Source organism: Nerophis lumbriciformis, linkage group LG35, assembly GCF_033978685.3.
Source record: "Nerophis lumbriciformis linkage group LG35, RoL_Nlum_v2.1, whole genome shotgun sequence".
NCBI classification, from domain to species: Eukaryota; Metazoa; Chordata; class Actinopteri; order Syngnathiformes; family Syngnathidae; genus Nerophis; species Nerophis lumbriciformis.
Window position 1 is genome coordinate 11,153,676 of NC_084582.2, and position 113,518 is coordinate 11,267,193.

The 113,518-nt window shown below is 40.7% G+C and overlaps 3 protein-coding genes across 3 annotated transcripts; all 3 read left to right on the plus strand.

Moving 5' to 3' along the window:
* Positions 1 to 34,506: 34,506 nt before the first annotated feature.
* On the plus strand, positions 34,507 to 86,241 carry sncb (synuclein, beta). The gene is made up of 6 exons (XM_061927805.2): positions 34,507 to 34,675; positions 35,373 to 35,506; positions 48,597 to 48,626; positions 48,807 to 48,892; positions 66,508 to 66,594; positions 85,264 to 86,241. Exons 2-6 carry the CDS (start codon positions 35,386 to 35,388, stop codon positions 85,291 to 85,293), a joined length of 354 nt encoding a protein of 117 aa, XP_061783789.1. The 5' UTR covers positions 34,507 to 34,675; positions 35,373 to 35,385; the 3' UTR covers positions 85,294 to 86,241.
* Positions 86,242 to 87,599: 1,358 nt separating this feature from the next.
* On the plus strand, positions 87,600 to 97,196 carry adirf (adipogenesis regulatory factor). Its single transcript, XM_072912268.1, has 3 exons — positions 87,600 to 87,765; positions 87,830 to 87,892; positions 96,870 to 97,196. The coding sequence occupies exons 1-3, from the start codon at positions 87,687 to 87,689 to the stop codon at positions 96,971 to 96,973; spliced, it is 246 nt and encodes an 81-aa protein (XP_072768369.1). The 5' UTR covers positions 87,600 to 87,686; the 3' UTR covers positions 96,974 to 97,196.
* An 8,626-nt stretch (positions 97,197 to 105,822) lies between these two features.
* gprin1 (G protein regulated inducer of neurite outgrowth 1) lies at positions 105,823 to 112,470 on the plus strand. Its single transcript, XM_072912272.1, has 2 exons — positions 105,823 to 107,126; positions 111,602 to 112,470. The coding sequence occupies exons 1-2, from the start codon at positions 105,963 to 105,965 to the stop codon at positions 111,656 to 111,658; spliced, it is 1,221 nt and encodes a 406-aa protein (XP_072768373.1). The 5' UTR covers positions 105,823 to 105,962; the 3' UTR covers positions 111,659 to 112,470.
* The last annotated feature ends 1,048 nt before the right edge of the window (positions 112,471 to 113,518 follow it).

The following is a 113,518-nucleotide window of genomic DNA, read 5'->3' on the forward strand; positions in this document are numbered from 1 at the left end:
GTGTAGACAGAAAAGGGAGAACGGACGCATTTTGGCTTAAAAACTAACGATAAAGGTGAAGTTATAACACTGAAACGCCCTCAGGAAGAGCTGCTTTAAGACATGGCTAGCTAGCTAGCGGCTAACGACCATCCGACGTCGGCAGTGTTTTAGCTACTTCTAAATCACTAATCCTGGTCTCCATGGCGACAAATAAAGTAAGTTTCTTACAAGTATCATCCCTGCAGGACGAGGAATAGCTAAACATGCTTCACTACACACCGTAGCTCACCGGTATCAACATATAAACAAACGCCATTGGTGGATCTACATCTGACATCCACTGTAATGATATCAAGTACAGGCACGTATCTAGTCGATACTACTATGATTACGTCGATATTTTTTGGCATCACAACATCTTCTTTCGGTTTTTTTTTAAATGTATATTATGTTTATAACCTCAGGAAATATGTCCCTTGTAGAGATGCGCGGTTTGCGGACACAACCGCGGAGTCCGCGGATTATCCGCGGGTCGGGCGGTTGAAATAAAAAAAAATTAGATTTTATCCGCGGGTCGGGTCGGGCGGTTGAAATAAAAAAAAATTAGATTTTAAATAGATTCAGGCGGGTGGCAGTTAAACCAATTCGGAAATATATATACATAGTTAAATGTTGTTACCCACATACGAAAAACGAGCAGGCACCTGCAGCATATGCCACAACAGAAGAAGAAGAAAAAAAGAGATGGACACTTTAACGGAGCGGAGAAGGGACGCCTCGCCGGGGTCCGGGACCGAGGCCCCTTCCCCCGAGAGGGCCCCACCGGGAGCCGTAGCTGAGGTGATCCGCGAGAAGGGCCCGACGCACGTCCAGGGTCACCACCGCGCCCACCGCACCGACACCCCGCCTCGTCCGCCTTCGCCGCGGCCGGCGTCACGCGCAGCAGGTAAGCAGCTTACCTGCCCGCCACCCCCGTGGCCGGGGGCTCGTAACAGGGGTCACTCCGCGCGCTACGCCCGCGCAGCTTACCTGCCCGCCACCCCCGTTGCCGGGGGCGCGTAACAGGGGTCACTCCGCGCGCAGTGCGCTCACGAAAGGGGTGGGGCTCACCCTGGTGAGCCGAGTGGGCCACTTTTGGTAAGCAGAACTGCCGCTGCAGGATGAACCGAACGCCGGGTTAAGGCGCCCGATGCCGACGCTCATCAGACCCCAGAAAAGGTGTTGGTTGATATAGACAGCAGGACGGTGGCCATGGAAGTCGGAACCCGCTAAGGAGTGTGTAACAACCCACCTGCCGAATCAACTAGCCCTGAAAATGGATGGCGCTGGAGCGTCGGGCCCATACCCGGCCGTCGCCGGCAGCGAGAGCCGCGAGGGCTAGGCCGCGACGAGTAGGATGGCCGCCGCGGTGCGCACTGAAGCCTCGGGCGCTAGCCCGGGTGGAGCCGCCTCGGGTGCGAGGGACATCGCACCTCCACGCGCTTGGAGGTGCGCTCAGCGCGGCTCCCAGATGATTGCGCACTGGTGTGCGTCTGGGCCGTGACAGCGTGGCACGCATTGTCTCTGCTGCATTGGATCAGTCTCCTTTCTTTAACAGGCAAAAGCTTTATAACCTCACTAATGCCTTGCATCGTCTATATTAGATATATAACAACGGGCGGGCGCGGGCGGGTGCGGTCTTGATTAAATGTTAGTTCGGGTGGATGCGGATGGTTGACGACTTTTGTGATGCGGTTGCGGATGAAATAATTGCCTATCCGCGCATCTCTAGTCCCCGGACACATGAGGACTTTGAATATGACCATTGTATGATCCTGTAACTACTTGGTATCAGATTGATACCCAAATTTGTTGTATCATTCAAAACTAATGTAAAGTATCAAATAACAGAAGCATAAGTGATTATTACTAGGGATGTCCGATAATGGCTTTTTTGCCGATACCTGATATTCCGATATTGTCCAACTATCAATTACCGATACCGATATCAACCGATACAGCTATATACAGTCGTGGAATTAACACATTATTATGCCTAATTTGGACAACCAGGTATGTTGAAATGTAAAAAAATGTATTAAAAAAATGTATAAAAAATATAATAAAATAAAATAAATTTGAAAAAAAATCTTGAATAAAAAAAGAAAGTAAAACAATACAAAAACAGTTACATAGAAACTAGTAATATTAATGAAAATGAGTAAAATTAACTGTTAAATGTTAGTACTATTAGTGGACCAGCAGCACGCACAATCATGTGTGCTTACGGATTGTATCCCTTGCAGACTGTATTGATATATATTGATATATAATGTAGGAACCAGAATATTAATAACAGAAAGAAACAACCCTTTTGTGTGAATGAGTGTAAATGGGGGATGGAGGTTTTTTGGGTTGGTGCACTAATTGTAAGTGTATCTTGTGTTTTTTTATGTTGATTTAATAAAAAAAATAAAATAAAAAAAACATACCGATAATAAAAAAAAAACGATACAGATAATTTACGATATTACATTTTAAAGCATTTATCGGCCGATATTATCGGACATCTCTAATTATTACATTTTAATAGAAGTGTAGATAGAACATGTTAAAAGAGAAAGTAAGCAGATATTAACAGTAAATTAGATTAAAGTAGATTAATAATTCATTTTCTACCACTTGTCCTTAATAATGTTGACGAAATAATAGAATAATAAACAGTGTTGGGACTAACGCGTTACAAAGTGTCTGATCATGGCGGAGCCAGAAGTCGAGTTTGCTAACATGGAGATATTTTCACTACTTTTCTTTTGTCGAGCACAAAGCAAATAACATTTTAGTTAAATGTAAATTGTGCTTTGGATCAAAGATGCCATCTACTGCCCAAAACAGCAATTCAAATCTGCTGAAACAAGCTACATAGCAACATGCTTCGACGAAGCTAGTAAAGAGAGACAGAGACTCTGATGCCACTTCACCTCCACCACCACCACCATTCACCGCTGAAGGTACACACTCTGTCAATCAATGTTCCTTCTAATTGTTCATGTGTGAGCAAATGCAAAAAGTCCCTGAGCATTGAGTGGAGTCCATGTGAGCAACTTTAGACGTGCACACTGTGGCCACACCAGCAGCACACCTGTCCCAAACCTCACTAAATAACAACTTACATCTCCATCCATCCATCCATTTTCTACCGCTTGTCCCTTTCGGGGTCGCTGGAGCCTATCTCAGCTGCATTCGGGCGGAAGGCAGTGTACACCCTGGACAAGTCCCCCCCTCATCACAGGGCCAACACAGATAGACAGACAACATTCTCTTATTATTAGAATCAAATGACAGCAGTCATTTCCATTTCTAATATAAGTGTTTAGGCCCACTTATAATGACAATAACAAAAAATATGGTTTTTCATGAACTGTGTACTTGTATTGTTTGTCTGGGTGGAGATACTGCTTTGGAAATAATTTGTACCCCTTTCAGACATTGCATTTAGTTCCCATTAAAACATTCACATGTTGCACAATGAGATGTAAGCAGGGGATCATGTGTACATTCCTGCAACTTCCTGTTTGTAAAAAATATATTTTTATTAGTATTTATTTAATATACTAACAGCATTTAATGATTAATATTTATAAATTAAGATTCCTAATAAATGACACTAGAATAAGCACACATTTGATTGGTAAATCATAGTGTAACGACCTGGAATGACACTTTATGTGTGGTGTTGGAGTTGTCCGACTTTTTGTGTGGCTGTAAACGCATCACTGGCTAAGTGCCATATGTGCAAGTGTTGGCGCACGTGAGAGAGCGAGCGGCTGCTGTTGATATAACAAAGTTGCTTTTGGTCTGGTTTGTACTGCAGAAAGTGACCAGTTTTGCTAGATATCTTTTTTTTTACTAATGTTTTGGTGATGTGTTTATGGCCGACAGTAAAGAGTTTTGCTCAGTAAAGTGATGGATGGAATTCATGTCCTCAAAGCGTCTCGACAGACGTTACAATATTTGAACAATGATGACGAAAACGGTTTTCTCTGTCGTGTCGTGTCGAAAATTGTTATGCGCTTGTTTTTTATTTGATTTTGTGCATGGCATAGATTTGCCGTGCGCAGAGGACGCTTGAGCAGTGCGCAATTGCACATGCACGCTCCTGAGAGGGAATGTTGCTGTCAATTCTCTTATATACTCTTTCATTCTAGACTTCTAGAGTGTTTGATTATCACATCACTCTAAATGTATAGACTATAAAGTTCACAAACATAAAGAGGGATCCTAGTGGGCCAGGCCAATCTTTCCTTATCTCTAAACTAAAACTGGGGAAATGTGTAGTGTTCTGGGTTTCAGACATGATTTTGTATAAGAATTACTTGAGGAAGAAAATGCCTGGTTAGACTATGTGTATGTAGTGTGTGCCTTTCTTGGTTTACATCTATGCTGTTATTATGCTGTTTGTTACTTATGTATGTTATGTTGCAGCTATTTAAAATAGTTTTGTCAATTTGTTCTGGCCAGAAACAAATTGGTCTTTGTAACATATCTTTGTCTTTGTGTGTTGTATGTAGACCACATGGCTTAGCAGAGTTGAGTGATGCAAATGCATGTCAAGTTGATCAACAGATTGTATTATTCTCCAGTGCAATAGCAGTACTGAAATGAAGGCTAAAAGGGCATTAATTGGAGCTTTAAAAAAAAAAGAAAAAAGAAGTAACTAAATAGTTACTTTTCACAGTAACGCATTACTTTTTGGTGTAAGTAACTGAGTTAGTAACTGAGTTACTTTTGAAATGAAGTAACTAGTAACTGTAACTAGTTACTGCTTTTCAGTAACTAACCCAACACTGATAATAAATGACACAATGTGTTACTGCAGACTAAATTAGGAGCCTTTTTTTGTGTAATTACTACTAAAAGACAAGTTGTCTAGTATGTTCACTATTTTATTTAAGGACTAAATTGCAATAATAAACATATGTTTAATGTACCCTAAGATTTTTTTGTTAAAATAAAGCCAATAATGCAATTTTTTTGTGGTCCCATTTATTCACAAAAGTACCGGAAAGTACCGAAAAGTATCGAAATAATTTTAGTACCGGCACCGGTACCAAAATATTGGTATCGTTCCAACACTAATTAGATCACATTAAAATCTGCTGGTGAAAGCAGCAAAGAGGGTTAGATATGGAAGCAGTTCCCCAAGTTTCTAAAACAAGTGCAGCTTTAAATACTCTTAAACTATTTTTGTTTGTTGACTCCCACAAGAAATTCACAAGTTGCTGCTGATTGTGATGCAAATTAAACACCATTTTTAACTCCCCACATGCACATTTTCTCCTCGGCTTCTTGGCTTTCTGTGAAACCAATTATTCAAATCTTCTTCTGGCTTTATCCATTTTATTGAAACGTGCGGTTTTGACTATGATGATTTCTTGGATTGCCTGTCACGAGTGACCGGATGCAAAAAAAAAAAAAAAAGTGCATCCATATGCACATGCATGCCAGTCAGTGTGCCCCACATTGAATCATCCCCCTGGGTACACCATATGGGTGACGTTGAAAGATATATCGCCATCATTTGTGATTCTGTCTTCTGGAGAGGAAAGAAAAAGTGCTGCCTCCCGCAATAATGGAAGAGGGAAGATATGAGCCTATTATCCCATTAAGGATCAAGATGTGCAGCCTTCCTTTCCACACACCTCATTTTTCCTGCGCCATTTCCGACACTTTCCTGCGATGCTGCACTACCATCTGGTGGGGGAAGCCACAGGCAGACCGGCTCGTGGCAAACGTTCAATTTGCCTTCCTTCCTCTCCTTCTCTCTCCAGACTGATTTATCTGTCTGTCACTGATGACATTGTATAACTGCTGGGTTTAAATTAGCAGCAGTCTGATAAAACGCTACAAATGAATCAAATCTCCTTGGAGCTTAAAGTCTTTTAATTAGTTGACCAAATATATTGGAGTGCAGCAGCGGATACAAAGGCCCCATTAGTATGGCTCCAAGTTGACAGATACCTGAGACGGCGCCTATTTATGATGATTTTTAGGACTCTGCGGCAGCTGTTTGACGTCTCTGAAAGACAGCACAACTCATTACGTAACGCAATTAAGCATCGGCATTAATAGCAAGCAATTGTGCCGGCACGCAGCCAGATGGGATGGCTTTATGTAACTGACAAAAACTGACGAATCAAAGGAACATGCTCAACATTTCCATGCAGGGAGCAAACTCCCAGACTAGTGTTGTAATGATACCAATATTTTGGTACCGGTACTAAAATTATTTCGGTACTTTTCGGTACTTTTCTAAATAAAGGGGACCACAAAAAAATTGCCTTTTTGGCTTTACTTAAAATCTTAGTGTACATTAAAGGCCTACTGAAATGTGATTTTCTTATTTAAACGGGGATAGCAGGTCCATTCTATGTGTCATTCTTGATCATTTCGCGATATTGCCATATTTTTGCTGAGAGAACATTGACGATAAAGTTCGCAACTTTTGGTCGCTGATAAAAAAAGCCTTGCATGTACCGGAAGTAGCAGACGATATGCGCGTGACGTCACAGGTTGTGGAGCTCCTCACATCTGCACATTGTTTACAATCATGGCCACCAGCAGCGAGAGCGAATCGGACCGAGAAATCGACGATTTCCCCATTAATTTGAGCGAGGATGAAAGATTTGTGGATGAGGAAAGTGAGAGTGAAGGACTAGAGGGCAGTGGGAGCGATTCAGATAGGGAAGATGCTGTGAGAGGCGGGTGGGACCTGATATTCAGCTGGGAATGACTAAAACAGTAAATAAACACAAGACATATATATACTCTATTAGCCACAACACAACCAGGCTTATATTTAATATGCCACAAATTAATCCCGCATAACAAACACCTACCCCCTCCCGTCCATATAACCCGCCAATACAACTCAAACAAGTGCACAACACACTCAATCCCACAGCCCAAAGTACCGTTCACCTCCCCAAAGTTCATACAGCACATATATTTCCCCAAAGTCCCCAAAGTTACGTACGTGACATGCACATAGCGGCACGCACATACGGGCAAGCGATCAAATGTTTGGAAGCCGCAGCTGCATGCGTACTCACGGTACCGCGTCTGCGCATCCAACTCAAAGTCTTCCTGGTAAGAGTCTCTGTTGTCCCAGTTCTCCACAGGCCAATGGTAAAGCTTGACTGTCATCTTTCGGGAATGTAAACAATGAAACACCGGCTGTGTTATCCGGCACAACAGTCAGGAGGTGCATTCTACGGCGGGGGTGCGTTATCCGGCACAACACCTGCCGCAATACACCGCTTCCCACCTACAGCTTTCTTCTTTGCTGTCTCCATTGTTCATTGAACAAATTGCAAAAGATTCACCAACACAGATGTCCAGAATACTGTGGAATTCTGGGATGAAAACAGATGACTTAATAGCTGGCCACCATGCTGTCCCAAAATGTCCTCTACAATCCGTGACGTCACGCGCAGGCGTCATCATACCGAGACGTTTTCAGCAGGATATTTTGCGCGAAATTTAAAATTGCACTTTAGTAAGCTAACCCGGCCGTATTGGCATGTGTTGCAATGTTAAGATTTCATCATTGATATATAAACTATCAGACTGCGTGGTCGGTAGTAGTGAGTTTCAGTAGGCCTTTAAACATATGTTTCTTATTGCAGTTAAGTCCTTAAATAAAATAGTGAACATACTAGACAACTTGTCTTTTATTAGTAAGTAAACAAACAAAGGCTCCTAATTAGTCTGCTAACATATGTAGTGTCATGATCTGTGGTCTGGATCATGTTTTTTGTTATTTTCTGTTAGTTTAAGACTCCAAAAGTTCCTGTTTTTGTGCACCCTTGTTTGTTTTAGTTTCCATGACGACTTGTGATTTTCACCTGTCTCTTGCGTTCGGGTCACACCTGTCTCTAATCAAGAGACCAGTATTTAAGCCTGTCTTTGCCAGTTAGTCGTCCTGGCGTCATTGCTTGTTTTCTGCAGATACCATAGTTCATGCTGATTGTTTCATGCTTAGTTCATGCTGCTCGTTTCTTGCCACAGTAAGTTTTGTTTGTTGCTTGTCCATAGTTCAGGCTAAGTGTTAGCGTATGTTTTCTGTTTTAAGTTTTATGTCCCTTAGCCTCTGGTGCAATCGGCACGCTTTCCTTTTAATTTAGTTCCGGATTTTTGTCCTGTGTAGGATTTATTAATTAATAAATATGTTCATACCTGCTACCTTTGTTCGGAAAAGTCTGTTTGCTTCCTGGGATAACAATCCTCGCAATGAGATGCCAAAACCCCCTCGTTATGACATGTAGTAACATATTGTGTCATTTTACATTCTATTTTTTTGTCAACATTATTAAGGACAAGTGGTAGAAAATTAATTATTAATCTACTTTATATTTACATTAACTTTCTCTTGTAACATGTTCTGTCTGCACTTCTGTTAAAATGTAATAATCACTTATTATTCTGTTGTTTGATACTTTACATTAGTTTTGGATGATACCACAAATTTGGGTATCAGTCCGATACCAAGGATCATACATTGGTCATATTCAAAGTCCTCATGTGTCCAGGGACATATTTCCTGAGTTTCTAAACATAATGTACATTTTTAAAAAATGAAAGAAGATGTTGTGATGCCAAAAAATATCGACGTAATCATAGTAGATCGACTAGATACGTGCCTGTACTTGATATCATTACAGTAGATGTTAGGTGGGGATTCACCAATGGCGTTTGCTTACATTTTGATGCCGGTGAGCTACGGTGTGTAGTGAAGCATGTTTAGCTATTCCTCGTCCTGCAGGGATGATACTTGTGAGAAACATACTTTATTTGTCGCCATGGAGGCGAGGATTAGTGATTTAGAAGTAGCTAAAACACTGCCGACGGCGGATGGACATTAGCCGCTAGCTAGCACGTCATGTATTAAAGCACCTCCTCCTGAGGGCGTTTCAGTGTTATGACTTCACCTTTATCGTTAGTTTGTAAGCCAAAATGCGTCCGTTCTCCCTTTTCTGTCTACACACTGGGTCTGCTTGTAAGTACTCTGTGATTGTGCGCTGCCGAACATGCTCGTCTGCTCGTAAAACCAGCAATGTCACGACGTGACTTCGACGCGGGCGCAGGGGGGGTGCGGGACCGGTACGTTTCAGAGACGGTATAGTACTAAAAATGATTCATTAGTATCGCGGTACTATACTAACACCGGTGTACCGTACAAACCTAAAAAAACATGACTTAAGCTTGTGTTTGAGTGCGGCGGGGCCTTGAGACAGCTTAACAAATTGCTATGACATAATTGTAATATTGTATCCCGTCCGTCACATTGTTAATGTGTGTATTTTACATTGGACTGCCCCGCATGGAGGTCAATCATTGGGGAAAGTGCTCTCACACACACGTTCATTGAATTACGTGTGCACGCATAAAGAAGATGGAGAATCGCTTTAAGCCTGCGTGGGAATTATTTGCATAATTCCCTTCATCGGGGTTCATCCTTTATTATGCCCAAAGGACATTTTTGTCTGCACACTACAGACAAGCCCACGATAAGTATAATAGATACGGTGGCTTACTAAAACAAACACGCTGACATGTGTCGCATAAATTAACAACAATTATCAGAATAGTGCGGGTGTGTTGCTAATGCACAATGAAGAGCAATTGTTGATATGTTCTGTAAGGGCCTTGATTGTGTCGCATGTAAACATACACACATAACTTGGCTCCTCGGTGCGACGTCAGCAGCATCCTCTTAGCGTGTAATTACACCTCTTTTCTACGGCTGTGCAGGAGTGTCATATGCAAGTAAATAATTCACTCAGCGGCACAGTGAGCGTACTTTCAATGGATGTGTGTGTGTGGTGGGTCTGTGTACAGTATGTAGCATTGCTTAGCTGAATAGGAATGGCCTTCTCGATGGAAGATGCAGTCTCTGCTGCCACCTATCGGCAGTGAAAGATGCTCCTCATCTCTTTCTACACAAGAGACAAGCAACATGATGCTGTCAATTTAGTACATTTTTATTTTTTTTTAAAAGCAGTGGCGGGCTGTGCGTTTCCCACCTAGGCCTTCAGTGATGTCCGACTTCAATGATTACCTCTCAAAATACCATCATTTATATCCCCGCATGACCATTGCTGGAGAAATACTATACAGAAACACATTTACGCACTACTGGTTATTTTCTGCTGAGAACGTTCATGTTTTTAAGAGTTGGCTTAAAGGGGAACATGATCACAATTTCAGTTAAAACCATGAAAAATCAGTTCCCAGTGGCTTATTTTATTTTTCGAAGTTTTTTTCAAAATGTTACCCATCACGCAATATCCCTAAAAAAAGCTTCAAAGTGCCTGATTTTAACAATTGTTATGTACACCCGTCCATTTTCCTGTGACGTCACATAGTGATGCCAATACAAACAAACATGGCGCATAGAACAGCAAGCTATAGCGACATTAGCTCGGATTCAGACTCGGATTTCAGCGGCTTAAGCGATTCAACACATTACGCATGTATTGAAACGGATGGTTGTAGTGTGGAGGCAGGTAGCGAAAACGAAATTGAAGAAGAAACTGAAGCTATTGAGCCATATCGGTTTGAACCGTATGCAAGCGAAACCGACGAAAACGACACGACAGCCAGCGACACGGGAGAAAGCGAGGACGAATTTGGCGATCGCCTTCTAACCAACGATTGGTATGTGTTTGTTTGGCATTAAAGGAAACTAACAACTATGAACTAGGTTTACAGCATATGAAATACATTTGGCAACAACATGCACTTTGAGAGTGCAGACAGCCCAATTTTCATCAATTAATAAATTCTGTAGACATACCCTCATCCGCGCTCTTTTCCTGAAAGCTGATCTGTCCAGTTTTGGAGTTGATGTCAGCAGGCCAGGGAAGCTAGGGTCGATATTCTTCTCTTGATCATCTTCGGTGGCATAAGGGACGGTGTGAGCCAAGACATCCAGGGGGTTTAGCTCGCTCGTCTGCGGGAACAAACTGCCGCCATTTCTTGCCGTGCTACCGAGGTCCTTTGTCCCTGAATAGCTCACACACTCCGGCAGATTCATTTGGGGTCTGGCCGCAGATTTCTTTGACTTTATCGTTGGAAATGCATCTGCTTTGAGTGTCGCAGGATATCCACACATTCTTGCCATCTCTGTCGTAGCATAGCTTTCGTCGGTAAAGTGTGCGGAACAAACGTCCAATTTCTTGCCACTTTCGCATCTTTGGGCCACTGGTGCAACTTGAATCCGTCCCTGTTCGTGTTGTTACACCCTCCGACAACACACCGACGAGGCATGATGTCTCCAAGGTACGGAAAACAGTCGAAAAAACGGAAAATAACAGAGCTGATTGGACTCTGTGTTTGAGAAAATGGCGGATTGCTTCCCGATGTGACGTCACGTTGTGACGTCATCGCTCCGAGAGCGAATATTAGAAAGGCGTTTAATTCGCCAAAATTCACCCATTTAGAGTTCGGAAATCGGTTAAAAAAATATGTGGTCTTTTTTCTGCAACATCAAGGTATATATTGACGCTTACATAGGTCTGGTGATAATGTTCCCCTTTAAGACCCACCTTTATGATTTGGCTTTTACCTGATATTGATTATTTTATTGAAGTAATTTGTATTTTACTTTTTATCCTATTAGTTATGCAAGATGTTATTTAGTTATATTTATTTGTTTATTTACTGTATGTATATATATTTATTTATATTTATTTATTTCTATTAGTCTTGGGGGGGTATGGTATTTTTAATTTTTATTTATTTATTTATTTTATTTTTTTGTCATAAAAAAATACAATCATGCGTGCTTACGGACTGTATCCCTGCAGACTGTATTGATATATATTGATATATAATGTAGGAACCAGAAATATTAATAACAGAAAGAAACAACCCTTTTGTGCGAATGAGTGTAAATGGGGAAGGGAGGTTTTTTGGGTTGGTGCACTAATTGTAAGTGTATCTTGTATTTTTTATGTTGATTTAATAAAAAATAAATTAAAAAAATATATATCATTTTTATTTTATTTTTTTATTTCTTGTGCGGCCCGGTACCAATCGATCCACGGACCGGTAGTTGGGGACCACTGGCTTATATGGCTCCTGTGCCACTTCCTAGTATCGCAACTTGTGATTGGATACACATTTGGGACTCCCAAGTAAGAATCCAATCACAAGGTAAGGCCAGCTAGAAGGCCTTACTGACAACAACTCCTGATCTGATTGGCTATCGCAACTGTCTATAAACTGTATGTGTCCGTTCACTTACAGTGCACAGACGCCTGCATTGTTGATTCTGAAGGCCCCGGGCAGATTTCATACAGCATGGCAAAAATAAGCTAGCTGAATTTTGATTGGATGCAAAATGTAACCTAAAGACAACAGCACTGGAAAGAGCATAACATGACATGAAGAGAATATGAATACTTTTGGATATTTAGGGAAAGTAAATAAAAATATACTTTTATCTTTAATTATGATCATGATTTCTGGTTATGTTAGGCCAGCAGAGAAGGCCTTGCTGGCCTTGACGGCACACCACTGGGGAAAAAGGTACAAACCCCGTTTCCATATGAGTTGGGAAATTGTGTTAGATGTAAATATAAACGGAATACAATGATTTTCAAATCCTTTTCAACCCATATTCAACCATATTCATTCATATTCTACAAAGACAAGATATTTGATGTTCAAACTCATAAACATTTTTTTTTTTTTGCAAATAATAATTAACTTAGAATTTCATGGCTGCAACACGTGCCAAAGTAGTTGGGAAAGGGCATGTTCACCACTGTGTTACATGGCCTTTCCTTTTAACAACACTCAGTAAACGTTTGGGAACTGAGGAGACACATTTTTTAAGCTTCTCAATGGGAGAAAGGTTTGGACTACAGGCAGGCCAGTCTAGTACCCGCACTCTTTTACTTTGAAGCCACGTTGATGTAACACGTGGCTTGGCATTGTCTTGCTGAAATAAGCAGGGGCGTCCATGGTAACGTTGCTTGGATGGCAACATATGTTGCTCCAAAACCTGTATGTACCTTTCAGCATTAATGGCGCCTTCACAGATGTGTAAGTTACCCATGTCTTGGGCACTAATACACCCCCATACCATCACACATGCTGGCTTTTCAACTTTGGGCCTATAACAATCCGGATGGTTCTTTTCCTCTTTGGTCCGGAGGACACGACGTCCACAGTTTCCAAAAACAATTTGTAATGTGGACTCGTTAGACCACAGAACACTTTTCCACTTTGTATCAGTCCATCTTAGATGAGCTCAGGCCCAGCGAAGCCGACGGCGTTTCTGGGTGTTGTTGATAAACGGTTTTCGCCTTGCATAGGAGAGTTTTAACTTGCACTTACAGATGTAGCGACCAACTGTAGTTACTGACAGTGGGTTTCTGAAGTGTTCCTGAGCCCATGTGGTGATATCCTTTACACACTGATGTCGCTTGTTGATGCAATACAGCCTGAGGGATCGAAGGTCACGGGCTTAGCTGCTTACGTGCAGTGATTTCTCCAGATTCTCTGAACCCTTTGATGATATTACGGACCGTAGATGGTGAAATCCCTAAATTCCTTGCAATAGCTGGTTGAGAAAGGTTTTTCTTAAACTGTTCAACAATTTGCTCACACATTTGTTGACAAAGTGGTGACCCTCGTCCCATCTTTGTTTGTAAATGACTGAGCATTTCATGGAATCTACTTTTATACCCAATCATGGCACCCACCTGTTCCCAATTTGCCTGTTCACCTGTGGGATGTTCCAAATAAGTCTTTGATGAGTATTTCTCAACTTTATCAGTATTTATTGCCACCTTTCCCAACTTCTTTGTCACGTGTTGCTGGCATCAAATTCTAAAGTTAATGATTATTTAAAAAAAAAAATGTTTATCAGTTTGAACATCAAATATGTTGTCTTTGTAGCATATTCAACTGAATATGGGTTGGAAATTATTTGCAAATCATTGTATTCTGTTTATATTTACATCTAACACAATTTCACAACTCATATGGAAACGGGGTTTGTAGTTAGAGTTGAGCTCATCTGGGGCTCGGATGTAGACTCCACAGGCGGGGAAACGACTATCAACCCGGTCGGCTGTAAACCAAAGCGATGGTCCGGCCTGAGCACATGTCAAGGTTTTATGACTCAGATTGATCGGGATTATATAATAATGGCAGTGACTGGCTGACTCCACTCAATGAGTCCGTAAAAAGAGAAGCATCCCGCGGGAGCACGGGTCGTAAAAGCGCCGTGACGGATAAAGGACAATTCGTTGGAGGTGGAGAAAAAAAAAGGCCGCCTAGCGAGGCTGTGAAATCAGACTTCAGGCAAATTGAAATGCACTCAGGACATTTTATTTTACAATTCATGCCGCGGTCCCATTTACGCCCGAACTCTTATGGGCCTTCGGAAAACCAAGAAACTCCAGGAAAACATTTCTTGTGTTCCTGTCAAAACACAGATTTTGTAGGGAAAACTACCAAACATGTTTTTTCCAGATTGTTTCCATATCGCTACCTTTTTTTGTAGGATCACAATGCAGTCACAAAAAAGGTTCTCTATTTAGCGAGTTAACGACTGTGGCTGTGGGCAACCTCCTGATGGATCACAGTAGCTGCATTTGAAAGATGGGTTGGTTAGTGTCCATCAGCTTTACCTATACCGAGTCATACCAAATACTATAAAAATGGGACCCATTACCTCCCTGCTTGGCACTCAGCATCAAGGGTTGGAATTGGGGGTTAAATCACCAAAAATTATTCCATAGCACGGCCACCGCTGCTGCTCACTGCTCCCCTCACCTACCAGGGGGTGAGCAAGGGGATGGGTCAAATGCAGAGGACAAATTTCACCACTCCTAGTGTGTGCGACAATCATTGGTACTTTAACTTTAACTATACCTCTGTAAGCACTTGAAAATGTAGGTTACATTATCTCTGCAGCGTGAAGGTCACTTTATAAATACACTTATCCTGAGCATAAATGTTGTGATCCCTCACCAGTGTTAATTTTGACAGCTGTTTTAAATGTAGTTTTAGTTATAGTCTTTTGGCGAAAATGTATTTTAGTTTTGGTCATATTTTAGTCATCTAAATAAAATTTTAGTTTTAGTCCTCAACATTTTAGTCGACTAAAATTACAGTGAATTGTGTCGACTAAAATATAAAGTGAAGAGGACAACGCATTTTTGAAGTTGTCTTGATAGCACTTTTAGCATCTAAATTCACAACAACACCTGCACTCCATGAATATTTCAATAACACTAAACCTTATTGAGTTTTATTGCTTTAGCTGAAATTCAGCACTTGAAGAAACAAACTAGTTTTATTTTAGATTAGCGGGCAAGCTCACCTATGCGTACAACAAAAGAAGCGGTAGAGTAAGCAGTAGTGATGGGTCCGGCAACACCGATGCATCGGCGCATGCGTCGAGCTCATAGAGCAAAACCCTGTGTTGGTGCGCGTACCGCTTTTAGAAAGTCACGTGACCGATCATGAGCTGTTTTGGTCACGTGACCGATACGCGAACTGTGTCGCACTCCCGCCTCCTCTGTGCCCTGTGAGCGGGTCTTTTCTACAGCCGGAGAAATAATAACTAAGAGAAATCGTCTAAAATTTAATACGTTGGAAAAACTGTTTTTTTTAAATAAAAATGTGTAAAAAAAAATTAAAAATTCCCAGTCCACAAGCATCCGCAACACGTTCTCTTAGATTTCCATGTTATGATACATGTTCACATTATTTATTGACTGTATCTAAAAAGATAAAAATATATTTTTATTTATATGAAGATATGAAATAATCCTAAATGAAATACAATGACTTGGTTTATATTATTGTATATACTAGGTCATAAAATCAGTGTCAGTTGAGTCGGTCCATAGGTTGCCTGTAGGGATTTTTAATGTCCAGCAGATGTCAGTATTTAGTGACACAGTATCTACACAGTATCAATACCGTTTTGCTATGTGTCGAAACGCTTCATGACGCCTCATCAACCCATCACTAGTAAGCAGTCTTGCTCCTTCTCTACTGTCTTTAATTGTAACAGTCATTCAGTACAGTATTAGTCATTTGGAAATATTAATTAAGGACTACTTCCTGATGATGAGCCTGCAGAAGACGCTTCAAGTCAGGTTGTATTTTTACCAGAGAAAACAAAGCCACAGGGTTTACCGATCGGTGGGATATTAAAATCTAATACAATTTTGCTAAAAACTAATATAAATACTAAGAACCCAATGTAGTGAGAGCAACCGTCCCAAAATAAGGAAAGATAATTATGCTGATTTACAATTTATTACAATAAAAAAAAAAAAAAAACAGTCAAGTTAATAACACTAAAAATACCAATTGGTAAACAATAATATAGGTGAGGGTACAGCCACGACAGGCGGGGTCAGTGTCCTGGCTCCGCTCACTTCCACGGCGTCCTCCTGCACACAAATTAAGACGGAGGCAGGCCACGGGGATAAAATCATTTAAAAACACGGAGACGCTCTCAGGGCTGACGTCACACTTACACGCAAGGCCTCTGCTGTAGTTCCGCGTAGAAATATTGAGTACGCCCACTCTCCTCACCAGTCTCCGGTGGGACCTACGTGGCCGTACGCGTCCCGTCTCGCCCCGCAGGTCTCTGGGTCCCGAGTGCTCCTGCCCACAGGACCACACAGCCAGAGTACAACGCACGAACCCGCAAGCCCACAGCCAAAGGCAGTTAGATCACCCCCACATATCCACAATCCACGACACTTACTTCGGAGGCAGAGTTTCCTCTGCCCCTGCGTGTTGTGGGCTTCTTGGGGTTCACTCCGGTAGCTTGCGGGGTCTGCTGCGTAGTCCTGGATTCCTTCCCAGCCTGCGGGCGTCCACCCGGACGCTCTTGGCAAAGCCTGTCGATACTCTCCAGTCGCTCTTCCTTCCGTCGCTCTCTCCCTCCTCTGAAGCCTGTTGGATGCTTCCCTTTTTAATGTGTGCAGTCCTAATGCTCCACAGGTGCGTCTGATCTCAGGTGCTGTTTGATTGGGCACTTTGGTTGTCAGGGGCAACAAGCTAAAAGGGGCAACGTCTTAAAATGCCAGCAAAGTCCACAAGGAGTAAAAACATGCAATTAAAAAGACAATCAAATTCCAAAGTGTAAAAACATGCAATTAAAATCCACAGCAATAAAAACATGGCATGCATGGCAATGAAACATAAATTTAAAAAATCCCCTACTTGTGTCCCATCACACCTTGCAAAGGTAAAATGTGTCCATATGTCTTCTCTATCTTCCAGGGGTAGAAGACGTATTGTAGCGGTGTGTGTAAAAATACAGAATAGGGATGTAGCGATATGAGAATTACATATCACGGTTATTGTGACCACAATTATCACAGTAATTATTATTATTGTGGAATGTGCTCAAAAAGCTGTCATGATCCAAGGCCTGGATCATGTGTTGTTATATTCTGTTAGTTTTGGATTCCCTTAGTTCCTGTTTTTCTGCACCCTTGTTTGTTTTTAGTTACCATGGGTGCTTATTGTTTCCACCTGTCTCTGATTGGTGCTCGAGACGCTCACCTGTTTCCCGAGCCCTAATCAGAGGGACTATTTAATCCTTCCTTTGCCGGTCAGTCGGCCTGGCTTCATTGTTTGCTTCATGCCACAGTTACGTTATCTCTAGTCTATGCCAAGAGTTAGCTTTAGCGTCTGTTTTTGTACTTCTTTGATTTTTGAGGAACAAATCATGTTCCTACCTGCACGCCTTGTCCGGAGTTGTCCGTCTGCATCCCGGGGGAACGAACCCCGCAGTAAACATTTTCAAATAGACAGAAAAAAGTGCAAGTCGAAACAGTACAATTTTAAAGTCAGTAAATTATTCACACCCTTTCCCTTAAAACCCAAACCACCCACCCACCCTCCCACCCCACTCAGGTCACACAAACAAGGGGCATATGGCACAATCATATAACAAGTAAGATGACAAAGACAGACACATTCTCACACACACACACACATACATACACACACACACATATGAGGCCAGAGACAGACAAACAGGCTGAAAGGGGAGAGAGAGAAAAAAATAATAATAATAATTAAATAAAATAATAAAGATGGATGGATGGAATAATAATAATAATAAATATAAGGGAGATTATTCCTCATCTGTGTCTGGGCATAAGTCAAGAGAGTTGACATACAGCAAGAAAGGACTATGACAAAAGCTTTTTAAACATAACTAAAATAAATAGAAACACTATTAGAAAAAACACCATTTTGCATTTCTTGTGTTTCTGCATGTTTCGCTGAATTGTTTTAGTCTCTTTTGTTTTAATAACTAATCTTTCATTGTTGTACTGTAAATATTTTTTTGTACAGTAGCACTTTAAGATGTATTTAAATGAAAAGTGCATAACATATAAAATCTATTCTAATTATGTATCACTTCTGGCAGGCGTTGTCTGTCCTACTCTGTTTAGCGGTACTTGAACACACCATAAAAACACCTTGTCTCTTTTCCTCTGAGGAAAAATCGATCAATGTAATTCGGTGCTAAGAGAGCACAGCTTGTAGGTTCAATGTGCACAACTGAATAGCTTAGTTGCTCAGACATTAATGTGTTTATAAAAGTTTAGATTGGGGTATGCTGTTTTGAACGGGGAAAGAATTGTGTCCCTTGTTTTCATGTTAGCATTTAAGCTCGCCAGCTGGTACCAGTAGTCTGTTTCTGTTGAACTCCTTGGGCAGTAATGTCCTCATTAGCCCTTAAAACAACTCGGCACCTGTCTGCAGTGAACTGTGGCGCATCGTACCTGTCAAAGTTCCATTCTATAGAGCAAATACAATTTTCCTGCTTTTTGATTTCCCATGTAGCACATTTCCGGATGGGTGCCATTTTCATCAAAACTGTTGCGCAAGGGGTCTTTGTTAAATGGACCACAAAACCTGAAGATGGCCTCAAAGACTGGACCCTTATTAAGAGCAAATAGCAAGCGCTTCTGATTTGAAGGCTGAAAACATGCTGAGAAAAGCTCTGAGAAGGTCTGCTTCATGACTTTCAATGAGTAGGGACTATCAAGACCCACTGTGAGGTCATATAAAACTTCTCAAACTTGCAGAAACTTGCTAATAAACAAAAAGTTAGCCTTACGGACATTGTTGATTAAAAAAAGGGCCAATCCATCAGCATTAAATGTAAATATCTATTTACATCAAGTAACTCACCAAATGTAACCAATAAAATGTTTGACACTTACACTTTGTAATGTTCTTGTTTAGACAGAACCCCCTATTTATACTATTTATGTATATATATTTATATACACAGTATATTACTATTATTTTTACATATCTTGTATCCTAACACTGGGGCATGTCCGAATGGCAACAGAACCAAAGCTAGTTCAGTTTAGTTCAGTTTATTCTGTAAATACATACCAGGTTACATTGGGACAAACTCATGTTAAAGCGGAACTACACTTTGTTTGGAATTTTGCCTATCGTTCACAATCCTTATGAGGGACAAGACTAAATGTTTTAGGTTATTTTTTTCAATCTAATTTGTAATAATCGGCTCGTTCTAGGTGATCATCAATGCAGCTAATGGATCTATCTATTCTGCCTCCAAAGTACTTTGAAAATGCATCCAAAAACCACCAACAATAAACAACAATTTACGTTCTGTACCCTGTATAATAACCAAAATGTAGCAACATTTTTATTTTAAGAGCATTTCATGTTTTGCTTGTACCGAGCTAACTGGACAACGTATGTATTGTAGTTGTAATAACAACCATGACGTGCTGCAGGTATCATGATCAATATTATAGAAACTCACTGGATGGACAGTTGTCAGTTTGGTCCAGCTGGCTGGGGACATTTTCAGTTGGGTTTGAGTCAGCACTCCATTTATGTCGAAGAAGCTTGGCTCCAAGTTCTACATTTGCAGCGTCAAGTCATGCCGACCTCACTGTCTGGTCTTCCGTCTTCTCCCGCGTTTCACACTCTCTTCGTGCTCGCTTCTATGCCCAGCAGTTCATCCTCCGTATATCTAGGTTAAAAAAAAAAGGTTGTGAATCCTCATTTGTTCAAAAATAGGCATCTTTTGTTGTCTATTACCAAGTCGGTTATGATTAAAACTAGAGATGTCCGATAATATCGGCCTGCCGATATTATCGGACGATAAATGTGTTAAAATGTAATATCGGAAATTATCGGTATCGTTTTTTTAATTATCGGTATCGTTTTTTTTTTGTTTTTGTTTTTTTAATTAAATCAACATAAAAAACACAAGATACACTTACAATTAGTGCACCAACCCAAAAAACCTCCCTCCCCCATTTAGACTCATTCACACTCATTCACACAAAAGGGTTGTTTCTTTCTGTTTTTAATATTCTGATTCCTACATTATAAATCAATATAGATCAATACAGTCTGCAAGGGATACAGTCCGTAAGCACACATGATTGTGTGTGCTGCTGGTCCACTAATAGTACTAACCTTTAACAGTTAATTTTACTAATTTTCATTAATTACTAGTTTCTATGTAACTGTTTTTAATATTGTTTTACTTTCTTTTTTATTCAAGAAAATGTTTTAAATTTATTTATCTTATTTTATTTTATTAGTTTAAAAAAAAGTACCTTATCTTCACCATACCTGGTTGTCTAAATCAGGCATAATAATGTGTTAATTCCACGACTGTATATCGGTTAATATTGGTATCGGTTGATATCGGTATCGGTAATTAAAGAGTTGGACAATATCGGAATATCGGATATCGGCAAAAAGCCATTATCGGACATCCCTAAGTAAAACACACACACCTTTGTTTGTGGAAGTAGGAACACACATTTGTTGCGGAAGTGCGTTTCTATGGAAACTGAGGAAATAAGTTTCGGTATCGATAAAAATGAACAAAATACGGTAAATATTGAACATATTACATATTGTTATGAACGTATCTGTTACTACATTATATATAGACTTGCAGTGTGTATATAAAACGATGGAGGGTTTTGAAGTTGTTTTAGAGGGCGTTGAAGGCTACAACGCTGACTCCCATTAGCCTCATCAAGCAAGCGGTTTTTTTTTTTCATCTTTAGAGTCCTAAAAAAAGACATCTGTCTTCTTCTCGCTCATAATGATTGTGAACAGTAGGCACAATTTTTTTTAAAAAGAGTGCAGTTCCCCTTGAACACCTAAACATGTCTAAAAAGTGTCATGACTTGATCTTTGGAGTTTGCTTTTCCGGGATGCAACGGAAAGTTGGCACGGGCGAGACGGGAACCAAGGTACATGATTTATTTATTAAAAAAAGATCAAACAAAAAGCGCGCACAATGGCGGAGAATAAGCTATGAAACCAAAAGACTATAGTAAAAAAGTACAAATGAAAAGCACGCACAGTGGCGGAAACTATGAACAATTAAACAAAACATTAACTGTGGCTTGAGAAACAAAAACTTACTTGGCATGGAACCGGCATGAAAAAGGAGCAACAAGGATCATAAGGGTGTGCAGAAGCATATATGGGGTGCGAGGTCGTCAGAAAGACAAACTGAAAAACACTGAACTTAAATACTACAGACATGATTAACGAAACAGGTGCGTGACTCAAGACGTGAAACAGGTGCGTGACGTGACAGGTGAAAACTAATGGTTGCCATGGTGACCAGACAAGGGAGTGAAAAGACAGAAACTAAACAAAACATGACTTAAAACAAAACATGATAATACAGACATGACAGAGCCCCTCCCTTAAGGACAGACACCAGATGTCCAAAAAAAAACAAAGATCAATAGTCATGGGAGGGCGGGAGGGGGACATGGCGGTGGGTCGCCAGCCCAAGTGGCCCCGAATCCACCGAGGCAAAGTCAAGTGGCGGCGGCGAGTGGAACGCCGCTGCAGCAGGCGAGGCGGGCGCCCAGGGATTGGCCACATTCGTGGCCGACTGGGAGGTGGGCGCACTTGGCGTGGCGGACGACCAGGTAGCGGCCATATCCATGGCCGACGAGGAGACAGGCGCGTCGTCAACTTGGCAGGCGTGGCAGCTCGGCGTGGCAAGTCAGGCGGCGAAGCTCGGCGAAGCTCGGCGAAGCTCGGCGTGGCGCGTCCGGCGGCGAAGCTCGGCGTGGGTCTTGGTCTTGGTCTAGGCGTGGGTCTTGGTCTTGGTGTGGGTCTTGGCATGGCGGGTCTTGATCTTGGCATGGCGGGTCTTGGTCTTGGTCTTGGCATGGCGGGTCTTGGTCTTGGACTTGGCGTGGAGGGTCTTGGTCTTGGCGTGGAGGGTCTTGGTCTTGGACTTGGCGTGGAGGGTCTTGGTCTTGGACTTGGTGTGGAGGGTCTTGGTCTTGGACTTGGCGTGGAGGGTCTTGGTCTTGGACTTGGCGTGGAGGGTCTTGGTCTTGGCATGGCGGGTCTTGGTCTTGGCATGGCGGGTCTTGGTCTTGGCATCGCGGGTCTTGGTCTTGGCATCGCGGGTCTTGGTCTTGGCATGGCGGGTCTTGGCGTCGTTGAGCTGGTACCGGAGCTTGGCGTCGTGGAGCTGGTACCGGAGCTTGGCGTCGTGGAGCTGGTACCGGAGCTTGGCGTCGTGGAGCTGGTACCGGAGCTTGGCGTCGTTGAGCTGGTACCGGAGCTTGGCGTCGTGGAGCTGGTACCGGAGCTTGGCGTCGTGGAGCTGGTACCGGAGCTTGGCGTCGTGGAGCTGGTACCAGAGCTTGGCGTGATGCGGCTAGGCGTGGTACGGGTACTGGAGTCTGCCGTGGAACTTGGCGTGGTGGAGCTGGTGCTAGCCTTGGTGCGGCAACAGGTGCAGCGACTGGTGCTAGCTGAGGAGCTAGCCTTGGAGCAGGTGGAGGTGGCCTAGCTGGGGGTTGCGGCTTGGCAGGTCGGAAGACTGGTGAGGGCGGTCGTGCTGGAGGCTGTGGCTTGACGGGTCGGTAGACTGGTGGTGGCGGCCGTGAGGGAGGCTGTGGCTTGGCATGGTGATGCCGAGCCACCCCACCAACACAGCTCCCGACCCCAGCCCCCCCCCTCAAGGGGCGGGTACCAGACGCGCTCCCTGTGGTCTGGAACTCTCTGTAGGGGTGGGCGGAGGAGGGCAGAAACTTCCCCATTAAATTGTCCAAATTGTCTTTCTTGTATCTGGGATTGAGTGGGTGAAAAAAAATTGTTGTGTGTCTTGGGTGTGGCTTGAGTCCTGGGGAGCGGGGAATCAAAAGAAAAAGAATTCAGAAAAAAAAAATCCTGGTTTTTGACGTCATCAGGGCAGCTGGCTGCTGCTTGCTTCCGCCCGGAGGGGGAGGGGCATGTGGGAGCGGCGTGTCCTGCAGGCTCGCGGAAGTTCTTCCTGACGTCCTTCGTCTTTGGCGGCGCTTCCGTGGCTGAGGTGACGCTGTGTCGTCCTGGGACCAAATGAAGTCTCTATACTCCATGGAGGAGTAGCGCCGCGTTTCCTCCTCTATCGCGCACAGGACCGCCCAAGAAGCCTCGTCGAAAATGTCCAACTCAGGTGCGGAAAAGCGGGTCTGCTGACGACCTACTGTCATGACTTGATCTTTGGAGTTTGCTTTTCCGGGATGCAACGGAAAGTTGGCACGGGCGAGACGGGAACCAAGGTACATGATTTATTTATTAAAAAAAGATCAAACAAAAAGCGCGCACAATGGCGGAGAATAAGCTATGAAACCAAAAGACTATAGTAAAAAAGTACAAATGAAAAGCACGCACAGTGGCGGAAACTATGAACAATTAAACAAAACATTAACTGTGGCTTGAGAAACAAAAACTTACTTGGCATGGAACCGGCATGAAAAAGGAGCAACAAGGATCATAAGGGTGTGCAGAAGCATATATGGGGTGCGAGGTCGTCAGAAAGACAAACTGAAAAACACTGAACTTAAATACTACAGACATGATTAACGAAACAGGTGCGTGACTCAAGACGTGAAACAGGTGCGTGACGTGACAGGTGAAAACTAATGGTTGCCATGGTGACCAGACAAGGGAGTGAAAAGACAGAAACTAAACAAAACATGACTTAAAACAAAACATGATAATACAGACATGACAAAAAGGAGTAAGAAGAAGCAGAGTTAATTTAATCACACCCATTTTCCACATCACAACAATACCCAAAAAGTAAACAAATGTTTGTGTTTTTTACTGTACACCACTCGCAAATGTCCCCGTTGCAAACCCTCGCAACGGAACATGGACACACCCACACCTTCACAAGCAAATCAAAATAAATTGTGAATTTTGAAATACTTTTCCTGGTTATACTTGTATAGCGCTTTTCTACCTTCAAGGTACTCAAAGCGCTTTGACACTATTTCCACAATCACCCATTCACACACACATTCACACACTGATGGCGGGAGCTGCCATGCAAGGTCATAACCATGACCCATCAGGAGCAAGGGTGAAGTGTCTTGCTCAAGGACACAACGGACGTGACAAGGTTGGCAGAAGGTGGGGATCGAACCAGGAACCCTCAGTTTACTGGCACGGCCACTCTCCCAACCGTGCCATAGCGTCCCCTTTTCAGATCCTTTTCAGAATCTAAAGAACATGTAAATATTTATGTACATGTAGCTTGCAGCTTTGGACTCTTTTGTTAATGTTGTGCAATGGAATGGAACTTTACTGTCATTGTATTTAAAAAGTACAGCAAAACCCATTCAACAGAAGACATACATCATACAGGGTAAACAGAACAGGAACACAGATGGATGGCGCCCATAAAAAGGTGGGTAAAAGGAAAACATGTGGGGAGGAGGAGGTGGAGTAAAAAAAAAAAACAGATCCCGAAATAAGCTCTTAAGGGGGAGGCTCAGTTTGAGACCAGACCAACAGCTCAAGAAACAATATCCAAATACGAACACGTCACGGCACAAAATGCCTCAAGAGTATGAGTACTGTTTCAGTGCAGGGGACTCCTCAGGTGCTAACGTGGCTCAGAAAGCCCTGACGCTTTGAACCCTGCGGATTATTAGATTTAGACTTAGATTTCCTTTTTATTGTCATTCAAATTTGAACTTTACAGTACAGATAAGAAGGAAATTTCATTTCATTAGCTCATGTTAGTGCAGGAAATAAAGCAATTAGGTGCATATATAAATACAAACGTTTGTAAATAAAAAGGTTACTTTACAGATAAATATATTGCACTTTTTCACATGCATCCACGTTTATGGATGTATGTTATATTGTCTTTTTTTATTCCAGCGAGTTAATCCATTTTGGGGGGAGTTGAGGGGATTTTTATGATGCGTTCAAGAGTCTTACGGCCTGTGGGAAGAAGCTGTTACAGAACCTGGAGGTTCTGCTTCGGAGGCTGCGGAGCCTCTTTCTAGAGTCCAGCAGTGAAAACAGTCCTTGGTGGGGGTGGGAGGAGTCTTTGCAGATTTTCTGAGCCCTGGTCAGGCAGCGGCTTTTTGCGATCTCCTGGATAGGAGGAAGAGGAGTCTTGGTGATCTTTTCCGCCGTCCTCACCACTCTCTGGAGAGACTTCCAGTCTGAGGCACTGCAGGCTCCAGTCCAGACAGAGATGCTGTTGGTCAGCAGGCTCTCTATAGTGCCTCTGTAGAATGTGGTGAGAATGGGGGGAGGGAGCTGTGCTCTTTTCATCCGACGCAAAAAGTGCATGCGCTGCTGAGCTCTTTTTACAAGAGCTCCGGTGTGTAGGGACCAGGTTATATTGTCAGTTATCTGCACCCCCAGGAACTTGGTGCTGCTTACTTTCTCCACCGCTGTCCGTTGATGAAGAGTGGAGCGTGGCTGGACTGGTGCTTCCTGAAGTCAACGATGATCTCCTTGGTCTTGTCGACATTCAGGACCAGGTTGTTGGTTCTGCACCAGTCAACCAGATGTTTCACCTCTTCCCTGTAGTCCATGTCGTTGTTGTCACGGATGAGGCCCACTACTGTCGTGTCGTCTGCATACTTCACAATGTGGTTAGTAGTGGACCTGGCGCAGCAGTCATGGGTCATGAACGTGAACAGCAGCGGACTTGTGGTTCGGCTAAAATATGGATTTTCTTCAATAACGGCCATAATGTTTTGTATTCAACAAATAGTTTTTATAGAACACAAACTGAGACACTGAAATGGCGTGTGATTGTTTGTGCTGTGGCGCCATCTTTCGAACGTGTTCGCACTGCAGGTGCTGCGAGTTAAAAATGTACTTCAATCAATCAATCAATCAATGTTTATTTATATAGCCCTAAATCACAAGTGTCTCAAAGGGCTGCACAAGCCACAACGACGTCCTCGGTACAAAGCCCACATAAGGGCAAGGAAAAACTCACCCCAGTGGGACGTCGATGTGAATGACTATGAGAAACCTTGGAGAGGACCGCATATGTGGGTAATCCCCCCCCCCCCCCCCTCTAGGGGAGACCGAATGCAATGGATGTCGAGTGGGTCTGACATAATATTGTGAGAGTCCAGTCCATAGTGGATCCAACATAATAGTAAGAGTCCAGTCCATAGTGGGGCCAGCAGGACACCATCCCGAGCGGAGACGGGTCAGCAGCGCAGAGATGTTCCCAGCCGATGCACAGGCGAGCGGTCCACCCCGGGTCCCGACTCTGGACAGCCAGCACTTCATCCATGGCCACCGGACCTGTGCCCCCCCCTCTCTACAAGGAAGAGGGGAGCAGAGGAGAAAAGAAAAGAAACGGCAGATCAACTGGTCTAAAAGGGGGGTCTATTTAAAGGCTAGAGTATACAAATGAGTTTTAAGATGGGACTTAAATGCTTCTACTGAGGTAGCATCTCTAACTGTTACCGGGAGGGCATTCCATAGTACTGGGGCCCGAATAGAAAACGCTCTATAGCCCGCAGACTTTTTTTGGGCTCTGGGAATCACTAATAAGCCGGAGTTCTTTGAACGCAGATTTCTTGCCGGGACATATGGTACAATACAATCGACAAGATAGGACGGAGCTAGACCGTGTAGTATTTTATACGTAAGTAGTAAAACCTTAAAGTCACATCTTAAGTGCACAGGAAGCCAGTGCAGGTGAGCCAGTATCTGCGTAATATGATCAAACTTTCTTGTTCTTGTCAAAAGTCTAGCAGCCGCATGTTGTACCAATTGTAATCTTTTAATGCTAGACATAGGGAGACCCGAAAATAATACGTTACAGTAGTCGAGACGAGATGTAACGAACGCATGAATAATGATCTCAGCGTCGCTAGATCATTGGTTTTTAAATTCGGTTTCCTGTTTCGTGCCTTGAACCGGAAATATATCCCGTTTTGACTGCTATTCATCTATAGTGTTTCTGCTCGTATGGATTCTTCATTCATCACTCCAAGCAACGTTTGTAAGTTTTACAATACAACTAAAACAATTCATACTTACCAAACCGTCCCATGTGTGATGTCTGTAGAAGTGTTTTCATGCATATTTTGTATGTGCTTTCGTAATGTAACCAAGCTAGCGTCATTAGCATTAGCAAATATGCCAACAAATTTACTAGTGTCTGGGTTAGTATTATTAACTTACAATGGCATTATTTTTGTGTTGTTTCGGTTTTGTAAATTCACCAAAAATGTCACAGTGGAGTTATTGAGTCTGTCTTCTGCCCTAATGAAAATGACACCCGTACTTTACCAGTAATGTGGGAAAACCCACCATAATCCCAGTACCAAAGCCCCCAGTTGGACAATGATGATAGGTTTCTTTGACTTTGAATGTCTTTAAATGCTTTGAAAGGCTAGTGTTGGAAGACCTATGCACACAGGTGGAACCGTTGCTCGATAAATGCCAATTTTGCTCATTAAAAATCGCAGCACAAGTGATGCAAGGCCAGCAGGCACAAGACTTTGAAAACCTGTTGAATTAGGTCCTGATGTTGAGCAACTTAAACTTAACGTTGGAACAACATGCTTTTTCACTATGTTTGATTAATGTCGGGTTCTGACGTTGATTTGATTGATTGATTGAAACTTTTATTAGTAGACTGCACAGTGCAGTACATATTCCGTACAATTGACCACTAAATGGTAACACCCCAATACGTTTTTCATCTTGTTTAAGTCAGGGTCCACTTACGACTTGACCATTGAAATGTGGTCATTTCCCAACCAACAACATGGATCCAACATTAGACATCAAAGTTATCTCAACTTACATATACAACTATTTTTTTTATGTTTTTTCAAAGTCAGTTTTAAAGGACTTGTATTTATATCAATGTTGTTGCTTATGTACACTGATGCATCTCATATTAAAACATCTCGAACACTCCGCTGAATATGCCAGGTTATTATTTATCAATTTTTGGTCTGCGTTAAGGCAAACGTAAAGTCATTTCTTAACAAATGGTACCATTCCTTTCTGTCAGAGAGGCCACATGTGGTCTTCTTAGGTTCTTGTGTGTTTGTTGCTTGTCCCCACACCTGTTCTCACTCTCTCTCTCCCCCACGGTGTGGCTTGCAGCAGTCTCGAAACAGCAGGGCACACCTGAATCTAATTAAGGGTCACACTACTTAACCGCGTTGGTGCAGCATGTTGGCACCGGAGCATTGTGTACTCCATGTCGTTTCCACGCTCGCAGTTTTGTCTGTATTCCAGCTACTCTCCGGGGAATCCAGGTCTGTCCAGTTTTTTCCTAGCTTTGCCTAGCGCCCTTGTTAATGTTTTTTAGTTTGTTTTCTATGTTCATGGCTTGCTTGTTTTCGCCACCATCGCCTTTTGTTGTCTTATTTTGAGTGCCCTTGCAAATAAAGCGGAAGAGTTATTGCTTTTGGGATCCACAACACCCGCACGCGACACCACAACAAGTACAATTCAATTCCACCCTAACACTACAGTGTGTAGCACTGGGGTGCACCAAAGCTCAGTTAGTTTACCCTTGTTGTTTACTCTCTATAGCAGGCCTATTCAACTACATAATGAAGAGGGCCCAGGGGCCAGATACTGAAATGTGGATGTTTCATCAGAAAGTGCCTCTTCAGGTTATTTTGAGTTTACTTAATTACAAAGCAAACTCATTGGCTTTTATACTGCACTGTCAATTAATTCATTATTCTGCCCTCGCTACTTGTTTTCAGCGTGTGCAGCTAGACAGATAGTTAACAACACGAAGAGAAGCTCCAGACGTTTTGTTAGAATTGACGTTCCTTCTTTTGAAATCTTTCCTCCCTCAATTTTATTTCTTTACACTTCTTCCTTCATTTAGGTTTGTAAGACTGAAAATATACACCAAAAATTAACATGATACAAGTGTAACGTCCATTGTGTATCTTATAAGTAAACTTTGATTGATTGATTTCAACATTCTTCTATTTGTAGTTGAGTTGATTCAACATAATCGCTTTGTGAACTGGGAAATAGTCAGTAGATTCTACAGTAAAATACTAGCAGCTGAGTCACAAAAATGTCACTGTAACAATAACGGTGGTATTGTTTCGCATTTACAGTAATGCACTGTAAACACAGTGACCATAGGTTTTACAGTAACAAACTGGAACTGAAAAAAAAAGACTTTTGACAAGTTTGATCATATTACACCTATACTGGCTCACCTGCACTGGCTTCCTGTGCACTTAAGATGTGACTTTAAGGTTTTACTACTTACGTATAAAATACTACACGGTCTAGCTCCATCCTATCTTGCTGATTGTATTGTACCATATGTCCCGGCAAGAAATCTGCGTTCAAAGAACTCCGGCTTATTAGTGATTCCCAGAGCCCAAAAAAAAGTCTGCGGGCTATAGAACGTTTTCTATTCGGGCTCCAGTACTATGGAATGCCCTCCCGGTAACAGTTAGAGATGCTACCTCAGTAGAAGCATTTAAGTCCCATCTTAAAACTCATTTGTATACTCTAGCCTTTAAATAGACCCCCCTTTTTAGACCAGTTGATCTGCCGTTTCTTTTCTTTTCTCCTCTGCCCCCCTCTCCCTTGTGGAGGGGGAGTTACACAGGTCCGGTGGCCATGAATGAAGTGCTGGCTGTCCAGAGTCGGGACCCGGGGTGGACCGCTCGCCTGTTCATCGGTTGGGAACATCTCTGCGCTGCTGACCCGTCTCCGCTCGGGATGAATTCCTGCTGGCCACACTATGGACTGGACTCTCACTATTATGTTGGATCCACTATGGACTGGACTTTCGCTGATATGTTGGTTCCAAAATGGACTGGACTTTCACAATATTATGTCAGACACACTCGACATCCATTGCTTTTGGTCTCCCCGAGAGGGGGGGGGTTTACCCACATATGCGGTCCTCTCCAAGGTTTCTTATAGTCATTCATATCGACGTCCCACTGGGGTGAGTTTTTCCTTGCCCTCATGTGGGCTCTGTACCGAGGATGTCGTTGTGGCTTGTGCAGCCCTTTGAGACACTTGTGATTTATGTCAGGCTTGTCCCTGACAGTTTGACTGTGTTTTTGTTTTTCCTCTGCGTTTGTCTTAGTTTTCTGTCAGCGCTTTTATTTTGTCTTAATTTCCTGATTGTGTCCCTGAGTGCTGCTTCCCCTCAGCTGTGGCTGATTGGCACCTGGCCACACCTGGTGTCAATCAGCCAGCTGCTATTTAAACCTGCCTTCCCCTCCAGTCAGTGCTGGATTATTGTCATTGTCACTACTACCTGTCTTAATACTTGTCGTTGTAGCTCTGTCTACTTTTGTTTCACTCTGCTCATGTCCTAGTTCCTTCGTGTCACAGTAAGTGTTTTTGTTTCTTGTCCACAGTTAGCCTCTGTGCTATTTTAGTTGATAGCCAAGTTTGTTCTCCGCCTTGTGTGCGCCTTTTGTTGTTACCCTTTTGTTTGTTGTTTTGCCATAGTGTTTAATTAAATCATGTTTTCTCACTCAATGCCTGCCGTCATCTCTGCATCTTGGGGTTCGTCACCAACAAACTCTGACAATTTAGGGCTACATAAATAAACATTGATTGATTGATTGATTGAACCTCAAATTTACCCTAAAAATAATAGTCGTGCATTTTTTTAATTTACCTTCATTTAGTGTAAACTTCTGGCGACTAAGTTGCCAGGTTTTTTTCCTTAACTCATTATACAGAGTTAAAAAAAAGAAAAATCTTACAAACGGCAGAAAAGTTTCAAGTTAAAACAACTGTTATACAAATGTATATTGATTTAACTCGTCCTTTCAACTTGAAAAATGTTTAAATTCCATATTTATTTAAAGTTTTTTTTTTATCCACCCAGGAAAGTCTCTTTGGGATTAAGAATATTTTTGTTTTCTTCCACAAACATTCGTACATGAGTATGGGTGGCGCTGGTGGCTAAATAATAAAGTTAAAAACACATAAAAATAGTGCAATTAGATAAAGAAAGGGAATACGAGATAACAGGTGCATTTTTCTGAAGATATGCATGTGCTATAAAGCAAGTAAATGGCAGTGGATTTATTAGACACTAAGTAAGAAATATTAATATGCACAGATTAAATAGTTTTGCAATAATGATGAGTTATTAGACAATGAGCGTCATGATACACAGCACTATATACAAATATTGCACAGTAATTAAAAATTACAAATATTACGTGTGTATAAGGAAGTCTGGAGGAATAAATTCAGGGTGTTTTTTTTAATTGATATTTGAATCTATTAAAATCCACCTGGACATGCTGTATCCCAATTCATGGTCTGCATCCTCCAAAGGACCCAAAGGAGGTTGCAAAACGCAAATGTTCAACTGTGGTTGTTTTTAAAGGGATTTATAAATAAAGTTGGTAGGGTATGGTAATTAAAACACCGTTGTCGTGACAATTCAAATGCATTTTGAAAGGCTGCTAATGTTAAAAAAAAATGACCACAAGGTGGCAGGCTTGGCTCAAAGTTGTTGCAGACATAAATTCATTTGCGTTACATCCGTGATGAAAAAATAAAATAAAATAAATAAAAAATCATTGTAAATAATTCCTAAAACATGACACTGTCTGTGTAATTGGCCCTATATTGAAGAAATGCGCAGTATTGGCCTTCATGTATAGGGAGTGGGTTTCAGGACCAAGGACAGCGCCATGGAGCTGAGTCGTGAAATCTTTTGCATCAGAATGAACAAATTCAGGCTCAGACCCAATATATGTCATGATCATATGTCTTAACTTATATAGATGATGCATAACTATACGCACTATGGCGGTCCTTTCATATCCTGTTTGGAAAAGGGGTCACAGTTCAAGGAGAGCCAGCTTAGCTGGGATTTCCTACCAGTGGAGGGGGGATGTGTGCTTACTAGCACATGACGTCATTGAGGGATGTGCAACCAAGTATCAAGTTGACCACACAATCATACCCTTTCAGTCCTCAAGAGGCCCCCCTGGGATGTCTTATAGGTCACAACAACCTCTCATCATTGTTCACTTACACATATTTAATATTTTATATATAATACTCACTTGTGCCTTTATTTTGGATCACATGAGGGGAAATCAATATGCCATTGATACAAAGCAACCCCTCACTTAATATAAAAACATTCATTGGTTAATGCAAATGATGCAAGATTAAATTAAATCCTTAATTTGTGTTTTACAGTAATATGTTTGAACATAATAATACAAATAATATTCATACCAGGGTTAAAATGTGAGGCATTGCATTGAGGCACATGATTTGAAAAATAAATAAATAAATAAATAAATAAAATTAACGATACAGTGAAGGAAAATTGATTCAAACTTCACATAGTGAACCTTCCTTGCTTGGTGTTGATGAACATGAATAATAATGTGACTTATTAGCATATATGGTGATGCAGTTTGTGGGTTTGAAGGCATTCTGCTCGCCGTAGCAGCTGACATGTGCGGCGATCAGTTTCGTGGAGGAGGCTGGTGATGGAGGCGGGAGGCAGAGAGGAGGGAGGAGGTCTGAGTCCCACTGTGTGTGTGAAGGGAAGGGGTGGGCGATACGGCACATTTTAGGATCGAGACGATACCAAGTAAATGCAAGGACGGTACCGTCAATATCGACTTGTAGACCTGCTAGATTTTACTTAAAATTGTATGTGATCATAATTTTGATTTTACCCTCAATTTTTTGCTGAGTATAAGAATAAAAGCAGACAAACAAGCTATGTTATTTGTTTATCTTTAAAGTTGCACAAGCTACGGTGCGCCATAATTACGTTTCAGCACGTGAAACTGCTTGGCTTTTGTGTTTAATGGTTTTTAAAATGAAGCATCAGAAACCTGCAACCTTATGTAAGGTACATTTAAAATAAATATAAATACATCATAGAGAAAATTGAAGAGTGTGACCACGTTGACAACATTTCATGCACCACAGATCGTAAAACTAAAACAATATATATATATATATATATATATATATATATATATATATATATATATATATATATATATATTACGCCCGAATCATCTGAAATAGGCTCCAGCACCCCCCGTGACCTCTAGAGGGACAAGCGGTAGAAAATGGATCAATGCATGGATGGATATGTACATGTATGTAAGTATATATGTATGTATGTACATATATGTGTGTGTGTGTATATATATATATATATATATATATATATATATATATATATATATATGTATGTATATATATATGTATATATGTACATATATATATACAGTATATATATATATATATACATACGTATATATACACATATATACATACATACATATACGTGTATATATATATATATGTATGTATATATATATATATATATGTATGTATGTATGTATATGTGTGTATATACGTATGTATATATATATATATATATATATATATATATATGTATGTATGTATGTATATGTGTGTGTATATATATGTATGTATATATATACTATATATATATATACTATATATATATGTATGCATTTATACATACATACATACATACATGTAAATTTATACATATATACATACATACATACATACATATATACATACATATATGTATTTAAATATATGTATATATATATATATATATATATACATTTTCTACCGCTTGTCCCTTTCGGGGTTGCGGGGGGTGCTGGAGCCCATCTCAGCTGGTTGATTGACTAAGATTTTTATTTTCCTTTGGCTTACTCTGTTTGAATTTATTTGTATTTTATATAAAATAAATATTTGTATATAAAATACAAATAAATTCAACAGAGTAAGCCACAGGAAAATAAAAATCTTAGTCAATCAACCTTATTATTAAACTTTCACGACTGTATTTGTTCTACATTAACATCCGTGACTTCTTTTTATGACGTACATCTTTGGCAGAAAATATATAGTGTATTCAAACTTTACAGTCTCCCCAAACCCCACCCATTTCAAGGTCGACCCACTTGTACAGATTGGTCATTTTATCATTATACTGTATGTGCTTTTATGATGTTGATCACCTTTTCTTTTGATTACACGAAGTTTACCGGAGTACCTTTTTTTTTTAATGAATGCTATATAAATACAATGAATCATTAAAAATAGAATAAATTTAGTATCGACCCTTTTAACTGCCACTTCCCTCGGTATCGATCCAGTCGATGTTGGGATCCACCCACTCCTGGCGAAGGGGGCTGTCCGTGTTGGTGGGGATGATCGTGAGTAAGGCCCACTGTAGTGATCATTAGAGATATATCTCTGCCCTTAAAAGACGGCGGTTGGACTCCACGGTGCGACACAATCACGAAGGAGACAAGTCGAGGCTGTTTGTAGATAGGTAAGAACACTTTATTTTTTACATTTATCGACCGTTTAAAAAAAAAATATATATATATAAATCTCTCTAAGTCTGTTACCGCCATTTGAAGTTTCTTCGTAGGCGAGGTGAAATAAAAAAAATAAAAAAATCAATGTTTATTTTATTTTGAATGCTTTTCGGTACTAATTAAAACATGGTGAGAATCGGTCGACGGCGTGTTGTAATTAATCGTTTGTGGCATTCACCACAATTTGCCGACGCCATAGACCTCCATGTATGTTTTAACACCGCGATGCGTGCCGATACGACGGTCTTCCCATCCCCCAGCAATAAATGATGCCTCTATGAATATTCTGAGCAGCCCCCATTAAACAGGTCTGGCCTGCATGCATCCCTACTACTGAGAGTAGCATTACAAGGCAGCAATAATTAATGACCTGTTAACTATTTCATTGAATCTTTTGGCTTTTGCATATCTGATGTCAGTCTGATGCCAGGAGCGTTGGAACGCATGAGTGAACAGTGGCTTTATTCCCTCAGCCTCATGGCCGGATTGGAAGCTGGCAGGATCCTCCACACGGGGCGTCGCTGCTCCTTATGTGCATTTCATTAATGCCGTACAGTACACCTGAGAGCGATTTAATGGCTTCCTTATTGGTAGGAGCCATCGCTCCGTGGCGACAGTGTGTGACCGCACGTGTTCTCTCACCCACAGTTGCTTCGCCAAGATGGACGTGTTCATGAAGGGTTTGTCCAAAGCCAAGGAGGGCGTGGCTGTGGCCGCCGAGAAGACCAAGGAAGGAGTCGCGGTCGCCGCCGAGAAGACTAAAGAAGGCGTTATGTTCGTAGGTAAGAGGATCTCAAATCTCACAACAAAAATCATACAGTAGATCCATTTCTTGTAATGGACATTAGCTATAACCATGTGGCTCTAATACAGTCACAGTAACCTATTGTTACTATAACAATCTACAAGGTTAAAGTTAAAGTACCAATGATTGTCACACACACACTAGGTGTGGTGACGGCTCTGCATTTGACCCATCCCCTTGTTCACCCCCTGGGAGGTGAGGGGAGCAATGAGCAGCAGCGGTAGCCGCGCTCAGGAAAGGGATTTAACCCCCAAGTCCAACTCGTGATGCTGAGTGCCAAGCAGGGAGGTTGTAACAAACGCACCCAAGTTCTCCGGGTGTCTCTGCCACTACGCAAATTAAGGAGTCACGGGTGGGACCTGATATTCAGCTGGGAATGATTAATACAGTAAATAAACACAATACATGTATTACTATTAGCCACAACACAACCAGGCTTATATTTAATATGCCACAAAAGAATCCCGCATAACAAACACCTCCCCCCTCCCGTCCATATAACCCGCCAATATGAACCAAACACCTGCACAACACACTCAATCCCACAGCCCAAAGTACCGTTCACCTCCCCAAAGTACATATAACACGTATATTTCCCCAAAGTCCCCAAAGTTACGTACGTGACATACACATAGCGGCATGCGCGTACGGGCAAGCGATCAAATGTTTGGAAGCCGCAGCAGCGTACTCACGGTACCGCGTCTGCGCATCCAATTCAAAATCCTCCTGGAAAGTCCACAAAAAAAGGTCAAAAATGAGGATCCTTCCATGAAGTGGCTCCGTTGCAAAAAACGCCGGGTCTGACAGGTGCTCCTAGGTGGTTTGTGACGTCAATTTCCGCTTCCGCCTGGTCTGATATCACCGGATGCCTTTTATATCCCCACATTTTATTACGTTACATTTTTAATATTAGCAAGATTATTTAATATGCCCGTAACAGTTCATAATACGAGGTAAATGGATGACATAATAAGTATATATATATATATATATATTTATTTCCCCAGCTGAGCACAAGTTAATTGTGACTAGCAATTTATTATACATATACACATCGATGGACCCCTATGGCCATTACAAGGTAATGGGTCCCATTTTTATAGTCTTTGGTATGACTCGGCCTACCTATGAACTCACGACCTACCGATCTCAGGGCGGACACTAACCACAAGGCCACTGAGCAGGTTAATACAATTTCCTTCTCCTTCTTCCCCTCCATGTATCTGCTTTCTTTTGTATTTCAAGTTATCATTACATGCATGTATTGTTGCATTTGAAACAATTGTATTGTTGATAATAGAGGTAATTATTGTTATTATTCATTATCAATAGTGCTATTTCTATTGGTATTCGTATTGCTCCATTTGTAGTGTAATAATACTACCGTATTTTTCGGAGTATAAGTCGCTCCGGAGTATAAGTCGCACCGGCCGAAAATGCATAATAAAGAAGGAAAAAAACATATATAAGTCGCACTGGAGTATAAGTCGCATTTTTGGGGGAAATTTATTTGATTTAACCCAACACCAAGAATAGACATTTGAAAGGCAATTTAAAATAAATAAAGAATAGTGAACAACAGGCTGAATAAGTGTACGTTATATGACGCATAAATAACCAACTGAGAACGTGCCTGGTATGTTAACGTAACATATTATGGTAAGAGTCATTCAAATAACTATAACATATAGAACATGCTATTCGTTTACCAAACAATCTGTCACTCCTAATCGCTAAATCCCATGAAATCTTATACGTCTAGTCTCTTACGTGAATGAGCTAAATAATATTATTTGATATTTTACGGTAATGTGTTAATAATTTCACACATAAGTCGCTCCTGAGTATAAGTCGCACCCCCGGCCAAACTAGGAAAAAAACTGCGACTTATAGTCCGAAAAATACGGTACTTTCTTGTAATGGACATTAGCTTCCACAGCTATAACCATGTGGCTCTTATACAGTTACAGTAACCTATTGTTTCTATAACAATCTACAAGGTTAATACAGTTTGCTTCTCCTACTTCTCCTCCATTTATCTGCTTTCTTTTGTATTTCAAGTTATCATTACATATATGTATGCATTTGAAACACTTGTATTGTTGATATTAAAGGTAATTATTGCTATTATTCATTATCAATAGTGTTATTTCTATTGGTATTTGTATTGCTCCATTTTAGTGTAATAATGCTCATTATATTTCTGTATTATTAATATTTATTTCACTAACTGCTTCTTTGCTATCCCTTTTACCATCATATTTGTACGTACCCTATTCGCTGATGCTGTTCTGTTGGTGTTGTTGTTATTATTAGTGCTGTGTTTGTTGTTGTTGTTGTCTCTCTGTCTTATCCCCCTCTGTCTTCCTTTTTTTTCTCTTTCCATCCCCTCCTGCTCCGGCCCGGTTGCACCAAATAATAATATAAATCCATTTAATAAAGTCAAATACAAATAAGGCAACAAGAGAAGTATCCCACACTTCTCTTTTGTAAAGTAAATCTGTACAGTCGGTATCTAAATCAACAATGTGATTTTCCTGAGTAGCTGGACAGGAAAAAAATATATATATAAATAATAATGATAATACTGTACAGTCAATAGAAGCAACATTCGTATCAACTGGTCAAGTCTGTATTTTCCACAGCAGTCTTTCAATTATTCATTCATCCACGCAGTTAATCAATGGCTGTTTTTTACTTATGCAGCCCAGTGCACTATGTCATTAATTATTGAACAACCAGCTACTAAAATAGCATCAATATCAGTAGTTGTGAGATGTGGTGAGGAGTAATCATAGACGATGCGACTTTGAACCTCCTCATGGCCTCTGGCTTGACTTGACAGAGCTAGGAGATGGGATGTGGGGGTGGGGCAGCGTTTGCCACATGTCCGTGCACTGGATGGCAGGCAACCCAAGCGTGCGTGCAAAATGAATGTATAATGTCACGTTCCCCGCACGGGGCTACCATAGAGCGTTGTACGGGAGTGGAATAATCGCAAAATCTGTGGTTAGCATATTGGAAAAACAACCTCAGGCCACGGTGGAGCCACGCAGCTTCAGGAAATTGTCTTTGTCACATTCTTTCTGATACCACAGCAGATATCTTATGGTTTTTAGTGTTTGCTGTAACACTGACAAGCTTTTGAGAGGAAAGAGTACTCGCAAAGTATCTTATTTTTCGGACTATAAGTCGCAATTTTTTTCATAGTTTGGCCGGGGGTGCGACTTATACTCAGGAGCGACTTATGTGTGAAATTATTAACACATTACCGTAAAATATCAAATAATATTATTTAGCTCATTCACGTAAGAGACTAGACGTATAAGATTTCATGGGATTTAGCGATTAGGAGTGACAGATTGTTTGGTAAACGTATAGCATGTTCTATATGTTATAGTTATTTGAATGACTCCTACCATAATATGTTACGTTAACATACCAGGCACGTTCTCAGTTGGTTATTTATGCCTCATATAACGTACACTTATTCAGCCTGTTGTTCACTATTCTTTATTTATTTTAAATTGCCTTTCAAATGTCTATTCTTGGTGTTGGGTTTTATCAAATAAATGTCCCCCAAAAATGCGACATATACTCCAGTGCGACTTATATATGTTTTTTTCCTTCTTTATTATGCATTTTCGGCAGGTGCGACTTAAACTCCGGAGCGACTTATAGTCCGAAAAATACGGTACCCAGAAAGAAGCAAATTTTACGATACTAGTTTTAAAAGTTTGATTACAACTGCGCTATACATTCTGAGCTATGCCACTAAACCATTGGGACACATAGCAGGCAATTATCGGTTCAGTAATTTTATTGATATTTAAGTAGGCACACATACTAAACATGTACTGTACACCAGTGGTATCCAACCACCGGGCCGCGGCCTGGTACCGATCCGTGGCCGCACAAGAAATAAAAAAAAAAAATTTTTTTTTTTTTAATTAAATCAACATTAAAAACACAAGATACACTTACAATTAGTGCACCAACCCAAAAGACCTCTGCCCCATTTAGACTCATTCGCACAAAAGGGTTGTTTCTTTCTGTTATTAATATTTCTGGTTCCTACATTATATATCAATATATATCAATACAGTCTGCAGGGATACAGTCCGTAAGCACACATGATTGTATTTTTTTATGACAAAAAAAAAAAAAACATACCCCCGGCCCCCCAGTCCGTGGGACAAATTTTTAAGCGTTGACCGGTCCGCAGTTACAAAAAGGTTGGGGATCACTGCTGTACACTACATATATGCAATACATGTAGTGTATGTCAATATTATGTAGGGTTGAATACCAAATTCAGTACTTTCATAGGTGCCGATTGAAGTCTGTCGGTACTACTGGGTACGATTCACGTAAAATCAAATGGTGCCATATTTCGATACTTATGTTGCACGTGATGTCACTCAGCCAGCTCAAGCACTTGGCCGGGAAACAAGCAGTCAAGCACTCAGAGTGGACTGCATCTAGATAATGTTAGAATTTTCATGCCAACAAAGCAAGAAGAATGTGCTGTTTTTACTAGGGATGTCCGATAATGGCTTTTTGCCGATATCCGATATTATGATATTGTCCAACTCTTAATTACCGATACCGATATCAACCGATACCGATATATACAGTCGTGGAATTAACACATTATTATGCCTAATTTGGACAACCAGGTATGGTGAGGATAAGGTCCTTTTTAAAAAAATATATAAAATAAGATAAATAAATTAAAAACATTTTCTTGAATAAAAAATAAAGTAAAACAATATAAAAACAGTTACATAGAAAGTAGTAATTAATGAAAATTAGTCAAATTAACTGTTAAAGGTTAGTACTATTAGTGGACCAGCAGCACGCACAATCATGTGTGCTTACGGACTGTATCCCTTGCAGACTGTATTGATATATATTGATATATAATGTAGGAACCAGAATATTAATAACACAAAGAAACAACCCTTTTGTGTGAATGAGTGTTAATGGGGGAGGGAGGTTTTTTGGGTTGGTGTACTAATTGTAAGTGTATCTTGTGTTTTTTATGTTTTGATTTAATAAAAATTTTAAAAAACGATACCGATAATAAAAAAACCCGATACCGATAGTTTCCGATATTACATTTTAAAGCATTTATCGACTTGCTTGCATGTCAATAAAACACAACAGTTTGTAGCGGTCCCCACATTGTACTCATCAACCCGGACAAAAGTGTGTATCACACACGCATTGTAAGGCTTCCATTCATGGTTTTATGATTGTTGCTGTATTTGGACACTTCAACATAGGGCTGGGCGATATATTGATATACTCGATGTATCGCGGGTTTGTCTCTGTGCGATATAGAAAATGACTATATCGTGATATTCGAGTATACGTTCTCACGCAGTTGCTTTTAGCTGCGGGCAGTACACTGCATGCTTTTTTCACTCTTTCTTGTCTCTCCTTCTCACAGAGACATAAAACAAGCGCACCTTCTTACATACGTCACATACTGTCACATGAGCAACGTCACACGCTCCCGCGGAGCAGACAGGTATCGATATGGTAACATTAGCTGTGATGCTAACAGCTAACGGTGTGGTGCGAGTGGTAATACGAGAGAAAGAAGGTGCGAATCTGGTAACAAATGGAGGAAGAATTAATTCCCAAGAAAAACAGTACAGGGTCCATCGTCTGGCGGTGGTTTGGCTTCAAGCGGGAATATGTTGAACATTTATGCGGCAAAAGCGTACAAAAAGTAGCAGCACTGCTAATATGTAGCATCATTTGAAAAGTCACCTGCTCGAGAATGAAGAGTGCTTCAAACTCTGCATGTCAACATCTCCGTTCGGTGCCACACCAACAAAATGCCCAAGCAACTATTTTCACATCAACACCGTAGGACATATACTATTTGATATGCAGCTCATTTTTATGTGACATATCTTGTGTGGGGCAGCACGGTGACAGAGGGGTTAGTGCATCTGCCTCACAATACGAAGGTCATGAGTAGTCTGGGGTTCAATCCCGGGCTTGGGATCTTTCTGTGTGGAGTTTGCATGTTCTCCCCGTGACTGCGTGGGTTCCCTCTGGGTACTCCGGCTTCCTCCCACCTCCAAAGACATGCACCTGGGGATAGGTTGATTGGCAACACTAAATTGGCCCTAGTGTGTGAATGTGAGTGTGAATGTTGTCTGTCTATCTGTGTTGGCCCTGCGATGAGGTGGCGACTTGTCCAGGGTGTACCCCGCCTTCCGCCTGATTGTAGCTGAGATAGGCTCCGAAGAAAACAAGGGAATAAGCGGTAGAAAATGGATGGATGGATGGATGGATATCTTGTGTGACATCATGCACAAAAGTGCACTTCATTTGTTTTAAACTATTGTAGTGGCGTTCTGTACAAAAAGTGCACTTTAATTTAGTGTTGTTTTGAAATGTCATCTTAGTGACATCATGCACAAAAGTGCACTAATTGCTTGTTTTAAAATGTCTCTGACAATCTTGCACGTTCTGTTTTGAAATGACATGAATGTTTGTGCCACTGCTTAATAACTGTTTAATAAATACACTTTTGGTAAATTGACTTAGTTGTGATTTCCCTCTCTGCATGAAAGTTTAAAATGAGCATATATTAATGAAGTATGAGCAAGAATGTTTTTATGTAGACACATAGAATCATCATACTGCTGTGATTATATGCATCAAGTGTTCTTTCAAGGCTAAGGCAAAATATTGCGATATATATCGTGCATCGTGACATGGCCCAAAAATATCGAGATATTAATAAAAGGCCATATCGCCCAGCCCTACTTCAACATCCTTTCTTTGGTGACATCACTTATAAAACATAAAAAGTCAAAGAAAAAGCAGCAGGTGTTAAATGGCAAGTTTTTGTCTGACGCTCCCCAAATGTGTGGATTTTTTGCAAATTGTACACACTCAAGTTTTACTGTTTGTATAGTGTCGGTGTTTATTTTTACCGTCTTAAGGCCCAATACTAGACTGTGGTTGACAGGTGTTTCAGCTACATTGTCAGACGTATCTGCAGTCAGGTCTTAGCTGAAATCTAATTACCGTTTGCCTGTCACTCGCCATGAGCAGTAAACATATCAGGCTGCAGTCAAAATGCGTGCGCGCTCATTTTCACATCCGCCACACTCGTCTCTCTGCTTGTGTTTTGGCCACGGTGCACAAAATGGAACAGCGTGTCCGTGGCGCGTCTGTGCCTCTGCATCCTGCGCCGTGTTTGTGTCAGCCTAGAAAGTAACGTATGATTTGCTTGAAGGCTCCTTGGAGGAGAGGTTGCAGGTGAGCTGATAGGTCTGGTGCTTCTCTTATGACTGCAAGAGAGAGAACACATGTTTACTTCTTCAATATGGATATTTGTGACAGGATAAATAGTATGTTTATCTTTGTAAATATAATGATTATATTTAAGTTATACTGTCAGAAGTAATACTTCAGCGGGTTTAATGCTGGTTTTATAAAACCGCATTGGCTCATCACGAGAGCTTCATGCAAGCACAATAATTAGCGTGTTAGTGAGTGAAAGTCAAGGAAAACTGTCATTATGTTTGTAAAGGCTGCTGTATGCTCAACAGAGTCCAATGGATGCGGGTGCAGGAGAGTGGCGCCTTTTTTCCAATTTGCATTGTTGGCAGTAATGCATGTGTGCAACGTTCCCTCTAAGGTGCGCGCCTGTGCAATTGCGCACTGCTCAAGCGTCCTCTGCGCACGGCAAATCTATGCCACGCACAAAATCAAATAAAAAAATAAGCGCATAACAATTTTCGACACGCGGACACGACAGAGAAAACAGTTTTCGTCATCATTGTTCAAATATTGTAACGTCTGTCGAGACGCTTTGAGGACATGAATTCCATCGATCACTTTACTGAGCAAAACTCTTTATTGTCGGCCATAAACACATCACCAAAACATTAGTAAAAAAATGATATCTAGCAAAAGTGATCATTTTCTGCAGTACAAACCAGACCAAAAGCAACTTTGTTATATCAACAGCAGCCGCTTGCTCTTTCTCACTTGCGCCAACACATGCACACATGGCACTTAGCCAGTGATGCGTTTACAGCCACACAAAAAGTCGGACAACTCCAACACCACACATAAAGTGTAATACCAGGTCATTACACTATGATTTACCAATCAAATGTGTGCTTATTCTAGTGTCATTTATTAGGAATCTTAATTTATAAATATTAATCATGAAATGCTGTTAGTATATTAAATAAATACTATTAAAAATATATTTTTTACAAACAGGAAGTTGCAGGAATGTACACATGATCCCCTGCTTACATCTCATTGTGCAACATGTGAATGTTTTAATGGGAACTAAATGCAATGTCTGAAAGGGGTACAAATTATTTCCAAAGCAGGACCTCCACCCAGACAAACAATACAAGTACACAGTTCATGAAAAACAATATTTTGTGTTATTGTTATTGTAAGTGGGCCTAAACACTTATATTAGAAAATAATCTCATGGAAATAACTGCTGTCATTTGATTATAATAATAAGAGAATGTTGTCTGTCTATCTGTGTTGGCCCTGCGATGAGGTGGGGACTTGTCCAAGGTGTACCCCGCCTTCCGCCCAAATGCAGCTGAGATAGGCTCCAGCACCCCCGCGACCCCGAAAGGGACAAGCGGTAGAAAACGGATGGATGGATGGAGATTGAACTTGTTATTTAGTCAGGTTTGGGACAGGTGTGCTGCTGGTGTTCGCAGTGTGCACGTCTGATGTTGCTCACATGGGCTCCACTGAATGCTCAGGAAGTTTTTGCGTTTGCTCACACACATGAAAAATTAGAGGGAACATTGCATGTGTGTGTAATTTTCATGGAATAAGAAAAAAACGATGTGTTTAGAAATACAAAGCAACTTTCTTCTGTCACTTCTTTTTGTGTCACTGAATCTCGCTTAAAAATTAATATCCTTATATGTATACTTTCACCGGAAAATATATAGAGATATGTATCAAATATCGAGTTTAAATAGAAATATATCTAGATATACTTTTTTGTCCATATCGCCCAGCCCTAACTGAGAGTAGACAGGTTGAGCCAAATCAATTTGTGTTGCTCCAAATGTATCTGTGGCAGGCCGTCACATTTAAATTAACACATATCCTATAAATACACCAAGGCTTTACTGAGTCTGAGAGTTCTTGTGTTTTCTAGCAACTAGCAATCTATTGTGGTTCTTTCTGTGCACTTCACTATAGTGTGTTGTTTTTCACATGGATGCATTCACTGCAATGCTGCCTTTCTGTCAGAAAGCTTCATCATTTGGCCTCTACTCCTCTGGCTTTTAAAGTATCCTTGGGGGCCAATAATGCATGTGGATGCTACCCAGGCGAGAGGCCTGTGCGATCAGCACCAACAGGCACATAGTAGATTGGCCGGATAGCTCAATGAAGTAAAGTGCAGATGGATGAGAGCTGCTAAAAGGTCAGACCATTGAACAACGCTGAGGTTGGATTGTAAACCGGTTTAATAACTCTTCTAAATGAATTGCTTCCCTGGTGTCTCCCGGTCTGAGGCTTGTTCTTTGTAGACTTCTTCATGTAAGTATGGAGAACTCCCACATATAGCTTATTGCAATTACTTGAATTAAGTTCTGTGCAGCCTCAAGCTGCTGCCACTTGTAACAATGTTTTAAACTAAAGACTAATGGAATAAGTGACCACAATCAAATATAACTGATATAAATTTGGCCGACAATAGAGCTTTTCATACTATCGTTATATCGTGATGGTGCCTGTTGATGACACATTTTAGCTGTGTCCCACAAATTTGAAAGTTTTGATTGATTGAAACTTTTATTAGTAGATTGCACAGTACAGTACATATTCCGTACAATTGACCACTAAATGGTAACACCCGAATAAGTTTTTCAACTTGTTTAAGTCGGGGTCCACGTTAATCAATTCATGGTAGGCAAGGCAAGGCAAGGCAACTTTATTTGTATAGCGCTTTTCATACACAAGGCAGACTCAAAGTGCTTCACAGACAACAAAGTGAAATGAAATAAAATAAAATAAAAGCAAAATTAAAATGCAGACAATAAAAATAAAAACAGTGCAGACGTTAAAGGTTAAAAGATTAAAAGATTTAGCTGAAAGCTAAGGTGAACATAAAAGTTTTCAGTCTAGTTTTAAGAGTAGTCAGAGTTGGGGAAAGTCTGACATCTTCAGGAAGTTTATTCCAGCTATTTGTTGCATAGTGACTGAATGATGCTCTACCCTTGATTTGAGTTTACTCTGGGAACCGCTAACAGATTGGTCTCAGAAGATCTTAGTGATCTCGAGGGCTTATATAGTGGGAGCATATCAGTGATATACTTCGGCCCTAGACCATGTAGCGATTTATATGTGAGCAGGAGGATTTTGAAATCAATTCTCTGATGTACAGGGAGCCAATGTAAGGATTTAAGAATTGGTGTGATGTGCTCACATTTTTTGGTCTTTGTTAGAACTCTAGCAGCAGCGTTCTGAACAAGCTGCAGCTGCCTGACAGTTTTTTTGGGAAGACCTGCAAGGAGACCATTACAATAGTCTAGCCCGGTGTTTTTCAACCTTTTTTGAGTCAAGGCACATTTTTTGCGTTGAATAAATCCGAAGGCACACCACCAGCAGACGTCACTAAAAAAACGAAACTCAGTTGACAGTAAAAAGTAGTTGTCGCAATTGTTGGATATGACTTTAAACCATAACCAAGCATGCATCACTATAGCTCTTGTCTCAAAGTAGGTGTACTTTCACCACCTGTCACATCACGCCCTGACTTATTTGGAGTTTATTGCTGTTTTCCTGTGTGTATTGTTGTAGTTTTTGTCTTGCGCTCCTATTTTAATGGCTTTGTCTCTTTTTTTGGTATTTTCCTGTAGCAGTTTCATGTTTTACCTTTCAGCTATATTTACCGCATCTACTTTGTTTTAGCAATCAAGAAGATTTTGGTTGTTTTTATCCTTCATTTTGGGGACATTGTTGATTGTCATGTCATGTTCGGATGTACTTTGTGGACGCCGTCTTTGCGCCACAGTAAGTCTTTGCTGTCGTCCAGCATTCTGTTTTTGTTTACTTTGCAGCCAGTTCGGTTTTAGTTTTGTTCTGCATAGCCATCCCTAAGCTTCAATACCTTTTCTTAAGGGCACTAACCTTTTGTTTATTTTTGGTTTAAGCATTAGATACCTTTTTACCTGCACACTGCCTTCCGCTGTTCCCGACATCTACAAAGCAATTAGCTACCGGCTACCACCTACTGATATGGAAGAGTATTACACGGTTACTTTGCCGAGCTCTAGACAGCACCGACACTCAACAACAACACATCATTTGCAGACTATAATTACTGGTTTGCAAAAAATATTTTTAACCCAAATAAGTGAAATTAGATAATCTCCCACGGCACACCAGACTGTATCTCACGGCACGCTAGTGTGCCGCGGCACAGTGGTTGAAAAACACTGGTCTAGCCTACTGGTAATAAAGGCATGTACACGTTTTTCTACGTCTTGAGCTGACATGAGCCCTCTAAGTCTTGTTACATTTTTGAGGTGATAGTAGGCCGATTTTGTTACTGATTTGATGTGACTGTCGAAATGTAAATCAGAATCTAAAATAACCCCAAGATTTCTGGCTTTATTTGAGGTTTTCAGGGACAGTGATTGAAGGTGTTGGATGACTTTAAACCTTTCTTTTTTAGCACCAAAAACAATTATCTTAGTTTTATCTTCATTTAGTTGTAGGAAATGTTGGCACATCCAGTGTTTGACTTGCTCAATGCACTGGCACAGAAGATCTATGGGGCGATAGTCATTTGGTGATAGCGCTACATAGATTTGTGTGTCTTCGGCATAGCAATGATGGTCAATGTTATTATTTTGCGAGATTTGTCCTAGTGGGAGCATATAGATGTTAAATAAAGTCGGCCCCAAGATTGAACCTTGGGGGACTCCACACGTTACGTTGGTTGGTTCTGATACAAAGTCACCAATGGAAACAAAATAGTTCCTATCTTGTAGATATGACTTGAACCGGCTTAAAACAGCTTAAAAATGGTACAAATATTTACTATCAGCATAATACAGTCATCACACAAGTTAATCATCAGAGTATATACATTGACTTATTTACAATCCGGGGGGTGGGATGTGGAGGGGGTTGGGGCGGGGGGGTTAGGTTGGGTTGCTATCAGCATACTTCAGTCATCAACAATTATATCATCTGAGAAATGGACATTGTAACAGTGTAGGTCTCACTTCGTAGGATATGTACAGCGAGCGGTGAACATAGTGAGCTCAGAATGCATAAGAGCAAGTATATACATTTGATTATTTACAATCCGGGGAAGTGGGATGTGGTGGAGGAAGGGGGTTAGGCTAGGGTTGTAGTTGCCTGGAGGTGTTCTTTTAATGCGGTTTTGAAGGAGGATAGAGATGCACTTTCTTTTACACCTTTTGGGAGTGCATTCCATGTTGATGTGGCATAGAAGGAGAATGAGTTAAGACCTTTGTTAGATCGGAATCTGGGTTTGACGTGGTTTGTGGAGCTCCCCCTGGTGTTGTGGTTATGGCGGTCATTTACGTTCTGGAAGTAGTTTGACATGTACTTCGGTATCAGGGAGGTGTAGCGAATTTTATAGACAAGGCTCAGTGCAAGTTGTTTTACTCTGTCCTCCACCCTGAGCCAAAAGTGGTGTAAGTAACGCAGTGTAAGTAATCTAAATCAGTAATCCTCGCATCCACAGAAACAAATAAAGTATGTTTCTACAAGTATTATTATTACTGGAAGACGAGGAATAGCCTAACATGCTACACACCATCCATCCATTTTACTACCGCTTGTCCCTTTTGGGGTTGCGGCGGATGCTGGAGCCTATCTCAGCAGTCACAACCAATTAAAAAAAAAAAAACTGAGGTGTATTTCTACCGACAGTTTGTGCTTCTTCTAAATTAACTTCAAGAACAGGACTCTAACTCTCCTGTGTGGCGCTTTTCTTCTATAGGATGACTTCCAGTCTGCCTGTTTCCTAAAAATTTTTTTTTTTTTTGCCAACTCAGGTAACAAGGCCAAAGACAGTGTGGGCTCAGGTGAGATTCCCTCCTTTTTTATTTTGAAATGTTATTCCAGTAAGTAAGCCAACACTAAACATTGATTGCCCTGTTGTGAAGTATGCATGGTCATATCTGAAAGAAAGGAGTAAAACATTCTCTGCATTTAAATATATATGTATTAATCAATATGCTTTGACCACATGTTTTTGTATGTAGTGGCTGAGAAGACCACAGGAGCGATGGGAAACATTGCAGCTGCAACCGGCCTGATGAAGAAGGACGACTTCCCGTCCGACATGAACGTATGTCCTCTTATTGAACACACTGGCTCTGATGTTGTAGGCTCGTATTATGTCATGCAAATTATGTACACTTCAGACTCATTTTTAGCGCACTACTGAAACATTTTTTAAAGCATTTTGAAATCGTTGTTGAGATTGAACGAAATAGTTCACCTTTGCATTGCAGACCTCCCCTAACAAATCTAATTCACCTACCGTAGATGCAGTAATTATAGCTGGGGCGCTTGATTACCTAAACCACAAAGAGGTTATGGTATATTCCAGGGGTCGGCAACCCAAAATGTTGAAAGAGTCATATTGGACCAAAAATACAAAACACAAATTTGTCTGGAGTCGCAAAATATTAAAAGCCTTATATAAGTGTTATAATGAAGGCAACACATGATGTAAGTGTCTATATTAGCTGTATTAGCCTACTATCAAAGACTGACGCAAATTTTCCTTGACAGAAATGTTGTATTTTAGTTTTTATTCTACACATTTTTGCAACATTGGAAATCATTAATAAAATGGAGGCTTCTCACAGGATGAGATAATTTCTGGAAATTACTGGGCAAAGGTATAGACGTATGTGTCCCAAGTTTAAGGAAACGGCAGGCTGTCTTCTTGCTGTGGTCTGGAACAACATGGCACACAAACAACGATGAGAAATGCAACCAATATTACATACAGATAATGTGTCATGAGACACGCAAATAGAAGTTAAATACACAGAGGACATAAGTGAAGGAAATTAGGTTAGCTCAAATATACCTACAAATGAGGCATAGTGATGCAATATGTACATAGAGCTAGCCTAAATAGCATGTTAGCATCGATTAGCTTGCAGTCATGGATTGACCAAATATGCCTGATAAGCACTCTAGCAAATCAATAAAATCAACAAAGCTCACCTTTGTGCATTCACACACACAGCATAAAATGTTTGGTGGACAAAATGAGACAAAGAAGGAGTTTCATAAAACACGTCTTTCTGTGGCAGCATCGGAGAAATTTGTACATGAAAACCAACTACGATGAGTTCAAGGATCGCTGAAATTACTAGGACAAAACGGTGCTTGCAAAATACTCTCATCAGTGAAGCATATTAAATATAAACAGTGGGATTTCTAAGAATTAGGAAGGTTTGTGTCATGTTTGTTCTCCTAAAATATATTAAAACAAAAAATATATGTTTTTCTTCATCTTTTTCCATTTTCACACCTCTCTGAAAGAGGTCCAGGGAGCCACTAGGGCGGGTTGCTGACCCCTGGTATAATCAAAAAGAGGCTGTTATTGCTGAAAAATGGAATCTCGATTTTTGTAACAATTTCATGTTTTGAATTGACGATTTGGTGTGCATGAGAAAGTTTAAAAGAAAATATAGCTTGCTGACCCTATGACTATTTAAAGGGGAACATTATCACAATTTTAGAAGGGTTAAAACCATTAAAAATCAGTTCCCAGTGGCTTATTTTATTTTTCGAAGTTTTTTTCAAAATTTTACCCATCACGCAATATCCCTAAAAAAAGCTTTAAAGTGCCTGATTTTAACCATCGTTATATACACCCGTCCATTTTCCTGGGACGTCACACAGTGATGCCTATACAAACAAACATGGCGCATAGAACAGCAAGGTATAGCGACATTAGCTCGGATTCAGACTCGGATTTCAGCGGCTTAAGCGATTCAACAGATTACGCATGTATTGAAACGGATGGTTGTAGTGTGGAGGCAGGTAGCGAAAACGAAATTGAAGAAGAAACTGAAGCTTTTGAGCCATATCGGTTTGAACCGTATGCAAGCGAAACCGACGAAAACGACACGACAGCCAGCGACACGGGAGAAAGCAAGGACGAATTCGGCGATCGCCTTCTAACCAACAATTGGTATGTGTTTGTTTGGCATTAAAGGAAACTAACAACTATGAACTAGGTTTACAGCATATGAAATACATTTGGCAACAACATGCACTTTGAGAGTGCAGACAGCCCAGTTTTCATCAATTAATATATTCTGTAGACATACCCTCATCCGCTCTCTTTTCCTGAAAGCTGATCTGTCCAGTCCAGTTGGAAATGCATCTGCTTTGAGTGTCGCAGGATATCCACACATTCTTGCCATCTCTGTCGTAGCATAGCTTTCGTCGGTAAAGTGTGCGGAACAAACGTCCAATGTCTTGCCACTTTCGCATCTTTGGGCCACTGGTGCAACTTGAATCCGTCCCTGTTCGTGTTGTTACACCCTCCGACAACACACCGACGAGGCATGATGTCTCCAAGGTACGGAAAACAGTCCAAAAAACGGAAAATAACAGAGCTGATTTGACTCGGTGTTTGTAATGTGTTTGAGAAAATGGCGGATTGCTTCCCGATGTGACGTCACATTGTGACGTCATCGCTCCGAGAGCGAATAATAGAAAGGTGTTTAATTCGCCAAAATTCACCCATTTAGAGTTCGGAAATCGGTTAAAAAAATATAAGGTCTTTTTTCTGCAACATTAAGGTATATATTGACGCTTACATAGGTCTGGTGATAATGTTCCCCTTTAATACAATGTACAACACAGCTGTAACAGAACCAAGGTTGTAGTAACAGTAGGAGCAAACTGTTGCCCGAAGTGTTGTTGTTCAAGCAACAGTGGGGAAAATGTAACAGGTGGGTTTCACATTAACTGCATTAGTACAACAGAGCAGATTAATATAGAGCTGCTGTATGCTGACCTCTCATACTCCAAATGCAGCTACTGCAATCGTGTGAATTTGATTAAACAGTATTGTAGCGACCGCGGTTTTGCGGATTCATAATCCTCAAAATAATGCCGTGTCATGTGACGGTGTCAAACAAAAACTTGAGTGTAGTTTTTTTTCTGGCGCTTTTGCGGTGGCCGGGTTGAAAATAAACTGCAACACCGGCAAAGTGAGGTTGTGGAACACCATTAAGGGTAGAAAAGGAGGAAGCATGCGAAAGAAGGGTGTTCGTAGTAGATAGAAGGAATAGTTTTTTATGGACATTTCTTGAACGTTTTATCAAAGTCCATCCATAACACTCAAACAACAAACCCTGGCAAAAACATCAACCTCTTTGGCGTAGGTTATAAATTCTGGGTACTGCAAAGCAAAGGCCTACTTTCATCTCGAGCGTTTCCAAGCTGACACAGAGCGGGTCATGGCTCTTTTCTGTGGAGGGAAAGCGTCCGGTTAGAGCGCAGACTTTGCACACCACGGTTAATTTTTTTAAAGGGTTTTAATTATTTGCTTTTAATGTCTGACTCTGGCAGCTCTGCCATTTTAGTGCTTTTAGATCTTACAGCTGCCTTTGACACAGTCGACCACACAATTCTTTTAGACCGCCTGAGAGACTGTGTGGGTGTCAGGGGGACTGCTTTAGAGTGGTTCAGATCCTACCTGTCAGAGAGGTCCTTCTCCGTCAGGCTGGGGGACGCCACCTCTTCTTCTGCTCCGCTTTACTGTGGTGTCCCCCGGGGATCTATTCTAGGCCCCATCCTGTTCGCTCTATATCTCCTCCCGATTGGAGAGATTTTTAAGAGGCATGGAGTGTCTTATCACTTTTATGCAGACGACTGCCAAATCTATATGCCGATTTCAAAAGGCCACGGCCCCCTGACAACCCTTCTCAACTGTCTATGCGACGTCAAGGTTTGGTTAGCCCAGAATTTGTTTAATAATGAATGAGGGAAAAACGGAAATTTTAGTTTTTGGTCCGGCCCTCACTGACTTGGGACCATTGCAAAATGATGTGCGTCCCAAAGTCACCAGCCTTGGCGTCACTATAGACAGTGATTTTAAACTTGACAAACAAGTCAATGGCGTTTTAAAATCGTGTTTTTGTCATCTTCGTCTTTTAGCAAAGGTAAAACCGTTTTCATCTTTTAACCTTTTTGAACAAGTCGTGCATGCTTTTATTTCAAGTCGCCTGGACTACTGCAATGCACTTTATGCTGGCATTAGCCAAAAAGCTCTCTCCCGGTTGCAGTTAGTCCAGAACGCGGCAGCACGACTTTTAACAGGGGCCTGGAAACGCCAGCATATAACCCCAATTCTTCAGAGTTTGCACTGGCTCCCTGTTCATTTTAGAATTGATTTTAAAACCTTGCTGTTTGTTTTTAAAGCTTTACATGGACTGGCACCTCAGTATATCTCGGACCTCATCCAAATTTACAATCCTGCGCGCGCTCTGAGGTCCGAGAGCCAGCTCCAGCTCGTAGTGCCCAAGACCAGACTTATAACCAGGGGAGACAGGGCCTTCTCTGTGGTTGGCCCTAAGCCCTGGAACACTCTGCCCCTCCATGTTCAAACTGCTCCCACAGTGGAGTGTTTTAAGTCTCGTCTTAAGACCCACTTTTATTCTCTGGCTTTTAACACTACGTAAGTTGTGTGATCCTCTGTTGTCCTCTGTGTTTTTAAAATTTTGATTTCTATTTACTGTTTTAATTGGTTTTACCCTTTAAAATGGTTTTTAATCATAATTATTTTATATTGTTTTTGTATGTATTTATTTTTTGTTTTTATTCAGTCATTAGTGGAGCTAAGGATAATATTTGAATATTGTTTTTAATATTGTTGTGCAGCACTTTGGAAACATTTTGTTGTTTAAATGTGCTGTATAAATAAAATGGATTGGATTGGATTGAATATGAGAAGCTGCTTGATGAACCATCACCCGGAAGAGATATTAGAAGCCAGCGATGCTAAACATCAATTTTTGAGGTATTTACATTAAAAAGGTTAAATTGTTTGTTAACTTTTCAGAGAAACATAATTTTCCAATGTGATACAAAAGAATGTCCACTGTAGAGGACACTGCTTCTCAAAAGTAAAAGTTGAAAGACACTAAAGCAGGGCTGTTCAACTACATAATAAAGAGGGCCGCAATGTCAAGAGCCCAATTTGGAGGTTTCGTCCAAAAGTGCCTCTGCAGGTTATATTCTTTTGAGGCTGCATTAACTTAATTGCAATGTAAACACATCGGCTTTCACACTGCCCTGTCAACAAGCTTTCTGCCCGCGCTACTCGTTTCCAGCGTGTGCAGCAGGACAGATAGTTAACACCATGAAGAAACAGAAGCTCCAGTAGTTTTGTTGAGGATTGATGTTCAATTTTCGATTTGTTTTTCCTTCCTCATTTGTAATTCTTTACACTTCTTCCTTCATTAAAGTTTGTAATACTGAAAATATGAACATAGAATAAACATTAAAAAAGTATACATTGTGTATTTTACATAAATAATGTCCAGTGTGTATTTTACCTAAATCAAATGGTAGGTTTAGTGTTGATACGTTCACACAATAAACTACAGTTGTTTATACAGCAAACATGAATGTGGCTCAACACAATTAAACCTAAGGTGTAGCGTTATCGCACTCTCCTGGCAAAAATGTATCACTACATGTATTAAACAAGCTTTGATCACCAGACAATTACTCAGACAAATAACTACACGAACACGAATACTAAAGACATCACAAAGTCAGCAGTTTCAATACAAAACAAAATAAATATGTTGATGCACAATATCTACTTACAAAGATCTGACCAAGTGTCGTGATGAAACTTACACTTGTGGATTTCTACCGTTGCTGCTGCTTGTCTGGAACAGTGTGTCTGTCACTTAAAAGGTCCGACAGAAAAACAATGACTTGAGCAGTGGCTCGGAGGCAGAGCATTCAATCTTTGTTGTCCGTTCGCCGATTTTCGCAATTTATTTTGATTGTTTTCAGGGTCGATAATGCCATTTATTGAGTAGTCTTCTTCTACTCAGCCCAACTGCTGCTTCATTGTGAAAACAATGAATATGACTTACTGTTGCCCCCTCAATTCACTACTTTATATTCATTGTCTTTGCAAATAGCAACACAATGTTTATAGAGCATCATTGTAGTGATGTTACAAAGTGCATTATTTCAAATAAACCCTGTTAATATACATATTTCCTTAGACACAATACTTAGTTTTACCTCCATAAATTCATGTAGATATACCGTATTTTCCGGACTATAAGTCGCAGTTTTTTTCATAGTTTGGCCGGGCTCCAGTGCGACTTATATATGTTTTTTTCCTTCTTTATTATGCATTTTTTGCATGTGCGACTTATACTCCGAAAAATACGGTACCAAGTTTCCCCAAATACTCTCTGTCACTGATTGACAATCTGAGCACACCTGTTTAAGGTTGCCAATCAGACTTCTTTGTAAACCAACCTGCTCGATCATTGTTCCCTGCATGTGCACTTCCCAGTTGATCTTTTTCCTTTTGACATTGAAGTCATGTTTACCTGTCTCTGCATCGTGGGACCAACAGAACCTAACACTCTGCTCTAATAGATGCAAATACCCAATTAATTGTTGGGTATGTTCTCCATCCATCCATCCATCCACCTTCTTCCGCTTATCCGAGGTTGGGTCGCGGGGGCAGCAGCATAAGCAGGGAAGCCCAGACTTCCCTCTCCCCAGCCACTTCGTCCAGCTCCTCCCGGGGGATCCCGAGGCGTTCCCAGGCCAGCCGGGAGAGGTAGTCTTCCCAACGTGTCCTGGGTCTTCCCCGTGGCCTCCTACCGGTCGGACGTGCCCGAAACAACTCCCTAGGGAGGCGTTCGGGTGGCATCCTGACCAGATGCCCGAACCACCTCATCTGGCTCCTCTCGATGTGGAGGAGCAGCGGCTTTACTTTGAGCTCCCCCCGGATGGCAGAGCTTCTCACCCTATCTCTAAGGGAGAGCCCTGCCACCCGGCAGGGGAAGCTCATTTCGGCCGCTTGTACCCGTGATCTTGTCCTTTCGGTCATAACCCAAAGCTCATGACCATAGGTGAGGATGGGAACCTAGATCGACCGGTAAATTGAGAGCTTTGCCTTTCGGCTCAGCTCCTTCTTTACTACAATGGATGGATACAGCGTCCGCATTACTGAAGACGCCGCACCGATCCGCCTGTCGATCTCACGATCCACTCTTCCCTCACTCGTGAACAAGACTCCGAGGTACTTGAACTCATCCACTTGGGGCAAGATCTCCTCCCCAACCCGGAGATGGCACTCCACCCTTTTCCGGGCGAGAACCATGGACTCGGACTTGGAGGTGCTGATTCCCATCCCAGTCGCTTCACACTCGGCCGGGAACCGATCCAGTGAGAGCTGAAGATCTTTGCCAGATGAAGCCATCAGGACCACATACTCTGCAAAAACCAGAGCCCTAATCCTGCATCCACCAAACCGGATCCCCTCAGCGCCCTGACTGCGCCTTGAAATTCTGTCCATAAAAGTTATGAACAGAATCGGTGACAAAGGGCAGCCTTGGCGCAGTCCAATCCTCACTGGAAACTGGTCCGACTTACTGCCGGCAATTCAGACCAAGCTCTGACACTGATCATACAGGGAGCGGACAGCCACAATCAGACAGTCCGTTACCCCATACTCTCTGAGCACTCCACACAGGACTTCCCGAGGTTCACGGTCGGATGCCGTCTCCAAGTCCACAAAGCACATGTAGACTAGTTGGGCAAACTCCCATGCACTCTCAAGGACCCTGCCGAGAGTATAGAGCTGGTCCACAGTTCCACGACCAGGACGAAAACCACACTGTTCCTCCTGAATCCGAGTTTCGACTATCCAGTGATACCATCTGGGTATGTCCTCCATTTAAGTAAATAAAGACAGTCGAGTAAACGGCACACCACCAGTTGAGGCCTCATTTCCCTTAGTAGAAAAAAAAAGTACCTTTTCTCACCAGCATGTGTAATAGCTGCTAGTGATGTCATTGGTACCAATAAAGTAAGTAAACTAAAAATTGAGAAATTACAGTGACTTTTTTCGCTCCATTGAAAAATGTTGCATGTATTTTCTTAGTGACCATATTCCCACCAATGCTGGACAGGATTGTTGCTTGGAGTCTTGCTGTTCACCGTGAATGAACTCGCCATGCATGCGCTGTGGTCACATGTTGTTGTGTTGTCCGTCGTTGCTAGCAGGCAGTGTGTGAACCAGAAAGGTCGTCAACCTTTTTTAAGCTTTCATCCTCACAGTTGGACCCTCTCCACTGCTTCACTAAGCTCCGTTCTGATTGGCTTGTTCCAGGCTTTATGGGAGCAGTGCTGTGGCTGCTCATTTCACTCTCACAGACATACTGTACAGCTGTGCATGAGCTGACAACGTCTCGGATATCTTTACGGTTTGAACGCTGTTGTTTTCATGATGCAACTCTACACAACTGCAAACTACAACTTCACAACAGTTATTATTATTTAGGGCTGGGCGATATGGCTTAAAACTGTATTACGTTATAAGTTTTTTATATTGATCGATATCGATATGTTTTACTATTTCTTATGACTTATTTAAGCTGGCCAATTAATACAGTAATGGTATTTCCAACTTGCCAAGGGTGCTATTTATCAGTGGAGAATGTGGCCAGGTAGGATGAGTGCAGCTAAAGTGGTACAATAAATGCAGTCGATTTGAAGTTTCAGTTTTGAGCCACTAGATGGCAGCAGTTAGTGCTGGGCGATATGGCCTTTTTTTAATATCTCGATATTTTTAGGCTACAATCGGGAATAAGCGGTAGAAAATGGATGGATGGATATTTTTAGGCCATATCCCGATACACGATTTATATCTCGATATTTTGCCTTAGCCTTGAATGAACACTTGATACATATAATCACAGCAGTATGATGATTCTATGTGTCTACATTAAAACATTCTTGTTCATACTGTATTAATATATGCTCATTTTAAACTTTCATGCAGAGAGGGAAATCACAACTAAGTGAATTGACCAAAAGTGTATTTATTAAACAGTTATTAAGCAGTGGCACAAACATTCATGTCATTTCCAAAACAGAAAGTGCAAGATTATCAGAGACATTTTAAAACAAGCTTTTAGTGCACTTTTGTGTACTAAGATGACATATCAAAACAACACTAAATTAAAGTGCACTTTTTGTACAGAACGCCACTACAATAGTTTAAAACAAACATACGGTGTTGATCTGGAAATGTTTGCCTCAGCATTTTGATGGTGTGGGCGTGTGGCACCAAATGGAGATGTTGACATGCGGAGTAAGCACTCCTCATTCTCGAGCAGGTGACTTTTCAAATGATGCTACATATTAGCAGTAATGCTACTTTTTGTAGCAACACTTTTGCCCCACACTTGACAAATTACGGTTGTCTGTTCGACATATTCCCACTTGAAGCCAAACCACCGCCAGACGATGAACCCCCTGCTGTTTTTCTTGGGAATTATTTCTTCCTTCATTTGTTACCAGATTCGCACCTTCTTTCTCTTGTATTGCCACTCGCATCACAGCTAGCGTTACCCATGCTGCTACCTCTCTGCTGCGCGAGGGCGTATACGTATGTGATGTATGACGTGTGTAGAAGGTGCGCTTGTTGTCTGTGAGAAGGAGACACAAGAAGGAGTGGGAAGAGCCTAAAGTGTAATGTCAGCAGCTAAAACGTATACTCGAATATCACGATACAGTCATTTTCCATATCGCATAGAGACAAACCCGCGATATATCGAGTATATCGATATATCGCCCAGCCCAAGCAGCAGTGTATAAGCTATTGAACACTACAAAGAGTAGTTTGGGAAGCAACTAATTTAACCGACACTTTGGAAGTGTCAGGATGTTGCCGCACAATCTGCTTTAAAACCAATCAAACTAAAGACTAGTTTCTGTTATTAAATCGATTTATAAAGATATTATAGTTTATCTTCTCACTCCATGCAGAGAATCCACACTACAACAGCGAGACAGAAAGACGGCGCAACCAATCTTGGTCGTTGCTTCTGTTACGTGATTGGCTGTTAGCCTGTGCCTCGCATTGCTCAGTGACATTTCCTGTTTGCTGGGTTCGAGGAGCGCGAGAGACTTCATGCAACGAATCTTGCTTCATCATTTCTGTTTTCTTCCAACCAAAAATATAAATATGTATTGAATGTTTTATCGAACGCATTTTTTATTGTGTGTCTATGGAAATATATATTGATATCGCCCTATTATTCATACATACATACATATGTCAATCACATCAGAATGTGCAGGTGTACCTAAAGAACTAGCCTGTATTTATATATTTCCCGCATTAGGTTGTTGGCTATGTCAGTTTTCACTTCCTTTTGATGATGAGTCTTAACGGTGGTTTTCCTTGTCTTGCAGCAATAACGCCGCCTTGATTGTGCACATGGGATTATGGTCTGACCTAATTGACTTGATTAGTGGGAGGTTTAAAATAAGAGTGGTGACCCACTCAGCTTTGTATTCAGGTCTCATAGTTGCTCAGGCAGCGATGAGCAAACTGCTGAGAAAGGAAATCGTGGCTGCTGAGGTAACAACTCGGCGTGTCAGCATGAGGTTATTACTGTTTTCTTTAAAGACTAAACTACCAAACTGACAGAATGATGAATGCCCGAGATTATCAACTCAAAACTAAATTTTCAAATCTGCTTCCTAAGAATATGCAGTTTTAAAGGCCTACTAATCTTTCCTTCCCCCAGAACTATTCGGTACACAGCAGGGAGCCACCTTGTTAAGACAGTAGGCACTAAGCTGAAAGTGTTGCACCATTCTGGAAAAATTGTCAAAAAATTATTCCCGGCACCATTTTCTGGTCCTAGAAAACATCTGAACAATGAGCAAAAAGGTCAAATGTCCTGGAAATTATGAGGGAATGCAAAGGGGTTAAAAGTTATGCACTTGCATGCATGTTGTCACCTTATCTTCTGAGCAACATTAACCTCTTAAAGGTCTACTGAAATGCGATTTTCTTATTTAAACGGGGATAGCAGGTCCATTCTATGTGTCATACTTGATCATTTTGCGAAATTGCCATATTTTTGCTGAAAGGATTTAGTAGAGAACATCGACGATAAAGTTTGCAACTTTTGGTCGCTGATAAAAAAGCCTTGCCTGTACCGGAAGTAGCAGACGATATGCGCGTGACGTCACAGGCTGTGGAGCTCCTCACATCCGCACATTGTTTACAATCATGGCCACCAGCAGCGAGAGCGATTCGGACCGAGAAAGTGACGATTTCCCCATTAATTTGAGCGAGGATGAAAGATTCGTGGATGAGGAAAGTGAGAGTGAAGGACTCGAGGGCAGTGGGAGCGATTCAGATAGGGAAGATGCTGTGAGAGGCGGGTGAGACCTGATATTCAGCTGGGAATGACTAAAACAGTAAATAAACACAAGACATATATATACTCTATTAGCCACAACACAACCAGGCTTATATTTAATATGCCACATATTAATCCCGCATAACAAACACCTCCCCCCTCCCGTCCATATAACCCACCAATACAACTCAAACACCTGCACAACACACTCAATCCCACAGCCCAAAGTACCGTTCACCTCCACAAAGTTCATACAGCACATATATTTCCCCAAAGTCCCCAAAGTTACGTACGGGACATGCACATAGCGGCACGCACGTACGGGCAAGCGATCAAATGTTTGGAAGCCGCAGCTGCATGCCTACTCACGGTACCGCGTCTGCGTATCCAACTCAAAGTCCTCCTGGTAAGAGTCTCTGTTGTCCCAGTTCTCTACAGGCCAATGGTAAAGCTTGACTGTCATCTTCCGGGAATGTAAACAATGAAACACCGGCTGTGTTTGTGTTGCTGCAGCCGGCCGCAATACACCGCTTCCCACCTACAGCTTTCTTCTTTGCTGTCTCCATTGTTCATTGAACAAATTGCAAAAGATTCACCAACACAGATGTCCAGAATACTGTGGAATTTTGCGATGAAAACAGACGACTTAATAGCTGGCCACCATGCTGTCCCAAAATGTCCTCTACAATCCGTGACGTCATGTGCAGTCGTCATCATACCGAGACGTTTTCAGCAGGATATTTCGCGCAAAATTTTAAATTGCACTTTAGTAAGCTAACCCGGCCGTATTGGCATGTGTTGCAATGTTAAGATTTCATCATTGATATATAAACTATCAGACTGCGTGGTCGGTAGTAGAGGATTTCAGTAGGCCTTTAAGGCCCAAGCTGTTTGTTTACATTTTTTTTTTTTTTTTCTCTTTGCTATTTGGGCTTATTGGACCCTAATTAGAATAAAAACTAAAAATCATCTTTTGATATGATGTACTCAGTCCATAAGTACACAAATGTGTACTTCATGTGTAGTGACATGCTAATTTCTATTTTTACACTTTTTTTTCCAAATTCCATTGTATGTTATACTCTTCTGACACCACCAGATAGATTAGATTTAGATTTATTGGTCCCTGTTGGGGAAATTCATTTTCACTACCGTACATTTATACAATAGACATTACACATCACAAAACAAAAATAACAAAAATACATCATACATAACCAACACATTTACAGATAGCAGTATAAGTGTCCATATGTCAGCATAAGACCCCAATTCTGTAGTGTACACAATTTTGGAAATAAGAGCTAAAAGGTGCTGTCCACGCATGTGGCCACTAAGGCCTTTAGAGGTTTTTAAGGTACAGCATTTTTCCGCTTACGCAGGGCCCGACGCGAGGCAATCAGCCCATTAAATGTGCATTTCCGCTTACAGCAGTTCTGCCACCCAGCGCTTCCGATCGACTTCTTTTCGGACTTGGCGCCTAAAGACAAACTAAGCCTCTGTAAGTTAAAAAAGGACGCTTGTTGACGTTTTTCCTGTATGTCCTCTGTTTAGTAACTGTAGAGTTATAGTGGGCGTTTCGTTGTATCGGGTATGTATTAAAGGAGTCATGATTTTTTTTTTACACTTAAAACACTTCCTTGGGGTTTACATTAGGGCTGCAACTAATGACTATTTTGATAGTTGACTCGTCATCGACTATCTTAACACTGAGTCGACTATTTGTATCATAAAGCGTACGCATATTTAGTGGGTGTAATTTAGCTATCTTTTGAATTTAGCTTGAATAATTATTTTGGTATGTGCTTACTAACAACAACTAATTCATTGAGAAATATGTATTTATACTGTCACTTTGCTGTGTATTTGGCTGTTATAAAATCAAAAAAGCTATTAAAATTGTATTTATTCAAAAGCAAGGACGAGTAAAGTGATAAAAAACAATATAGAATTTTTTTCATGTTTGAAAAAAAAAAGGACAGTTAAAATAGTGCCGCTGACTTGCTACCCTTACGGGGGGAAAAAGTGATGACGTCATTGACTATTGTCGACAAATTGTAGTTTACATAACACGTAATGGTGGTTCTTTGGTCAAAAATGTTGGATTATGTTTAACAGACCATCTTCAAGGCGCTTTCTTTTTTACGTGCCTCCACTTCGATCCGGACAGACCTGGCAGGCCCAAACGCATTGTGAGGGTTTGCTGGGAACGCCTGGCAGAGTCTCCTGTCAGAGAGAGTTTCAATTCCCACCTCCGGAAGAACTTTGAACATGTCACGAGGGAGGTGCTGGACATTGAGTCCGAGTGGACGATGTTCCGTACCTCTGTTGTCGAGGCGGCCGATTGGAGATGTGGCCGCAAGGTAGTTGGTGCCTGTCGTGGCGATAATCCTAGAACCCGTTGGTGGACGCCGGCGGTGAGGGATGCCGTCAGGCTGAAGAAGGAGTCCTATCGGGTTCTTTTGGCTCATGGGACTCCTGAGGCAGCAGACAGGTACCGACAGGCCAAGCGGTGTGCGGCTTCAGCGGTCGCGGAGGCAAAAACTCGGACATGGGAGGAGTTCGGGGAGGCCATGGAAAAAGACTTCCGGGCGGCTTCGAAGCAATTCTGGACCACCATCCGCCGCCTCAGGAAGGGGAAGCAGTGCAGTGTCAACACCGTGTATGGTGGGGATGGTGCTCTGCTGACCTCGACTGCGGATGTTGTGGATCGGTGGAGGGAATACTTCGAAGACCTCCTCAATCCTATCAGCACGTCTTCCTATGAGGAAGCAGGGCCTGGGGAATCTGTGGTGGGCTCTCCTATTTCTGGGGCTGAGGTTGCCGAGGTAGTTAAAAAGCTCCTCGGTGGCAAGGCCCCGGGGGTGGATGAGATCCGCCCGGAGTTCCTTAAGGCTCTGGATGTTCTGGGGCTGTCTTGGTTGACAAGACTCTGCAACATCGCGTGGACATCGGGGGCGGTACCTCTGGATTGGCAGACCGGGGTGGTGGTTCCTCTCTTTAAGAAGGGGAACCGGAGGGTGTGTTCCAACTATCGTGGGATCGCACTCCTCAGCCTTCCCGGTAAGGTCTATTCAGGTGTACTGGAGAGGAGGCTACGCCGGATAGTCGAACCTCGGATTCAGGAGGAACAGTGTGGTTTTCGTCCTGGTCGTGGAACTGTGGACCAGCTCTATACTCTCGGCAGGGTCCTTGAGGGTGCATGGGAGTTTGCCCAACCAGTCTACATGTGCTTTGTGGACTTGGAGAAGGCATTCGACCGTGTACCCCGGGAAGTCCTGTGGGGAGTGCTCAGAGAGTATGGGGTAACGGACTGTCTTATTGTGGCAGTTCGCTCCCTGTATAATCAGTGCCAGAGCTTGGTCCGCATTGCCGGCAGTAAGTCAGACACGTTTCCAGTGAGGGTTGGACTCCGCCAAGGCTGCCCTTTGTCACCGATTCTGTTCATAACCTTTATGGACAGAATTTCTCGGCGCAGTCAGGGCGTTGAGGGGATCTGGTTTGGTGGCTGCAGGATTAGGTCTCTACTATTTGCAGATGATGTGGTCCTAATGGCTTCCTCTGGCCAAGATCTTCAGCTCTCGCTGGATCGGTTCGCAGCCGAGTGTGAAGCGACTGGGATGGGAATCAGCACCTCCAAGTCCGAGTCCATGGTTCTCTCCCGGAAAAGGGTGGAGTGCCATCTCCGGGTTGGGGAGGAGACCCTGCCCCAAGTGGAGGAGTTCAAGTACCTCGGAGTCTTGTTCACGAGTGGGGGAAGAGTGGATCGTGAGATCGACAGGCGGATCGGTGCGGCGTCTTCAGTAATGCGGACGCTGTATCGATCCGTTGTGGTGAAGAAGGAGCTGAGCCGGAAGGCAAAGCTCTCGATTTACCGGTCGATCTACGTTCCCATCCTCACCTATGGTCATGAGCTTTGGGTCATGACCGAAAGGACAAGATCACGGGTACAAGCGGCCGAAATGAGTTTCCTCCGCCGAGTGGCGGGGCTCTCCCTTAGAGATAGGGTGAGAAGCTCTGTCATCCGGGGGGAGCTCAAAGTAAAGCCGCTGCTCCTCCACATCGAGAGGAGCCAGATGAGGTGGTTCGGGCATCTGGTCAGGATGCCACCCGAACGCCTCCCTAGGAAGGTGTTTCGGGCACGTCCGACCGGTAGGAGGCCACGGGGAAGACCCAGGACACGCTGGGAAGACTATCTCTCCCGGCTGGCCTGGGAACGCCTCGGGATCCCCCGGGAGGAGCTGGACGAAGTGGCTGGAGAACCTGCTTAAGCTGCTGCCCCCGCGACCCGACCTCGGATAAGCGGAAGAAGATGGATGGATGGCACTTCGATTGCGTCTAATCCCCGCCAGCCATGTTGTAGTTTTAGCGCTATGATATAGTCTACTGACAGATATAAGTTCGAACTCTACGCTACTTTGTACTAGAAACAGCAACCACGGAGGATGCATGTGCATGTACGAGCCAGTCTGCCCCACAACAAGAAAATAGAGAAAAATAAGAAAAATATTGACTATTGCTTTGGACTACGATGGCAGACTCGCACAAAGCTCTTCGGGTAAACCTCTGCTACGTATGAAGATATCTGCTGACGTAACTATGGCAAATTATGTGACTAAAGTCTCCAATTCCAAACTGCTAGTTTGGAAAAAGTATGAAGGAAGGCAAGATTGTTTTATAAATATCTCCACACTTATGCGGATCCCTAATCGACGAAAACAGGTACCAAGTTGGTATTGCAAAATAGGTCCCCTTTAAAGGGGAATTGCACTTTATGTGGAATTTTGCCAATTGTTCACAATCATGACGACGGATGGATTTTTTTCAATGCCTTCTAAATATTAAAAAGTCAGCGGAGCCAATGGGAGCTCCACTATTCCCCCACAAAATCAGATGAATAACTATAATAATTTAAAAAATATCAATGGCATATCAAATACAATTTAGATAAAAATTGAATGCCTCTATTTTATTTGCAGCCTTCTGAGGTAAATATCAACATTAACTTTTTCCACAGGCTAATAAATTTGAAAATAAAATAACAATTAATAAACCAACATTCAGGACTTTAAACTGCTCAGTTTGCAACACACTGATCTAATCTGATGTGCCCAAGCCAGATACTTGGCATCTTTTCTTGGATGCTAGTTCATTAATGTCAGGGCTCAAGTTTTGAGCTGAGGCAACCTTCATTATCGAACGAAGGTGTTCATCGGTCATTATATCTCGTAGTCCACCCGGACCACAGTCTTGGGGGCATGCCTTAAAGGCACTGCCTTTAACGTCCTCTACAAGCTGTCGTCACGTCCGCTTTTCATCCATTCTAACAACGTGCCCAGTCACACACCAGTGAATGCAATGCATACTTGATCAACAGCGATACAGGTTACACTGAGGGTGACCGTATAAACAACTTTAACACTGTTAGAAATATACGCCACACTGTGAATCCACTCCAAACAAGAATGACAAACACATTTCGGGAGAACACCCGCACCGTAACACAACATAAACACAACTGAACAAATACCCAGAACCCTTTGCAGCACTAACTCTTTGATTGATTGATTGAGACTTTTATTAGTAGGTTGCACAGTGAAGTCCATATTCCGTACAATTGACCACTAAATGGTAACACCCGAATAAGTTTTTCAACTTGTTTAAGTTGGGGTCCTCTTCCGGGACGCTACACACACACACACACACACTCACACACACCTTGTAGCGTCTCGGAAGAGTTAGTGCTGCAAAGGGTTCCGGGTATTTGTTCTGTTATGTTTATGTTGTGTTACGGTGCGGATGTTCTCCCGAAATGTGTTTGCCATTCTTGTTTGGTGTGGGTTCACAGTGTGGCGTATATTTCTAACAGTGTTAAAGTTGTTTATACGGCCACCCTCAGTGTAACCTGTATCTCTGTTGCTCAAGTATGCGTTGCATTCACTTGTGTGTGCGTGCAGAAGCCGCACATATTATGTAACTGGGCCAGCACTCGTTGAACTGAATGAAAAGCGCACATGACGATTTTCGGGAGGGGCACTGAAATTTGGGAGTCTCCCGGGAGGGTTGGCAAGTTTGGGAATTAGCGGTGAATGCGGTGTTACCGCGGCACCGCCGCTGTATATAATCGGCGGGCCAGCTCTAGTGTTCATTTGATATCGCCTCAAGGACCAAGTGAAATTACACGGCGGGCCAATTTTGGCCTGCGGGCCAGAGTTTGACACCCATGGTCTACTAAGACAAACCAAACAGTCCAGTTGTGATCGATTGAATACCCTGAGACAACCCAAATATGTTTATTGTTAATCATTGGTTATTATTGTGATCAAGAACTGCTCAGTTTGACACAGTTAGAGCTCGATGTAGCTGTAAACCACCATGTTTACCATGGAAATAAGACCGATACACTTTTGATTCATCTTATTGTTATTTGGCCACTCTTTATTTTTATATTTAAATATTGTTTGCCTTCACATATGTGTTCTGTCTCACCATGCAGCCTGAGGAGTACGGGCAGGAGGCCACGGAGGGCCAGTCAGAGGGAATGCTGGAGCCAGAGGGAGAGTCATATGATGACACCCAGCAGGTGATCAACTTACACACACACACACACCACATTCAAACATGTCTCATCATGTATCTTCTGTATGAAGTAAATTGTGTTTATATCGCGCATGCTTTTTAAACAACCGTTTTTTCAATAGTCAGGGACGAGTTCTTCCACTGCCAGGAATATTCCACTTTGTTGCGTTATTATAAATGTCCGGTGTTCACCCACTCTGCTGCCCCGCACAGATCATCATGTAATCTTGCAATATCTGTATCCACAATTTTGTTTTTCTCTAAACCAGTGGTTCTCAAATGTTTTTTCCACCAATTACCATCTCATAAAAAACTTTGCTCTCCATGTACCACCATAATGACCAACATTAAAGGGGAACATTATCATAATTTCAGAAGGGTTAAAACCATTAAAAATCAGTTCCCAGTGGCTTATTTTATTTTTCGAAGTTTTTTTCAAAATTTTACCCATCACGCAATATCCCTAAAAAATGCTTCAAAGTGCCTGATTTTAACCATCGTTATATACACCCGTCCATTTTCCTGTGACATCACATAGTGATGCCAACACAAACAAACATGGCGGAAAGAACAGCAAGGTATAGCGACATTAGCTCGGATTCAGACTCGGATTTAGCGGCTTAAGCGATTCAACAGATTACGAATGTATTGAAACGGATGGTTGTAGTGTGGAGGCAGCTAGCGAAAACGAAATTGAAGAAGAAACTGAAGCTATTGAGCCATATCGGTTAGAACCGTATGCAAGCGAAACCGACGAAAACGACACGACAGCCAGCGACACGAGAGAAAGCGAGGACGAATTCGGCGATCGCCTTCCAACCAACGATTGGTATGTGTTTGTTTGGCATTAAAGGAAACTAACAACTATGAACTAGGTTTACAGCATATGAAATACATTTGGCAACAACATGCACTTTGAGAGTGCAGACAGCCCATTTCAGGCGCGCTAAGAACATATATTTTTCCACGATTTCAGCACTCAGGTTAACCATACCTAAATAGACACAAAATACTGCATTACACAAGACTACTCGAATGATTGAAAAAAATAAATGTTTTTAAGCTAAATTATTGGTAAACACAGTTTATGTATAATAATTTACGTAAAACCGCAAGTAATGAATAAAGTTTTCATCAATTAATATATTCTGTAGACATACCCTCATCCGCTCTCTTTTCCTGAAAGCTGATCTGTCCAGTTTTGGAGTTGATGTCAGCAGGCCAGGGAAGCTAGGGTCGATATTCTTCTCTTGATCATCTTCGGTGGCATAAGGGACGGTTGCCATCTCCATCGTAGCATAGCTTTCGTCGGTAAAGTGTGCGGAACAAACAACTGACCATTTCGTCGGCTTTCCCCACACCCTCGTATTTTGAACAAATTTCGTCCAATTTCTTGCCACTTTCGCATCTTTGGGCCACTGGTGCAACTTGAATCCGTCCCTGTTCGTGTTGTTACACCCTCTGACAACACACTGACGAAAGTGAGAAAATGGCGGATTGCTTCCCGATGTGACGTCACAACGTGACGTCATCGCTCCGAGAGCGAATAATAGAAAGGCGTTTAATTCGCCAAAATTCACCCATTTAGAGTTCGGAAATCGGTTAAAAAAAGATATGGTCTTTTTTCTGCAACATCAAGGTATATATTGACGCTTACATAGGTCTGGTGATAATGTTCCCCTTTAAAACACAGTAGCGCAGTAAGCCTATGTGTTCATTAAAAACAAGGCAGAGGTTTTATTTAACAAGTATATTTTTTTTATTTTGGCCACTGTAACATTACTCAAAGTGTGTACAGTAAAACTGTGTTTGAATATAGGAAAATATAACACTGTCTTTTAATCAAGTGATTATTTGGGGTGCCACTAGTGCAAGGGTCGGCAACCAAAAACATTGAAAGAGCCACATTCGACCAAAAATACAAAAAACTGATCTGTCTGGGGCGGCAAAATATGAAAAGCCGTATATAATTGTTATAATGAAGGCAACACATGATGTAAGTGTCTATATTAGCTTTAATAGCCTACTATCAAAATGTGTCGCAGGCTGAAGCAAATCTTCGTTGACAGAAATGTTTAAATTTAATATTTATTCTACACATTTTTACAACATTAGAAACCATTAGTAAATCAGAGGCTACTCAGAAGGTGAGATAACTCCTGGAAATTCCTGGCTTTTTAATGGCCAAAGGTATAGATGTGTGTGTCTAAGTTGAAGGAAACTGCAGGCTGTCTTATTTTAATAGATGTATTACAATCTTTGGCAAGCTAGGTAATGTTTGCTGTAGTCTGGAACAACATGGCACAATCTGAAATGCAGCCAATATTACATACAGATAATGTGTCATGAGACATGCAAATATAAATTAAATACAAAGAGGACATAAGTAAAGGATAATAAATGAGCTCAAATATACCTACAAACGAGGCATAATGATGCAATATGTACATACAGCTAGCCTAAATAGCATGTTAGCATGGATTAGCTTGAATTCATGCACTGACCAATAATGCCTGATTAGCACTCTCACAAGTCAATAACATCAACAAAGCGCACCTTTGTGCATTCACGCACAGCATAAAACTTTTGGTGGACAAAATGAGACAAAGAAGGAGTGGAAGATTTTACATGTAAACAAACTGTTGCGTCACAGTCCACACTGTGGTGAGTTCAAGAACCGCTGAACTTACCCTGCAAAAAATGTTCTATAGAATCTCTATAGAAATATATAGAACGCTATAGAATTTCGTCGGAATTTCTTTAGAACTGAAGATTCTATAGAATATGTATTCAAAATTCTATAGAAATTCTATAGACATCAGCTTCATGTGCTGGAAGGTCTTTTCACTGTTCTATAGAGCTGGGAATTCTATAGAATATCCTATAGAAATTCTATAGACATTACATTATCTGATGAAAAGTCCATAGATTGTTCTATAGAACTGGGCATTCTATAGAATGTCTAACAGAAATTCTATAGACATTATCCTTTATCTGCTGAAAGGTCTATAGATTGTTCCATGGAATAAAATTCTATAAAATGGCAGCAGCGCTATCACCATAGCATTGATTAATCTCATTAAGTTGATTCACCAGACTTGAGCTTGTTTTTTGAACAATGCAGGATGTCTCCCTCAATTATGAAAATGTTAATTTTGTATCATTTAAAATTGTGAGGTGTCATTTCAAGGCGGACACCCAGAACTTAATTCGGCAGACTTTATTTTTAAAAGTATATTTATTCCAATAAATCAATTTATTTTTATTTTTAGAGTTTTTGAGTTATCTATAAGTAAAAAGTGTGAATATTTTCGTAACTTACTTTTTTATGTGATAAAATTAATTTTATTGGACTTCCAACATAAATTGATTTAGCAAAACTCAGTTCAAAGGTTTAAATCAGACCTAAAACGTCAGGACCCGCCCACGTACCTGCATGCAGCTGTGGAAGAACAAGCCCAGACACGTTTCTTCACGGAGCCCAATAGGAAAACACTTTACCGAACTCATGTAAGTAACAATTTATATTGTTAAAAGTCAGTATTTGCCAGGATTTAAATGTATACATTTTCAAAAGCATGGTTCAATGTTATATTTAGTTTACTACTTTTCCCGCCGTAACATTACAAACCCCCCCCCCCACCCCCCCCAAACACGATAGATAGAACTGCTCTCGTTTTGTTATAAAATAACAAAACTGTTTTAAGGCTGCAATCACAACCAAATTCATGTATAGTTGGTAATAATCGCGTTGTATCAATGTTTCTCATATCCGACACTAATAAGTGCGAATATGTTTCAAATCAACTTTTTTTTTTTTAATTATTTATTTTTCCCCTTCGCGCTTGCCGTAGTTGCAAAGCAGATTTCGCGGGCAGTTTGAGTTGGTGATGGCGGCCACAACGTCCATGTTGACTTCACTCGCTCTTTCTAAGCTGCCCAAGTCACGTCGGAGTTCATTGACGGTAACTTTGTTGGCTTAAACATCACATTTAGGTTTAGGGTCTTCTAGGCGCGATGCGAGACGTCACAAGCGGGCTAACGTTGAGCCAAACAGCAGCTTCGAGGCACGGGCGGAAATGGTGAGCTAGCAAAACTAGCCTAATTTATTATTATTATTATTATTATTATTATCATCCCTCCATTGTTTGTAACGTCAGGCTTGTGTGATCACACAGAGAAGGAGTTTGGCCCCCAGTCAGGTCGCCAAACGGAAGCAAGGGGAGGATGATCATCGAGACGAAATATAGTATATTAACCACGCGGTTCTCGAGAGAAGATGAATGGAGAAAATTGGGACAGTGATGAAGAAGTCCAAGTTCCATGGCCACTCAACAAAGCAGGAGGAAGGAAGCAGTCACAAACCAAATACGTGGCAAGAATTCTGAGATTTGGTGGTAATTAATAAACAGTTGAAAACTTTTCAATTCAATTCAGTAAAAAGTATACGTTTTACCAGAAGTACATATAAATATAGATATATTTAATATAGATATATTTAATGTACTTCTGATTTTACACCTTGAACTTTCGACTTTGTTTATGTAAAGTTAAATTTAATTAATATAATTTTTTTTCTTCCATGATTGATAGTAATTTCTCATCAGTGCAGCCCTGGTATACTGAATGTTTCAATCTGCAATGCTGAGGTGATTGTCATGATAGTACAGACTTAACCTTGACAATTTTTTAATATGGCTGTAAGCCTGTAAATAAGGGAAAGTAAGGTGAAATTTGTTTCTCGCTGAGGTGAATTTCTGAATCATCAGAACTGTAGGTATACCAAAGTAATTTAGTGATAACAATCTGCTGCTGAAATGTATGACTAACTGTACAGTTTAATTTAGCTTAATGTGGCACATATTTGTTTTTACACAGAAGACACACGTGAACTGACGCCATATTTGAAAGCCGCTCAGGATGGCAAGGATGTACCCCTTACTGGTGATTTGGAATATGGCAGAGGCAAGAGAAACAAACAGCCAAAGTCTTGGTCATCAGACAGTGAGAGCAAGGATGAAAGTGTTGAGGAGACTCTATCTGACAGACAGCAGGTACTTTTATTTCAGTGGTGTTGTCGCGATATGACCGAAATAGTGTTGAAAGCAACGTTAAACGTTAATTCACTCACTCACTATTTCAGTGGTGTTTCAACTGTGTGAGGTTTTGTAGGATTCAATCCCATACTTTTGAAGTACCTTGTCAGTTTTTCTTTATCATAAAAGTTAATCAAATCATGTTTCATTGTAGGCTTTAAAGTTATTGAATATTTTGATTCAATTCGACCAACTCAGACAGAATAATATTCAAGACAAATTGAGGTGTTGACAGACTTTCTGCATGTACTCGAAAATCTATCATTTCTGCAAACATATTTCTTCACTTCAATGGCATATAAAAGAACTGAACACGTTTTCTTGTTAATCTTGATTTTTCAGAAGAAAAAGAGGAAAGTAAGCCGTACAGCTGTGGGATATGATGCTCGGGCACAATTGAAGGCCCAACTTGCTGCTGTGAGTACATGAATAGAATAGAATAGGATTTTATTGGTTAATCAAAGCACCCTCTCGAGGCAAACAATCACAAGTGCCTAGCATTCATTTGAAATCGAGTACGTAAAAATTGCATCCCTGGCAACTGGTTTAAAACACAAGTTTATACTTTTACTTATATGAAAATAACACTACAAATACCTGATGAACAGTGCCTACTGTGTGAATGGCTTACTGCTACATGTACATGTAGCATATTCAAATTAATGTGCCTACAAGGTTGCTTATACATGTAAAACTTATATGGTGCTGTCAGGGCCGTATCCAGGACAAATTGCTTCCGGAAAACATATGAGCGCCCAAATTAATCATAATACAAATTATTTCATTTGATTTACTATTTTGACATTTTCAGCTGGGAAGAACTTCACCGAAAGATACATGTACAGAAATGGAATCCCTGAAGAAGGAAGTCCTCCAGTTGAGAGAGGAAAACAAATCCCTTCGAGATGCATTGAGGGTTGTTGAAGGTAGGTTTTCTTATTCTAGAAGTATGTTATTGTAATTATCATAGGTTGATGGAAAATATGCTTACATGTCGATGTATGAAATAACTTTCTTATTACTGTATTTTCATCTAACTTTGGCCTACGGGTATTGTCGTCATGTACGGCTGTCCATCCGTCACCGCAATATTTACAGAATCGTTTCATGTACGGAAACCAAACTTGTTACATCTATTTATCTTAGTGTAACAAGAAGCCTATCGAAAATGAGTCGTCTCGGACAATATTTTCCAGAGTTATGCCCCTTTTTTCCAATAAAAATCCATTTATGATTTGGGATAATTTCAGAACTGTTGCATATACAACATCCTAAGTTGTGATGTCCTCCCCTCTAAATAAGGGGAGGACATATGGTACTTGTTTGTTTGTCTGTCTGTCCGTCCGTTTTTGTGTGTTTCTCTTATATTAGCAAGAGTTACGTCCCTTCCTTCTTGATATTTTGTCTCAGCTGGATATCTGATTAATACTTGACCGACAAATATTAAATCTTCGCGTGGTCAGGATGAATTAATATATATGGTTATATATATTTTTCATCTTTGATTGCTTCCTTACCATGTTTCCCTTGACTTGAACAAGATTCCTATCAAAATACCCTTACATTATGATAGCTGGGGTTAGAGCCGAGCGGTTTGGATATCGCCAGCTTCATGTTATTAATGTATTTTTTTTTTATTGTGTCTGCATCACAATGTACTTTTTTCTATTAAAGGACTTCCTGGCCTGCTAATGAAGATGGACGACTTATCACGTCAGGCAACAATACTATCAGCTCGACGTCCTGCTGTCGCTCTGCCAGAGAGGAGCTGGCCAACAGCAGCTTGACAGGAAAAAAATCCAATGCTTTTAAGGATAAGCATGAGAAACCAAAACTGGATGACAAGAAAGTGTCTGCTATTATTGGTGAGTATAAGTTAAATCAATCTGATTAAAACCATATCCACATCAGGGAAGTGGATCTGACCCTTTTCCTATCTCCAAGTCGTTCCGTGATCGTTTGGCATGAAGTATAGATATCCATAGCTTCCAGTCTGCTTGGTCCATGAATTGACTGCGAGATGTTCGTTTTGACAGATTTATAGGCATGGGTGGTCACATTAGCTTTGATCTCGTCGGAAACCAACATCAAGTGACAAAGCAAAAACCGCAGCGCACGGATATCTACACCTTTTTCTCGTTTGATATCTTATATCGGCATTCTCCGCCTTACTATTTAACAACTAGCGTCGGGAATTTCTGTGAGTTCTGCTGCAAGTTGAGAAGTGAACGACTTTTAGATAGGGAATGTGTCAGATCCCCTTCCCGATGTGGATATGGTTTCAATCAGATTGAAGTTAAATATTTTTATTAGAATTCTATTAATGCACTTTCGTGATTGTTCGAACGCCATTGGGGACACCCATCAAGTACACAACAAGATTCACAAGAAAGTGAAATCCTGAAAATAATTTGAAAAATATTTCACACACTGAATGGATTTTCTATATAGCTAATGAATAGTGTACATGCACTGTCAGAATTTGATACAGATTTGTTGCAGTTCGTAAAGCCTGGCATGATTGCACCACATATGATTTTGTGTGCGTCAAGCAGTGCAAGTGCCTTACAGCATAGAAACGCGTGATATGCAATGTATGCAGTGTGTTGACTATCCATTGCATTGATTAAATGATAGACATCACTCTCTTTATCGAGCTGAAAAATGCCATAGTGTAACTCATTGCATGACAGCTAGTGTCTTGGTGTCTGCAGACACTAATTCTGGTATATTTTATTGATCTTTCAGATTTTGTGAAGAAGCTCCATCCCTCAAGTGAAGCAAATGTGATAAAGAAAATCATTGGAGTGAAACTGAACATTGCGCAGAAAATGGGAAAAAAAGAAGGCCTCAGAAACAAATTCTGCTGGACGTCTAGCCGTCTCTAACAGTCGGGGAAGCGCGGTGATCATGTTGATTTATGCTGCTGACATTTATTTATTACGTCAAGATTTGAGTTACATGTATATAATAAATACAAGTCAACATTCATTCAACTGCAATATTTGTCTTTCTCCATTGCCAGTGTTAGACCACAGATTTTGTAGAATGCCTGCCCAATCATTTCTACATCATTCTGAACCGTATTCCACAGAAAGCCATTCCATAGGAGCCTGTTCTATAGAACTACTTTTTAGAACTTTCTTCTATAGCACTATTCTTTAGAGGAGATCTATAGAACCATTCTTTAGAACCCTGTTCTATAGAACCATTCTTTAGAACCCTGTTCTATAGAACCATTCTTTAGAACCCTGTTCTATAGAACCATTCTTTAGAACCCTGTTCTATAGAACCATTCTTTAGAACCATGTTCTATAGAACCATTCTTTAGAATCCTGTTCTATAGAACTTCGGTCCTAAAGTTCATTAGAAATTCTATAGAACTTCGGTCCTAAAGTTCATTAGAAATTCTATAGAGATATTCTTTAGAAATTCTATAGAACATTTTTTGCAGGGTAGTAGGACAAAACGATGTTCACCAAATAGTTTCATCAGTGAAGCATACACACAAACATATTAAACAGTGGGCTTTCTAACAACTGGGAAGGTTTGTGTCATCTTTGTCCTCAAACAAAAAAACATACTAAAACAAAAAATATTTTTCCCCCATCTTTTTCCATTTTCAATCCTTTTTCAAAAATGCTGCAGGGAGCCACTAGGGCGGCACTAAAGAGCCGCATGCGGCGGCTCGAGAGCCGCGGGTTGCTGACCCCCGGGCTAGTGGTACACATACCACAGTTTGAGAATCCTTGCCTTCATTTTCTATTGACGCTGTCTTTATGTTGATTTGTTTGAGATTTTAAAACCTCATTTAGCTCCAAGGGAGCGAAAGATGATTAATGATTAATTAACAGGTTCAGTGTGATTCACTACTATCCCAGCAAACTACCGTATTTTTCGGACTATAAATCGTAGTTTTTTTCATAGTTTGGCCGGGGGTGCGACTTATACTCAGGAGCGACTTATGTGTGAAATTATTAACACATTACCGTAAAATATCAAATAATATTATTTAGCTCATTCACGTAAGAGACTAGACGTATAAGATTTCATGGGATTTAGCGATTAGGAGTGACAGATTGTTTTATAGCATGTTCTATATGTTATAGTTATTTGAATGACTCTTACCATAATATGTTACGTTAACATACCAGGCACGTTCTCAGTTGGTTATTTATGCCTCATATAATGTACACTTATTCAGCCTGTTGTTCACTATTCTTTATTTATTTTAAATTGCCTTTCAAATGTCTATTCTTGTTGTTGGGTTTTATCAAATACATTTCCCCAAAAAATGCGACTTATACTCCAGTGCGACTTATATATGTTTTTTTCCGTCTTTATTATGCATTTTCGGCCGGTGCGACTTATACTCCGGAGAGACTTATACTCAGAAAAATACGGTAGTTAGATTGACACCTCTTTGACCACAATTGAGTAATTTCAAAAAAAATAATAAAAATACAGTATATTTTCTGCTGGATCTACTCTCTATTTTATGCTGGAGTGACAGTAAGGCTGCAGCTAACGATTATTTTTTTTATCGATTAATCTATAGATTATTTTTTTCGATTAATCGGTTAATCTATAGATTATTTTTTTCGATTAATCTATAGATTATTTTTCCTTTTACCGATTATTTTTTTTATTTAAAATGATGAAAAAATACATTTAGGCCAGTTTTTTCAAAAGGCATGGCTTTTATTTACAAAAAAAAAGTATGGCCACTCAGTCAACATTGACAACAACATGACAAAATATTCTGCAACAATGTAAACATTTAAAACTTTTAACATTTAACAAAATTAAAAGTAGCTTATTTGCTTTTTAATGTGCAAATATAAAAGTAAACATCCAGTGCAAATCTTAATATTCTGCAATAGTGTAAGCATTTCAAAAGTAAAAGTATTGCTTATTTTGCTTTAAAATGTGCAAAAATAAAGATAAACATCCAATACAAAAAAGTGCGTATTTCCTTGAATTGCCGCCGGGTATATAGTATTCGCATGTCTCGAATTTCTGCCGGGTCAAACTCGTTTGGCAAAATAATTAGCGCATGCTTAGCATTACCGCCGGCTCAGGATTAACGCCGGGTCTAACTCGTTTCGCAAAATATTATTTTTATTAGCGCATGTCTAGAATTTCCGCTGGGTTAAACTCGTCACGTCACGAGTCATCATTTTCAAAATGGAGGAGGCTGATTTCAATCATTTGAAATCGCCTAAAGGGCAGAGAAGATTAAGGGCTATTCAGTAGGATTTAAGGTCCAAGCTATTGAATATGCTAAAAAGAACAGTAAGCAGCTATGTTTTATTAATATACCGTAGCTGCGTGTGTCAAATATGAGTCATTAAATGACTCCCGCCTCCTGCTGGTAGAGGGCGCTAGTGATCCTTCTTGCTACTACCGGTACTGCAGAAGACCGGTGCTGCAGAAGAAGACAACAAGCCACAAGAGTGCGCAGCGATCGTTTGCTTGCACTTTTAACATGGAGGATTACATATCTAAAATAAAACAGTTTTCTAAACTGGACTTTCAATCGAAGCAGGAGGTAATACTTAAAGGAATATCTCCATCGAGACAGAGAGACTTTTAAAACTGAAGAAAGATAAGGAAGACTTCTATAAACAAGTTATCGATGCTTTTGATCAGAATACTCATTTATAAGTAAAGGTAAGACCATAATAAAGTTTTTTTTTATTAAATGTGCTTTTCATGATGGTATCCTTACATCACTCAAATATATAAGCGCAGGCCTAAATTTACCCCACGCCTTTTGGTAAGCGCAGGAGTGAGAAGAGGTTTTAAATTAATTAGCGCCCGGAGGCTATTCAAGGAAATAAGGTATGTGACGCGTCGACGCACAAAAACGGTGTCGACGTATTTACGTAATCGATGACGTCGACTACGTCGACGCGTCGTTTCAGCCTTAAGTGACAGATTGTTATGTTATAGTTCAGGGGTGCTCACACTTTTTCTGCAGGCGAGCTACTTTTCAATTGATCAAGTCGTGGGGTTCTACCTCATTCATATATATAATTTGTATTTACTTATTTATTAAATATATGTTTTTGTTAACAAGTTAAAGGTGTTTAATGATAATACAAGCATGTTTAACACATATAGTTAATATTGTTAACAAGTTAAAGGTGTTTAATGATAATACAAGCATGTTTAACACATATAGTTAATATTGTTAACAAGTTAAAGGTGTTTAATGATAATACAAGCATGTTAAACACATATAGTTAATATTGTTAACAAGTTAAAGGTGTTTAATGATAATACAAGCATGTTTAACACATATAGTTAATATTGTTAACAAGTTAAAGGTGTTTAAAGATAATACAAGCATGTTTAACACATATAGTTAATATTGTTAATAAGTTAAAGGTGTTTAAAAATAATACAAGCATGTTTAACACATATAGATTCCTTTCTTTCATGAAGACAAGAATATAAGTTGGTGTATTACCTGATTCTGATGACTTGCATTGATAGGAATCAGACAGTGGTGTTGATAACGTCCGCATTTTCGAATGGAGGAGAAAAAAAGTCCTCCTTTCTGTCCAATACCACATGAAAGTGGTTGGTTTTTGGCATCTTATTTGTCCAGCTTCCTTACTCCTTTGTATACACTTTACAAGAAATACATTGTCGGCAAACTCCGTAGCTTGCTAGCTTGTGCACGCCAGCTTTCTGAGACTCTTATTTTGGTAGCGCAACTGTGCAGTCGGTCTTTGGAGTTTTGACGACAGGTACGGCGCCAGTCTGTTGAAATAAAGTGTTTCTCGCCTTCCAGTCGGTAATTTTAAAGCGCCATCTCAGAAGACCCTCGGGTGCCGTGAATGTCAATCAAGTGACGAAAGTGACGTCATAGTGAAGATTTATGTTCGCTCATTTTTAGGACTATTTTTTTAATGCCTGGCTGGTGATTGACTGACACACCCTCCGAGATCGACCGGTAGCTCGCGATCGACGTAATGAGCACCCCTGTTATAGTTATTTGAATGACTCTTACCATAATATTTTACGTTAACATACCAGGCACGTTCTCAGTTGGTTATTTATGCCTCATATAACGTACACTTATTCAGCCTGTTGTTCACTATTCTTTATTTATTTTAAATTGCCTTTCAAATGTCTATTCTTGGTGTTGGGTTTTATCAAATAAATTTCCCCCCAAAAAATGCGACTTATATATGTTTTTTTCCGTCTTTATTATGCATTTTCGGCAGGTGCGACTTATACTCCGGAGCGACTTATACTCAGAAAAATACGGTAGTTAGATTGACACCTCTTTGACCACAACGGAGTAATTTCAAAGCTTTTTTCGTTATCTTGTTAGCGTTTTCAGGTGCAAGGAATGATTAAACCAGCATGATTGTGTGGGACAGCAGGAAGCAAGTGTGACACAAATGGTTATTTTTAGACATTAGAGTCCAGGGAGAGACCTAACCATCCAGAAAATATCGCCCCATAAACCTGAAAAGCCTTTAAATAGCTCATAAAACGACCTTTTTAGTCAACACGTTTACCGGTAAATGTATTGATTTCGAGAAATAATCCACAACATTTCTAATTGTCTTGATTTTTTAACCCCTTGTAATGTCGTCTCAGTTGATTAAAATGTTCACATTCTTCTCCACATTAGGAAAAACGATGTGTTTGTACAAGTGTGGTTATTCCCTCCTATCATCGCACCATTGCATCATTCATGTTCACATTTCTGCCCGGCAGCATCTCGCTCCAGCCTCTTCCTCTCCCTCCTGCATCTCTTTCCCCTCCCCCATCACGTTCTACTCCAGCACTGCACACACTCACGCTGTGAATGGGTGTGGTGATGACACTCGCAGCCCCCGTGCATTGTGGGTATCGTCAGGGTCTCCCTGCATTGCCGTAACGTGCATCAAACAGGCGGTAGCCGTGGAAAACACTCAAGTTTAGTGGCGGCCGAGAGCAGGACACGTTGATGGAGGCTGTAAATTTGTTAAGATAACAGGAGGAGGGGTGTGCAGAGAGATAAGGATGCTGGGGGATGAGCTCACGACTCGTCCTTGAGGCACCTGCGCTGCCTCGTGCTGCCCTCTGCAGGCTTTGCAGGGACTAGCAGTCTGATGCAGTGACGCCATTACTCCTATTACACAGACAGGCAATCTCTGCAAATAATGCTGGCTGTCTACTCCATACAGTGTTGCATCTTTACATTGCATCACATTGAGAGACGATTGTCTCATTTGTCAACACGAGGATCCAAAATAGTGCTAACTACTGCAGTTTTTACTACAAACTACAATCACAAGTGCAAAATTCCCCCTAAATTGCTGCCGTTTGCGTCTATAAAAAATAAAATGTATACATGCACAGTAAAATTAACTGTAAATTTTTTTTTATTTTTTTTTTACTAAACAAAGTGTCCTGGACATTGATCTGTAAAAATAGAATTTATAGTCTGTCCCTGTCTAAAATGTGACTTTACTGTCAAATATAAAAATGTTAATCCTTCAAAAATGTTATATTTTTTTTACTTATTTATGTTACTCCTTATCCCAACTACCGTATTTTTCAGAGTATAAGTCGCTCCGGAGTATAAGTCGCACCGGCCGAAAATGCATTATAAAGAAGGAAAAAAAACATATATAAGTCGCATTTTTTGGGGAAATGTATTTGATAAAACCCAACACCAAGAATAGACATTTGAAAGGCAATTTAAAATAAATAAAGAATAGTGAACAACAGGCTGAATAAGTGTACGTTATATGACGCTTAAATGACCAATTGAGAACGTGCCTGGTATGTTAACGTAACATATTATGGTAAGAGTCATTCAAATAACTATAACATATAGAACATGCTATACGTTTACCAAACAATCTGTCACTCCTAATCGCTAAATCCCATGAAATCTTATACGTCTAGTCTCTTACGTGAATGAGCTAAATAATATTATTTGATATTTTACGGTAATGTGTTAATAATTTCACACATAAGTCGCCCCTGAGTATAAGTCGCACCCCCAGCCAAACTATGAAAAAAACTGCGACTTACAGTCTGAAAAATAGGGTATATGTTAAGTTTTTTTTTGTTTGTTTTTAAGTGTTCAAATTTACCCTTTAGTGGTATCCATGTTCTCAGTCCTGTGACCCTAACACATCACACCCTATTTGGAGTACTACAAGTCACATGGTCCACAGTAAGTTGTATCATTCAGACCTTCTGCAGGACCTAATGCAGTGGTTCTTAACCTTGTTGGAGGTACCGAACCCCACCAGTTTCATATGCGCATTCACCGAACCCTTCTTTAGTGAAAAATAAAATGTTTTTTTTTTTCAAATTCAAGACAAAGTTATATGTTTTTGGTAAGACTTTAGTATGGGGAACATATTCTAAGTAACAAAGACTTAATTTAGAGTTTTTTGGACACTAGGGGAACATATTCTAAGTAACAAAGACTTAATTTAGAGTTATTTGGTTAGGGTTAGAGGGTTAGGGTTATAATAAGGCCATGCCGAATAAGGCATTGATAAGTACTTAATAATGACTAGTTAATAGCCAATATGTTACTAATTTGCATGTTAATAAGCAACTAATTAATGGTGAATATGTTCCCCATACTAAAGTGTTACCATGTTTTATTACTGGTGCACAAAATGAACCGTGCATAAACATCACCTTGTTCAAACAACAAAACCAACACAGTGCATAAACTCACAACAAATTACTTACCTGCAAATCAGTGTGACTTCTGCTGTTGCCGTATCCGTAATACGCCGATAGGGAGAAGTTTTTATTTACACGATGAGTCGGGTGTGTCTTCACCTCCGCCGAACCCCTGAGCCCGACTCACCGAACCCCTAGGGTTCGATCGAACCCAGGTTAAGAACCACTGACCTAAAGTCATTTATTTTTCAACTTGATTGAAGATTCACTCTGCAAATATTGCAAATTACCCTGTTGTTTTCTTTTCTCGTGAATAATTCTAACGTGTGATGAAGTGCAGGTAAAAACAAGGCATGTGCCACTCGATCGGACTTCGATCAGTATTTTCGTGGCTGTTGCCGATTAATGCATTTTATTGCCGGTCACAAACACCGATCCCCCACTGGCTGACACTGTATCTATTTTTAGTCCCCCGGCTGACAAGCCGCTAGCATCTAATTACTGTGTCTTCATACACTGTGTAGATCTGCTCTAAGCTAATATTACCTCCATTACGACAAATAAAATGCATTTCCTTGTATCATTAATATCATTATCACGTAACATTATCACTGGAAGTTGCGGCTGAACATGTTGCACAGAAAGGAAGAGAATGAGGAACTAGTTTAAGTACAGTATTGTGTTAATATTGTTAAACTGTCAATAGCACTGACATTAATACATAGAGAAATTTACAGTTAATACATGTGATTGGTAACGATATTGGTGTCAGACGATCTCACTCATGAATGATCGGAATCGGTAGCATGAAGGTAAGCCCACAAAAAAGCAGCAAGCTATGCAGCATGTTTAGGTACAAAGCAAAATTGATCCATAAGAAGGCTCCTGATTGGCAACCAGGAAACAGGCGAGGAAAATAACGCTAGGGCCAGAGGGGAAGTGGTGACAAACAGGAAGTGGAAAAAATAAGAGCGCTAGACAGAAAATAATGCAAAATACAGAAAACTAAAATTAGAGTACAAGCTGTAATGTGAAATCATGACGACTTCATGATAAAGTAATTTTAAGAAGACTTAGACTTAGACAAACTTTATTGATTCACAAGGTAAATTGTTCCACACAGTAGCTCAGTTACTTACAAAAGATGGAAAGGTAAGGATGGAAAGGATGGGCGAAAACAAAAGGTATAAAGTAGACTAAAAATTTACCAAAGTAGCAATATAAAATGTAACATATATGTAATATTGACATATTATATATACAGTATATAATATATACTGATATAATATATTATTATATTATATTTTATATAATACATACAATATATAACAAATCCCAATTACCATGTACAATATTACAGTATATGTAACAGCTGCAGCAAAAAAAGGGCAGCATAAAATAGAGAGTAGATCCAGCAGAAAATATACTGTATTTTTCTGAGTATAAGTCGCTCCGGAGTATAAGTCGCACCGGCCGAAAATGCATAATAAAGACGGAAAAAAAACATATATAAGTCGCACTGGAGTATAAGTCGCATTTTTTGGGGAAATTTATTTGATAAAACCCAACACCAAGAATAGACATTTGAAAGGCAATTTAAAATAAATAAAGAATAGTGAACAACGCATATGAGGCATAAATAACCAACTGAGAACGTGCCTGGTATGTTAACGTAACATATTATGGTAAGAGTCATTCAAATAACTATAACATATAGAACATGCTATACGTTTACCAAACAATCTGTCACTCCTAATCGCTAAATCCCATGAAATCTTATACGTCTAGTCTCTTACGTGAATGAGCTAAATAATATTATTTGATATTTTACGGTAATGTGTTAATAATTTCACACATAAGTCGCTCCTGAGTATAAGTCGCACCCCCGGCCAAACTATGAAAAAAACTGCGACTTATAGTCTAAAAAATACGGTACATTATAAACAAAGAGAGGTAGCTAACACAGAAGCGGTCAGATAATAGACAGATATCATCTATTGCTGTATGGCGAGTGATTATACAGCTGGATGGAGTGCGGAATGTCGGACAGGTCACAAATACTATTTTATTGTTTTCAGGGCAGCTTGAATGAATATTTTGAATTGTAACAAATCAAAGAGCAGGATACTTCTTTAAAAAAATGTGTTTGTGGAATGGCAATTTCCCACGACCCTGAGAGGGACAAGCGGTAGAAAATGGATGCATGGAATGTGCCATTGAGGTCATGTATTGACAACGCTGCTGCATCATTACTTTTCTGCAAAGCTCACATTGGTTCTTAAATAGTGGTTAGAATGTCCGCCCTGAGATCGGTAGGTCGTGAGTTCAAACCCTGGCCAAGTCATACCAAAGACTATAAAAATGGGACCCATTACCTCCCTGCTTGGCACTCAGCATCAAGGGTTGGAATTGGGGGTTAAATCACCAAAATGGGTCGCAGGGGGTGGAACAAGAGGACGGGTCAAATGCAGAGAGTAATTTCACCACACCTAGTGTGTGTGTGACTATCAGTGGTACTTTAACTTGAACATTTAATGGCACACCCGTCCCAAACAAGATATGTTCTTTGAACTTTGAGTCACAGTACTGCCATCTGAAGTAATTCAGGAAAAATCGCAGCACATAAAAGCAGTCTCGTGAGAAGAGGTGAGTTGTAACGCGCTACATTTACTTCGTTACATCTACTTGAGTAACTTTTGGGATAAATTGTACTTCTAAGAGTAGTTTTAATGCAACATACTTATCGAGATTTTTATAGAGAAGAAACGCTACTTTTACTTCGCTCCATTTATCTACATTCAGCTCGCTACTCGCTACTGATTTTTATCGATCTGTTAATGCACGCTTTGTTTGTTTTGGCTTGTCAGACAGACCTTCAAAGTAAGACCAATCGCATGCCTGCGTTTCACCAATAAAATACAGTCACTGGTGACGTTTGACTCCGTTTCACCAATCAAATGCAGTCACTGGTGAGGTTTGACTCCGTTTCACCAATCAAATGCAGTCACTGGTGAGGTTTGACTCCGTTTCACCAATCAAACAGAGCCAGGCGGCCACATGATTAAATGCACATAAAGTTTCAGTGGCAAACTACAACAAGCTTAAGCTTACATGAACTCAACGTCAAATTTGAGGAAGCATATCCCGGTAAGTAACGTTAGTAGATATTTTGGCTGTCACCGTAGGCTGATGTTAGCTTCCCTGCTATGAATCACTGTCAAATGTACATCGTGTGGGGACATTTATTAACGCACTACAGCCTCATCGAGAGACAGACAAAGACACACACACACACACATGCATAGAAACACCAATCAGAAGTGCACAGTGTGTTCCCAGGTGCAGCCCACACCTATCAGTTTATGGTTTGCGTAAAGGCTAACTTGTTATTTTCCTTTGTAATCTCTGCCTACTGAGCCTATGGTGCTGTTAAGTTATTGTGGCTCAATTTGCCTTATTTTTATGTTACTGTATTATTATTTAATATATATCATTGTTTTAGTTGCTTAAGAGATATTCTTGGCTCTGAATTTGCTCATTGCTATTTTTATGTTTTTATGCATTATTTGTTGCCGTCATCATTAAACGAACAGGTTACTCATCAGTTACTCAGTACTTGAGTAGTTTTTTCACAACATACTTTTTACTTTTACTCAAGTAAATATTTGGGTGGCTACTCCTTACTTTTACTTGAGTAATACATCTCTAAAGTAACAGTACTCTTACTTGAGTACAATTTCTGGCTACTCTACCCACCTCTGCTCGTGAGTCTCATCAGTCCAGAATAAATGTGTTGTCATGTCAAAACTGTTAAGTTCTTAACTTGGCACTGATGTAAAGTTATATTTTCTGTTCATGCTCTGTTTGTAATTGAAGGGGATTGTTCCTCACGCATGTCATGTTTGTTCACCACACAGGAGAGCCAAGACTACGAGCCAGAAGCATAGAATCACCAGTGCGAGCCACCATTCAACCAGCAGCACAATAATATTTCTAATAATAAAAAGGACAAACGTTATTCCAATTATTCTCCTGTTGCAAAACAAAAACATTACAACAAAAAAGAAAATCCCCACCGAAAAACATGTTCTTCCTTCGAGACAAATCTTTTATGATTATATATTGTAAATGTTCTCAATGTAGTGTGTTGGATGTCGGTATTTATTGAGCCGTAGGGTTGTCCTCACTGTCTCATTTCCTTGACTCCCTCCCAATGAAATGAGACCAGACGCAGGGCTTGTGAAAGTGTACTTTGTGTGTGTCTGTATTTAGAAACGTGCAATAGATGTTCATCAACTTCCAATGAGACATTGGGAGCAGAAAAAAAGTAAAAAGTCCAAGTTGCAAGCAGATATTAATACACTAATATCCTCTTTTAAATGTTGACAATGCCTGTTTGTGGGGTTCTTTTTTTTGTTATTTTTACAATTTCTTTTTGGAAATGATTTGAATGTTTTTGAAGTAAGAGGTTGTTTTTTTTTTTTACTTTGTATCTTTCTAGTTGCTTGTGAAAATCACTTCAGTGACCTATCTGTTGGACATGGGCAGTATACATGTTTTTTGTGTGAGCGTGTTTGTGTGTACTGACAATTTGAACAGCATAAAGTCAATATATTATGTCTTGAAATCATAATGGTTGTCATATCAAAAAAATGTGCTTTAAATTGCAGGACTTGTCAATAAAACGGTTTATGTGTTAAGCCAGACATGCAAATCTTCTGTAAATAAAAGTTACAAAAGAAAATGTTGCTGTTTATTTCGGTGCTGTCAAATGATTATTTTCAAATCGGATTTATTTTGAATTTGGATTTCAGGCATCATTTGAATTGATAAAAAAAAGAGTCCAATATTTGGACACATGCTATTTTATTGTCAGACTATCACATACTTGCCAACCTTGAGACCTCCGATTTCGGGAGGTGGGGGGGGCGTGGTTAAGAGGGGAGGAGTATATTTACAGCTAGAATTCACCAAGTCAAGTATTTCATATATATATATATATAAGAAATACTTGACTTTCAGTGAATTCTAGCTATAAATATATATTAATTTTTTATATATATATATATATATATATATATATATACAAATATAAATACAAGAAATACTTGAATTTCAGTGTTCATTTATTTACACATATACTTGTTGAGTTAAGGGTTGAATTGTCCATCCTTGTTCTATTCTCTGTCACTATTTTTCTAACCATGCTGAACACCCTCTTTGATGATGCATTGCTGTGTGGCACGCACAAAAGTGCTTTCATCAAATGCACTAGATGGCAGTATTGTCCTGTTTAAGAGTGTCACAACATTGCTGTTTACGGCAGACGAACTGCTTTACGGTAGACGAAAACGTGACTGCTGTTGTTGTGTGTTTTTGCCACGCTGGGAGGACATTAATAAAACTGCCTAACAATAAACCCACATAAGAAACCAAGAACTCGCCCTCCATCATTCTACAGTTATAACGTGATTGGGCAGGCACGCCGTTTATATTGTGGGACACAGGCCCGCCTGAATTTCGGGAGATAATTTGTCCCCGGAGGTTTTCGGGAGAGGCGCTGAACTTCGGGAGTCTCCCGGAAAATCCGGGAGGGTTGGCAAGTATGGACTATCATACTGGAACATGTTTTAAATGTATTACTTGAATGTACTACAATTATTTGCTCTACACGTGGTAACATTTGTTTTATCTAAAGTACCAGTGGGGTTTATTTTGAAGTGAAATTTACCAGCGATGACAACAGTCACTCATTTTGGTATATGGTCAAAATAAATTGTGTGATTACTTTTATAAAGTGTTATTTTTGTGTGATTAATCCCATGTGTTAACTCCTTATGTTTGACAGACCTAGTTTATGTGTAAACATGTCATGGGAACACTTTAGTATGGGGAACATATTCACCAATAATTAGTTGCATGCAAATTAGTAACATATTGGCTCTTAATTAGTCATTATTAAGTACTTATTAATGCCTTATTCTGCATGGCCTTATTATACAATATAACCCTCTAACCATAACCAAATAACTCTAAGTCTTTGTTACTTAGACTATGTTCCCCATACTAAAGTGTTACCCATTTCATTTATTGAACCATGTGTTGCTTTGTTCTTCCTGTTAGACGTGTCAGGATGTTTAGAATCTGCTGACTGGGCGATGGCACTTGGCACGGCTGCCAGGATGCCGGTCCGATCAGGTCTCTTTCAGGTAGTTTTGTTCGCGTTAATCCGGCTGGAACGTGCCGGCTCACCAGTGTCAGTCAGGCTCAAACCGAGGGTATTAAACGGTGGTTGCCTCAGACCCATGCAGAGGACCCTGCAGGGACCGAGAGAGGAGCCATGGCCTCGTTGAAGAAGTCCTTTGAGGGCCTCAAAGGCAGCAGCCACTCAGCGGTAAAAGGGGTCACAGACACAGCAGGTATTTGTACGGTATATTCAAACACTGAACTTTGACTTCCCTAATGGCGATTGATTTTGTTTAGTGCAGGCAGCTCAAGAAGCTGTGCAGCAGGTGGCAGACTCCTCCAAAGAAACAGCCAATGCAGGTACCCAACACACCAAAAACTGCACAATGTCATGAGATCAAATTCTCAGATTTTGCCTAATGTGCAGTTGATAATCTCTAGATGTAATCAATTAACTGTATGTTTATTGCTGTTGAGCAATATGTTAGAAACATTTAATGCATTGATTTTATAAGTTAAATGGGTGTTTTTAGAATCATCAGGCGAGCTACTTTTCAAGTCGTGGGGATCTACCTCATTCATATATACAAACCCCGTTTCCATATGAGTTGGGAAATTGTGTTAGATGTAAATATAAACGGAATACAATGATTTGCAAATCATTTTCAACCCATATTCAGTTGAATATGCTACAAAGACAACATATTTGATGTTCAAACTGATAAACATTTTTTATTTTTTTTTGCAAATAATCATTACCGGTAACTTTAGAATTTGATGCCAGCAACACGTGACAAAGAAGTTGGGAAAGGTGGCAATAAATACTGATAAAGTTGAGGAATGCTCATCAAACACTTATTTGGAACATCCCACAGGTGAACAGGTGGGTGCCATGATTGGGTATAAAAGTAGATTCCATGAAATGCTCAGTCATTCACAAACAAGGATGGGGCGAGGGTCACCACTTTGTCAACAAATGCCTGAGCAAATTGTTGAACAGTTTAAGAAAAACCTTTCTCAACCAGCTATTGCAAGGAATTTAGGGATTTCACCATCTATGGTCCGTAATATCATCAAAGGGTTCAGAGAATCTGGAGAAATCGCTGCACGTAAGCAGCTAAGCCCGTGACCTTCGATCCCTCAGGCTGTACTGCATCAACAAGCGACATCAGTGTGTAAAGGATATCACCACATGGGCTCAGGAACACTTCAGAAACCCACTGTCAGTAACTACAGTTGGTCGCTACATCTGTAAGTGCAAGTTAAAACTCTCCTATGCAAGGCAAAAACCGTTTATCAACAACACCCAGAAACGCTGTCGGCTTCGCTGGGCCTGAGCTCATCTAAGATTGACAGATACAAAGTGGAAAAGTGTTCTGTGGTCTGACGAGTCCACATTTCAAATAGTTTTTGGAAACTGTGGACGTCGTGTCCTCCGGACCAAAGAGGAAAAGAACCATCCGGATTGTTATTGGCGCAAAGTGTAAAAGGCAGCATGTGTGATGGTATGGGGGTGTATTAGTGCTCAAGACATGGGTAACTTACACATCTGTGAAGGCGCCATTAATGCTGAAAGGTACATACAGGTTTTGGAGCAACATATGTTGCCATCCAAGAAACGTTACCGTGGACGCCCCTGCTTATTTTTTTTAATTAAATCAACATAGAAAAAACACACGATAAAACATCCCTCCCCCATTCACACTCATCCACACCCATTCACACAAAAGTGGTTGTTTATTTCTGCTACTAATGTTCTGGTTCCCACAACATGGACAACACTTCTGCAAGGGACACAGTCCCTGAAGCACACATGATTTATGTTCTGCTGGTCCACTAACATTTTCATTAATTACTATTTTTTTAATGTAATTATTTTTATATTGTTTTACTTTCTTTTTTATCCAAGAAAATATTGATTTATCTTATCTTTAAAAAAAAAAAAAAAAGACCTTATCTTCACCAGACCAGGTTGTAAATGAAATTAGATTTGTTTAAAGGGTTTTTAAAACCAGGTCCAGTCCAGATAATGTCCAAGTCGGGCTCAGCAACACACCTTCATTCATGTACACTGAAAAAATAAATAAATAAATAAAAATTTGGGAACACAACAGATTGTATATAATATATAAACAAAATTACATTTTCAAAAAAAAAAAGATTTATGTACATTCCAGATTATGTCCAGGTCACTCAAATTAGGGAACACAACAACAGATAGCATATAATCTATAAACATAATTACACTTTCAACATAAACCTTTGAGGACTTCCCATCTTTTTTTATGTTTTTTGGCATCATTATCGTTTTCAACCATGCAACTTTCTAAAGTTAAAAAAGACTGAATAAATGTTTTAAAGAAAGTAATACTAAGTGAATATCTGTTTTTGGCCTTGAAAATAAACCTTTTACCGCGTACTATAATTAAATTGATTAAATCATGATTGTCAATTAACTCTCCCAAAATAACAGAAACCACATCAAGCTTCATGAACAAACCAATCCTTAAACACATTTTTTCAACTTCCACCCAAAACGAAGACACAATATGACAATACCAAAACAAAAGCAGGGTGGATACAGACTCCTGACAACAAAATCGGCAATCATCTGACTCTGTCATATTCCATAATGTTACCATTTTCCCCGTGGGTAAGAAGTTATAAATAATTTTAATTTGAAAATAACGATTTTGCACATCGATAGTAGTTTTATAGATTGAATGGGAAAGAATTCCACCTGAGAAGCTTAAAAAATGTGTCTCCTCAGTCCCAAATGTTTACTGAGTGTTGTTAAAAGGAAAGGCCATGTAACACAGTGGTGAACATGCCCTTTCCCAACTACTTTGGCACGTGTTGCAGCCATGAAATTCTAAGTTACCGTATTTTTCGGACTATAAGTCACAGTTTTTTTCATAGTTTGGCCGGGCTCCAGTGCGACTTATATATGTTTTTTTCCTTTTTTATTATGCATTTTGGGCAGGTGCGACTTATACTCCGGTGCGACTTATACTCTGAAAAATACGGTAATTATTATTTGCAAAAAAAAAATGATGTTTATGAGTTTGAACATCAAATATCTTGTCTTTGTAGTGCATTCAACTGAATATGGGTTGAAAAGGATTTGCAAATCATTGTATTCCGTTTATATTTACATCTAACATAATTTCCCAACTCATATGGAAACGTGGGTTTGTAGATTAATTAAATGAGAAAAATAATTACAACTTAAAACAAGTCAGAAGTTATGTTTATTAACCCAATTTGTAAAATTCAAACAAGACTTCTCAGTCTGTTATCCCCTCTTTGGCCTTTTTTTTTTTTTTTTGCCTAATTTCAGCTATGCTTATAAGGCAACAGGGCCACCCCTGGGCAGAATCTTATTTTGAGACACATTATAATAATGTTGAGGATTTGTATACTTTTTTTAATCAAACTCAAATTTCATTCGATGCACGTTTACTACTAAAATGAATTCATGAGAAATAAATTGTTCGATAATTACCGTATTTTCCCGACAATGAACCACCACCGGTTTATAAGCTGCCCCCACTTAATTTTAAAAGAAATAAAATGTTTGTTATTGCATTAGCCCCTATGTGTCAAGGTCCCCCCAGGATGATATTTGATTAGTATTAGAACCGGCCCGCAGGCCACAGCCGCCTGCTGCTGTTTTGCACGCACCAATACTCCATCAGTGTTGGCGCTAGGAATTTTCAAAACGGGGTCCCACAGTAAATTTTTGGGGTCCCACTTTTTTCCTAACCATTTTGAAAACAAATGATAAATGTATGCATTATCCTGTTATATCACATTCTATATTGTGTTTTGGAAAAAGGTTGTCATAAACATTAAAAAAAAAAAAAATACAAAAGAAAACACATTTTTATGCATGTGTAAATGTATTCAGTTATAAAATTCACTTTCTTCTTTCCTTCCTGCCGGTATTTTTTTCTATATTTTTATTGTAATATTTTCAGAATGTGTTTGTTCTATTTTTGGCCAAAGTAAGACAAAGAAAACAATCTGAAGTTGTCTTTTTTTTTTTAGTTTTAATGCCATGATTTTAATAGTCCGGCCCGCGTGTGCACAGATTTTCCTCCACGCGGCCCCTGAGCTAAAATGAGTTTGACACCCCTGCATTAGCCGCACCGGACTTTAGGCAGCAGATATATACCGATACGTTGTGAAATGAGATATTTACATATAAATATTTAGTAAATATTTTCTTACATACTTTAATTGTTTCCAAACTGTGTCTGTAACACGACAGTAAAACGGATGATCAAAAAAAAAAACATTAAAGTTATTTATGTCTTTATTCATCCTTTAGGACAGGGGTGTCAAACTCAAATACAGAGTGGGCCAAAATTTAAAACTGAACAAAGCTGCGGGCCAAGATTGAACAAATGCACCTTTTAATAGGGACCCAAACAAGTTTTGCATTGAATATTGAACAAGCAAGGCTTATATAACTTTATAGTGACATGCAAAATCCAGTTTCAAATAATAATAACAAAAAAATATCAATGGCATATCAAATACAATTTAAATAAAAATTGAATGCCTCTTTTCTATTTGCAGCCTTCTGAGGTAAATATCAACATTAACTTTTTCCACAGGCTAATAAATTTGAAAATAAAATCACAATGAATAAACCAACCAATCAGGACTTTAAACTGCTCAGTTTGCAACACACTGATCTAATCTGATGTGCCCAAGCCAGATACCTGCCATCTTTTCTTGGATGCTAGTTCATTAATGTCGGGGCTCAGGCTTTGAGCTGAGGCAACCTTCATTATCGAACGAAGGTGTTCTTTCGGCACACTATTATATCTCGTAGTGTGCCCGGACCACAGTCTTGGGGGCGTGCCTTAAAGGCACTGCCGTTAACGTCGACTACGGGCTGTCGTCACGTCCGCTTTTCATCCATTCTAACAACGTGCCGGCCCGATCACAAAATATGTGTGGCGTCTGTATGCACAAACATGTGAATGCAAACGCATACTTAATCAACAGCGATACAGGTTACACTGAGGGTGCCCGTATAAACAACTTTTACACTGTTAGAAATATACGCCACACTGTGTGAACCCACACCAAACAAGAATGACAAACACATTTTGGGAGAACATCCGCACCGTAACACAACATAAACACAACAGAACAAATACCCAGAACCCTTTGCAGCACTAACTCTTACGGGACGCTACAATATACACTCCCCGCTAACACCAACCCCCCAACCCCCAAACCCCCCCCCCCCCCCCCCACACACACACACACACACACACACACACACCTTGTAGCGTCCCGGAAGATTTAGTGCTGCAAAGGCTTCTGGGTATTTGTTCTGCTGTGTTTATGTTGTGTTACGGTGCAGAAGCCGCACATATCATGTGACTGGGCCAGCACTCCTTGGACTGGATGAAAAGCAGATGTGACTATTATTGGGAGGGGCAGTGAAATTGGGAGTCTCCCAGGAGGGTTGGCAAGTATGACAAGTAGTGGTGAATGAGGCGTTACCGCGGCACCGCCGCTGTATATAATCGGCGGGCCAGCTCCAGTGTTAATTTGATATCGCCTCAAGGGCCAAGTGAAATTACACGGCGGGCCAAATTTGGCCTGCGGGCCAGAGTTTGACACCCATGCTTTAGGTGATTAATGAAATGTTCTAATTTTTATTGAGGTTGAAGATGTTTATCAGGATTCTTCTTCCTTGTACTTTGTAAACACTTTGAGTTTGAATTGTTTCTCAAAGTGGATAATTTTAGTACATTGTTTGATTCCATAATAACCGTTAACGAATTAAAAAAAACATAAATTATCCGCACATTTGTATAAGGCCACTGGGTTCAAAGCATGGGGGAAAAAAAGTAGTGGCTAATACGGTATATGTTACATAATTCATATAACTACATAATTCCTGACCCATCCTTGTAGTAACAAGGCCAGCACTCACACTACATGCCACATAGGACAATTGAAATGTGACATTACATTCCTATCAGTGACGGAGCAGGAAGGGGCTAGAAAGGTATTTGCGGTAAAATGTCATATATGAAATGCTCTTTCATTCAGTAATTGGGATTTTACACAAGCTTGTTCCCCACGGATCGCATGGCCCTGATCTCCATATAGGGAGAGGTGGCCCCGTAAGGCAAACTGAACATTCTGTTTTAGTTTCCACAGTGAGAAATTAAATAGTCTTCTAGAGTGAACAGAAAACTGAACATTAACTCTTTCGGGATTAGAGGTGAACATTAGCCATTCTCGAAAGGACGGCTCTGTGTCAGACTTCAAAAAGACCCGATTACATGGCTGGATCATTTCAAATGATTAAAAATAAGTTTCCTCAAATTAATGGTTTGAATAATTCAGAAATAAATAAAAAATTACATTTTTAGATTTTGAATAAGACTGTAACTTATTTGCCACTTGTGTTACTTACACCCACATGTACTCATGTAATATTAGGCTGTATGCTTCATTCAAGTTCAACAATAAGAATAGAATCAGTCATTAAATACCTCAAATGAAAGCAGGTCGCTCGTAAATGAGGCAAACATGGACGATTTTAATGAGGACCAGCATGAATGAGGACCGGGGTCATATCAAATTTGTTAATTCTATTCACTGTTTTCTGTTTTTCATAGAAGAACCTTATTATGTTTTGTACTACTCACAAAATCCATGCATCCATCTCCTATCGCTTATCCCTTTCGGGGTCGCGGGCTAATTATTTGAAACTGTCTAAGTAAGCTGTACCTGATAGTTGAAGTCCTATTTGAGGCATGTTCGTCTTGAATTATATGAATATATTTTAGTGCTGATAAAGTCTATGCAGTCTAAGTCCTAAATAAATAAATACATGAATAATGCGTCAATGGGGGCTCTCTATTCCGCCCACAAAACCCTCTAAATAACCATCCAAAACCTGCCAACAATACTCTATATACAAACCCCGTTTCCATATGAGTTGGGAAATTGTGTTAGATGTAAATATAAACGGAATACAATGATTTGCAAATCATTTCCAACCCATATTCAATTGAATATGCTACAAAGACAACATATTTGATGTTCAAACTGATAAACTTTTTTTTTTTTTGCAAATAATCATTAACTTTAGAATTTGATGCCAGCAACACGTGACAACGAAGTTGGGAAAGGTGGCAATAAATACTGATAAAGTTGAGGAATGCTCATCAAACACTTATTTGGAACATCCCACAGGTGAACAGGCAAATTGGGAACAGGTGGGTGCCATGATTGGGTATAAAAGTAGATTCCATGAAATGCTCAGTCGTTCACAAACAAGGATGGGGCGAGGGTCACCACTTTGTCAACAAATGCGTGAGCAAATTGTTGAACAGTTTAAGAAAAACCTTTCTCAACCAGCTATTGCAAGGAATTTAGGGATTTCACCATCTACGGTCCGTAATGTCATCAAAGGGTTCAGAGAATCTGAAGAAATCACTGCACGTAAGCAGCTAAGCCCGTGACCTTCGATCCCTCAGGCTGTACTGCATCCACAAGCGACATCAGTGTGTAAAGGATATCACCACATGGGCTCAGGAACACTTCAGAAACCCACTGTCAGTAACTACAGTTGGTCGCTACATCTGTAAGTGCAAGTTAAAACTCTCCTATGCAAGACGAAAACCGTTTATCAAAAACACCCAGAAACGCGGTCAGCTTCGCTGGGCCTGAGCTCATCTAAGATGGACTGATACAAAGTGGAAAAGTGTTCTGTGGTGTGACAAGTCCACATTTCAAATAGTTTTTGGAAACTGTGGACGTCGTGTCCTCCGGACCAAAGAGGAAAAGAACCATCCGGATTGTTATAGGCGCAAAGTGTAAAAGCCAGCATCTGTGATGGTATGGGGGTGTATTAGTGCCCAAGACATGGGTAACTTACACATCTGTGAAAGCACCATTAATGCTGAAAGGTACATACAGGATTTGGAGCAACATATGTTGCCATTCAAGCAACGTTACCATGGACGCCCCTGCTTATTTCAGCAAGACAATGCCAATCCACGTGTTACATCAACGTGGCTTCATAGTAAAAGAGTGCGGGTACTAGACTGGCCTGCCTGTAGTCCAGACCTGTCTCCCATTGAAAATGTGTGGCGCATTATGAAGCCTAAAATACCACAACGGAGACCCCCGGACTGTTGAACAACTTAAGCTGTACATCAAGCAAGAATGGGAAAGAATTCTACCTGAGAAGCTTAAAAAATGTGTCTCCCCAGTTCCCAAACGTTTACTGAGTGTTGTTGAAAGGAAAGGCCATGTAACACAGTGGTGAACATGCCCTTTTCCAACTACTTTGGCACGTGTTGCAGCCATGAAATTCTAAGTTAATTATTATTTGCAAAAAAAAAAATAAAGTTTATGAGTTTGAACATCAAATATCTTGTCTTTGTAGTGCATTCAATTGAATATGGGTTGAAAAGGATTTGCAAATCATTGTATTCCGTTTATATTTACATCTAACACAATTCCCCAACTCATATGGAAACGGGGTTTGTACATTGAAGCAAATTTTGCCATAAGAAACAACGTAACTATGAAAAATAGGTTCCAGCATCAGCAAAAGTCTATATTTTAGTAAAAGTTTGTACACTTTGAACACACAAACATAATAAGGGGGTGATGGATCAACGATACCCTATTCAGGAAAGCCACAAGAAAAGTCCTCTTTTTGTAGCTGCCCTGCCGACAAGCACACACGTTTTCACAAGCCCTGTGGTGCACTCACAGTTTGAAATCACAAAACTCCTTAACTTTAACAGCCAAGTTGCTAGAATGATTGAAAATGGAAGGTACGATCCACTTCCCGCCACAGAATGGGAGGCAATGTCGACAACGCTGTGGGTACCTCTTGGGTGTTTCAAACCACACATCGCTTGTCCATTGCTTTCTTTGGACTCATATTGAGTTGGCAAAACTAGAACAAAGGCTAAAAAACACAACACAATTTCCCAACTCATACGGAAACGGGGTTTGTACATTTGTCAGTGATCACGTAGCTGTGCCGCCTTTCAGGTAAAATAAGATTAGATTAGATTAGATTAGATTAGATTTATTGGTCCCCTTGGGGAAATTCATTGTCACTGCCATACATTTAAACACTAGACATTACACATCACACAAAAAAAATAAATAAAAAAAAATAAAAAAATAAAAATAAATAAATAAATTAAAAAAAAATAACAAAAAGACATCATACATGACTAACACACATTTACAGGATGTAACACATTATTTTTGACAGTCCTAATTTATTAATATGAATACTAATTGTCTCCTTTTGCTGGCCGTGGTGCAGTTGCTCAAGAGGCGGGCAAACAGAGTCAAGCAGCCATCGGCAAAGCTGCCGACAAGGCCACAGACGCCATCAAGGAGTTTGGACAGAACCTAGAGACTAAATGAACCCTTCATTCTTCATCCTAAACCTGGATCATCATCACCATCATCACCATCATCACCATCATGCTCGGCAGGTTTGAATAAACATGCTGGAAAGGGATCTGCAGAAACACCATTATATTATTCCAAAAAGAAGCATTTTCACCCCCTTTTCACTTGATTCTAGATGTTTTCTAACCATTATGAATATGTGACTATTTTGTGAAATAAAATTCAAATGAAGCTTCTTCCTTCTTCGTGTTTGTACAAAATGTCGAGCCCTCACTAACGAGCCATTACATAAGCAGCGCTTGCTGACAAGACGGCCTTTTGGAAGGCTGGCGGGGAGCGTGTTCATTTAACCATACACCTTGGCCATGGGCAACACACCTCCTTCCATCACACTACGCCGTCGCTAGGCAACAGGACTCTGTGGGGGTTAGCGATTGGTGGAGGCCTTTTGAATAAGCGGTGTGAATACTTGGCCCAGCACACAGTGTGTGTCCCCCCCCCCCCCCCCCCCCCCCCCCCCATGCTGCAACCTACTATTGCTGTCCGTTGGAACACTGAAACCCCTCAAAGTAAGCATACATAAACATGGAGTCAAAGTGAGCACATTTGGAGGCTTTTAGGCATGAGGAAAGCAAATCTCGGAGGGAATATGAAAGGCGGCGTTGTGTGCGAGTGTTTCTGTGTGGGTGGCTTCCTCCAGTCTCCTCCAGGCTCTGTGCTACTTTTCTCTGCAACATAACACATTTTCCAATATTTTTTTTTTTTTTTTACCAGACTTCATTCTGTAATGAGGATCATTTATTTGTCGTATTTCACTATAATTCTTTGGACAAGTCGGTTCAATGTTAATGAGATAGTTCCGTCTTCTGCATTCCTCAACATGCCCTTGTGTTGGTTTTATTATCGCATCCTTCAATATTTCAACTATTGCACAATGTTTCCCCGCCCCGTAAAGACAGCTGTCTTTGTGTTACTATGACAAGCTGATTATTACAATCTAATCACGATCAGATGAGAGCCGAACACAGATTTCTGCCCTGACTGCCACTCACTGCCAGAGCCCGAGCGTGGTTTCCAGGGAAACTGGAAATGTGAAGCTTTTCAACAGCTACAGCAGCCGCGGCTTAAAGAGCGACGGACGCCTCAGACAGATTCTTCTAGAGACAGCCCAGCACAACAGTCAAGAGCGGGGGAGAGAGAACGCCACACATGCCAGAGTCCATCAACACCAAGTTTCGACCATGTTTGACCTGAATCTGAGAACGGGTCTCGCAGAGGCTTCATCGGTTTGATTTCAGCGCTCAGGTACGTCACTTGACTCTTCATCTCCTCCTGTTTTTTTTTTAATCCTATTATGGCCGTTATGATTTCATTTTTTTTCTTCTTCTGCATGCTCTTAATGTGCATATCACCGTACTGCCAACATGAGGTGTATAATTCATCAAAACAGTGTAATGTACAGCAAAACCTTCAAAGTCGAGCACAATTCATTCAGTTCCAATTTTAAGACATTAGTATTTCCATTTAGGGGTGGGGGGGGGGGGGGGGCAAATCATTTTCAAACCATATTCAGTTGAATATGCTACAAAGACAACATCTTTGATGTTCAAACTGATAAACATTTGGGTTTTTTTTGCAAATAATCATTCACTTTAGAATTTGATGCCAGCAACACGTGACAAAGAAGTTGGGAAAGGTGGCAATAAATACTGATAAAGTTGAGGAATGCTCGTCAAACACTTATTTGGAACATCCCACAGGTGAACGGGCAAATTGGGAACAGGTGGGTGCCATGATTGGGTATAAAAGTAGATTCCATGAAATGCTCAGTCATTCACAAACAAGGATGGGGCGAGCGTCACCACTTTGTCAACAAATCCGTGAGCAAATTGTTGAACAGTTTAAGAAAAACCTTTCTCAACCAGCTATTGCAAGGAATTTAGGGATTTCACCATCTATGGTCTGTAATATCATCAAAGGGTTCAGAGAATCTGGAGAAATCACTGCACGTAAGCAGCTAAGCCCGTGACCTTCGATCCCTCAGGCTGTACTGCATCAATAAGCGACATCAGTGTGTAAAGGATATCACCGCATGGGCTCAGGAACACTTCAGAAACCCACTGTCAGTAACTACAGTTGGTCGCTACATGTGTAAGTGCAAGTTAAAACTCTCCTATGCAAGGCGAAAACCGTTTATCAACAACACCCAGAAACGCCGTCGGCTTCGCTGGGCCTGAGCTCATCTAAGATGGACTGATACACAGTGGAAAAGTGTTCTGTGGTCTGACGAGTCCACATTTCAATTTTTTTTTGGAAACTGTGGACGTCGTGTCCTCCGGACCAAACGGGAAAAGAGCCATCCGGATTGTTATAGGCGCAAAGTTGAAAAGCCAGCATCTGTGATGGTATGGGGGTGTATTAGTGCCCAAGACATGGGTAACTTACACATCTGTGAAGGCGCCATTAATGCTGAAAGGTACATACAGGTTTTGGAGCAACATATGTTGCCATCCAAGCAACGTTACCATGGACGCCCCTGCTTATTTCAGCAAGACAATGACAAGCCACGTGTTACACCAACATGGCTTCGTAGTAAAAGAGTGCGGGTACTAGACTGGCCTGCCTGTAGTCCAGACCTGTCTCCCATTGAAAATGTGTGGCGCATTATGAAGCCTAAAATACCACAACGGAAACGCCCGGACTGTTGAACAACTTAAGCTGTACATCAAGCAAGAATGGGAAAGAATTCCACCTGAGAAGCTTAAAAAATGTGTCTCCTCAGTTCCCAAACGTTTACTGACTTTTGTTAAAAGGAAAGGCCATGGAACACAGTGGTGAACATGCCCTTTCCCAACTACTTTGGCATGTGTTGCAGCCATGAAATTCTAAGTTAATTATTATTTGCAAAAAAAAAAAAAAAAAGTTTATGAGTTTGAACATCAAATATCTTGTCTTTGTAGTGCATTCAATTGAATATGGGTTGAAAAGGATTTGCAAATCATTGTATTCCGTTTATTTTTACATCTAACACAATTTCCCAACTCATATGGAAACGGGGTTTGTATAAGGGTTGTGGTTACTAATAAGCAATAATTCTGAGGTTATTGAGGGAAGACTCTTAGTTAATGGCTTACTGGTTGTATAATAAGGCCATGCAGAATAAGGCATTAATAAGTACTTAATAATGACTAATTAAGAGCCAATATGTTACTAATTTGCAAGCAACTAATTAATGGTGAATATGTGTTCCCCATACTAAAGTGTTACCAAAGAAACATATGCAATATATTGTGATACTTTTTCTCCGATTTAATAACGATGTTTAATGTGTTGATATTAGGGCTGCAACAACTAATCGATTAAATCGATTAAAATCGATTATCAAACTAGTTGGCGATTAATTTAGTCATCGATTTGTTGGAACGATGCTTTGCGCATGCGCGGAGGCTTTTTTTTAAATTTTTTTTTTAATAAACCTTTATTTATAAACTGCAACATTTACAAACAGCTGAGAAACAATAACCAAAATAAGTACAAAAACAGTACAAAAGAGCGCCAGGGCGGCGCTGAGGCTACGTCTCATGAGGTGGAGGTAAGCTAGCCAATGATGTGTCATGTGCAGCTCACGTGACGACGCCGTCTGCTTTGATGGAAACATTCGAAAAATGGCGCAGGAAAACAGCGCCTATAGTTTAGCGGATAAACATCTTGAGGTTATTGCTTCAATGGAGAAAAGTGTACGACCTAAGTCGTCAAAAGTGTGGGAACACTTCACTTTAAAGACTTCAAAGAAGACCGTTTCCTGCAATATGGCACGGAAGCTTCAGGAGCACCTGAAAAGGAAACATGTTGGAGCAATGGATGAAGGGAAGAATTTACGGTACGTAACTTTTTAAGTCCATAGTGGCAACAGGCATTCATGAGTTCAGCTTTTTTGTGAGTAATGTTAACGTTATGCCTTTGTTGCAACGCGGGAGATTTAATCTCCTGATGATTGAGGGAACCCCTCATGAAACAGGCCTGTAGAGATGAAATAGTCTTGTGATTTTTTTCCCACACATACATATACATATATATATATATATATATATATATATATATATATATATATATATATATACATATATATATATATATATATATATATATATATATATATATATATATATATATATTTATAAATATATTATATATATATATATATATATATATATATATATATATATATATATATATATGCTTCCCTTTCAGTGAATTCTAGCTATATATATATATATATATATATATATATATATATATATATATATATATACGGCGTGGCGCAGTGGGAGAGTGGCCGTGCGCAACCCAAGGGTCCCTGGTTCAATCGCCACCTAGTACCAACCTCGTCATGTCCGTTGTGTCCTGAGCAAGACACTTCACCCTTGCTCCTGATGGCTGCTGGTTAGCGCCTTGCATGGCAACTCCCTCCATCAGTGTGTGAATGTGTGTGTGAATGGGTAAATGTGGAAGTAGTGTCAAAGCGCTTTGAGTACCTTGAAGGTAGAAAAGCGCTATACAAGTACAACCCATTTATCATTTATTTATTATATATATATATATATATATATATATATATATATATATATATATATATATATATATATATATATATATATATATGTACAGTATATATATATATATGAAATACTTGACTTGGTGAATTCTAGCTGTAAATATACTCCTCCCCTCTTAGCCACGCCCCCAACCCCACCCCGACCACGCCCCCCAACCCCCACCCCCCACCTCCCGAAATCGGAGGTCTCAAGGTTGGCAAGTATGTTCGAAATGGATCAATGTAGCCGGCACCGATAAAGCTATATAAATATATTTCGATTTGAGTGACGCTTTAGTATAACTAAACGTTATCAAGGTACTGGAATATTTCATGCTATTTTTCGGTGGCAGCCTAAAATGAATCCTTTATTATTCACAACAGAAACGTGTACAATATCTGAATCAGTTCTGATCTGATGAGTTACATGTCTGTGTTATTATTGCTGTATGCTGCACCCCCAATGTCCAGAACATGGTGCCAGTATGCTGTTTTTTTTTTCTCAATAAAATACCGGAAAAGATAGAAATGTAGTTTGTCTCTTTTATCCGATTATTAATCGATTAATCGAAGTAATAAACGACAGATTAATCGATTATCAAATTAATCGTTAGTTGCAGCCCTAGTTGATATGCATTTTTTAAATGTGTATTTATTCACAGTTTGTAGTCTTTTTTTTTTTTTTTTAAGTGCTGTTTCGAGGCAATTGTAACTCAAGGACGATTTCCGCACCCGTGCTGCTCAATGTGGAGCTGTACTATTACATTGCAGTGGGAGGTATAGTGACGAGCAAGGCAGTAGAAGAGTAGAGTGCATGTTTTTGGCATTTAAGTGTCAAGAAACTTTTCAGTACAATTTCCCTTTCTGTACAATTGCAATAAATAGTAATGGATCATTTGAATTACATTGTTTTTTGACTCATGTTTTTCCTTTGTATCACCATATCGCACTACTGTCTTGTATTGTGTCGTAATGCTTTCATTCCAGGGTCAGACTTCCACCATTATCAAACCCAGGGCTGCCTCAGGCTAAATTGGAACCCTAAGCAGAATATTATTTAAAGTCCACTCTGAGTAAAAAAAAAAAATTAAATAAAAAAGTCATTATTTACGGATACTTTTTAAATCAAATGTAAATTTAATTTGATGCAAATTTTGTACTGAAATGATTTTTTGGAGGGAAAAAAATTTATATTATTTTTGGGGGCGAATAATAATTTTAACATCATTAAAACATAAATTGCTAAAAATTCCCAACTCTACTTCAACTAGAGTACGATCAGTACTACGGCCTTTTGAGACCAGCCTGGGGAGTTACTATAAACCTGCTCAGTGGCCTTGTGGTTAGAGTGTCTGCCCTGAGGTCGATAGGTTGTGAGTTCAAACCCCGGACGAGTCATACCAAAGACTATAAAAATGTGACCCATTACCTCCCTGCTTGGCACTCAGCATCAAGGGTTGGAATTGGGGGTTAAATCACCAAAAAGATTCCCGAGCATGAACTGTGTACTTGTATTGTTTGTCTGGGTGGAGGTCCTGCTTTGGAAATAATTTGTACCACTTTCAGACATTGCATTTAGTTCCCATTAAAACATTCACATGTTGCACAATGAGATGTAAGCAGGGGATCATGTGTACATTCCTGTTCAACAATTTGCTCACGCATTTGTTGACAAAGTGGTGACCCTCGCCCCATCCTTGTTTGTGAATGACTGAGCATTTCATGGAATCTACTTGTATACCCAATCATGGCACCCACCAGTTCCCAATTAGCCTGCACACCTGTGGGATGTTCCAAATAAGTGTTTGATGAGCATTCCTCAACTTTATCAGTATTTATTGCCACCTTTCCCAACTTATTTGTTACATGTTGCTGGCATTAAATTCTAAAGTTAATGATTATTTGCAAAAAAAAAAAAATGTTTATCAGTTTGAACATCAAATATGTTGTCTTTGTAGCATATTCAACTGAATATGGGTTGAAAAGGATTTGCAAATCATTGTATTCCGTTTATATTTACATCTAACACAATTTCACAACTCATATGGAAACGGGGTTTATATATTGAAGCAAATTTTGCCATAAGAAACAACGTAACTATGAAAAATAGGTTCCAGCATCAGCAAAAGTCTATATTTTAGTAAAAGTTTGTACACTTTGAACACACAAACATAATAAGGGGGTGATGGATCAACGATACCCTATTCACGAAAAGCCACAAGAAAAGTCCTCTTTTTGTAGCTGCCCTGCCGACAAGCACACACGTTTTCACAAGCCCTGTGGTGCACTCACAGTTTGAAATCACAAAACTCCTTAACTTTAACAGCCAAGTTGCTAGAATGATTGAAAATGGAAGGTACGATCCACTTTCCGCCACAGAATGGGAGGCAATGTCGACAACGCTGTGGGTACTTCTTGGGTGTTTCAAACCACACTTCGCTTGTCCATTGCTTTCTTTGGACTCATATTGAGTTGGCAAAACTAGAACAAAGGCTAAAAAAAAAAAAATGTAGAAAGCACACAAAGTAGCACGAAGCTGACAGCCACACTGTGCTGACTGAAATATGGCGTCACATTAGTGCCAAAAATCCGAGCGCATAAAAACTGTTATCGCGCGCTGATTCTCCACTTTGTGCGCGTGCGCGACACCCTTTTGCGCGCGCGTGGTGACTTTTTGTGCGCGCGCGACGCCTTTTTGCACGCTCTCTGTGTACTCCTGGCATCTCTCCTCGCGCTGTCATGTTTCTTTTTGGCACTTTGGGGGCGGGTATGCTTAGACGGCCCCTCCTTTCTGATTGGCTCTGAGCATTTTTCATATGACCAATCATTCTCCAGCGTAGCAACGTTGTAGCCATCTTACCTCGGACAGCTAGCCTCAATCATTACATTGATGTCAATGGTACATGTACTAATTAAATTACCATAACTTGCTCGATTTTCGACCAATTTACAAACGGTTTGCATTGTTACAAATCTTATTACATGTAGATATGACATAGGATGCTGTACCTGTTGAAATTACCTCTTTCGCTTTAAAAAAAAAAATGACTTAATTGTGCAACATAGTTGTGTAGGGTCAGTGTTAGTCAGTTCTCTGATTATTTTAAACTGTTTCAGAATACATTATTAAAAGCTATTTTTAACATTTTAAAAACAAAATTCAAAGATGATTTCATTAATTTTATGGCTGAATCAAAAGAAATTCCATAAATTAGAAAACAAATGTTCAAGAAGAAGTGAAAATATAAAATAATGTTATGGTTGGATGTTATTGCTGGTGGACCAGTTCTGGCTGAAAGATGTGATTATGGTGTTTGTTGTCTTATTATTTATTTGGGTCACATTTTGTATTACCCTGTATTGTGTTTATGTGGTATGAAATAACCTTCATCAGCGCGCGACATTTTTTTATCCACTTCTTCCTCCGTAAATCTTGATACATATTGACGATGACCCGCCCTGCGATACTTCTGATTGGCTCTGGCATTTTTCAGCATTTTTCGCCTGACCAATCAGAAAGAAGGGGCCGTCTAAGCATACCCGCCCCCAAAGTGCCAAAAAGAAACATGACAGCGCGAGGAGAGATGCCAGGAGTACACAGAGAGCGCGCAGAAAGGCGTCGCGCGCGCAGAAAGGCACCGCGCGCGCGCAAAAAGGCACCGCGCACGCGCAAAAACTCACCGCGCGCGCAAAAGGGTGTCGCGCGCGCGCACGAAGTGGAGAATTAGCGCGCGATAACAGTTTTTATGCGCTCGGATTTTTGGCACTAATGTGACGCCATACTGAAAGAGCATCCTGTCCACAATGGATGTGCTGCCAGACACAAAATGGCTGCCCAGCAGGATGAAACATCCGTACATGGAAACATGGTCTGTACACCAAAGCATATTTTTATTCGGCTTGTGGTTTGTAAATCCAAAAACTTCACACAATGAGGTGTTCATAAATCAAGGTTGCACTGTATATTATCTGATGATAGAAAAAAAAATGCAATTTGTTAGTGTTTGTTAGGGATTGTCACAATGTTGATGAATAATATCGATGTCGCTATCCCCACAGGAACATCTGCTACTCATAAGCAGAGACACAATGGGAAGCCTGAGGGATGAGACGCCAGGTTTTGGCAAAGAGGACGGAGAGCATCCGCCAGATGATGCCGTGCTTGAGAGGCCCGTGGTGGGCACCAATCAAGAATCTGCTGGAGGAGTGTCGGGTCAGACAGATCCGCTTCATAATACAAGCCATGGTGATGATGAAAGCTGCACCAATCAAGAATCTGCTGGAGGAGTGTCGGGTCAGACAGATCCGCTTCATAATACAAGCCATGCTGATGATGAAAGCTTTGTGGAAACAAAAGATGAATCACAATCAGGGCGGGATGTTGAGCACGCCAATGCGCCACCACCGATGCTTGACGGAACAATAGCAACTGAGAGGCTCCTCCACTGTGGAGACGAGACAATTGAAAAGGTGTCTGAGGACAACACCTTGTTTCCTTTGCCATCAACTGTGGATCCCAATGACCCAAACTCCCCTGCACCTTTCGGGCAGCACCACATGCGCACTCAGGTCAGTCTGGAAGTGGTCCAATGTCACTCAATAGCCACCAGCCCTATGACACCGCCTGAGGGGGGGAATTCCTTCATCTTCCCAAGCTCCTTGAGGAAATCCGGCACCGTGGTGCACTCTGACGCTCAAGATGCTGAACCGCAGGTGATGCGACAAGTGGAGTTCTGCTCGGTGGCGACATCCCCGATGACGCCAAAGACGCCCTCCGTCACAGCTTTCCCAGTACTTACTGGGCGCGCACAGATCACGGCTATAGCAAAGAGTCCGGCAGAAGCTCAGTCTGATAACGTCATCAACTCGGATGCTTCTCCAGAAATCTCCGCCTGTTCTGCTGCTGCTGAGTCACAGTTGGAGGATAGTAACAAGCAACAATGGATGGGAAGTATGGACCAAGACATTACAATCCTAGTGACCCACTACGATAACAAGGAGGCTTGTTATCCTGTAACGCCAGAGATGGTCAAGATTGAGGAAAGTCATAAGGAGAAGGCCTCCGAAGGGCCCGATCAGGGACAGAACACCACAAGCACAAAACTTTCTCTTAGCAAAGTTCAAACCAGTGAAGCAGAGGGAGAACAAACACCTTTAACTGTCAAACTCAACAAAATGGAGCAGAAAGCTGCACCGAAGTCTCCTATCCCTGAATCTCCTGCGCCTGTCGGCTTCCACAACATCCGCACACAAGTGAGTCTGGAAGTGGTGCAGTGTCACTCAGTGGCCACCAGCCCTATGACCCCACCTGAGGGCGATCACGCCTTCCACTTCCCAAGTCCTAGCGGGGTTCAGATTCAAGACGGCGAGATGCAAGTCGGTCAACAACCGGAGTTTCGCTCTGTTGCTACAGCGCCGATGACGCCCAGAACGCCCACCGTTACAACTTTCCCTGAGATCAGAAAAGAGGCCAGCGTAGGGGAGAACATTGGGGAGGAGGAGGGAGAAAAGGAAGCAACTGAGGAAGAGGAAAACGACTGCAAGGAGAAGAGCGAGGAGGTGGTGCAGGAGGTGAGCTGGGACGAGAAGGGCATGACGTGGGAGGTGTACGGGGCTGTGGTGGAAGTGGCCGTGCTGGGCTCGGCCATCCAGAAACACCTGGAGAAACAGGTGAAGAAGCAAAAGAGTTCCTTGCCTCCCCCTCCGCCCCTAAACCCCTCGGCCGTGCCGCTGACTCCCGAGGCCGCCCAGGGGTACGGGAGCCGGGCGGCTCAGAGGGGAGAGCGAGATGACAAGGTGGGCCGCAATAGAAGAAACCCTTTTCGGCATCTGATAGAGAACATGCAACAACCACACTGTTGCTCTCGCACGCACGCCACAGAGTGATTTATGATATCATAAAGAAAATGGCTACATGATGCCAAAGTGTCACATGGTGGTCGCACACCCTGTCACACTTGATTGAGTAATGGCCCCGCGTTGCCACTCACAAACTACTCTCACTGCAGTTTAAGTTAACACACATTAGGTTGTAACACTTTTCTTTTTTGGGTTCAATCCTGGCTTTCTGTATGGAGTTTGCATGTTCTCCACGTGACTGCGTGGGTTCCCTCCGAGTACTCCGGCTTCCTCTCACCCACAAAGACATGCACCTGGGGATAGGTTGATTGGCAACACTAAAATTGTCCCTAGTGTGTGAATGTGAGCGTGAATGTTGTCTGTCTATCTGCGTTGGCCCTGTGATGAGGTGGCGACTTGTCCAGGGTGTACCCCGCCTTCCGCCCGAATGCAGCTGAGATAGGCTCCAGCACCCCCCGCGACCCCGAAAGGGACAAGCGGTAGAAAATGGATGGATGGATGGACTTTGCAGACTTTCAAAAAGCTTGATGAACGTAGAACCTCCGAAATCGAACACAACCTGTTCCATTCGGTTGACTTCCAAGTATTGATTGTCCTGGGTTTGATTCCCGGGCTCGCGGTCTTTCTGTGTGGAGTTTGCATGTTGTCCCCGTCTTTGTGTGGGTTTTCGCTTCCACCCCACCTCCAAAGACACGCATCTAAGGATTGGCTGATTGGCAACACTAAAACATCATCAAGCTTTATTGCAGACTCCAACGCCCAAGTAGACATACAATCACATACAGTACATAAAACAAACAGAACTATTAAAATACTATTAAAAACAGTGCTTGTGCATATTCGGTAAAAAGGCATCTAATGAATAAATAAAAGCATTAAAAAAAAAAAATATATATATATATACATGCACTTTGGAAATGCATCTACACATTCTATAAAAAGCACAGATAGCAGTGTTTCCCATATTGGTACCTAACAGAACTACAGCTAGGATTGGTTATCTGTATAGTTGACAATTGACAATTGTCGTCGCCCAACCAACCAATTGGTGCGTGTGTCTCCCAAAATAACATTTTAACATGTAATATGCATTTTAAAACGAAAACTAACTATTAGATAAGAAAAATTGTATTAAAACAATACAATTGAATGTAATACGAACAGCTACAGTAGTTTTATGAGGTATTGTAATAACAATGCGCAGCGTTTGCCTTGGAGAGTGGACTTCTGTGGTATCTTCCCGGATGCTGCTTCTCCATCAAGCACACCATCAGCAGCTCTTTCCTTATTTTCACAAGCAAATGTCTGATGATGATTTGTGTCATGATAAGACATTATTCTAACCTTTTTGGCTGACGTTAGACCATACTTGCCAACCCTCCCGGATTTTCCGGGAGACTCCCGAAATTCACCGCCTCTCCCGAAAACCTCCCGGGACAAATTTTCTCCCGAAAATCTCCCGAAATTCAGGCGGAGCTGGAAGCCACGCCCCCTCCAGCTCCATGCGGACCTGAGTGACGTCAGGTGCGCAACACCACGTAAATCGTTGGCCAACCAAAAAGTAACCCCAGTACGCTATAGCCAACATTCACCAGGAGATGGCAACAGACACACATAGATCACTATTACCGTATTTTCCGCACCATAAGGCGCCCTGGGTTATAAGCCGCGCCTTCAATGAACGGCATATTTCAAAACTTTGTCCACCTATAAGCCGCCCCGTGTTGTAAGCCGCATCTAACTGCGCTAAAGGAATGTCAAAAAAACAGTCAAATAGGTCAGTCAAACTTTAATAATATATTAAAACCAGCGTGATGTGGGCGCAAATGGAATCGTATATCAACATGGACGAAGCTGCGTGAAAAAAGCCACCCGGCCTCTTCGCGTAAACTTAAACTTACCTTAACCACTCGCTCATCTTTTCTTCATCCATCCCTTCGAGTTAGCTTTTATGATGACGCCGGCTGGAAAGGTCTCTTTTGGCAAGATCTTCCTTTTGAATATCACCATGGGTGGAAGTTTCTGGCCATTAGCATGGCAAGCTAGAACCACAGTGAAGGATGACTTCTCATTCCCTGTGGTGCGAATATTCACCGTACGTGCTCCCGTTGTATCCACAGTGCGGTTCACAGGAATATCAGTTGCTGTGAAATAGTAATCCGTGTGCGGATGGAGAGATTGCGTCTTTTCATGAACCGGATCCCTGTCGTTTAGTAGGAGCCATTTTGTGGTCTTTACAGATGCAAACACACAAAGGAAATGAAGTACGGTAATATCCGCGCGCTTTTTCTTCTTCTACGCGGGCGGGTGGTTGCTTACAGTAGAAGAAGAAGCGCTTCCTGTTCTATGGGGGCGGGTGCTTACCTTGGCGGTTGCTTGCGTAGAAGAAGAAGCGCTTCCTGTTCTACCGGGAAAAAAGATGGCGGCTGTTTACCGTAGTTACGAGACCGAAACTTTATGAAAATGAATCTTAATATTTATCCATATATAAAGCGCACCGGGTTATAAGGCGCACTGTCAGCTTTTGAGAAAATTTGTGGTTTTTAGGTGCGCCTTATAGTGCGGAAAATACGCTACATTCCTACCCTTTTAGAAATGTATAGAAGTTACTCAAAATAAATAAACAATCCAACCAAAAAATGCAGCAGCTCAATTAAAAAACTGTACTTAAGCCACATTCTTTTCTCTTTTTTTTAGTACTGAACTCTTAACCCTCATTTGTAAAAAAAAAAAAAATAACATGCTTATTATACAAACAGTATTTGTACACCTTTAACACAGATTTTTATACTGTCTTCAGAGATTCCGTTTTTTTGGTGATACTCGAAACCTTTCTGGGTACCTGCGAAAGGGTGTTCAGCATGGTTGGAAAAATAGTGACAGAGAATAGAACAAGGATGGACAATTCAACCCTTAACTCAACAATGAGTAGATGAGTGTTATGTGTGTATATATGTGTAAATAAATGAACACTGAAATTCAAGTATTTATTTTATATATATATATATATATATATATATATATATATATATATATATATATATATATATATATATATATATATATATATATATATATAATAAAATAAATATATATATAGCTAGAATTCACTGAAAGTCAAGTATTTCTTATATATATATATATATGAAATACTTGACTTGGTGAATTCTAGCTGTAAATATACTCCTCCCCTCTTAGCCCCGCCCCCAACCACGCCCCGCCCCCCACCCCCCACCTCCCGAAATCGGAGGTGTCAAGGTTGGCAAGTATGCTTAGACTCATCCTGCTTCAGTCTGGTCGACCGCTGGATCATGTTTTTATGATTTATTTCTTTAATTCAATGAGAATTATCCACTTCTTATTCACAGCACTGTCCTTCATACTCACTTTCTTCCCTACCATGGTCGAAAAACAAAGTTACGTCAATCCCTGGCTATAATATGAGTATGACTGGATGGTTTGTGCAGATCTTACTGGGTTTAAAGGGGCAACGGATGGCAGGGACACTTGTGACTCAAATTTGTGCTTAACAATTAATTAGCCAAGAGACAGCTCTTATCTCAAAACACTCTTAAGTTGAGGTACTATGGTAAACACATGTGGTAAAAAAAAAAACCTCCTTGCTCTTTTCATTTTGTTTGCGGTCTTGCTATATTAAAAAAAAAAAAAACACGTCATTATCTTTACGGTTGCTTTGTTTGTACTGATAGCTGATTCTGAAAATGGTTGGTTTTGAAATTTAAAAAAAATAGCACTTGTCAATTGTTAAGCTTGCAATTAGCTATACAATGTGTGCCTTTTATGTTAGCATCTGCTTTGCTTTGTGAAAGTAATATAACTGTATTGTTTGACATTTGCCTATATTGTATGCCTCAATAAGTTACATTTCCGGTTACATGGTTACTATCGCAAATTTCCTCTTTGCCTTCAGGTAATACCTAAAAATTAAAAAAAAACACACGTTTTGAAACGTATTACATGATTTGCTGATGTCATGCACGATGATGAAGGTTTGAATCCAACTTTTGACTTTTTGGTTGGATCCCAAATGCTAACAAGTTTGGGCGATTCGACTTTGGAGGTTCCACTCTTTTACATTGATGTTATTGTTAGCTATTCTCCTTCAATGCCCACCTTCCTACCGTGATCTTTCAATTGTCCACTTCTATCTGCTTTTTCTGTTCAAGCACTTCAGACTTGAGCATGAAACCATGGCAACAAGTTCCCCGTCTCCCGGTTGCTAACAGGCTGCATGGATGGAGATGGATCTGAGAGTCACGGCCCTGGGGTCGATAAGTAAAACCGAGAGGTCATGTCGTGTGGGATATGAAATACAAATGGATATACTGTAAAAGTCGGTGCAGCTTTTGTATGTTTCCTCGTACTCTGCTTTTTTAATTTTGGCACCATTTTCCGACTTATTTTGTGGAAAAGTGAGGCACAAAAGCACAATCATAAACTTTAGTTATGCAAATGTTTTCTGTCATTCTCACTGCGATATTGGCCAGTGCTACTTGTTTAGCTGTTGAATTAATGATTGTATCCGTTTCTGAATTGTTGGTCTTTGATGTTTTTTGTGAAGACAATTAGAAGCACATCTACGTTTGAGGAATGTGTTTATTCATTTATTGCACTTGTAATACATTCATTTAGATGTGACCAAATATTTTCTGTGCTCACGCTGCATGAAGATGCAAAACATCAGTAAAAAACAACATACATATACATCTTTTGTCAGATAACAATTGGGTGTCATCCAGTGCAATACACTTTTGTTGTATTGTGTTTAAAGATGACATCACAGTGTGCGTTGCTACTATGACACTTAATTTCAAAGCAAAACAAGTTTTCCCAAATCACTGCTTTATGACATATGAACACAAATAAAGCCATTGCCGTGTGCACAAACCATTTGTTTTCCTTATTTTGTATCTACTTGATTAAGTGGGTTCATTACAGTTCTACAGTTAATGTGTCGCCACAGTTGAATTGCAGCCAAAGCTCCTTTATAAGCTGGAGATGTTGGCATGAATGGATGAAGCAAATCATACCCAATATGTAATGTGATAAATTATACATGTTCTGGTGGAATGACTCCAGTTTTAAATGAAAGCGTGACTTGAACTACACGGTAGGTCACAAACACAGTAATCACTCTTAAGGCTCAAGAATGTTCTGTTGGGAGATAACCTTATTAATGCACATCATTGTAATTCTCATATTCAATAAACAAGGGCCACAATTATCTCGTTGTCAGCTGTGTCTAAACAGTTGTTTAGGATTCCACGACATTGTTAGGCAATGGGAGATTGATCGGATAACTCTTGTCACAATGTCATGTTTATCCTATAATCAATATTTCTGCTTCTATGTATATACACATCACCACAATTGATATGAAATAAAACAACACGTGATTTCCATCCATCCATCCATCTTCCCTCTCCCCAGCCACTTCGTCCAGCTCTTCCCGGGGGATCCCGAGGCATTCCCAGACCAGCCGGGAGACATAGTCTTCCCAATGTGTCCTGGGTCTTCCCCGTGGCCTCCTACCGGTCGGACGTGCCCTAAACACCTCCCTAGGGAGGCGATCGGGTGGCATCCTGACCAGATGCCCGAACCACCTCATCTGGCTCCTCTCAATGTGGAGGAGCAGCGGCTTTACTTTGAGCTCCCCCCGGATGGCAGAGCTTCTCACCCTATCTCTAAGGGAGAGCCCCGCCACCCGGCGGAGGAAACTCATTTCGGCCGCTTGTACCCGTGATCTTGTCCTTTCGGTCATAACCCAAAGCTCATGAACATATGTGAGGATGGGAACGTAGATCGACCGGTAAATTGAGAGCTTTGCCTTCCGGCTCACCACAACGGATCGATACAGCGTCCGTATTACTGAAGACGTCGCACCGATCCGCCTGTCGATCTCACGATCCACTCTTCCCTCACTCGTGAACAAGACTCCGAGGTACTTGAACTCCTCCACTTGGGGCAGGGTCTCCTCCGCAACCCGGAGATGGCACCCCACCCTTTTCCGGGCGAGAACCATGGACTCTGACTTGGAGGTGCTGATTCTCAGCTGCGAACCGATCTAGTGAGAGCTGAAGATC

What these genes read in the sequence shown, in the direction of transcription:
- sncb (XM_061927805.2), top strand. Translation starts at nt 35,386, where the DNA reads ATGGACGTGTTCATGAAGGGTTTGTCCAAAGCCAAGGAGGGCGTGGCT. An exon ending in AGAAGGCGTTATGTTCGTAG is followed by an intron (nt 35,507 to 48,596) that starts GTAAGAGGATCT and finishes TTGCCAACTCAG; the next exon opens with GTAACAAGGCCAAAGACAGT. An exon ending in CAAAGACAGTGTGGGCTCAG is followed by an intron (nt 48,627 to 48,806) that starts GTGAGATTCCCT and finishes TTTTGTATGTAG; the next exon opens with TGGCTGAGAAGACCACAGGA.
- adirf (XM_072912268.1), top strand. Translation starts at nt 87,687, where the DNA reads ATGGCCTCGTTGAAGAAGTCCTTTGAGGGCCTCAAAGGCAGCAGCCAC. An exon ending in AGGGGTCACAGACACAGCAG is followed by an intron (nt 87,766 to 87,829) that starts GTATTTGTACGG and finishes GATTTTGTTTAG; the next exon opens with TGCAGGCAGCTCAAGAAGCT. An exon ending in CAAAGAAACAGCCAATGCAG is followed by an intron (nt 87,893 to 96,869) that starts GTACCCAACACA and finishes GCCGTGGTGCAG; the next exon opens with TTGCTCAAGAGGCGGGCAAA.
- gprin1 (XM_072912272.1), top strand. Translation starts at nt 105,963, where the DNA reads ATGCTTGACGGAACAATAGCAACTGAGAGGCTCCTCCACTGTGGAGAC. An exon ending in GCGAGGAGGTGGTGCAGGAG is followed by an intron (nt 107,127 to 111,601) that starts GTGAGCTGGGAC and finishes TTTCTGTTCAAG; the next exon opens with CACTTCAGACTTGAGCATGA.